At 39.9% G+C, this 127740-nt stretch overlaps 2 protein-coding genes, 1 long non-coding RNA gene and 1 pseudogene across 5 annotated transcripts; 3 read left to right on the top strand and 1 right to left on the bottom strand.

Annotated features, from left to right (window-relative positions):
* Positions 1-33121: 33121 nt before the first annotated feature.
* Positions 33122-34070, top strand: LOC140074473 (hydroxycarboxylic acid receptor 2-like; annotated as a pseudogene).
* A 14021-nt stretch (positions 34071-48091) lies between these two features.
* KNTC1 (kinetochore associated 1) lies at positions 48092-115831 on the bottom strand. The gene is made up of 64 exons (XM_072143999.1): positions 115694-115831; positions 114007-114155; positions 111381-111501; positions 107918-108033; positions 107275-107353; positions 106149-106226; positions 105500-105534; positions 105304-105414; positions 104887-104980; positions 104240-104292; positions 103964-104079; positions 103510-103564; positions 103287-103385; positions 102568-102611; positions 102423-102488; positions 101534-101609; positions 97115-97240; positions 96916-97005; positions 96744-96809; positions 96600-96661; positions 95581-95692; positions 95357-95500; positions 94932-94988; positions 94087-94188; positions 93799-93918; positions 93567-93710; positions 93388-93486; positions 92602-92705; positions 90908-91010; positions 90694-90828; positions 89582-89701; positions 89408-89480; positions 88902-88969; positions 87019-87308; positions 85870-86042; positions 85425-85522; positions 84724-84868; positions 84557-84613; positions 81108-81271; positions 76536-76640; positions 75936-76064; positions 75737-75853; positions 73952-74061; positions 73665-73869; positions 71774-71863; positions 69424-69595; positions 69257-69315; positions 67319-67535; positions 67133-67206; positions 66080-66290; positions 65820-65932; positions 63066-63115; positions 61483-61561; positions 60908-61026; positions 59886-60021; positions 55762-55857; positions 55388-55444; positions 55250-55304; positions 55092-55155; positions 52520-52649; positions 51791-51880; positions 49956-50101; positions 48587-48677; positions 48092-48446 (listed from the first exon to the last, which is right to left on the bottom strand). The coding sequence occupies exons 2-64, from the start codon at positions 114136-114138 to the stop codon at positions 48423-48425; spliced, it is 6666 nt and encodes a 2221-aa protein (XP_072000100.1). The 5' UTR covers positions 114139-114155; positions 115694-115831; the 3' UTR covers positions 48092-48422.
* Positions 73191-75379, top strand: LOC140122814 (uncharacterized). The gene is made up of 3 exons (XR_011854378.1): positions 73191-73475; positions 73674-73866; positions 74941-75379. It is a non-coding gene; the product is annotated as an uncharacterized lncRNA (long non-coding RNA).
* Positions 115832-115844: 13 nt separating the features above from the next.
* RSRC2 (arginine and serine rich coiled-coil 2) lies at positions 115845-127259 on the top strand. Of its 3 annotated transcripts, none has more exons than XM_072144023.1 (10): positions 115845-115983; positions 118487-118640; positions 119042-119082; positions 122950-123134; positions 123547-123678; positions 123772-123897; positions 123992-124071; positions 124582-124802; positions 125610-125699; positions 126378-127259. In XM_072144023.1, the coding sequence occupies exons 1-10, from the start codon at positions 115978-115980 to the stop codon at positions 126561-126563; spliced, it is 1221 nt and encodes a 406-aa protein (XP_072000124.1). In that variant the 5' UTR covers positions 115845-115977; the 3' UTR covers positions 126564-127259. The 3 variants fall into 3 exon arrangements, with proteins under 3 accessions (XP_072000124.1, XP_072000114.1, XP_072000133.1); XM_072144013.1 differs by having other exon boundaries at positions 124570-124802; XM_072144032.1 differs by lacking the exons at positions 115845-115983; positions 118487-118640 and adding an exon at positions 119611-119688 and having other exon boundaries at positions 122928-123134; positions 124570-124802.
* Positions 127260-127740: the final 481 nt, after the last annotated feature.

Here is a 127740-nt window from a genome sequence, read left to right as displayed (position 1 = left end):
TGACATCACTATGGTGCATTTCTCATATATCTGTGACATCACTATGGTGCATCTCTCAGGTACATTACTGTGACATCACTATGGTGCATCTCTCAGGTACATTACTGTGACATCACTATGGTGCATCTCCCAGGTACATTACTGTGACATCACTATGGTGCATCTCTCAGGTACATTACTGTGACATCACTATGGTGCATTACTGTGACATCACTATGGTGCATCTCTCAGGAACATTACTGTGACATCACTATGGTGCATCTCTCAGGAACATTACTGTGACATCACTATGGTGGATCTCTCAGGAACATTACTGTGACATCACTATGGTGCATCTCTCAGGTACATTACTGTGGCATCGCTATGGTGGATCTCTCAGGTACATTACTGTGACATCACTATGGTGCATTACTGTGACATCACTATGGTGCATCTCTCAGGAACATTACTGTGACATCACTATGGTGCATCTCTCAGGAACACTACTGTGACATCACTATGGTGGATCTCTCAGGAACATTACTGTGACATCACTATGGTGGATCTCTCAGGAACATTACTGTGACATCACTATGGTGGATCTCTCAGGTACATTACTGTGACATCACTATGGTGCATTACTGTGACATCACTATGGTGCATCTCTCAGGAACATTACTGTGACATCACTATGGTGCATCTCTCAGGAACACTACTGTGACATCACTATGGTGCATCTCTCAGGTACATTACTGTGACATCACTATGGTGCATCTCTCAGGTACATTACTGTGACATCACTATGGTGCATCTCTCAGGTACATTACTGTGACATCACTATGGTGCATCTCTCAGGTACATATCTGTGACATCACTATGGTGTATCTCCCAGATACATTACTGTGACATCACTAAAGTGCATCTCTCAGGTACATTACTGTGACATCACTATGGTGCATCTCTCAGGTACATTACTGTGACATCACTATGGTACATCTTCCAGATACATTACTGTGACATCACTATGGTACATCTCCCAGATACATTACTGTGACATCACTATGGTGCATCTCTCAGGAACATTACTGTGGCATCACTATGGTGGATCTCTCAGGTACATTACTGTGGCATCACTATGGTGCTTCTCTCAGGTACATTACTGTGACATCTCCATGGTGCATTACTGTGACATCACTATGGTGCATCTCTCATGTACATTACTGTAACATCACTATGGTGGATCTCCCAGAAACATTACTGTGACATCACTATGGTGGATCTCCCAGGAACATTACTGTGACATTACTATGGTGCATCTCCTAGGTACTTATCTGTGACATCACTATGGTGTATCTCTCAGGTACATATCTGTGACATCACTATGGTGTATCTCACAGGTACATTACTGTGACATCACTATGGTGCATCTCTCAGGTACATTACTGTGACATCACTATGGTGTATCTCCCAGGTACATTACTGTGACATCACTATGGTGCATCTCTCAGGTACATTACTTTGACATCACTATGGTGTATCTCCCAGGTACATTACTGTGACATCACTATGGTACATCTCCCAGATACATTACCGTGACATCACTATGGTACATCTCTCAGGTACATTACTGTGGCATCACTATGGTGGATCTCTCAGGTACATTACTGTGGCATCACTATGGTGATTCTCTCAGGTACATTACTGTGGCATCACTATGGTGCATTACTGTGACATCACTATGGTGCATCTCTCAGGTACATTCCTGTAACATCACTATGGTGCATCTCTCAGGTACATTACTGTGACATCACTATGGTGCATTTCTCATATATCTGTGACATCACTATGGTGCATCTTTTAGGTACATTACTGTGACATCACTATGGTGCATCTCCCAGGTACATTACTGTGACATCACTATGGTGCATCTCCCAGGTACATTACTGTGACATCACTATGGTGCATCTCTCAGGTACATTACTGTGACATCACTATGGTGCATTACTGTGACATCACTATGGTGCATCTCTCAGGAACATTACTGTGACATCACTATGGTGCATCTCTCAGGAACATTACTGTGACATCACTATGGTGGATCTCTCAGGAACATTACTGTGACATCACTATGGTGCATCTCTCAGGTACATTACTGTGACATCACTATGGTGGATCTCTCAGGTACATTACTGTGACATCACTATGGTGCATTACTGTGACATCACTATGGTGCATCTCTCAGGAACATTACTGTGACATCACTATGGTGCATCTCTCAGGAACACTACTGTGACATCACTATGGTGGATCTCTCAGGAACATTACTGTGACATCACTATGGTGCATCTCTCAGGTACATTACTGTGGCATCACTATGGTGGATCTCTCAGGTACATTACTGTGGCATCACTATGGTGCATCTCTCAGGTACATTACTGTGGCATCACTATGGTGATTCTCTCAGGTACATTACTGTGGCATCACTATGGTGCATTACTGTGACATCACTATGGTGCATCTCTCAGGTACATTCCTGTAACATCACTATGGTGCATCTCTCAGGTACATTACTGTGACATCACTATGGTGCATTTCTCATATATCTGTGACATCACTATGGTGCATCTCTCAGGTACATTACTGTGACATCACTATGGTGCATCTTTTAGGTACATTACTGTGACATCACTATGGTGCATCTCCCAGGTACATTACTGTGACATCACTATGGTGCATCTCCCAGGTACATTACTGTGACATCACTATGGTGCATCTCTCAGGTACATTACTGTGACATCACTATGGTGCATTACTGTGACATCACTATGGTGCATCTCTCAGGAACATTACTGTGACATCACTATGGTGCATCTCTCAGGAACATTACTGTGACATCACTATGGTGGATCTCTCAGGAACATTACTGTGACATCACTATGGTGCATCTCTCAGGTACATTACTGTGACATCACTATGGTGGATCTCTCAGGTACATTACTGTGACATCACTATGGTGCATTACTGTGACATCACTATGGTGCATCTCTCAGGAACATTACTGTGACATCACTATGGTCCATCTCTCAGGAACACTACTGTGACATCACTATGGTGGATCTCTCAGGAACATTACTGTGACATCACTATGGTGCATCTCTCAGGTACATTACTGTGGCATCACTATGGTGGATCTCTCAGGTACATTACTGTGGCATCACTATGGTGCATCTCTCAGGAACATTACTGTGACATCACTATGGTGCATCTCTCAGGAACATTACTGTGACATCACTATGGTGCATCTCTCAGGTACATTACTGTGGCATCGCTATGGTGGATCTCTCAGGTACATTACTGTGGCATCACTATGGTGTATCTCTCAGGAACATTACTGTGACATCACTATGGTGCATCCCCTAGGTACATTACTGTGACATCACTATGGTGGATCTCCAAGGAACATTACTGTGACATCACTATGGTGCATGTCTCAGGTACATATATGTGAGATCACTATGGTACATCTCTCAGGTACATATCTGTGACATCACTAAGGTGTATCTCTCAAATACATTACTGTGACATCACTATGGTGCATCTCTCAGGTACATTACTGTGACATCACTATGGTGCATCTCTCAGGTACATTACTGTGACATCACTATGTTGTATCTCCCAGGTACATTACTGTGACATCACTATGCTACATCTCCCAGATACATTACTGTGACATCACTATGGTGCATTTCTCAGGTACATTACTGTGGCATCACTATGGTGCTTCTCTCAGGTAAATATCTGTGACATCACTATGGTGCATCTTTAAGGTACATTACTGTGACATCACTATGGTGCATCTCCCAGATACATTACTGTGACATCACTATGGTGCATCTCTAAGGTACATTACTGTGACATCACTATGGTGCATCTCTCAGGTACATTACTGTGACATCACTATGGTGCATTACGGTGACATCAGTATGGTGCACCTCCCAGGTACATTACTGTGACATCACTATGGTGCATCTCTCAGGTACATATCTGTGACATCACTATGGTGCATCTCTCAGGTACATTACTGTGACATCACTATGGTGCATCTCCCAGGTACATTACTGTGACATCACTATGGTGCATCTCTAAGGTACATTACTGTGACATCACTATGGTGCATCTCTCAGGTACATTACTGTGACACCACTATGGTGCATCTCTCAGGTACATATCTGTGACATCACTATGGTGCATCTTTTAGGTACATTACTGTGACATCACTATGGTGCATCTCCCAGGTACATTACTGTGACATCACTATGGTGCATCTCTCAGAAACATTACTGTGACATCACTATGGTTTATCTCTCAGGAACAATACTGTGACATCACTATGGTGTATCTCTCAGGAACATTACTGTGACATCACTATGGTGGATCTCCCAGGAACATTAATGTGACATCACTATGGTGCATTACTGTGACATCACTATGGTGCATCTCTCAGGTACATATCTGTGACATCACTATGTTACCTCTCTAAGGTACATATCTGTGACATCACTATGGTGTATCTCTCAGGTACATTACTGTGACATCAGTATGGTGCATCTCTCAGGTACATTACTGTGACATCACTATGGTGCATCTCTCAGGTACATTACTGTGACATCACTATTGTGCATCTCTCAGGTACATATCTGTGACATCACTATGGTGCATCTCTCAGGTACATTACTGTGACATCACTATGGTGCATCTCTCAGGTACATTACTGTGACATCACTATGGTGCATCTCTCAGGTACATTACTGTGACATCACTATTGTGCATCTCTCAGGTACATATATGTGAGATCACTATGGTACATCTCTCAGGTACATATCTGTGCAGGGCCGGATTAAGGTTGGTGGGGGCCCCTGGGCGCAAAATATGGTGGAGGCATCAGTATGGTGCATGTCTCAGGTACATTACTGTGACATCACTATGGTGCATCTCTCAGGTACATTACTGTGACATCACTATGGTGCATCTCTCAGGTACATTACTGTGACATCACTATGGTGCATCTCCCAGGTACATTACTATGACATCACTATGGTGCATCTCCCAGGTACATTACTGTGACATCACTATGGTGCATCTCTCAGGTACATTACTGTGACATCACTATGGTGCATTACTGTGACATCACTATGGTGCATCTCTCAGGAACATTACTGTGACATCACTATGGTGCATCTCTCAGGAACATTACTGTGACATCACTATGGTGCATCTCTCAGGTACATTACTGTGGCATCGCTATGGTGGATCTCTCAGGTACATTACTGTGGCATCACTATGGTGTATCTCTCAGGAACATTACTGTGACATCACTATGGTGCATCCCCTAGGTACATTACTGTGACATCACTATGGTGGATCTCCAAGGAACATTACTGTGACATCACTATGGTGCATGTCTCAGGTACATATATGTGAGATCACTATGGTACATCTCTCAGGTACATATCTGTGACATCACTAAGGTGTATCTCTCAAGTACATTACTGTGACATCACTATGGTGCATCTCTCAGGTACATTACTGTGACATCACTATGGTGCATCTCCCAGGAACATTAATGTGACATCACTATGGTGCATTACTGTGACATCACTATGGTGCATCTCTCAGGTACATATCTGTGACATCACTATGTTACCTCTCTAAGGTACATATCTGTGACATCACTATGGTGTATCTCTCAAGTACATTACTGTGACATCACTATGGTGCATCTATCAGGTACATTACTGTGACATCACTATGATGCATCTCCCAGGTACAATACTGTGACATCACTATGGTACATCTCCCAGACACAATACTGTGACATCACTATGGTGCTTCTCTCAGGTACATATCTGTGACATCACTATGGTGCATCTCTAAGGTACATTACTGTGACATCACTATGGTGCATCTCTCAGGTACATTACTGTAACATCACTATGGTGCATCTCTCCGGTACATTACTGTGACATCACTATGGTGCATCTCTCATATATCTGTGACATCACTATGGTGCATCTCTCAGGAACATTACTGTGACATCACTATGGTGCATCTCTCAGGTACATTACTGTGACATCACTATGGTGCATCTCTCAGGTACATTACTGTGGCATCACTATGGTGCTTCTCTCAGGTACATATCTGTGACATCACTATGGTGCATCTCTAAGGTACATTACTGTGACATCACTATGGTGCATTACTGTGACATCACTATGGTGCATCTCTCAGGAACATTACTGTGACATCACTATGGTGCATTACTGTGACATCACTATGGTGCATCTCTCAGGAACATTATTGTAACATCACTATGGTGCATCTCTCAGGAACATTACTGTGACATCACTATGGTGCATCTCTCAGGAACATTACTGTGACATCATTATGGTGCATCTCTCAGGTACATTACTGTGGCATCACTATGGTGTATCTCTCAGGAACATTACTGTGACATCACTATGGTGCATCCCCTAGGTACATTACTGTGACATCACTATGGTGCATGTCTCAGGTACATATATGTGAGATCACTATGGTACATCTCTCAGGTACATATCTGTGATATCACTAAGGTGCATCTCTCAGGTACATTACTGTGGCATCACTATGGTGTATCTCTCAGGAACATTACTGTGACATCACTATGGTGCATCCCCTAGGTACATTACTGTGACATCACTATGGTGCATGTCTCAGGTACATATATGTGAGATCACTATGGTGCATCTCTCAAGTACATTACTGTGACATCACTAAGGTGCATCTCTCAGGTACATTACTGTGACATCACTATGGTGCATCTCTCAGGTACATTACTGTGACATCACTATGTTGTATCTCCCAGGTACATTACTGTGACATCACTATGGTACATCTCCCAGATACATTACTGTGACATCACTATGGTGCATCTCTCAGGTACATTACTGTGGCATCACTATGGTGCTTCTCTCAGGTACATATCTGTGACATCACTATGGTGCATCTCTAAGGTACAATCACTATGGTGCATCTCTAAGGTACATTACTGTGACATCACTATGGTGCATCTTTTAGGTACATTACTGTGACATCACTATGGTGCATTACGGTGACATCACTATGGTGCATCTCTCAGGTACATTACTGTGACATCACTATGGTGCATCTCTCAGGAACATTACTGTGACATCACTATGGTGCATCTCCCAGGTACATTACTGTGACATCACTATGGTGCAACTCTCAGGTACATATCTGTGACATCACTATGGTGCATCTCTCAGGTACATTACTGTGACATCAATATGGTGCATCTCCCAGGTACATTACTGTGACATCACTATGGTGCATCTCTAAGGTACATTACTGTGACATCACTATGGTGCATCTCCCAGGTACATTACTGTGACATCACTATAGTGCATCTCTCAGGTACATATCTGTGACATCACTATGGTGCATCTCTCAGAAACATTACTGTGACATCACTATGGTGTATCTCTCAGGAACATTACTGTGACATCACTATGGTGTATCTCTCAGGAACATTACTGTGACATCACTATGGTGGATCTCCCAGGAACATTAATGCGACATCACTATGGTGCATTACTGTGACATCACTATGGTGCATCTCTCAGGTACATATCTGTGACATCACTATGTTACCTCTCTAAGATACATATCTGTGACATCACTATGGTGTATCTCTAAGGTACATTACTGTGACATCAATATGGTGCATCTCTCAGGTACATTACTGTGACATCAATATGGTGCATCTCTCAGGTACATAACTGTGACATCACTATTGTGCATCTCTCAGGTACATATCTGTGACATCACTATTTTGCATCTCTCAGGTACATTACTGTGACATCACTATGGTACATCTCCCAGATAAATTACTGTGACATCACTATGGCGCATCTCTCAGGTACATTACTGTGACATCACTATGGTGGATCTCTCAGGTACATTACTGTGGCATCACTATGGTGGATCTCTCAGGTACATTACTGTGGCATCACTATGGTGCTTCTCTCAGGTACATTACTGTGACATCACTATGGTTCATTACTGTGACATCACTATGGTGCATCTCTAAGGTACATTACTGTAACATCACTATGGTGGATCTCCCAGGAATATTACTGTGACATCACTATGGTGGATCTCCCAGGAACATTACTGTGACATCACTATGGTGCATCTCTCAGGTACATATCTGTGACATTACTATGGTGCATCTCTCAGGTACATTACTGTGACATCACTATGATGCATCTCCCAGGTACATTACTGTGACATCACTATGGTGCATCTCTAAGGTACATTACTGTGACATCACTATGGTGCATCTCTCAGGTACATTACTGTGACATCACTATGGTGCATCTCTCAGGTACATATCTGTGACATCACTATGGTGCATCTCTCAGGTACATTACTGTGACATCACTATGGTGCATCTCCCAGGTACATTACTGTGACATCACTATGGTACATCTCTCAGAAACATTACTGTGACATCACTATGGTGTATCTCTCAGGAACATTACTGTGACATCACTATGGTGCATCTCTCAGGAACATTACTGTGACATCACTATGGTGGATCTCCCAGTAACAATAATGTGACATCACTATGGTGCATTACTGTGACATCACTATGGTGCATCTCTCAGGTACATTACTGTGACATCAGTATGGTGCATCTCTCAGGTACATTACTGTGACATCACTATGGTGCATCTCTCAGGTACATTACTGTGACATCACTATTGTGCATCTCTCAGGTACATATCTGTGACATCACTATGGTGGATCTCCCAGTAACATTAATGTGACATCACTATGGTGCATTACTGTGACATCACTATGGTGCATCTCTCAGGTACATTACTGTGACATCAGTATGGTGCATCTCTCAGGTACATTACTGTGACATCACTATGGTGCATCTCTCAGGTACATTACTGTGACATCACTATTGTGCATCTCTCAGGTACATATCTGTGACATCACTATGGTGCATCTCTCAGGTACATTACTGTGGCATCACTACGGTGGATCTCTCAGGTACATTACTGTGGCATCACTATGGTGGATCTCTCAGGTACATTACTGTGGCATCACTATGGTGGATCTCTCAGGAACATTACTGTGACATCACTATGGTGCATCCCCTAGGTACATTACTGTGGCATCACTATGGTGGATCTCCCAGGAACATTACTGTGACATCAATATGGTGCATGTCTCAGGTACATATATGTGAGATCACTATGGTACATCTCTCAGGTACATATCTGTGACATCACTAAGGTGTATCTCTCAAGTACATTACTGTGACATCACTATGGTGCATCTCTCAGGTACATTACTGTGACATCACTATGTTGTATCTCCCAGGTACATTACTATGACATCACTATGGTGCATCTCTCAGTTACATATCTGTGACATCACTATGGTGCATCTCTAAGGTACATTACTGTGACATCACTATGGTGGATCTCCCAGATACATTACTGTGACATCACTATGTTACATCTCTCAGTTACATATCTGTGACATCACTATGGTGCATCTCTCACGTACATTACTGTAACATCACTATGGTGCATCTCTCAAGTACAATGCTGTAACATCACTATGGTGTATCTCCCAGGTACATTACTGTGACATCACTATTGTGCATCTCTCAGGTACATATCTGTGACATCACTATGGTGCATCTCTCAGGAACATTACTGTGGCATCACTATGGTGGATCTCTCAGGTACATTACTGTGGCAGCACTATGGTGGATCTCTCAGGTACATTACTGTGGCATCACTATGGTGCTTCTCTCAGGTACATTACTGTGATATCTCTATGGTGCATTACTGTGACATCACTATGGTTCATCTCTCAGGTACATTACTGTAACATCACTATGGTGGATCTCCCAGGAACATTACTGTGACATCACTATGGTGGATCTCCCAGGAACATTACTGTGACATTACTATGGTGCATCTCCTAGGTACATATCTGTGACATCACTATGGTGTATCTCTCAGGTACATATCTGTGATATCACTATGGTGTATCTTTCAGGTACATTACTGTGACATCACTATGGTGCATCTCTCAGGTACATTACTGTGACATCACTATGGTGTATCTCCCAGGTACATTACTGTGACATCACTATGGTGCATCTCTCCGGTACATTACTGTGACATTTCTATGTTGTATCTCCCAGGTACATTACTGTGACATCACTATGGTACATCTCCCGAATACATTACCGTGACATCACTATGGTGCATCTCTCAGGTACATTACTGTGGCATCACTATGGTGGATCTCTCAGGTACATTCCTGTGGCATCATTATGGTGCTTCTCTCAGGTACATTACTGTGACATCACTATGGTGCATTACTGTGACATCACTATGGTGCATCTCTCAGGTACATTACTGTAACATCACTATGGTGCATCTCTCAGGTACATTACTGTGACATCACTATGGTGCATCTCTCAGGTACATTACTGTTACATCACTATGGTGCATCTCTCAGGTACATTACTGTGACATCACTATGGTGCATCTCCCAGGTACATTACTGTGACATCACTATGGTGCATCTCCCAGGGACATTTCTGTGACATCACTATGGTGCATCTCTCAGGTACATTACTGTGACATCACTATGGTGCATCTCTCAGGAACATTACTGTGACATCACTATGGTGCATCTCTCAGGAACATTACTGTGACATCACTATGGTGCATCTCTCAGGAACATTACTGTGGCATCACTATGGTGCATCTCTCAGGTACATTACTGTGGCATCGCTATGGTGGATCTCTCAGGTACATTACTGTGGCATCACTATGGTGTATCTCTCAGGAACATTACTGTGACATCACTATGGTGCATCCCTTAGGTACATTACTGTGACATCACTATGGTGGATCTCCCAGAAACATTACTGTGACATCACTATGGTGCATGTCTCATGTACATTACTGTGACATCACTATGGTGCATCTCTCAGGTACATTACTGTGACATCACTATTGTGCATCTCTCAGGTACATATCTGTGACATCACTATTGTGCATCTCTCAGGTACATTACTGTGACATCACTATGGTGCATCTCTCACGTACATTACTGAGACATCACTATGGTGCATCTCCCAGGTACATTACTGTGACATCACTATGTTGTATCTCCCAGGTACAATACTGTGACATCACTATGGTACATCTCCCAAACACATTACTGTGACATCACTATGGTGCATCTCTCAGGTACATTACTGTGGCATCACTATGGTGCATCTCTCAGGTACATTACTGTGACATTACTATGGTGCATCTCTCAGGTACATTATTGTAACATCACTATGGTGCATCTCTCCGGTACATTACTGTGACATCACTATGGTGCATCTCTCATATATCTGTGACATCACTATGGTGCATCTCTCAGGTACATTACTGTGACATCACTATGGTGCATCTCTCAGGTACATTACTGTGACATCACTATTGTGCATCTCCCAGGTACATTACTGTGACATCACTATGGTGCATTACTGTGACATCACTATGGTGGATCTCTCAGGTACATTACAGTGACATCACTATTGTGCTTCTCTCAGGAACATTTCTGTGACATCACTATGGTGCATCTCTCAGGAACATTACTGTGACATCATTATGGTGCATCTCTCAGGTACATTACTGTGGCATCGCTATGGTGGATCTCTCAGGTACATTACTGTGGCATCACTATGGTGTATCTCTCAGGAACATTACTGTGACATCACTATGGTGCATCCCCTAGGTACATTACTGTGACATCACTATGGTGGATCTCCCAGGAACATTACTGTGACATCACTATGGTGCATGTCTCAGGTACATATATGTGAGATCACTATGGTACATCTCTCAGGTACATATCTGTGACATCACTAAGGTGTATCTCTCAAGTACATTACTGTGACATCACTAAGGTGCATCTCTCAGGTACATTACTGTGACATCACTATGGTGCATCTCTCAGGTACATTACTGTGACATCACTATGTTGTATCTCCCAGGTACATTACTGTGACATCACTATGGTACATCTCCCAGATACATTACTGTGACATCACTATGGTGCATCTCTCAGGTACATATCTGTGACATCACTATGGTGCATTTCTCAGGTACATTACTGTGACATCACTATGGTGCATCTCTCAGGTACATTACTGTGACATCACTATGGTGCATGTCTCAGGTGCATTACTGTGACATCACTATGGTGCATCTCTCAGGTACATTACTGTGACATCACTATGGTGCACCTCCCAGGTACATTACTGTGACATCACTATGGTACATCTCCCAGATACATTACTGTGACATCACTATGGTGCATCTCTCAGGTACATTACTGTGACATCACTAAGGTGCATCTCTCAGGTACATTGCTGTGGCATCACTATGGTGGATATCTCAGGTACATTACTGTGGCATCACTATGGTGCTTCTCTCAGGTACATTACTGTGACATCACTATGGTGCATCTCCCAGGTACATTACTGTGACATCACTATGGTGCATCTCTCAGGTACATTACTGTGACATCAATATGGTGCATCTCTCAGGTACATTACTGTGACATCACTATGGTGCATCTCTCAGTTACATATCTGTGACATCACAATGGTGCATCTCTCAGGTACATTTCTGTGACATCACTATGGTGCATCTCTCAGGTACATATCTGTGACATCACTATGGTACATGTCTCAGGTACATATCTGTGACATCACTATGGTGTATCTCTCAGGTACATTACTGTGACATCACTATGGTGCATCTCTCAGGTACATTACTGTGACATCACTATGGTGCATCTCTCAGGTACTTTACTATGACATCACTATGGTGCATCTCCCAGGTACATCTCTGTGACATCACTATGGTACATGTCTCAGGTACATATCTGTGACATCACTATGGTGTATCTCTCAGGTACATTACTGTGACATCAATATGGTGCATCTCTCAGGTACATTACTGTGACATCACTATGGTGCATCTCTCAGTTACATATCTGTGACATCACAATGGTGCATCTCTCAGGTACATTTCTGTGACATCATTATGGAGCATCTCCCAGGTACATTACTGTGACATCACTATGGTGCATCTCTCAGGTACATATCTGTGACATCACTATGGTGCATTTCTCAGGTACATTACTGTGACATCACTATGGTGCATCTCTCAGGTACATTACTGTGACATCACTATGGTGCATGTCTCAGGTGCATTACTGTGACATCACTATGGTGCATCTCTCAGGTACATTACTGTGACATCACTATGGTGCACCTCCCAGGTACATTACTGTGACATCACTATGGTACATCTCCCAGATACATTACTGTGACATCACTATGGTGCATCTCTCAGGTACATTACTGTGACATCACTAAGGTGCATCTCTCAGGTACATTGCTGTGGCATCACTATGGTGGATATCTCAGGTACATTACTGTGGCATCACTATGGTGCTTCTCTCAGGTACATTACTGTGACATCACTATGGTGCATTACTGTGACATCACAATGGTGCATCTCTCAGGTACATTACTGTAACATCACTATGGTGCATCTCTCAGGTACATATCTTTGACATCACTATGGTGCATCCCCTAGGTACATTACTGTGACATCACCATGGTGCATTTCCCAGGTACATTACTGTGACATCACTATGGTGTATCTCTCAGGTACATTACTGTGACATCACTATGGTACATGTCTCAGGTACATTACTGTGACATCACTATGGTTCATCTCTCAGGTACATTACTGTGACATCACTATGGTGCATTTCTAAGGTACATTACTGTGACATCACTATGGTGTATCTCCCAGGTACATTACTGTGACATCACTATGGTATATCTCCCAGATACATTACTGTGACATCACTATGGTGCATCTCTCAGGTACATTACTGTGGCATCACTATGGTGGATCTCTAAGGTACATTACTGTGGCATAACTATGGTGCTTCTCTCAGGTACATTACTGTGACATCACTATGGTGCCTTACTGTGACATCACTATGGTGCATCTCCCAGGTACATTACTGTGACATCACTATGGTACATGTCTCAGGTACATATCTGTGACATCACTATGGTGTATCTCTCAAGTACATTACTGTGACATCACTATGGTGCATCTCTCAGGTACATTACTGTGACATCACTATGGTGCATCTCTCAGTTACATATCTGTGACATCACTATGGTGCATCTCTCAGGTACATTACTGTGACATCAGTATGGTGCATGTCTCAGGTACATTCCTGTGACATCACTATGGTGCATCTCTCAGGTACATTACTGTGACATCACTATGGTGCATCTCTCAGGTACATTACTGTGACATCACTATGGTGTATCTCCCAGGTACATTACTGTGACATCACTATGGTACGTCTCCCAGATACATTACTGTGACATCACTATGGTGCATGTCTCAGGTACATATATGTGAGATCACTATGGTACATCTCTCAGGTACATATCTGTGACATCACTAAGGTGTATCTCTCAAGTACATTACTGTGACATCACTAAGGTGCATCTCTCAGGTACATTACTGTGACATCACTATGGTGCATCTCTCAGGTACATTACTGTGACATCACTATGTTGTATCTCCCAGGTACATTACTGTGACATCACTATGGTACATCTCCCAGATACATTACTGTGACATCACTATGGTGCATCTCTCAGGTACATTACTGTGGCATCACTATGGTGCTTCTCTCAGGTACATATCTGTGACATCACTATGGTGCATCTCTAAGGTACATTACTGTGACATCACTATGGTGCATCTCCCAGATACATTACTGTGACATCACTATGGTGCATCTCTAAGGTACATTACTGTAACATCACTATGGTGCATCTCTCAGGTACATTACTGTGACATCACTATGGTGTATCTCCCAGGTACATTACTGTGACATAGCTATGGTGCATCTCTCAGGTACATATCTGTGACATCACTATGGTGCATCTCTCAGGTACATTACTGTGACATCACTATGGTGCATCTCCCCGGTACATTACTGTGACATCACTATGGTGCATCTCTCAGGTACATTACTGTGACATCACTATGGTGCATCTCTAAGGTACATTACTGTGACATCACTATGGTGCATCTCTCAGAAACATTACTGTGACATCACTATGGTGTATCTCTCAGGAACATTACTGTGACATCACTATGGTGTATCTCTCAGGAACATTACTGTGACATCACTATGGTGGATCTCCCAGGAACATTAATGAGAAATCACTATGGTGCATTACTGTGACATCACTATGGTGCATCTCTCAGGTACATATCTGTGACATAACTATGTTACCTCTCTAAGGTACATATCTGTGACATCACTATGGTGTATCTCTCAGGTACATTACTGTGACATCACTATGGTGCATCTCTCAGGTACATTACTGTGACATCACTATAATGCATCTCTCAGGTACATTACTGTGACATCACTATTGTGCATCTCTCAGGTACATATCTGTGACATGACTATGTTGTATCTCTCAGGTACATTACTGTGACATCACTATGGTGCATCTCTCAGGTACATTACTGTGACATCACTATGGTGCATCTCCCAGGTACATTACTGTGACATCACTATGGTGCATCTCTCAGGTACATTACAGTGACATCACTATTGTGCATCTCTCAGGTACATATCTGTGACATGACTATGTTGTATCTCTCAGGTACATTACTGTGACATCACTATGGTGCATCTCTCAGGTACATTACTGTGACATCACTATGGTGCATCTCCCAGGTACATTACTGTGACATCACTATGGTGCATCTCTCAGTTACTTTACTATGACATCACTATGGTGCTTCTCTCAGGTACAATACTGTGACATCACTATGGTACATGTCTCAGGTACATATCTGTGACATCACTATGGTGTATCTCTCAGGTACATTACTGTGACATCACTATGGTGCATCTCTCAGGTACATTACTGTGACATCACTATGGTGCATCTCTCAGGTACTTTACTATGACATCACTATGGTGCATCTCCCAGGTACATTACTGTGACATCACTATGGTACATGTCTCAGGTACATATCTGTGACATCACTATGGTGTATCTCTCAGGTACATTACTGTGACATCAATATGGTGCATCTCTCAGGTACATTACTGTGACATCACTATGGTGCATCTCTCAGTTACATATCTGTGACATCACAATGGTGCATCTCTCAGATACATTTCTGTGACATCACTATGGAGCATCTCCCAGGTACATTACTGTGACATCACTATGGTGCCTCTCTCAGGTACATATCTGTGACATCACTATGGTACATGTCTCAGGTACATATCTGTGACATCACTATGGTGTATCTCTCAGGTACATTACTGTGACATCACTATGGTGCATCTCTCAGGTACACTACTGTGACATCACTATGGTTCATCTCTCAGGTACATTACTATAACATCACTATGGTGCATCTCTCAGGTACATTACTGTGACATTACTATGGTGTATCTCCCAGGTACATTACTGTGACATCACTATGGTGCATCTCTCAGGTACATTACTGTGGCATCACTATGGTGGATCTCTCACGTACATTACTGTGGCATCACTATGGTGCATCTCTCAGGTACATTACTGTGGCATCACTATGGTGCATTACTGTGACATCACTATGGTGCATCTCTCAGGTACATTACTGTGACATCACTATGGTGCATCTCTCAGGTACATTACTGTGACATCACTATGGTGCATCTCTCAGGTACATTACTGTGACATCACTATGGTGCATCTCTCAGGTACATTACTGTGACATCACTATGGTGCATCTCTCAGGTACATTACTGTGACATCACTATGGTGCATCTCTCAGGTACATATCTGTGACATCACTATGGTGCATCTCTCAGGTACTTTACTGTGGCATCACTATGGTGCATCTCTCAGGAACATTACTGTGACATCACTATGGTGCATCCCCTAGGTACATTACTGTGACATCACTATGGTGCATCTCCCAGGAACATTACTGTGACATCACTATGGTGCATCTCCCAGGTACATTACTGTGACATCACTTTGTTGCATCTCTCAGGAACATTACTGTGAAATCACTATGGTGTATCTTTCAGGAACATTACTGTGACATCACTATGGTGGATCTCCCAAGAACATTACTGTGACATCACTATGGTGCATTACTGTGACATCACTATGGTGCATCTCTCAGGTACATATCTGTGACATCACTATGTTACATCTCTTAGGTACATATCTGTGACATCACTATGGTGTATCTCTCAGGTACATTACTGTGACATCACTATGGTGCATCTCTCAGGTACATTACTGTGACATCACTATGGTGCATCTCTCAGGTACATTACTGTGACATCACTATGGTACATCTCTCAGGTACATTACTGTGACATCACTATGGTGTATCTCTCAGGAACATTACTGTGACATCACTATGGTGCATCTCTCAAGTATATTACTGTGGCATCACTATGGTGTATCTCTCAGGAACATTACTGTGACATCACTATGGTGCATCACCTAGGTACATTACTGTGACATCACTATGTTGCATCTCCCAGGAACATTACTGTGACATCACTATAGTGGATCTCCCAGGAACATTACTGTGACATCACTATGGTGCATTACTGTGACATCACTATGGTGCATCTCTCAGGTACATATCTGTGACATCACTATGGTACATCTCTCAGGTACCTATCTGTGGCATCACTATGATGCATCTCTCAGGTACATTACTGTGACATTACTATGGTGCATCTCTCAGGTACATTATTGTGACATCACTATGGTGCATCTCTCAGGTACATTACTGTGACATCACTATGGTGTATCTCCCAGGCACATTACTGTTACATCACTATGGTACATCTCCCAGGTACATTACTGTGACATCACTATGGTGCATCTCTCAGGTACATTACTTTGGCATCACAATGGCGGATCTCTCAGGTACATTACTGTGGCATCACTATGGTGCTTCTCTCAGGTACATCACTGTGACATCACTATGGTGCATTACTGTGACATCACTATGGTGCATCTCCCAGGAACATTACTGTGACAACACTATGGTACATCTCCCTAGTACATTCCTGTGACATCACTATGGTGCATCTCCTAGGTACATCACTGTGACATCACTATGGTGTATCTCTTAGCTATTTTTCTGTGACAACACTATGGTTTATTCCTTAGGTACATTACTGAGACATCACTATGGTGCATCTCCCAAGTACATTACTGTGACATCACTATGGTGCATCTCTCAGGTACATTACTGTGACATCACTATGGTGCATTACTGTGACATCACTATGGTGCATCTCCCAGGAACATTACTGTGACAACACTATGGTACATCTCCCTAGTACATTCCTGTGACATCTCTATGGTGCATCTCCTAGGTACATCACTGTGACATCACTATGGTGTATCTCTTAGCTATTTTTCTGTGACAACACTATGGTTTATTCCTTAGGTACATTACTGAGACATCACTATGGTGCATCTCCCAAGTACATTACTGTGACATCACTATGGAGTATCTCTAAGTTACATGGTTGTGCCATTACTATGGGACATCTCTCAGGTACATGACTGTGACATCACTTTGGTGCATCTCTCAGGTACACTACCGTGACATCACTATGGAGCATCTCTACGTTACATGGTTGTGCTATCACTATGGTGCTTCTCTCAGGTACCTTGAGGTAACATCACTATGGTGGATCTCTCAGGTTCCTTACTGTGACATCACTATGGTGCACCTCTCAGGTACATGACTGTGACATCACTATGGTGCATCTCTCAGGTACATTACTGTGACATCACTATGGTGCATCTCTCAGGTACATTACAGTGACATCACTATGGTGCAACTCACAGGTACATTACTGTGACATCACTCTGGTACATCTCTCGGGTACCTTACTGTGACATCACTATGGTGGATCTCCCAGGCACATATCTGTGACATCACTATGGTGGATCTCCCAGGCACATATCTGTGACATCACTATGGTGCATCTCCCAGGTACATTACTGTGACATCACTATGGTGGATCTCTCAGGTACATTACTGTGACATCACTATTGTGCTTCTCTCAGGTATATTACTGTGACATCACTATGGTGTTTCTCTCAGGTACATTACTGTGACATCACTATGGTGCTTCTCTCAGGTACATTACTATGACATCACTATGGTGCTTCTCTCAGGTACTTTACTATGACATCACTATGGTGCTTCTCTCAGGTACATATCTGTGACATCACTATGGTGCATCTCTCAGGTACATTACTGTGACATCACTATGGTGCATCTCTCAGGTACATTACTGTGACATCACTATGGTGCATCTCTCAGGTACATTACTGTGACATCACTATGGTACATGTCTCAGGTACATATCTGTGACATCACTATGGTGTATCTCTCAGGTACATTACTGTGACATCACTATGGTGCATCTCTCAGGTACATTACTGTGACATCACTATGGTGCATCTCTCAGGTACTTTACTATGACATCACTATGGTGCATCTCCCAGGTACATTACTGTGACATCACTATGGTACATGTCTCAGGTACATATCTGTGACATCACTATGGTGTATCTCTCAGGTACATTACTGTGACATCACTATGGTGCATCTCTCAGGTACATTACTGTGACATCACTATGGTGCATCTCTCAGTTACATATCTGTGACATCACAATGGTGCATCTCTCAGGTACATTACTGTGACATCACTATGGTGCATTTCTCAGGTACATTACTGTGACATCACTATGGTGCATCTCTCAGGTACATTACTGTGACATCACTATGGTGCATCTCTCATGTACATTACTGTGACATCACTATGGTCTATCTCCCAGGTACATTACTGTGACATCACTATGGTACATCTCCAAGATACATTACTGTGACATCACTATGGTGCATCTCTCAGGTACATTACTGTGACATCACTAAGGTGCATCTCTCAGGTACATTACTGTGGCATCACTATGGTGGATATCTCAGGTACATTACTGTGGCATCACTATGGTGCTTCTCTCAGGTACATTACTGTGACATCACTATGGTGCATTACTGTGACATCACAATGGTGCATCTCCTAGGTACATCACTGTGACATCACTATGGTGTATCTCTTAGCTATTTTTCTGTGACAACACTATGGTTTATTCCTTAGGTACATTACTGAGACATCACTATGGTGCATCTCCCAAGTACATTACTGTGACATCACTATGGTGCATCTCTTAGGTACATTACTGTGACAGCACTATGGAGTATCTCTAAGTTACATGGTTGTGCCATTACTATGGGACATCTCTCAGGTACATGACTGTGACATCACTTTGGTGCATCTCTCAGGTACACTACCGTGACATCACTATGGAGCATCTCTACGTTACATGGTTGTGCTATCACTATGGTGCTTCTCTCAGGTACCTTGAGGTAACATCACTATGGTGGATCTCTCAGGTTCCTTACTGTGACATCACTATGGTGCATCTCTCAGGTACATGACTGTGACATCACTATGGTGCATCTCTCAGGTACATTACTGTGACATCACTATGGTGCATCTCTCAGGTACATTACAGTGACATCACTATGGTGCATCTCTCGGGTACCTTACTGTGTCATCACTATGGTACATCTCTCGGGTACCTTACTGTGACATCACTATGGTGGATCTCCCAGGCACATATCTGTGACATCACTATGGTGGATCTCCCAGGCACATATCTGTGACATCACTATGGTGCATCTCCCAGGTACATTACTGTGACATCACTATGGTGGATCTCTCAGGTACATTACTGTGACATCACTATTGTGCTTCTCTCAGGTACATTACTGTGACATCACTATGGTGTTTCTCTCAGGTACATTACTGTGACATCACTATGGTGCTTCTCTCAGGTACATTACTATGACATCACTATGGTGCTTCTCTCAGGTACTTTACTATGACATCACTATGGTGCTTCTCTCAGGTACATATCTGTGACATCACTATGGTGCATCTCTCAGGTACATTACTGTGACATCACTATGGTGCATCTCTCAGGTACATTACTGTGACATCACTATGGTGCATCTCTCAGGTACATTACTGTGACATCACTATGGTGCATCTCTCAGGTACTTTACTATGACATCACTATGGTGCTTCTCTCAGGTACATTACTGTGACATCACTATGGTACATGTCTCAGGTACATATCTGTGACATCACTATGGTGTATCTCTCAGGTACATTACTGTGACATCACTATGGTGCATCTCTCAGGTACATTACTGTGACATCACTATGGTGCATCTCTCAGGTACTTTACTATGACATCACTATGGTGCATCTCCCAGGTACATTACTGTGACATCACGATGGTGCATCTCTCAGGTACTTTACTATGACATCACTATGGTGCATCTCCCAGATACATTACTCTGACATCACTGTGGTGCATCTCTCAGGTACATTACTGTGACATCACTATGGTATATCTCCCAGATACATTACTATGACATCACTATGGTGCATCTCCCAGGTACATTACTATGACATCACTATGGTATATCTCCCAGATACATTACTCTGACATCACTATGGTGCATCTCTCAGGTACATTACTGTGGCATAACTATGGTGCTTCTCTCAGGTACATTACTGTGACATCACTATGGTGCCTTACTGTGACATCACTATGGTGCATCTCCCAGGTACATTACTGTGACATCACTATGGTACATGTCTCAGGTACATATCTGTGACATCACTATGGTGTATCTCTCAGTTACATATCTGTGACATCACTATGGTGCATCTCTCAGGTACATTACTGTGACATCAGTATGGTGCATGTCTCAGGTACATTACTGTGACATCACTATGGTGCATCTCTCAGGTACATTACTGTGACATCACTATGGTGCTTCTCTCAGGTACATTACTGTGACATCACTATGGTGCATTACTGTGACATCACTATGGTGCATCTCTCAGGTACATTACTGTGACATCACTATGGTGCATCTCTCAGGTACATATCTGTGACATCACTATGGTGCATCTATCAGGTACATTACCGTGACATCAGTATGGTTCATCTCTCAGGTACATTACTGTGACATCACTATGGTGCATCTCTCAGGTACATTACTGTGACATCACTATGGTGCATCTCTCAGGTACATTACTGTGACATCACTATGGTGTATCTCCCAGGTACATTACTGTGACATCACTATGGTGCATCTCTCAGGTACATTACTGTGACATCACTAATGTTATATCTCCCAGATACATTACTGTGACATCACTATGGTGCATCTCTCAGGTACATTACTGTGACATCACTATGGTGGATCTCTCAGGTTCCTTACTGTGGCATTACTATGGTGCTTCTCTCAGGTACATTACTGTGACATCACTTTGGTGCATCTCTCAGGTACATTACTGTAACATCACTATGGTGCATCTCTCAGGTACATTACTGTGACATTACTATGGTGCATCTCTCAGGTACATATCTGTGACATCAATATGGTGCATCTCTCAGGTACATTACTGTGACATCACTATGGTGCATCTCTCAGGTACATTACTGTGACATCACTATGGTGCATCTCTCAGGTACATTACTGTGACATCACTATGGTGCATCTCTCAGGTACATTACTGTGACATCACTATGGTGTATCTCCCAGGTACATTACTGTGACATCACTATGGTACATCTCCCATATACATTACTGTGACATCACTAAGGTGCATCTCTCAGGTACATTACTGTGGCATCACTATGGTGGATCTCTCAGGTACATTACTGTGGCATCACTATGGTGCTTCTCTCAGGTACATTACTGTGACATCACTATGGTGCATTACTGGGACATCACTATGGTGCACCTCTCAGGTACATTACTGTGACATCACTATGGTGCATCTCAGGTACATTACTGTGACATCACTATGGTGCACCTCCCAGTTACATTACTATGACATCACTATGGTGCATCTCTCAGGTACATTACTGTGACATCACTATGGTGCATCTCTCAGATACATTACTGTGACATCACTATGGTGCATCTCTCAGGAACATTACAGTGACTTCACTATGGTGCATCTCTCAAGTACATTACTGTGACATCACTATGGTGCATCTCTCAGGTACATTACTGTGGCATCACTATGGTGGATCTCTCAGGTACATTACTGTGGCATCACTATGGTGTTTCTTTGTGTATCTTTCAGGAACGTTATTGTGACATCACTATGGTGCATCCCCTAGGTACATTACTATGACATCACTATGGTTCATCCCTTAGGTACATTACTGTGACATCACCATGGTGCATCTCCCAGGAACATTACTGTGGCATCACTATGGTGGTTCTCCCAGGAACATTACTGTGACATCACTATGGTACATGTCTCAGGTACATATCTGTGACATCACTATGGTGTATCTCTCAGGTACATTACTGTGACATCACTATGGTGCATCTCCCAGGTACATTACTGTGACATCACTATGGTACATGTCTCAGGTACATATCTGTGACATCACTATGGTGTATCTCTCAGGTACATTACTGTGACATCACTATGGTGCATCTCTCAGGTACACTACTGTGACATCACTATGGTTCATCTCTCAGGTACATTACTGTAACATCACTATGGTGCATCTCTCAGGTACATTACTGTGACATTACTATGGTGTATCTCCCAGGTACATTACTGTGACATCACTATGGTGCATCTCTCAGGTACATTACTGTGGCATCACTATGGTGGATCTCTCACGTACATTACTGTGGCATCACTATGGTGCATCTCTCAGGTACATTACTGTGGCATCACTATGGTGCATTACTGTGACATCACTATGGTGCATCTCTCAGGTACATTACTGTGACATCACTATGGTGCATCTCTCAGGTACACTACTGTGACATCACTATGGTTCATCTCTCAGGTACATTACTGTAACATCACTATGGTGCATCTCTCAGGTACATTACTGTGACATTACTATGGTGTATCTCCCAGGTACATTACTGTGACATCACTATGGTGCATCTCTCAGGTACATTACTGTGGCATCACTATGGTGAATCTCTCACGTACATTACTGTGGCATCACTATGGTGCATCTCTCAGGTACATTACTGTGGCATCACTATGGTGCATTACTGTGACATCACTATGGTGCATCTCTCAGGTACATTACTGTGACATCACTATGGTGCATCTCTCAGGTACATTACTGTGACATCACTATGGTGCATCTCTCAGGTACATTACTGTGACATCACTATGGTGCATCTCTCAGGTACATTACTGTGACATCATTATGGTGCATCTCTCAGGTACATTACGGTGACATCACTATGGTGCATCTCCCAGGTACATATCTGTGACATCACTATGGTGCATCTCTCAGGTACTTTACTGTGGCATCACTATGGTGCATCTCTCAGGAACATTACTGTGACATCACTATGGTGCATCCCCTAGGTACATTACTGTGACATCACTATGGTGCATGTCCCAGGAACATTACTGTGACATCACTATGGTGCATCTCCCAGGTACATTACTGTGACATCACTTTGGTGCATCTCTCAGGAACATTACTGTGAAATCACTATGGTGTATCTTTCAGGAACATTACTGTGACTTCACTATGGTGGATCTCCCAAGAACATTACTGTGACATCACTATGGCGCATTACTGTGACATCACTATGGTGCATCTCTCAGGTACATATCTGTGACATCACTATGTTACATCTCTTAGGTACATATCTGTGACATCACTATGGTGTATCTCTCAGGTACATTACTTTGACATCACTATGGTGCATCTCTCAGGTACATTACTGTGACATCACTATGGTGCATCTCTCAGGTACATTACTGTGACATCACTATGTTGCATCTCTCAGGAACATTACTGTGACATCACTATGGTGTATCTCTCAGGAACATTACTGTGACATCACTATGGTGCATCTCTCAGGTATATTACTGTGACATCACTATGGTGTATCTCTCAGGAACGTTACTGTGACATCACTATGGTGCATCACCTAGGTACATTACTGTGACATCACTATGTTGCATCTCCCAGGAACATTACTGTGACATCACTATAGTGGATCTCCCAGGAACATTACTGTGACATCACTATGGTGCATTACTGTGACATCACTATGTTGCATCTCTCAGGTACATATCTGTGACATCACTATGGTACATCTCTCAGGTACCTATCTGTGGCATCACTATGATGCATCTCTCAGGTACATTACTGTGACATTACTATGGTGCATCTCTCAGGTACATTATTGTGACATCACTATGGTGCATCTCTCAGGTACATTACTGTGACATCACTATGGTGTATCTCCCAGGTACATTACTGTTACATCACTATGGTACATCTCCCAGGTACATTACTGTGACATCACTATGGTGCATCTCTCAGGTACATTACTTTGGCATCACAATGGTGGATCTCTCAGGTACATTACTGTGGCATCACTATGGTGCTTCTCTCAGGTACATCACTGTGACATCACTATGGTGCATTACTGTGACATCACTATGGTGCATTACTGTGACATCACTATGGTGCATCTCCCAGGAACATTACTGTGACAACACTATGGTACATCTCCCTAGTACATTCCTGTGACATCACTATGGTGCATCTCCTAGGTACATCACTGTGACATTACTATGGTGTATCTCTTAGCTATTTTTCTGTGACAACACTATGGTTTATTCCTTAGGTACATTACTGAGACATCACTATGGTGCATCTCCCAAGTACATTACTGTGACATCACTATGGTGCATCTCTCAGGTACATTACTGTGACATCACTATGGTGCATTACTGTGACATCACTATGGTGCATCTCCCAGGAACATTACTGTGACAACACTATGGTACATCTCCCTAGTACATTCCTGTGACATCACTATGGTGCATCTCCTAGGTACATCACTGTGACATCACTATGGTGTATCTCTTAGCTATTTTTCTGTGACAACACTATGGTGTATTCCTTAGGTACATTACTGAGACATCACTATGGTGCATCTCCCAAGTACATTACTGTGACATCACTATGGTGCATCTCTTAGGTACATTACTGTGACAGCACTATGGAGTATCTCTAAGTTACATGGTTGTGCCATTACTATGGGACATCTCTCAGGTACATGACTGTGACATCACTTTGGTGCATCTCTCAGGTACACTACCGTGACATCACTATGGAGCATCTCTACGTTACATGGTTGTGCTATCACTATGGTGCTTCTCTCAGGTACCTTGAGGTAACATCACTATGGTGGATCTCTCAGGTTACTGTGACATCACTATGGTGCATCTCTCAGGTACATGACTGTGACATCACTATGGTGCATCTCTCAGGTACATTACAGTGACATCACTATGGTGCAACTCACAGGTACATTACTGTGACATCACTATGGTACATCTCTCGGGTACCTTACTGTGACATCACTATGGTGGATCTCCCAGGCACATATCTGTGACATCACTATGGTGGATCTCCCAGGCACATATCTGTGACATCACTATGGTGCATCTCCCAGGTACATTACTGTGACATCACTATGGTGGAACTCTCAGGTACATTACTGTGACATCACTATGGTGCTTCTCTCAGGTACATTACTGTGACATCACTATGGTGCTTCTCTCAGGTACATTACTGTGACATCACTATGGTGCTTCTCTCAGGTACTTTACTATGACATCACTATGGTGCTTCTCTCAGGTACATATCTGTGACATCACTATGGTGCATCTCTCAGGTACATTACTGTGACATCACTATGGTGCATCTCTCAGGTACATTACTGTGACATCACTATGGTGCATCTCTCAGGTACTTTACTATGACATCACTATGGTGCTTCTCTCAGGTACATATCTGTGACATCACTATGGTGCATCTCTCAGGTACATTACTGTGACATCACTATGGTGCATCTCTCAGGTACCTTACTGTGACATCACTAAGGTGCATTTCCCAAGAACATCACTGTGACATCATACTTTAGGTGGATACATGGTAAGCACCTCTTGATGTGAAGTGTGCAACAGACTAGGGATCCTACCCAGTAGATTTAGTAGACAATAAAGGCTGTGCACAACATAGTATCAAATGCAGTTAGGATTTATTGTGAGTACAGTAGTGTACTGTGACGTTTCGGCCCCCTGGTCCTTTGTCAAACACTATAAAGAGATATATACAAACAAGACATATCTACATATATACATTTGGAATGACCCGTATAGATGTGTAACCAATTATATAGCAATGTAACGATGCATTACATGGATACATCAATAGAAGAAACAGCAAGGGTCGTTATCCATGAAAAGTATGGTTGTATATGTGTACAATAGTGTATAGTGAATACATTGCCAACATCATATGTATACACAAGTACAGATATATCATAGGTGGTACACAGTGGTAAGCTAGACGCAGTGCGGCCAGAGGACAGATGCATCCAGGATAAGAGGAACATGCCTGCAAAGAAGAGAAGTACATAGGAAAACAACATATTACATATTACATTACACGCCACTTATAGTGTAAGGAAAGATGCGGTCTGAATGGTGCGCCGGCACGCTGTGAATGTATAGGGAGCGTGTGTGCTGGCGGGAGTATAATAACCAACTCCTGGGAGGAGCTGAGTGACGTGGAACCAATCAGGGAGCTGCCGGGTGATGATACAGTTCACACATGCGCTGTGGGGAGTAAGCGCTTGATTGTAGCGCATTATGTGGCGCAAGGAGTAGTATCTAATGTGTCGCACAGGAGTATAGTGCGCAAAGCCAGATATTAGAAGAGGACATCGGAAGTCCTGGGCTAGACTAGTAATGATTATTGAGGTGCTGTATGAAATGTACGCCTGATGGAAAGGGCTATATTTATGTGTGTGTTTTAGTCTTACCAACTGGATCACTAGTATGATGGCTATCGATCTGCAAGGTAATGGTGCAACTCTCAGGTACATTACTGTGGCATCACTATGGTGCATCTCTCAGGTACATTACTGTGACATCACTATGGTTCATCTCCCATTTATATTACTGTGACATCACTATGGTGCATCTCTCAGGTACATTACTGTGACATCACTATGGTGCATCTCCCATGTACATTACTGTGACATCACTATGGTGCATCTCCCATTTATATTACTGTGACATCACTATGGTGCATCTCTCAGGTACATTACTGTGACATCACTATGGTGCATCTCCCATGTACATTACTGTGACATCACTATGGTGCATCTCCCAGGTACATTACTGTGACATCACTATGGTGCATCTCTCAGGTACATTACTGTGACATCACTATGGTGCATCTCCCATGTACATTACTGTGACATCACTATGGTGCATCTCTCAGGTACATTACTGTGACATCACTATGGTGCATCTCCCAGTTACATTACTGTGACATCACTATGGTGCATCTCTCAGGTACATTACTGTGACATCACTATGGTGCATCTCTCAGGTACATTACTGTGACATCACTATGGTGCATCTCTCAGGTACATTACTGTGACATCACTATGGTGCATCTCTCAGGTACATTACTGTGACATCATTATGGTGCATCTTTCAGGTACATCTCTGTGACATCACTATGGTGCATCTCTCAGGTACATTACTGTGACATCACTATGGTGCATCTCTCAGGTACATTACTGTGACATCATTATAGTGCATCTCTCAGGTACATTACTGTGACATCACTATGGTGCATCTTTCAGGTACATCTCTGTGACATCACTATGGTGCATCTTTCAGGTACATCTCTGTGACATCACTATGGTGCATCTTTCAGGTACATCTCTGTGACATCACTATGGTGCATCTTTCAGGTACATCTCTGTGACATCACTGTGGTGCATCTTTCAGGTACATTAACATCACATTTCTACTTCGAGGTATCTGGAGCAAAAACAGGCGTGAACCCAGTTAGGTTTCTTTGAGCTGGATGGTCAGGAGGACTTGATATAGACCATTAAATCAAGTTTGATGGGTTCTTCTGTATTTTAACATCTGGAATAACTACTCCCTGAACGCAGATGTGTTTAAAACTTACCTGTTTGGTAAGTAGCAACTTTTTTTGCCACGTAAAAAAAATCCTTATTGCTGCCTACTGGAAACACGTGTTTATCTCAAAACAGTCGATTGTTGTGAACATGGCCTTATGCAGCACTCACTATGTGTTTGCATATTGTGTTGGGTATTAACCACTTCCCACACCATGATGGCATTATACGTTATAGGATGCGGGTCATACTCGCACCTTGACATACAATTACATCATGGGGATAGCCTTGGTTCAGTAGCTCAGATGTAAAAGTACATCTTGCCCCGCAAAAACAGGCCCTAAAACAGGTATCACCATGATTGTGGTGACCTATAGAATACAGATATAGAAATATAGAAATATTTTATGGTACAATGAAAAGCTAAAACCCCTAAAGCAGAATTTTAAGAGTAACTGTAAAGTATTTTTTTCACAAATCAATAACTCGTGGTATGTAAAACATCTTTGTCTATTATCTTTGTTACCTATATGCAGCCCTTTTCTTGCTATAGCCCTCAGATTACCTCATGGCTTCAGTAGCTGCATCGACTCCCTTTGCTGAAGAACCCTGGAGTCCGTAGTTTCTTTATCTGTCCGTTTCATGGGAGGGGAGGGGTTGCTGATCCATGCAACAGCCCTCGAACTTTCTGTCACGTGCAAGCCGGCGCCAATGCGCCAAAATCCCGGGGCAATTCGGCACTGAATGTTGATACAGTTCACGTTGTAAGAGTTGTAAGAGTTTTTGGAGGACTTATTCCTAGACTGGTTGCTCCTCAAGAAATGGAAAAGGGTTTTGTGAGCGTATAGCTCGTGTTTCAAGAAATCATGTTCTCTGCCCATTTATGGATGACGGGTACGTCATCAGTCCATTTGCAACCCCCCCCACCAGGGCCTAGCCTTTTCTTGGGGCATGGAGACACACAGGGCCCAAAATACCGGAGTGGTTGGCAGTTGCGGCATAGGCACGCTGTGGTCACAGTGCTTGGTATGAGGACCTACAGCCTGGCAGGTCTCCAGCAGGTGGTGTGTGCAAGAAATATAGAGAGAGAGGCTGAGGTACTGGTTCTTCCGGGGCAACCCCTTAATGTATGTAAGATATGTCCATAGGTAATGGATGGGGAGCCCGTGGTGGTGATACAGCCGTATCCAGGGAACAGACGGAGGCAACATTGTGCAAAATAACTCATGGTTCTTTATTGGAACAACTGCAGGCAATGGGCCAAAACGATCTTGAAACAGATGCCGGATTACTGGAGAGATTCCGGATTACTGCAGTGGTCATGGAGAGTGATGCTCAGGAGTTGGTTCACCAGCCTGGTAGTAGATGCAGGCTGAGATGTAGCTGTGTCCAGTACTGGATGCTGCAGCTTTGTCCTGCGTGGTATTTCTATGTGTGGCAATAAAGGTGTGCTACACACTAGTGTATGCTCTGATGGATGAAAATGATGTGCTCTCTAGGAAAGCTGGGTTCCAAGAGGCCTTGCCCTTTCCTGTCCATGGGTTTTGTTAACTCCTGGTCAGGTGGTGGCTCACTCTCCAATCACACTGCTGTTTACATAAAGGAATACAATTGGATGAGATATCACACATCACTTCAACCTTGTCAACCTCCCATGATGGAAATTTTTGGATCCTCAGGCCCCCAGGGGCTATGTTTAGCCTTAAATATTCTTCAAGGCTTTTAGCATTCCACCACGTGCGGGTTAGAGATTTATGCAATTCAATTAATTCATCTGATACTATCTTGATGTCATTCCCTCCCACAGGGACACTCGTGGCGCCATCAAACACCGAGCTGGACTGTGAAAGCCACAATTTTTCACATAGCTGCCAAGGGCCAAGTTGCCCTAAAGACCCCTACTACAATCTGCCAAAGGTAGAACTACAGTAACCATAAGGACCAAAGTATAAATAACCATATAGAGCTAAAGTGCAGAAAATGGTGCATGAAAAGTGCAATTGACCAATGTAACAATGTTCTGATGTATTAATCCCTACATGCCTAACATATACAATACCATGTTGTCGTAGAATGAGACAATAAAGCAAGGCAGGCAGGTGTAGGCAGAGAAAGAGGGGGGTAGGCAGACCCCACGCGTATCATCACCTATTCGGTGACTTCCTCAGGGGTAAGTATAGGGTTCCTGTGATGTCCCGAATATATATATATGGACCCCCTCCCCTCCCCAACCAATCATAGTCCCAGAGGCAGTAGTAAATGAATCAACATAATTGGTACCTGCAGCTGTATACCGGGCAGTGTATAATAACAACTGAGCCACCATGCTGCCCATCAATCTCCCTATGATCTATTTGCTATAAAATTCTCCAAAATTACAGTTTGTTTTACCATACTAAAGGGAGCCTCTTCCTTACTGTGACTGTGGTCATAAAATAGTTTTATTTTGGGGCCCCACTTTTAGTTTTGCCCAGGACCAACAGGTAACCTAATCTGAGGTTTCTAAAATACCTGGGCACCTAAGTGACCTCAATTATCACCAAAGTCCTGATGTTTCTTCACCAGAGGTCTGATAGGACAGGACTGGATGAAAGGACCAGAGTTCCCACAGTAGAAGCAGAGGGTATTCCTCTTACAAAGATCTTGCATTGCTGAGGCGACATAACTCCCACTTCAATCTGCATGGGTTCGTCCACTTCTACTTGCATAGGTACTACAGTATCTCCATGGTTTTTTTTTAGAAAGAGCAGGTGAGGTCATGTTTATGCTCTCTATAATGTCTGTCTATATTGACTGCCAAATACATGGCCTGTTCTAAGGTCTTAGCCTCAGGTTTGTAATAGCATAGAACAAGCCCAAACTAAATTGGTATCATAAAGATCTATTATTCCATTCGCTTGGAATGGACCACCTCCTGTATGTATATGTTTTTGAGCTATATTTTGTACCAATTCTCTAGAGCTGTCTTATGGGTCATAGATTTACATTTTACTACCCAAAATGGTTTCAAATGTATACTGCAAATCAGATATTCACTTGCTTAAATAGCCAACAGAGTTATCTACACAATAAAAGATACCAACTCAGCAGGGTAAATGGGATCTAACGTTTCATTCTTTAGACACTGTTTACATCATTTATTGAATGGATCAATTTTATTATATGTTTTGATACTGTTGTTTAAATACTGTTTTTGTGTATTCAAACATACCACAATGTAAAGTCCAGCAAAAGGCTAAAGTGCGATATACCTAGCTTTAAACGGATTTCCTTTCTTGTTTTTAATCTTGGTTTCTATGTATCTTTGCTTAAAAGAGAACAAAAATAACCTGTTTATTGCTGTAAATATGATCATTTGGATGTAGTACCTGATTAGTTACGCTTAAGATAAGTCATCTCTAAAAGGAGTCATTAACAGAAACACCAAGCTAATTATAATGAGTGGGGTGTTATTTTTCAGTAAATGACTTCCTCTTCTCTGGGTTCAAAGTTGGACCTTTGTATTCTTTTAGCATTTCTTTCTGGGCATTATTTTACACTTTCAGAATTCAACACTGTGTAAACAATGGGGCACATTTACTAAGGGTCCGCAGACGATTTTTGTTTTGTGCCGCATTTAACAGGGCTTTTTGTCGCAGGCGATCGGATTGTGTCGCAATCACGTTGGCTTTCACACGACACAAATCGTGGGGCGGAGATTCGGAGATGCGAATTGTGTCGCATATAGTGCACTTACATGCACCGGGAAGAAGATGATGAACTTCGGTGGACCTGAGCGGGGAAGCTACACATGCAGGATATCGGGCGCGCGCTGTAAGTGCAACTGCATTGCATTAAGGGAATTTTTCTTCCACATCAAGTCATGGAAAGCCAGCACTATTTTTTCTTTAACTTGTGTGTTGCAGATTTTCTTCTCGTAATCTGCCTACCCTTCAGAACAGACTATTATCTGAAGCAGGAGCATTGGGTCCATGGAGATGTTCCATGCAAAGTTATACTTTTCATGCTGGCAATGAACAGGGCAGGAAGTATTTTATTTTCTTTCTAACTTTGATCGGGTTGGATCGGTACTTTAAAATTGTTCATCCACATAATAAATTTACCTCACTATCTACAAGGACTGCCACCATTATATCATGCATTGTGTGGCTTTCAACAATTGCAATGACTGTCTTCATTTTGATTGAAGACCATTCTGGAGGAGGCAGTGCACATTGTGACAGCATTATGGTGTGTCCAGGTGACACATACTGGCATGACTACTTCTTCATTCTTCAGTTTTTCCTCCCTCTCTGCATTGTTCTTTTTTGTTCCTACAGTATTGTATGGAGACTTAGACAGAGGAACTTGGATAGGGATTTACAAATCCGAAAAACAGTCAAATGTATCACGTCTGTTGGAATTGTGTTCTTTATATGTTTTTTACCAAGTGTGTCCACCAGGATTGAAATCTTAAGACTCTTGGCATCTCCACAAAGGAATGACTACAGCATATACAGAACTATAGACACAGCATTTTATATTGCAGTTTTCCTTACCTATATGAATAGTGTATGCAATCCTTTGGTATACTTCTTCTCCAGTCCCTCATTCAGCAAATTTTACATGCAGATCTTGAGCTTTTCCAAAAGTCGGAATCAGATGCAATTCCTACAAATTAATCCAACAACCTTGCATGTACAACTCAACAGCAATCACAAATAGAGAAAGTCCATTCATCATTCGCTGAGGCTTCTTCTTACAAGTATTTGTTACATTTATCTAAACTGCAGATATGACTTTGCTTTTTTCAATTGGACCATAAAAGTGAAATAGTTAGAAAAATAACTGTATTATGTTTGGTTCTTTAGCATATGTATATCTTTTAAACAAAGGACTTTGCAATTTACCAATGTGTACATCAATATACTCCATCATCTACTTCTAGTTTAATTAGCACTTTTATTTTTTATTTTAATGTTTAAGTCAATTATCAGCAGATTTACATTAATAGCTTCATTTTCATATGTCATTTGGCTTTATTCGTTTTGGATTGGACTGATTGCATATTAAAACTGTACAAAAACCATTTTATCTCTGCTTAAGGTTCCATATGTGTAAAAATTTTAAAGCACAAATGTAAAATTGCTTTCTACTAAACTAAAGTATCATATTTTGTTCAAAAATAGCGCCTGCGAACTAAAGTCAACAACACACAATTCATAGAGGGTTGTTAAAAATTCACAGAACTGTTGGTGATTCTTTTAAGAATACATGTGAATATGTTTAGTAGATTCACATACAAAGCGTCACACTGACAAAAATCTAAAGCGCAAAGTGATTCTAACAAAATCAAAATATATGTTAATTGGGGGAAACTAAGAGGGGTTCCAGTAGCCTATTGAGATTGAGACTGAAGCCTGAATACGAGATAGGATATCTTAATGATGCCATATTGCAATTTTATAGCGATAATTAAGGCTACGTCTCCTTTCTACAAGCTTTACTGCTCTACTGTTTTATCACAGTCCGTGTGTTTAACCCCCTAGACACTGTGGTCAAATACCACTGATTTATTATCAAATACCCAGATATATTATCAGACAATTCTGTTGCAACAGCATTAAGCCAAGTGCACCAAAAAAATAGATGCAACTGTGAGCACATCATGAAAGCTGACCTGGTTAGTTAAGAGCATGCATAAGTAATGGGGCACATTTACCAAGAACAGTGCAAACTGAACTAAATGCAGTTTGCCTGTGTAGCGCTCCCTGCACTGCGGCTACAGAGTGCACCAACTTTTTTGTGGTGCACCCTTAACATGGGTGCACCCTTAACATTCTGTCAAATTAGCATGTCAAATCTGGTGCACGGTCCAAATGAGCTCCAGAACGCTCCCTAATTTGTGTCACATGATGCCTAGTGCAGCTGCGCCACAAAAGGTTGCTTGTTACACAATTTTGGTCCAGGCACTTTTAAAATACCTGTGCAAGCAGTATGCGCCTAAAAGAAAGTGCAAAGTCAAACTAAAACTAGGCACATTGTACTACTTTTTATATACTTGAGCCATTATGTTTAGTTGACAAACTGGGTAAAGTCTGGACCTGAAAGTGTGTAATGAAGTCAGTGAAAGGTGGTGGAGGAAGTGTCATGGTTTCGGGAATGTCTTCTGCTTCAGGAGTTGGACATGACATGACAGAGTCCGTATCAGAATCATCTTCAATAGCATGTGGTGCCTTCCTTGCATTGTTTACTCAATCAGACAGAAATTTTCATGTCGGACAATGCCCCATGTAGCACAGCAAAACTGGTAAAGCAGTTCTTTGAAACAGAAAACATTGAAACAATGAAATGGCCAGTACATATATAATATAGTAATGCATAGGTTTTATGTTGATAGACTTTGGTCATTTTGTAAAACAAGTTTTGTAAAAAAAAAAATGGATCTGTCCATACTTTTGCACTTTATTGCATTAAAATCCCCCATTGGGCACACATCCTTTCATTAATAAATGTCTTCAGTTGATTCAAAACCCCAAAAAGTGTAGGGGGTGAATGTAAAGAAATTCCAAAATATGTGTAATTATAGCCAGAGAACCATGCTGATGCCAAACTGCCTTCCCCCAGTAGCCATGCTGTCCTCACTCCCCATAAGCCACACTTCCCTCTCCAGTAGCCACACTGTCCCGCCAGTAGCCACACCGTCTCCTCATCCCCAGTAGCCACACTGTCCCCCCTAGTAGCCACACTATCCCCTCACCAGTAGCCACACTGTCCCCCCAGTATCCACCCTATCCCCTCCCCAGTAGTTACACTGTCCTCACCTCCCATAAGCCACACTGTACCCTCCACCCCCATAAGCCACAGTGTCTGCCCCTCCCCAGTAGCCACATTGTCCCCTTTACTCCCATAAGCCACACTGTCTCCCCTCTCCACCCCCAAAACCCACACTGTCTCCCCCCTCCCCAGTTTTCACACTGTCCTTATCCCCCCATAAGCCCCTCTGCCCCCCTCCCTAGTAGCCATACTGTGTGTCTTAAAGCGACGCTAGTCCTCGGCACTTGCTGGCGTTGGGCCTGATAAGAACGGACACTCCTCTGGAATATGAGAATTTATATTGTGTTGACTGACCACCATTTATTCATACAATGTCAGTTCCCATCTACCAGACATGTCTCAAGTAAACAGAAAATCATCAAAAGCTGTTTCTTTACTAAATCATCCACTTTGAAATGTTTTGTTCAAACACCCATGCCCCTCAATCCAAGCTAATTGACTTTATTTCCATACACAGAAAACTGTTAGTGGTAGGAGAGCCTGCAGCTCATGATTCCTGAGGACTTCTGGTCCAGAGAGCTCTATCTTCAGTGTACCTGCTAAAAAAGGCGCCAAGCACAGCATACAGCAATTTCCGTCGGCTCCACTGAGATGTATGGAGCAGAACAGTCATGCACGGCCATCTGCTCCATTACTCCATTACATGGTTTGAGTGTATTAAGATGGATGTGCTACCCCGCTTTTTGTATCTGTTTCAGGGTGTCCGTACCCAACCCCCTCCTTTCTTTTTTCGCTCTTTATGAACAGTTAGTATAGGGCCAAACCATGTATAGGTTGAAGGTATGTAAGCGGAAGGGGGGCTGGGTTACCTGACTTGATACTATCTCATCAAGCATCGACCCTACTGCGTTTTCTAGACTGGCAATATCATATGCATACTAAGTAGTGGGTCTAATTGGAAAAAAAGGGCCTTTCAACTTACACCGAAGTATGAAAAAGTTATTAGCATCAGAAGATGGCAAACATTTTTTTTCTTTTTGTACAAAATCTTTTAACTTTTGAAAATGTGTTAAAATTTATATAAATTTGGTATCAACGTGATCCTAAAAAAAACAAAGAATAAAGCAGAGGTGTTGTTTGGAGCGCACGGTTGTAAAAGTTGTAAAAACTCAGCCCACAAGTGATGTGAACATGTTTTTTTTTTCAAATTTTTCAGCTTCCCAGTACACGGCATGAAATAATGCTACGGAGAAGTGAAATTTGTTATGCACAAATTAAGCCCTCACACAGCTCTGTACATGGAAAAATGAAAAGTTATGGATTTTTGAAGGTGGAAAGCAAGAAATGAGTGAAAAAAAAACCCTGCGTCCTTAAGGGGTTAATTGTAGTCCATCTACCTCCTGACCAAATATGGTTTTGGTTCTAGTTATTTTCAGACCAAATATGATCTTGGTCTAGTTATTAACAGTCACCATCTGCTTCAGAAGAATCTTCTTTACTTCCTCTATTTACTTGGGTCAGGAAAGCGTGGTGGTTTACCACCATTTATTTTTACCATCACTGGAGACATTGGTGGTGAAGCATTAACTATGAAGTAATAAAAAGGTTTACAGAGAGATGATTTATTTTGTTAACACTCTCCTATCGATAAGTATGAGTTATTAATTTGGGCTCATATTAACACCCATGAGCCCTTAAGGAAGTAACAATATCTGCTAAGTGACCCTTAGTCCAATCAATATTCTATCAAACAAAAGAAAACAAAGGTGAAGCCATATCCACAGAACCTTTCAACCGGTGGCGACATGCCGCACACGCTCCATTTACAGTCACGCTCCTGTAATGCAAATATTATTCTCATGAAACAAAGATCACTTGGTTCAGGAGACATCTATACAGCAAGATAACCGCTGTTGTTGTATATGATTTATGGAGGGTTTCCATATCATATCTGTAGGATGAGGCTTGATATCTAAGCTCATATCATAAAAAGTGCATTTACACATTTTACTGTCAATGTTCTTCCAGTAGAGAAATCAGGGCTGTTTGCTTAGTTTTTATTAAAATGTTTAAGAGAAACAGCAGAAGTTACTGGCAGCATGTAAAATGTATGTTAGCGGATAATTTACTTACTGTCGATTGATAGTTACGTCAATAGTAAAAAAAACTATATATTTTAACTTATGTTTATGATGTACATTACAAGTTCTAAGTAAACTGCTACAAATCTGCTAAAGCTTATTTGCTTCATGAGCGCGCTACACTGTAGCAAAACGTACGGTAAGTTCTGCATTTATTTATTCAAATCTATTAGGCTTTATATAAAATAAATTTTCATATTCTGCACTACACCAAATTAAAGGGATAATTAGAATTCTTCTATTTATGGTCTATCCTTAGAATAGATCATCAATATTACATTGATTTAACATGTTATACGTGAAGATTAAGATCTTTGTGATATAACAATTGTCTATTGCTGCTGTTGTTGAACTCTTTAGCTATGCAATATGAGTGTATTGATGTGTGGACTCATTTGCTTTTATAATTAAATTAATGAGGTGAAGGTGATGTATATAAATTATTCTATGACATCATTATGTCATCAGTATCTCAGTACTGTGACACTGTGTCCATTACCTCTATAATATGACTGTCACCATGGTTAATGGTCACAACCCTGGTGGAATTCCAGCAATTCAGGTACACATGTAAACTATGGTGGATTCAATTAACTACCATATACAGGCGGTCCCCTACTTAAGAACACCCAACTTACATACGACCCCTAGTTACAAACGGACCTCTGTATGTTGGTAATTTACTGCACTTTAGCCCTAGGCTACAATGATCAGCTGTAACAGTTATCAAAGGTGTCCACAATTAAGATTTATTGTTTATCCCGGTTCTTATGACAACTGAAAAGTTTTAAAATCCAATTGTCACAGAGACCAAGAAAATTTTGTCTGGAATTACAATTATAAAATATACAGTTCCGACTTACATACAAATTCAACTTAAGAACAAACCTACAGAACCTATCCTGTACGTAACCCGGGGACTACCGGTATATTTGTGTATAAGCTAAGTTTTTCAGCACTGCTGATGCAGGGAATTTCTATACTGGGGGGCTGCATCAGGCATTTCATTGCTGGGGGGGCTGCATCAGGCATTTAATTACTAAGGGGGCTGCTACAAGGCATTTCAATACTAGGGGAGGCTGCCTGGAATATTTAATTACTAAGGGGGCAGCAGCAGTACATTTCATTAAGGGAGGAGGATGCTGGGCATTACATTACGCGTCACTAAGTTTTCCCAGTTATTTGTGGTAAAATTAGAGGCCTCTGCTTAAACTGCAGTATATACAGTATGTAAATCAGTTAAACTATTAATATTTAGACTACATGCCAACACAATGGTACCTTGTGTATGCTGTTCAGGCAGCCCTTTCTCCTGCCATCAGCGCCTCAGTGAACATCATACTCCAAAGTCTCACGGTGCAAACCGACTACAGGGTAGCTGTTTGCAGTCCGAGGATATATACGTTTGTGTGTAGGTAGGCCTGCTCAGAAATTTGGTGCAAAGTTTGCCAACAAAGTTTAAAGTTCCTGCACCCCATTTGACAAGTATTAGGCAATCTCATGATTTGTACACCTAAATAGGGGTGTGTCAGGCATTAGAAGCAAAGGCTTTAAAGAGGACCTGTCAGCCATATAAAAGGCACTAGGAGTTGCTTACTAAAGTAAGTACTTCCTAGTGCTACAACAGTTGTAGCAGTTTTACACTGCTAGCGTTATCAGAAACCCCCGATAACGCTAGCATACACTGCCGCGCTGTACAATAGAAAAAGTCGGACCGTGCTGTAAGGGGTCAGGTGTATTCATGAGGGGGCGGTCAGAGGCGCTGCTTCCCCCAGACCACCCCTCTCACTCCATAGGCCGGTGGGGACTGCCAAGCTTCATGTGGCATCACCGCCCATAATTCCGCCCCCTCACACCGCGGTCCGGCTTTTTCTACTATTGTACATCGTGGCAGTGTCTGCTGGCATTATCAGAGGTTTCCGATAACACTAGGAGTGTAACACTGCTACAACTGTTGTAGCACTAGGAGGTACTTACTTTAGTAAGCAGCTCCTAGTGCCTTTTATATGGTTGACAGGTCCTCTTTTAATGCTTTATCTGTACTAGTCATGTAACTAACTTAGTTTCACATTTTCAGATTTACATTTTACATTTTATTTAGAGAACACATTTCCCTATATTCATTCACTTATTAAAAATAAATAATTACATAATTAAAGGCAACCATTAGGTCACAAATACAGACACCTCCATAAAAGTTCATCATGACTTATTTGGTCCCCAACATATATTTACCCCAACATCGTAATTTATGGGCTGTCAGGAAGCAGTCACTTCCCTCCATCTCTGGTAGACGTGTCCACACATGGACTATTTTGGATGAGTAAACAGCATGCAATCGATTTAAACAATGCAGTATTCTGTTCTTTAGTAACTAAACCTTTTTCTGATATAGATTGTTGAAGTATAAAAGGAATGTATGAAGCTATATAATTCAAAATTGGCCTTTTAGGGCCACAATAAAAAGTATGGGGTGCAGTCCATGCTTATAGTGACCATGAGTACAAAGCAGGAACACCAGAAAAAACTACTATGCCAGCCATATTTCTGTGGCCAGAAGCATAAAGGACCTGTGGCGCCATGACTGTGTAAACTAAACGGCAGGTAAAGGGGGATTTGAAGAGGACAATTTTAGCCAGTTTTATTGATGTTTTTGGTCCTATCACTCCGTAGAGCGGTCAGTGTAAAATCAGTGTGGGCGGAGACTCTAAGCAGATACGTTGGGTCACATTGAAATCCCGCACCCAGTCCACATCAGTCGGATCGGTCGAGAACACGCCCCACAATTTGTGTTGCATGGAAGCCACCGCAGCTGCGCCAAAAATGCCAGTGCAGACACCTGTTAAATAACTCTCCAAGCCATGCCATCCCCAAAAAAGGTGCAAAGTGAGCGGAGTGACCCTTAGTAAAGAAGCCCCATTATGATGCAATGAGATGCTGTGTGCTGACAATGTGCTTAGATTGTCATTGTAAAGGGTTTATCTACACTTTTATTTAGCTTCTGAACATTCTACTAGCGCCTGACACAAAGAAAAAGAGAGAGGAGACAGATCAGAGATGAGATCCAAGAGATGGATATAAAACACAATGACACTCTTCTAACTCACCTATAACACATATAGCAGAGTCAGCTCTGCCAAATGCCTCCATCCCGGATAATGACCTTATCTGTATGTAGCTAGTAGAGTAAGCCTCTGCACGCTGCAGCTTGCTGGCAGGAAGTGCCTGTGTCTGAGCTGGTCTCGTAATGCGGGGGGGGGGGGGGAGGCAGGAGGCAGAGAGGACTGCAGTGTGCAGACAATGAAGCTATTCATGATAATAATAAAATAAAAATAATTTGTCTCCACTTCTTGCCATCTATCCCCTATCTGCATGTGAAAGGCTTTATAAGGTGGCATCTATCATTAATGAAGCATAAAACCGTCAAATCAGTTTGGCTATACAAATGTAAAGTTTAAAAAAGTTGTGAACCCTATTTTTTGAGATATGTAGTATTATAGTAGTTTTTAATATTAATAAGCTGAAACTAATTTGTTTCCAACGTTCTAAGCTTGATGGAAATGTTCTCCTTCTCTTCTAGCTCTTAGGTATGAATTCATCGGGTATTTGCTTCTTTAAGGAATCGGAGTTATCACCAGTGCTAGGAGTGGTGCTATTAGTGGAGTTCTGCCTTGGATTGTGTGGAAACTGTGTAGTCATCTGGATTTTTTTTTCCCGCATACATTCCTGGAACACCAGCACCTTGTATCTGTTTAATGTGTCGCTTGCAGACTTCTTGCTGATTGTTTGCCTTCCATTTCGGGCAGAATACTTCCTTGATGGTAAAAATTGGCACTTTGGTGACATCCCATGCAGGATTATGCATTTCATGATATCCCTCAATAGAACAGGAAGTATTCTCTTCTTAACAGTGGTTGTGGTAAATAGATACTTCATGATTGTGCACCCTCACAGCCGCATCAATAATATAAAGACTATGCCAGGAGGACTTCTCATCACAGTCTTGCTGTGGACTATTATTATAACTCTAACAGCCTACATTTTATCAACCTCACATTTAATCCAAGGAGAGATTGCCAATACAACTCTATGTGAGAGTTTTAATTTAAACTGGTATGAAAGCGCTATAATAATTTGGCATTATGTGTTCTTTGTGGTTCAGCTTGTAATCCCGCTCTTTATTATATTGCTCTGTACGGTCTGTATCATCAGACAGCTCAGAAGATGCAAGGACCAGCGTGGGAAAATGAAGAGAACCATAAAAGCTATGACATTTGTAGCATTCATTTTCATTATCTGTTTTGTTCCCAGTACAGTGTCAACTATAACAGTGGTAATCTCGAAGCATTTAACAACGTGCACGTTATTTGACATATCCAGCCTCGTGTTTGCAGCTTCTCTGGCACTGACTTATTTGAACAGTGTGCTGAATCCAGTAGCCATTTACATTTCAAGTCCAGTGTTTCAAGACATTTTAAGGAATTCTTGCAATTTTACAGGAAGAAAGGATAAAACAATTGTCAGTTGACAGAATATCACATAGATTATGTCATGATTAAGCTGCAATCTACTTGTTGACAAAGGAAACTGCACTCCAGAGTTATTGGTGCTCAAAATAGGATTCTCAATCCAGTTTCATCAATTCTGAAAAACATACACAATAATTATTCTTGTTTTTCTCTGTTCAATTTATATAAATGATAACTTCACATAATACAGCCTTCACCGTTCTACAAAATTGTATCAAATTCAGATTATAGCAGATCAGAAAATTACGACGTTTGGGTCATCTCGACCTTTGTCAAGTTAGATTTGGTCTGTAAACGCACCAGATCTAACCATATTAACCCCTAGGCGCACCAGGACGTTATAGTACGTCCCGGTGGCTAGATACTTAGCGCACCAGGACGCACTATAACGTCCTGCTTCTGGCACCGGCTCACGAACGGAGCCGGTACCAGAAGCAGCGGCTGTCAGCTGTCTAGTACAGCTGACAGCCTGCGCTAACACCCGCGATCGGAGCCGACTCCGATCGCGGGTGTTAACCCCTTACACGCCGCGGTCAAGCATGACCGCGGCGTGTAAGGGTCTTCCCCCTATGGATCGGATCCCCCGTGCCGCTTACCGGGGGATCCGATCCTCTCCTGGGCAGCTCCGAGGACTGGCATGTGCCCCGGAGCTGCCCGGTTTCCATGGCAGCCAGAACCCTTCCGGGTCTGGCTGTAAACTGTCTGAGCATGCGCAAGCATGCTTAGACAGTTTACACTGCTCTACAATAAAATAGTATTGTAGAGCAGTGTATTGAACTTAAACCAGTGATCAGAGTATCACTGGTTTAAGTTCAAGTATGTAGAAGTAAAATTATGCAAAAACATTTAACACTACACATTATAATAAATAAAAAATAAATACATAAAAATATAAGCCCCTAAAATGTCACTTTCCCATAAAAACACTTAATAAAGTATAAAAAACATAAAAACACAAAAAACCCCCGCATGTTTGGTATTGCCGCGTCCGTAACAATCTGCATAATAAAACAGAATCATTACTGGACCCGCACGGTAAACGCCGGAGGAAAAAAACGCAAAAAAGTTCCGAAAAAAAGATAATTTTTAATTAATACCCTATAAAAAATGCTCTAAAAAGTGATTTAAAAAATTTTATGCACTCTAAAATAAGCCCACTAAAAAGAACAACTGTTCTCGCAAAAAATAAGCCCCTAACCAGATTTGTCAGCCAAAATATAAAAAAGTTATGCATATGAATAGATGGTGATGCTAAAATGAATAAGATTTTCTCCAAATTAGTTTTTATTCAGTACAATTGAATAAAATACACAAAACCCCCACATATTTGGTATCCCTGCGTCCGTAACAATCTGCATAATAAAACAGAATCGTTATTAGATCCGCAAAGTGAACCCCGTAAAAAACAACCTCAAAAAACTCTCTCTGAAAAAAAGATGATTTTTTATTAATGCCCTTTAAAAATGCTCTAAAAAGTGATTTAAAAAAGTTACGCAATCTAAAATAAGACCACTAAAAAGAACAATCCTTCTCGCAAAAAATAAGCCCTTAAACAGATTTGTGAGGTGAAAAATAAAAAAGTTATGCATATGAAAGACGGTGATGCTAAAATTAACAACAATTTTGCCAAATTACTTTTTATTCAGTAAAAATGGGAAAAAATAAAAAATATATATAAATGAAGTATTTTTGTAATCGTGGCGACCCATAGAATAAAAATAATATACTATTTTTATGGTATGGTTAACGGCCAAAAAAAAAACACATAAAAATGTTCCTAAAAATTTACGATTTTCATTTCCTCCACCAACAAAGCTTTAATTAAATCTCACCAATTAGCTATAGATGCCCCAAAATTATGTACCAGAAAAGTGCATCTCATGTGGCAAAAGAAATAAGCCCCTATAGGTCCTCAATAAAAAAAGAAAAAAATTATAGCCTGTACAATGTGACATAGCAAATCGGATCTGGATGGCGCCTCCTTCCCTCCTATGCCCAGGCGTGCGCCCATACAGCAGGTTACCACCACATATAGGGTATCGGTGTACTCGGGAGAAATTGGGTAACAAACTTTGTGGAGCCTTTTTTCATTTAATCCATTGTAAATGTTTAATTTTCCACCCAAAATGAGTGTATTGTGAAAAAATATTACAATTTTCAGACTGCACCTCCGTTTTGTTTTAACCCCTATAAAACACCTAAAGGGTTAACAAACTTCTTAAAAGTGGTTTTTCATACGTTGAGGGGTGTAGTTTCCACAATGGGGTAATTTATGAGTCTAGCTATTATTTAGGCCTCTCAGTGTCAATTAGAAGTTGAGCAGGTCCATCTAAATACGGGTTTTGGTGATTTTACAAAAAATGTGAAAAATGATACCTAAATTCTGAGCTTCATAACATTCTAGTAAAATATGTGGAATCTGAAAAAACCATGCCAACATAAAGCAGACATTTGGGAAATGTAAGTTATGAATTTATTTGGGTGCTATGACTATCTGCATCAAAAGTAGAGAATTTAGAACGTTGAAAATATAGAATTTTTCCAATTTTTTGCCAAATTTTGTTTTTTTTCATAACTAAACGCAAAAGATTTCATCCAAATTTTTAAACTAATTTGAAGTACAATGTGTCACGAGAAAACAATCTCAAAATCCCCTGGATTTCTCATAGCGTTCCAAAGCTATAACCACTTATAGTGACACAGGTCAGATTTGAAAAATGGGTCCGCGTCCTTTAGGCCAAAAGATGCTGTGTCCCGTATTATATATTCTTCTTTCACCATAAGCCTTATTAATTATATATGTTGTCCTGTTCACAGACCAGATCTAACTCGACAAAGGTCGAGAAGACCGAAACGTCGCAATTTTCTGATCTGCTAAATCTGAATTTCATACAATTCTGTAGAATGGTGAAGGCTGTATTATGTGAAGTTATCATTTATATGAATTAAACAGAAAGAAAAACAAGAAGAATCATTGTGTATGCGCCATGTTTTTCAGACTTCATCAGCAATCTACATGATGTCTTCATTGAACTATGTGCAACTGAATCAACCTGCACTACCTCATAATAACTTTCATATAAGAAGATTTATTGTTATTATGCTTAAGATGAAAACCTTTTTCTCATTTATGTGTGGAAGATGCCAACTCACCATTGTCACTGGGTTTGCTTCCATCAGAGCATTGGAAGGCTTGCTATACTCTTTATGTCTATCTTATTTATATATATATATATATATACTTTGAAATCAGAGCACTGGCTCACAGCTGTTAATACCTTGGCAGCAGCTGCCTGGCACCGAGTGTTAAAGTTAAGTTAACTTTTACTATGTGTTACTATTGTGAACATAATTGTACAATTGCATGAAATTACCTTACAATTATCTCCATTAAACTTCAATTGGCATTTCTGCCACTTTCACATTATTCTGTGATCAGTCCAATATAATGGATGTGATGAGTGCTGTGCCATGGATTGCTCACTATACAGGTAGGGGTCTTCATGGATTATCCCCAAGCAGTAAGATGACAGGTATCAGGTTTTTCCTGAGGCATCCCATGGGCACAAACCACGTCAGTCAATAACATACAATCAACTCCCCCGCTAGGCGATAGTCCCAAGATTTTATACCCTATGTGTGCGTCAGCAAACTAAGTGGAAACACATAATGGTATAGTTTCCCACGAAAGTGGCCAATTTCCATTGGAATGCATACTAGGAGATAGACGCATCTCAGAATATGTTAAACTTAACAGTGTCAAATGAGGATAAGCTATGTAGATTTGGCTTCATCCATAGTTGAAAATAAGGTTACATGAACTGTCTTTTATTATTTCAAGAGCAGCCATGTTGTCTCTTCGACTCCATTTTGGATTTCCATTCCAACCCCTTTTCCCTAGAACAGATATAAGAACACTAGAAATCATAAACATGCTCAGTATCGCCATGTCCCAAAATGACCGATCTATCAAAATATAATAACTGTTATTCCCAGAGTCTAACCTGGTAACGGAGAATAGAGCCCAAATGTCCAAAACGCCACTTTTTTGCCATTTAGCAACATATAAAAAACTTAATAAAAAGTGATCAAAAGGTTGTACAGTCCTCAAAATGGTAGCAATGAAAAGGTCATCTCGTCTTGCAAAAATGACACCTTACACAACTCCGTACACCAAAGTATGAAAAAGGCAATTTTTTTTGTACACATTTAAATTTTTCTAAATGTGTTAAAACAAAATAAAACCTATATTAATTTAACGACCCAAAGAATAAAGTAGACATGTCATTTGGGGTGAAAAGTGAAAACCGTAAAAACCACGCCCACAAGAAAATGGCACAAATGCATGTAATATTATATACTGCCACAATGAAATGCAGTATTTTATGCAGAAAACACACCCTCTCACAGCACTATACATGGAAAAATAAAAAAGCTGCAGATTGAAAGTGATGGCGGAGTGAAAAATGGTAACGTAAAAATGAAAAAAGGGCCCGGTCGTTAAGGGGTTTAACAAATTTACATCCAAACTTTTACTCCTTCTTACGGCAGCTAGATGCCAAATATCAGCCAAATGGAAACAAATTACCACTCCTTCTCATGTTCACCTCTGCTCCAGGATAGAAGTAGTCCATAGAGTGGAAAACTTGGCATCTCTTTTTCAAACCACTGTAGGCAGATTTGACCTCATATGGGCCCCTGGGATTCATTTTAGAAAGGAAGTTGTGTGTGTTGAAAAGTGGCCCTGTTACTCGGCTGCCAATGGTACCACTTTTCCCCATTTTGCATCTTCCCCAACATGTCTTACAATATTGCCTGTTGTCTCACCACCAAATGTCTTTCCTTTTCACGGTTACAGGCCCCATGGAAGGTTCCTTTCTTCAGGTTCTGTTCCAATTCGTGCCTAGTGGCCTTAAGTTTATACTTATATCCATCTTTCAAATGTGATTGACAAATAACTGCAAGTATTTTCACACTTTTACTTGATGCAAAAATCTTCACTACTATTACAGTTACAAAAAATCCCCTAAAACCCTTGATATGTGTGGCACACGACAAAGACGACAGTTTTCTGGCGTAGTTCACCTCAGAATTCTGACATAAACAGACTGATAAATCTGGACTAGTGTGTAAAGCAAAATGTTATGTGACTGTGCCACATAGTTGTGCCATAGGGACAAAACACAGCCCAGTCAAGCAGCAGAACGTAATGTCCAGCAATCATCTTCTAATGATAAAAAACACCTGTGCCCACTAAACACATAATGATGGTGATCAATTAACACTTTTAAATATAATTTATTTCAGAATTAACATGCTGTATACAAGACAGTGAAAATGAAAAGAAAATATTAAACAAATATGTACAGAGGAGGAAATTCTATATTCTTAATATTTGTATATACAGTCTGTATATCAGAGGAAACAGACACATGTTTAATATACAGAATGATGAGACACATAAAAAGAACACCATATATCATGAAACCTAGGTTTCTGATCCCCCCAAGTCATTAAACTGTGTGTTATGGGATAAACAGTGCTAAAGTGTTAGGTACTAGTATAAAAAATTAGAAATGAATGTGTACTTTATTTCTTTGCTTCCTTCTTAGTCACAATTTTAAGAAGTATTAAGCTTGTTCTTGTAGAAAACCCTGCAAAAAAAAAAAAAAAATGATAGAAATCAAGCAAATGGTTTATGTTTGTAATAGCAGACAAAACAGTGGAGGCTATTAAGTACAGATATATCCAGAAATACAAAAGACTGAGTGTATAAAGTTTTTGTAGATTTTACCTTCACAATATCCAGGGATGTAGCATTTCTTGGAATGGCTTTCCCACGACACTTAAGATATTCTGTGACAAGCTCAGCTGCATCATCCCAGCTGTAACACAGTACATAATAATATCTTTATACAATATATTGCAATATAAAATGAATAATTAATATCATAAGGGTAAGTTCACACTAAACTTTTTTTGTACAGCTTTAAAGATTTCCCTGAATCTGCTAACGAAAGCCAAGTATGAGCCTTAGTTAATTCTTTGGTTTCTAGTTCTGCACTCCAAGGATGTCAAAGGGAGACTTCAGCCTATTGTTTTCAGTACAGATTTTGGAATGGAAACGGTCACTAGCCGTGTGTACATACCCGCATCAGTTGTGGCAAAATGTCAACTAATCTTACAACTTAACACCAAGCACTGTGATAATTTGCAGAATCAAAGTAGAAAGATAGATTTATGTATTTATTTCAATGCTGTTATAAATAGGTCTTAATACATGGAATAATTATTATTGATAGTTAGGCGTATAATGTAAAAACAGTAAGAACTGCTTGATATACTTTGACACAATGTATATTGTTTTATGTATATACAGTAGCACAAAAAATATGTATCCAGCTTCTTCCACGAGGAACGCCTTTGTTAAGAGAGCCTAGTTCGTCACACCACCTGAGGTTAACTTAGCATAATGTTTTTGTATGTAAACACATGATTAAATAATTTTAGGTGGAAAAAGGCTTGTGAGCATTTAACTTGCTGTTTTTTTAATAACAATTGGAAATCTTAGGTCAGGCAGTAGGGATATAGTGTCACAACTCGCTTGCTGAGTATGCCTGCCTTGATGTGTCTGGAAGAAAGCTGTAGAGGATGTCATATATAATGATCAGTGCCATTTTATCACTATGCACTCGTACACCTGTGTGAAAAGTGAAAATCTGAGTAAAAGGTAGCATACACATTCACTGGGAAGGGGGGAGGTTTGGGGGGGGGGGATAATGGGAAATGCGGTTTTACTAAATTAGTGGAATTTACAAGATCCTAATTTAAAAACTAGTAAGGATTTCTCCATTCGTAGGTAGCAAGTTATTCTCTGTCCAGGATAGGGCCTAACTTGTTGATTGGTGGGGGTCCCATCACTGAGACCCCAAATAGACCTGAGCATCTGGAGATGGCTGAACGCCGTTCTCAGCAATCTTTGTCAGTGCCATAGAGATGAATAGAGCAGCGGGCGCTTGCTGCTTAACTTAAACTATATTGAAAGTGTAAAGTTCTTGCTATAATTTAATGAGAAGTGCACTATAATATTTTCCTAGTGGATACTTGACTATTGAATGGATTCACAGCATTTCACAGTAATAGTTACTTGGTCAACAACTTACCAGTTTCTGTCTACAAGGTAATCTGACAGCTCTTTGATGCGATTAGAATGAACCGCATGCATCTTTAAGACATTATAGCATTTACTTTTCAAGAACTTCTCAAAGTGTTCCTTTTCAATCATACTGTCCAAAATAATGTTTTTTATCTGTGACAAAAGTAAAAAGAAATGCTACTGAAAGATCATTATTGGAATATGACAGCATAGAGAGACAGAATCTTGTATGAAAGGTAGATACTGCTTTCCATGTGATCGGTGTTGGGGATTTAGAACTCATTGGTGTCTCTTTTAAAGGAAACCTACCAGTTAGAATGGCAGGGGTAAGCTGTAAGTACCGAGCACCAGTTCAGGGTGAGCTGGTGCCGATACTTACTTTCGTTAGTGTTATAAACCGCGGTATCGCGGTTTTAACACTTTTTAAACTTTAGTGCAGAAGACGCTTCGGCGCTGCGTGCGCACGATCGTGCGCGCGCCTACATAGGAAATACCGGAGACGTTGCACGCGCATGGTCGCGCGCAGTGCCGAAGCCTCTTCTGCTCTAAAGTTTAAAAAGTGTTAAAACCGTGATACTGCGGTTTATAACACTAACGAAAATAAGTACCGGCACCAGCTCACCCTGAGCTTGTGCTCGGTACTTACAGCTTACCCCTGCCATTCTAAATGGTAGGTTTCCTTTAAATCCAGATCTCCATGTTGCATTACTGCTCTATAAATACTCTGCAAGGGCATGGATTGAATACAGAATTCAGTTTTGGACTTCAGGTAAGATGGTTGGAGAAGTAGTCCCTTCTTAGCGCTATACATATATTTTATGGAAAGGGAAGCTAAATGAATGGTTTTTGTACTTGTACTTCCTATGATCAGACGTATGATAAAGAGGACTTGGATCACAGAGATGGGTTGTATTTAAAAACACAATGAAGATGTTATTTTAGATATAAGATTCAGGAACACTCTGCGCCGGCCCACTCCGCCTGTGACCGTAGACCTCCATAACCCCATGGTGTGGAAGTGGCGCAATTGATTATTTCAGTGCTTCTACGCCAGAAAACGGTCATAGAAGCAATGATTAAAGTCCCACCCAGATCCGTCATTCCACTGCATTTCTTCTTTAATCAATTTTTATTCAGTTTTATAGCCCATGCAGAGATTTTGAATGCATGAGCATGATCCGGAGATCTATCCATATTTGAAAGTTTTTTTAATGGAGATTCTTTGTATTGACTAAAACAAAGATGACCAACAAATAAATAATGATCCTGGCACTGCAAATGGTTGCTTGCTCAAGTGATATTTCTATTGCACTATAAAAGCCTTTGTCAAGCACTGACAGCCTCTGGCAAGTGAAAGAGAGCGAGAGAGAGCAGGCACACCTGTGCTATACACCCACGCTCTACACGCCCTCTTGCTCTTTTTCCCTTACCAGCAGGAGACAGTGCTTGACAAAGGCCTCAAGGGGGCCAAAATGTTGCACACACATTTATACCACAATAAAAAAAAAATCAATCACTTGAGCAAGCAACCAGTTGAATTGCCAGGATCATTATTTGTCTGTATGGGGTCGGATCCCTATCCCTGACAACCATCAACATAAGGAGTGCAACCAAGATAATGATATACAAAGATGACCAAAATTACCAAATACAACTTTTTGTCACAGTTTCTAGAAGTCTCCCAAAACAGGGGTAATGCCTGTCTGAAAACAGCCAGATTTAATTAGATTAGATGTAATTAAAAGCTATGTGTGCCTAGCTTATAAAACCAGTTCTGTTGAGCTTCCATTATTTTTTTTTCCAATAATGTAACCATGATATGTTTACCTCTAAAAGACTTACCTGTGAAGCTACACCGGCCACTTCTCCTGTATTCATACAGTCCTCTACCTGAAGCATAACAGTTTCTGGGTTGCAGGCATTTAGAAAGCCCTGCATTAAATGTAAAAAGACAAAAAAAAACCAAACAACTAACATCAACATATGAATAAAATTGAAGCTTGACTGTGCCTCTGCAGTGCAAGTCCTTAAATGTGCTGTACTAAGACACCAAGTTATTCCATATCCACAGAATTGGTGATAACTTGCTAATATGTGGGGCTCCTGCTTGTGAAGAAGCACGGTCACTCTATTAAAATGACATGAATGGAGCAGCTAGGCCCCTATTAAATGTGAGAAAAACGTGTATGAAAGGTTATATCAGCCCAGTTATCAGATATTGCCCAGTAGACAAACTTTGCAGGGGGGACAGAATTAAGAAAAGTGGTAATTTTAATGAACTGCCTGCCATCTATGATGTTCTGACCTTAGTTCTTAGGAAGTGTTAGAAGCAGTGGATATGAGAGTGCAATGCATTCATGAGAAAGTCTTTGGACCACAAAGACAAACCACTACTGTGTTTGTTTCACAAATAAAATTGGTTCTTGTATTACTTTTTGGCTTAGTAAAATAAAAGGTGGGGAAAAAATGAGCCCTAATGAATTTTTCAATGTAAGCAACAGTGGTAACAAAGTAGTCATGGAAAGTACCTGTATATCAACCTCTACATTCAGTTTTTATCAATTAGATTACCTGAATTTGTTGTTCTCGTTTTTCCACAAATGGGATTAGCAAAAGGCAACCCAAAGTAAATGCTGGGAGATCAATCTGAGCATATTGTTTAGCGATTCCTACAAGATCCAGATCTGCAAGAACAGGACACCTAGAAAAGCCACAGAAATAATTGGTCAGTCGAAGATAAAACCCCCCTAATTTTGAAGGGATTCATTTTAGAATACCTTATATACTCGAGTATAAGCAGAGTTTTTCAGCACAAAAAATGTGCTGAAAAAGCCTTACTCACCTTACACTCGAGTCTATGAAAAAAAACCTCTGTACGCACCTTTCAGACACCCCTCGCAGGTCCTCTTTTGTCTTCAGCTCTGACTCCATCTTCGAGTCCTCGCGGCTGCGTTGCACACACCATTACATCAGCCGCTTGCCGCCATCATAGTGTGAGCCGCCATCGGCACACATGATGTCCTCGGCATGTGGTATATGCAATGGCACTGTGTTGGGACCCGAAGACTGACCCAAAGACTGAGCTTAACATAGAAGAGGACCCGCTGGGTTAAGGAGATGTTGGGGAATACAGAGAAAAGGTGAGTTTTTTGTTTTTTTCTTAGGCTGGGCAGGGGGCAGCTGGCTATACCTGGGGGAGGGCGGGGCAGGCACTTGCTGGCTATATACAAGGGGGCAGGCACTTGCTGGCTATATACAAGGGGGCAGGCACTTGCTGGCTATATAGTGGGGTACATAGGCTGCTGGCTATATAGTGGGGTACATAGGCTGCTGGCTATATAGTGGGGTACATAGGCTGCTGGCTATATAGTGGGGTACATAGGCTGCTGGCTATATAGTGGGGTACATAGGCTGCTGGCTATATAGTGGGGTACATAGGCTGCTGGCTATATAGTGGGGTACATAGGCTGCTGGCTATATAGTGGGGTACATAGGCTGCTGGCTATATAGTGGGGTACATAGGCTGCTGGCTATATAGTGGGGTACATAGGCTGCTGGCTATAAACAAGGGGGCACATAGGCTGCTGGCTATAAACAAGGGGGCAGGCACTTGCTGGCTATATAGTGGGGTACATAGGCTGCTGGCTATATAGTGGGGTACACAGGCTGCTGGCTATATAGTGGGGTACACAGGCTGCTGGCTATATAGTGGGGTACATAGGCTGCTGGCTATATACTGGGGGGCAGACAATTGCTGGCTATATACTGGGGGGCAGACAATTGCTGGCTATATACTGGGGGACATAGGCTGCTGGCTATATACTGGGGGCAGACAATTGCTGGCTATATACTGGGGGACATAGGTTGCTGGCTATATACAAGGGGGCAGACACTTGCTGGCTATATACTGGGGAAAATTGTAAAAATTGGATTCAGATTGACGAATTATAGGTTAGGTGTTCCTAATCCCAGACTGCAATGATCAGCTCTAAGGTAACTGTAATAAAGCTTTATTGATAATATTTGGTCCAATTATTGTCTTTTAATACATTTTAAAAAACGAAAGCCTTCTTACCAAATAAAAAAAAGTCTTAATTTCACCATTAACTGACACCAATACTTTTTTTTATACTCCGATGTACAGAGATGTGTGAGGTGTAATTTTTTCAGGGAGGTGAGCCGTTATGATCACTACCATTTTGAGGACTGCACAACATTTTGATCACTTTATGTATTGCAAAATGGCAATAAAGTGGCATTTCATACATTTGGGCGCTATTCTCTGTTATGGGGTTAAACAGCGTGAATGAGCGTTCTTTTTTTAAAAAATTTTGATAGAGTGGGACTTTTGGGAAACACCAATAACTAACAGATTTAAGATTTTATTTAATTTATATATTAGTTCTACAGAGTTATTTGAACTTTTAGGTTTTTGTTTAGACCCATAGGGTCCTATAACCACTGGCACATTGTTACAGATCTTCAGCAGCAAATGATCGTCGTTCCCAAATGACACGACAAGGGGTGATGACCAATGGCGATATGGCCCATGCCTGCAGCAGTCAAAAGGTTAACACGTGATCGGTGCTAGCACTGCTTGCATGTATTACCAGTGGGCAATTGCTGCAATATGCAGTGAACACCCGTCTTGTATGGATAGGGCTCAGCCCATGATGCCTCACCATACACCCTTGAAGAGGACCTGTCACCCTAAAAAAAGCACTAGGAGCCGAGTACTAAAGTAAGCAGCTGCTATCCTCTCATAAAGCTAGCAGACACTGCAGCCCCATAGCCTCAGAATGCCAGCCCGTTGCAGTATAAGTGCTTTTTTAGGACGACAGTTCCTCTTTAACAGACTTGTGATGTAAAATTATGCTAGTCATAATTTAGTTGGTAAAAATATGCTAGTCTACGATTAAGTGTCCCTGGCTTATCATGCTCGATTTTGATAGATTTTAAGCATATATTTTCCCAAAAATCTATATTTGTAAAAGGAAATAAATTCTAGTTAAATCAACCAACAATAATGATTATGTTTAATATGTACTATGTAAAAGACATGAATTTCTCCAATATGAAACCAGCATTTGTTTTGTAGCAAACTTGGTTTCCTTATGTATCTTACATAATTTGTTTCACTTACTTTAGTAATACAAGAAATGACTGATAGCATTCCTCAAGCTGCGAGGGACTTGGGGGGCAAGAAGCTGCAAAACAAAAGAACGAGTTCAGACAATGATCTATTTTCTATTCAGAAAATATTATTCAAAAGTTTTAAAAATGATATTAATGTGCTTATACCACAAGCAAATGGTGCCAGTACAACGCTACGCCATGCCCTGCTGAAGTTTGGCACCTGTAGACAAAAGCATATGTTAAGACTAAAGAAATATTAAAACTATTTTCATTTATAACCAACTTTGATGCCGAGATACATACCTCCCAGAGGCAGTGAATGCCGGTAATGGCTACCAATACTTTTCTGAGGTAAGACATCTGTAAAGATAAAATCAAGGAATAGCAGTTTATCCAGGTTTACGATATTCATGTTTTATATACATTTATATTTATATACATCTGTCCTTGAACTTTGTAACATTACAATTTAACATGAACATAAATTGAAGCCATGTTCATGAACAGAAATAACAATTCAATGAAATAAATTGCTTGACACTTCAACATGTCTTTTATAGCCTTCATTACAATTAGATTAGAAATATCAAAATGTAAAATACAGGATTTGTGTGTAAAAATAATAAGTTCCCCACTGTGGGACTAATAAAGGATTATATTATCTTTTACCATCTTACCATGTTAAAGCCCAGCAACTTTTGCAATAATCCACTCCACAACTGAGGGTCGTACACTTTGTATTCTAAACAAAGTTCTGTTACCAATCTCACAGCCTAAAAAGGAAAAGATAATTTAAATACAAAATATGTGTTTTACAATTTACAATCTATGTTGACGTGGAAAAGCAACTAAAATGGTTAAAGCCAATGGTGTCCAGAGAAAATGTCCTGAGCATTAGTCAGGATGTATCTAGGGTATCCAGTGATGTAATTTACTACAGGCGGTCCCCGACTTACAGATGATCCCTAGTTACAAACAGACCTCTCTGCCCCTTATGACCTCTGGTGAAGATCTCTGCATGCTTTACTTTAGTCCTAGGCTGCATTGATCAGCTGTAAGGTATCTGTAATAGAGCTTTATTGCTGGTCATTGTTCCCTTTCCAGCACAAAAGTTAGAAAATCAAATAGTCACAGGGACAAATTTTAAATAAAGTATAAAAGTTCTCACTTGCATACAAATTCCACTTAAGTACAAACCTAAAGAATCTATCTTGTACGTAACCCAAGGACTGCCTGTATTTGGTTTTCCCTACCCTGTTACTCAGCTTTTGTAATAATTCCTCAGGTTCAAGCGACAAGGAAGAATTGCTTTTTACACTGCCTTGAAAAGTCAATCTGACTCTAGGTCCATTACATCAGGTGATTGTGCGCTGGATTCAAGCTTCTGTACTTAAAAATAAAATCCAGTCCCCTCAATAGTAGCAGTGTGTATTGAACGGCCAAACAGCACATGTACTGCCTCTCTGGAAAGGGAGACCCGGAGAGTCATTACAAGGGAGTGACAAGAGGCTGTATTCCTGGTTTATTGCATCAGATGAATTATTGTAAATATGGAAAATAATTAGTAAACAACATAACACGGGAGATAATACACATCTGAGGTTGTATATTCTCTGGTTAACACTTTCTAAACAATGATTTATGCTGATTAAATTCTGAGCAGCTCAGAACCTGGGCGCACAGGTTTTCATCTAGAGAACTACAAATTGTCTATGTGGTCTAAGGGGTTGTCTCGCTTGAAAAAAAAAAGTTGATTCAATGTTGCTTTGGGTTAATATAAACTTACCTACCCCCTTATTATTAGTGCCAGAAGTCAAAGATAGCTTCCTTCAGCTTCCCTTGGGTTTTATCTGATGATGTGCTGTTTGGGGGCAGGTAACCTATAAGTGCCATTAAAAGCGCTTTGTGCTTGAGCTGGACAACTCCTTTTGGCTCAGTCAGAACATATTGATTGAGTATTGTATTGTGTTGTGTTATTGCTCCTAGAAACCAATAAATACCGTATATACTCGAGTATAAGCCGACACGAGTATAAGCCGAGACCCCTAATTTTACCATCAAAAACTGGGAAAACCTATTGACTCGAGTATAAGCCGAGGGTGGGAAATGCATTAATCACAGACCCCCCCGTATGTATACAGCACAGCCCCGAGTAGTATACAGCACAGCCCCGAGTAGTATACAGCACAGCCCCGAGTAGTATACAGCACAGCCCCGAGTAGTATACAGCACAGCCCCGAGTAGTATACAGCACAGCCCCGAGTAGTATACAGCACAGCCCAGCATTAAAAGAAAATAATAAACTTATATACTCACCCTCCGGTGGCCCCGACCTGCAGCGCGGGTCCTCTTCTGGCTTCCGCGCCCGTCTTCTTTCTTCACTAACTTCGTTCCGGGCGCCGCCATTGCTCTCCCCTGGACGGCGCCTAGTATGACGCGCCGCTGCTGACGTCATACTAGGCGCCACCTGGAGGAAAAACATGGCGGCGCCTGGCACGAAGTTAGTGAAGACAGAAGACGGCCGCGGGAGCCAGAAGAGGACCCACGCGGACATCGGGGGAGCAGCGCCGCAGGTCGGGGCCACCGGAGGGTGAGTATATAAGTTTATTATTTTTTAAAGATTTTTTATGACTGTATGACTCGTGTATAAGCCGAGGGGCCGTTTCTCAGCAAATTTTTTGTGCTGAAAAACTCGGCTTATACACGAGTATATACGGTAAATAAAAACATAAGCATTAGCATTTCAGTGTATCTATACGCTGTCACCTTGTCATACCCAGCTCTCCTACACCTACTTAGCAATTTCTTTGAAGACTTTTCAGAAAGAAACACAAATAGAGATTCTCTGGAAACCTACACAATACATATAAACAAGTGTTTCTCAATAAATTAGAAATTCAGCAAAAAGTTTTTTTTTCAGTAATTCAATTCAAAAAGTGAAACTCATATATTATATAGAGTCATTACAGAGCAAACTTTTTTTAAGTGTGTTAATGTTGAAGATTATGGCTTACATCCATGGAAAACCCAAAAGCCATCTCAATTAGAAAATTAGAATAGGCCAAAACTACCAATACCTGTTTTTATAACAGTACTGTTGTGCTTCATTGACCATAAAACTTGCCTAACCTTAACCCTATAGAGAACCTTTGGGGCATTGTCAAGTGGAAGATGAAAGACACCAGACTTAACAATGCAGATAAGCTGAAGGCTGCTATCAAAGCAACTTGGGCGTCCGTAACACCTCTGCAGTGCCGTCAGTGCCATGCGGCATCGGTGCAGTCATTCATGCAAAAGGGGGGCATTTACTGTAAAGTACATATTTTGCATTTAGCCAACATTTCTGTTAAAGTAATTTTATACAGTTAGTCTTTTATAATATTCTAATTTTCTGAGATAATGACTTTTGGTTTTTCCGTGGTATAAGCCATTATCATCAACATTAACATAAATAAATTGAAAAAGTTAGCTCTGTATGTAATGACCCTATATAATATACGAGTTTCACATTTTGAATTGAATTACTGAAAAAATAACTTTTTGCTGATATTCTAAATAATTGAAAGCCACTTTACTTAAAATAAGGCTTCCATGGTCAGTGTCAGACTGGGGTGCTTAGGTAGAATCCACAATGGGGGCCCGCCATTAAATGATTACATGATGCCAGACATCTATTAACACATTCCTAAAATGTAGCGATCTCTAATTTGAAATAGTAGTTTGCTTCCTAGCCTTGGAGGCTTGTCTGTATACTGCTGAAAGTCTCTTGTCCTGAACATATGCCCAAATAGTAACAGGTCATGAACTGCTCATCCAGGGACGGAGGGTCCACCTAGAAGCCCACCACTGGAGCCACCTGTTCACATGCAGGCCAGTGCGAGACTGTTCATGGTATGTGAAGGTCAAATCGTATACAGATCAGACAATCTTCCTCAAGCTCTTAGTTTTGCAGTGTGCAACACTGACTGAAGGAGATATTTAGCATAAAAAAATTCAGTAATGGAAGGGGGTTCAGAATGTATCCACAGTAAATGATGTATTATTTCAAGTGTAAATGAGAAAAATTACCGTATATACATGAGTATACAGCCAGCCAGCCCCATATAGCATAATATAGTATAGAGCCAGCCCCATACAGTATAGAGCCAGCCCCATACAGTATAGAGCCAGCCCCATACAGTATACAGCCGGCCAGCCAGCCCCCTGTATGCCAAGTACATAAAAAAAATATATAAACTTAATACTCACCCTCCATGCTCGGCGCGGCTCCTCTTCTCTAGCCGGCAGAGTCGCGTCCATGGGACCTGCTGGTGGGTGCACACTATGATGCACTCTGCCGGCTAGGGAAGAAAGAATAGGAGCCGCCAAGAACCGTGCCGAGGATCCGGGTGCCGGAGGGTAAGTATTAAGTTTATTTTTTTTTTATTGACTCCGTATAAGCAGTCAGCAGGTAGAAATGTGAAAAAATGTTAATATGTATAATACATCTTGCTTCACAAATTTTGTAATTAACTACTCTCTCAACTGTATCCCAAATTGAAGAGAAAGTACAAAAGATATAACAAAAACACCCAGACTGGCAACTCCTCCTTCTCTCATATATTCTTAGACTGAAAGTTTAACCCCCCACTCCTCCAGATATCATTCAGACGCCTATTTTTTGTTTGGCTTTTACCTTGAGTTTAACCTAACATAGCCACTGACCTCTGCACAGAGACTTCCCAAAATAAATCAGCGGCCATTTTATGAGAAACCCATTGAGCAATGGAAGCACCTGGAGTAGTCACAATGATCCACTTACCCTGGGTTCATGGCTGTGGTTTTTCCAAAGGCCTTTGATCATTCCCTCTTTTGGACTACTATGGAATGACTCCAAAGTGTACGGTATGTTTAATATTTCAAATTCAGATAGATAGATGCAATATTTAAGGTAATTCCTATACAAAATACAAATATGAAAGCAGTCATTGTATATTCCATAAATGTAAAAAAAATGTTTTTAAAACCACAGATATTTGCTAAAATCATCTACCCCTGCTGATTTGTTATTGATCGTAGTTATACTAATTTTAACCCACAGCCATAACTTTCCAGTTTACTGAACCATACAATTATTAATTTTAATAGAATGGTTTATTATTTTTGTATTTTGGGCCTCCTAGGATGTTTGAACCTTCGTTCCGAGCTGCCATAGCTGCCAACCGCCATAGTGATCTTCAGCTTAGCTTTTATGTACTATGGTCAAATTTTACTCCAAGCATATAGCAGGTAAACCCACCAAGCATGAAGAGGGTGTGTAGAGTATGGTACATGTTGGAAAGGGGGATATGTAGAACACATAAAAATTACCTAAAAACATATATTTAGTTTATCAGAGGAAGCAGCATTTTATTATTTCAGGTAGTTAACATTTAAAGGAAACCTACCATTTGATTTGATGCATTATGAAGCAAACATACCTTGAGAATGCTGTAGCTACCCTGATGCAGGATCATATCTTTGTTACTCCCCGAGTTGAGTGGTTTTGCTGAAAAAACAACAATTGACAGCAATTGATTATTCTGCCTTCATGCACAATCCAGGGATTTCATCATCCTCTGGTGCAGTGAATAACCAATGTACTAGGAGAAGCGCTGAGCCAGCTTCATTATCACAATTTTATAATTGTTTTATCAGCAAAACCCCTCAGCACAGGGATGTGATCTTGCATCAGTGTAGCTACAGCAGTATCAAGGTATGTTTGCTTCATAATGCATCAATTCCAATCCTAGGTTCCTTTAAGTAACTTGAAATTGAAGAAAATATATTTGAGTCAAAACCTACTTTACTTCGGTGATTGGTTTTTTCACAAGTGACACCACAGTCTCTGTGTCAGCCAAGTGGATCAAACACTGAAGAGCTCGACTTCTGTGAGCAAAAGTCAATTTGTTATTCCCAATAGGCTGTAAAAACAAAATACAATATTATAATAGCATAAACAATACACACTAAAATTAAAACAATCTGACAAGTTATGGAACAAAAACAGAATTAAAATTTTCTCAAAAAACGCTCCGGCATGTAAAAACAAACGTGCTTACACATAATTATAAAGGTGTGTTCGCACGTTCACATGCAATTTTTGAAGCCAAAAGCAGGTGTGGATTATAAAGGGTAAGAACATATCATTGAGAGAAGCTATTCCTCCTCTTTTTTTCCTCCACCCCTGGTTTGGACTTCAAAATGTTAGGGTACACATCCAAATGTGATATCTGTCCATTCTGTAGCTTCATAGGCTGTTACAGTGTGCGAGGAGCACTTCCCCCTACCACTGTGTGCTGAAGATCATAGAAGATTACCATAGTCTGCCTGGATCTATGAGTAAGTGACCTACATAAAAAAATAAATAAAATGCTTACAGATGTGGTTGAGGTGGCTATTGCATATAGCATTCTTGAACTGAAATCTACAGGGTACGGCTGTAGAAGGTAAATAACTCTACAAAAAAGAAAAAAAAAATTAATTAAGAAATAGTACAATATAATGAAATCTACAAACCAACATTGTGTTAAAGAAGACCTGTCGCTGGAATTTTACCCCTCACACCAGTAACAGCTGCTGCTAAAAGGTCCCCCCCATATCACCTATCACCAGTACCTGCCAGTGAGGCACTGTACGGTCTGTACCTTGTAGGGAACCCGTCACCAGGGACCTGGTGCAGAAGCCCATTACACCTGCAGTGCAAATAAGTCTTTCTGCCCTTTTGACACATTTGTGTTACAATATAATTGTGTGTTGTAACTTACCTGGCTTTCTGCCAAAATCCTCTAGCGAGTCCCAGGGTTTGCTTTGGTTGCATGCAAAATAAAAACATGTGACTTGTCTGTGCTGTTCACTAACTCCTCAGGTCTCAGCCCCCGCCTTTGTGTTCCTGTACAACTCCTTCCTCCTGCTCCTTCACTCACACAGGGACAGAGCTCAGCAGTTCGCAGCATAGACAAGTCACACATTTTTTTTTTGTTTTACTTTAAATGAATCCAAACCAAAGCAACCCTGGGACTCATCAGATGATTTTGTCAGGAAGGTTGATAAGTTATAACACACAATTATATTGTAATGCAAATGCGTAGAGAAGGCATTCATGAAAGTGGGGTGACAGCTTCCCTGTAATTACAGTTTGCCGATATGGAAAGGAGTAGACAAAAGTCAATTTCTGAATAGAAGATTCATGTTTTATCTAGGCCTCCAGTGACCCACGTCTCTTTCTTTTGACTGACAGATCCCTTTAAATCTCTGCCTGACCAGACAAAAAGTCCTCTGACTGCCTGGTGAATTTAGTAGCATGCACTGTGTGCCAAACTGCAGGTCTTCTCACCATTTCACACACCCTGCGATGGGTGGAGCCAGGAAAGCCAAAGGCAAAAAAAAATTTGGTGAACTATTTTACTGCAAGGAGGAGGCAGATTAACGCTCGGAGGTCTGCACCGCACTTTTCAACAACGGCGCAGTTGGGAGTGGGGTGGGGAAGGTGACCAAGGTTTATTGTGCCTGTTTTTGATGACAAAATTCCATTATGCTTATCATGTATTTTAATGCCAAATGATGGTTCAATTAACCGAGTGTGACGTATCACTATGTCATACATCAGCTGTGGGTGTATGGAGAGGGCTCACAGACCGAGCATTCTGCATATTGCAGCAGGCACCCACCAGTACAGTTCAGTGCTTTGGTAACAAAGCGTGGGAGCCATAATCTCGGCTTAGATTGTCCTTCCCTGTGATGTCATCGGGAGTGACGATCTGACATCATGATAGCCTCTGGTCTTTCCTGCCCAGAAAAGTGTGAGCAACCCTCGCCTGCCCATGAGAAATGGAATGTTTGCATTCTATGAAACTGCATGTCCAGTGTTCAGGAAACCCAATGTATGCAGCTTTGCAGAGTGACAAACACAGCCACATCATTTAACAGAGATGAACTATGATTACAGGTCCTTACTGCATACCTGCTGAGGTCTTCATCTCCCTGAATGTCACCCAATAAGTCTTTATCTTTCTGTCAAAAGAAAAGAAAATATTAGCTACTACTAATAATAATAATAATCATATAAAAAGATAATGGTTTAGCATATATTTTAGTCAAGCTTTTACCAAGGCGAAGAACAGATTACAAACGCTGTTATACTGCAATAATTGTGCGAGTTGACCAGCTTTGAAACAAATATTCAATGGTGCCAACCATTTCTTCGTCTGAACACAATTACATTGAAACAAAAAATTCAGCTTATCGCTTTTCAAAATATATATGGAAACATCATTAATTCTCCCCTGGTAGGGACAGTGAACTGTTAGCCATTTGCAGAACTACCAATATTGTTATCATGAAGGAAATATTACACCAGACAGAAGGAAGATAGAAATCCCTCCCCGAGTTGATGCAGGAATTCAGTCTCCAGAGAGAACAACATTTTTGATACAATCAGCTCCAGTTGTTCTGTTCATGAACGCCGTAACTGGTGAAATTTGTACAAAGTGAATAGATCCAAGCATGGCTAAATTCTCCATCTCTATTTTATACAGACTATTTGGAAATAAAACTGCTGAATCTGACAAAATTAGATATTCCTCTTGGGAGAGAAGGCCCAATAATGAGGACATCTCTGAGCGGCTCCTACAGGGCTGGCTTTTAACTAGAAGGCATGTAATAAATGAGGATTGCAGGTGATCTCATTATTAAATCATCATCAATGCAATCTATGCCTTTAATCTCACCCGCATCTACTGAAAAACAGAAGAGAATCACAACACAAGTCGTCTGAATTACTGCCGCAGATCTTTTTCATGGCCTATGGCAATGCAAACATACTGGGAAGCAGTACAAGATTTGGTTTGTACCACATGTCAGGACGTAATTCCATCATCTTCTCTAACTCATTTATTTCATGCTTTCACTCTGCTGATTTGGATAGGGAACAAAGGGTATCCTCATTGAAATAGGTCTAGTTAAACGCAGCAAAAAGATGTTTGCTCACTCACCGGCTACAGACTTCAGTTCCTTCTGTAAAAGAAGTCATAGACCAGGTCAAGAGAGCAGACAAAATTGAGGCAGAACAAAAGAGAGACACCAGAATGGCGTCACTCTGCCGAAAATGGGAAAAGATTATAATAGTGCATCTCACTTAAACTGAGATACAAATACTGTTGACCACGTTTCAATACATTACATGGAACCCGACAGAAAATCTTAAAAAGGCACTTTAGGAAGGTTGTGTGTCACGATTAGTCATGATATTTAACAGCGGGATGATGTTCAGGTACTAGTCATGGGTCCTGCTACAGTAACTGTAATCGGCACACAAGTAAATAATAATGTAATGATGTAAACCAAGAGAATGTCAGTTTGTGTTTGTTATATTTTCTTCACTGGTAAACAAGATATATTTTACTATACAAACGGTGTTGTATACAGCATGATTGGCTTGAGGGACTATGAAAGCAAAATATCTTTTACTCACCTCCTCCGGCGCACCCGTTCACCCACTGCACTCTATGTCATTGCCAGGTCCCGTTTGTTTACACAGGCCGGTGCTCCGTACCGACCCTGCTGCGCACCTTCTACAGCCGGAACCTTCTGTGCGACAGAGGGCAGGACGGTACCAATGACCTGTGTAAAGAGAGGCCTGGCAGTGACATTTGGTGCTGCAGGTTAGGGGGAGCACAGGAGGAGTGAAGTATAAGATGTTTATTGTTTTCATAGTGCCACCCCACTCATAGATAGCTTTTTTAAAATCTTAGACATAAATGGTCATATGATGTCTATGATACAGTGTCATAAGAGATGAAAAACTTGAACACTCTTAAAATATTTGGTTGAAGTCTACCCACTGTGTGTATGGGTTGAAATGTCTGTACATTTTTTTTACAACGGGATTTATTTCAGAAGATACAGGTAAAACCCTTTTTATAATAAAAATTATTTAAAACCTGCTATCTATATAAAATTTTCTATTACAATTATATTCGATAGACATTGGACATTTTTATTATACATCTTTACAGGCTTGTCAATGTCTTTATTATATGAATAGTGTTACCATCAAAATCCATCATGATAAACCAGGGACACTTAGGCTGCATTCACACAATTTCTCCAGTCCTGTATTTCCATGCTGTATAAATCCATATATACGCGATGATTATGTGCACGTATGTCACCGCACCTGTATTTAATACAGTGGGCTGGCAAATAATGGTTGGCTTACTATTGGCTGGCTGACAGATTGCACCTCCCGCTTGTTCTGGATGCAGCATGTACTCAGCACATATTTTACACGGTCCTATAGACTTCTATGGGGCATACAAAACCGAAATACATGAGGAAAAAAAGGACACGCTCTACATTTTCATATGGCTTGCTTACAGTACAATAGCAGATCAGAAGACAGTCCAACAGCTTGTGAATCTGCGGCATGGAAGGGCTATGGTAACACCCATAATTTTATAAGTGGAGTTTAGAAGGAAGGAGGCTGGATCCAGGAGTAAGTGTCCTTGGTTTATCATGATTGATTTTGAGGATAGATTTTCTTTAAATTAGTTAACGTCTGTGGATGTCGTTTTGTGAAATAGTTACCGTTCAATATTCAAGCTTGAAACTTTCCCAAATCATTTAGCAGATGAAAATGGTCAAACAGTATTTAGGCAATTAAATATGTACAAGGTTTTATATTTGCACAAGTGGTGTCCAGGATGACCATACTCACAGATGCCTGTGGTAGTGTATTTGGGCACAACCATTTATCGAGAAGAAGGTCACGGATTTTGTTCATGCTTAAGTTGTTGACTTCAGAAATCTGCTTAGCTACTGTATGGATCTCTGTAAAAAAAAAATACAATACAGGGCTTAGTAGGGGTTCAGTCTGCATATGCATATTCTATAGCAATAAAGCTTTTTGAACAATATGGCATTTAAATTTAATATAACAAACAAAAAATAAAGAGGAATTAATTCATTTATACAAACCTGGATAATCTCTGCCAGTTGGGTTTCTTATTCTTTCCTCCACACTACCATGTTCATAAAGTGAAACGATCAGGGTAGCTGGTTTACCAATCTGTTTAAGAAACTCTGGGGTGTTTAGCTTGTGTGCTATTAGCACATTTTCGGTGGCTGATCGTTGGTACTGCACAGTTAGTTTCTTTATTAGTACTTCAGCTCTTTCAAAAGATTCTTCCTTTAAGGTTAAGTAAAAATACTTAGGAGTGTATACCAACATTTATATACATACATACATACATACAGGTTGTTGATAACTTTTATTGGCTAAGCATCTAGCATCTCTCTTCCCACATTCTACAATATTTACTAATATTACTATTATTCTACTCAGAGGAGGCTTGGGTTCTGGTCATCCATCTAAGAGCAATCACTCTGATTTGTGAATTTAGAATTTACCAATGCGCTTCACAATGACACCAGCTTTAATACTGTAGCTTTACGACAGCAGAAACCCAGAGCTTGCAGTAACACGTATAACAGCATCTTAGACATCTGTACAGGCAATTTAAAAAATTGAAAAGGGTATTAATATGCTTGACTTTCTTTCCAGCAGCTTCAGACGGCACAGCAACAATGCGGATGCTTGATACTATACACCCAATAACGAAACTCCTTACTCACAGCTGATCGTAGATGGGCAATAGTAGGTGAGCTTTTTAAGAGGCTACAGTGAGCAGCCGACCAGTGTCAGAAACTGTAGAGACAACCACTATCAGCTTTTAAGGACAGTAAGATTGAGGAAGATTAACAGGCACAATGTGAACAGGCTGCGAGAGAGATTGTCCTGGTCAAAAGATGAAGATAAAGGCGAAACAAAGGGGGGTTGGATAGCTGGTAAATTTATGGCTTGGCTTTCTATAGTGGAGAAAAGAAGAGAAAAGAAGTGACCCAAATCCTAGAAAGGGAGACTGCTTATATAATTTTTAATGTATTGCAGAATTTGTATTTCATTCTTTTATTAATTCGTAATAATTCATTACAAAGTACAACAATATTGAGAGTTTCTGCCTTACATACTTTGGGGGATATGTTCTTCTTCCACTTTTCAGCCAAATGGAGACAGAATTTAAGTGCATGAATTTTATCAGGTCCTAGTGTAAATGCAAAGTCACAAATTCAAAAGAAGTAATTAACTCAAAATAAATATAATATTTAGAAGAATAATAAATACTATATAAAAGCATAAGCCTTAAGTGCACTAACCAGTTGGGAGCTCCTGTGCAATCCTATGGGCAATAGCTGCTGCCCATTCAGGGTTACTGATAGACTGGAGGTATGACTGGATAGTGAGCACAGTCTTTGCAGTTTCTTTGTTGATAAGAGAAGAGCATTCATTATTCTTTAGTTTTAAAGCTTTAGGCCGTAAACTTTTCTCAAAAACATGCTTCACAGCTGTCATGTAAAGAGTGTCCAATGAAACCTGGAATACAAGTCAAGAGTCAGACAGACAATACAAAGCTGGTCAAAATGAAGCAGTTCCATGGTATATAATCAATATTTGCAAAACATGTTCCAACTTTCAGATTCTATTATTGGATGAGGGAAAATAATACTTGTGTGTACATTTGCATTACATGCTATTAAAAGAAAAATGTCATCAGTCGATTATTTTCTCCTTTTTCCATGGTTTGTAAATTTTTTAAAAAGTACACATATGGGAAAACTGTGTGATCACACTGGACCTTAAGTGGCTACCTTTATAAGTGCAAGCAACATTCAACTGCCTATTATTTAAAGGAGGAATCATGTAGGAAGAACAAAGTACAGAGTAACAAGAAAAAACAGAAGTGACATATTCTCTTAAAATCACTTTGTCTACAGAGGATTGCTGCAAAAAGACTATAATAATTAAACAAAACTACTGTTTATGGTTTTTTCACATTTTTAGTTACCGTATATACTTGTGTATAAGCAGAGTTTTTCCACACAAAAAATGTGCTGAAAAGCCTCACGTCGGCTTATACAAGAGTCAATTTAAAAAATTAACTTTCACACTCAACTTCCGGCTTCCAGATGCTTGTCGCGGCTCCTCTTCGCCGTGGCCATGTGCTCTACCGGCAGAGCGCATGGAACCGCCTCTGCCAGCTGTTACAGCGGAGAGAAGACAGAAGAGGAGCCGCAGGAGCATCGGGGACCACCGGAAGGTCAGTATGTAAGTTTATTTTTTAAAATCTGCTTGGCATACAGGGGGACGGCTGGCTGGCCACACACTACAGGGGGACGGCTGGCTGGCCACACACTACAGGGGGACGGCTGGCTGGCCACACACTACAGGGGGACGGCTGGCTGGCCACACACTACAATGCATTTCCCATCCTTGGCTTATACTCGAGTCAATAGGTTTTCCCAGTTTTTGGTGGTAAAATTAGGGCCCTTGGCTTATACTCGGGTCGGCTTACACTCGATTATAAACGGTATGTGTCTGCTATTTCTATTAAAAAAAAATGTTATTAAAAGGTATTCTTGTCCAGGCCTTCAAATTCTGTGTCATTAATCTTAATATAAATCTTATAAATCTAACATTTCTTCAATTAGATGTTATTAAAAAAAATGTTCCTGTCTGAAGATCATTTCTCATAAATGTTGTCCCTTAGAAACAAGATAGCTTCCTCGGATATGGCCACCTCTGCTGGAGAGATTGCACAAAGAAACAAAAAGTTTTTGTATATGAAAGGTCCAGGAGTTACTACATATCCTACAGCCGTCCTGTGGTAATGATCACTGAATCCAGGTGGTCCGGCAGGACTCAATAGCGCATGTCTGGCCACCGCTGCCAGAGTGTGAGGTGGTTGCATCCAAGGAAGCTATCTCATTTCTAAGGGACATAATGATTACATTTATGAGAAATTATCTTCACACAGGAACATTTTTTTTAATAACATTTAATTGAAGAAATGTTAACATATTGCAAATGAATTTAATTAAATGTAAATGCCCAGATGGGAAAACTCCTTTAAAATAAAAAAGAAGTCTATCAAGACTAACAAAGCAAAAATAGTTATAATATGTAAAGTGTTTCCAGACATATCTGCATTTAATGAAGTGCAGAACAGAAGTACAAAAACTGACCTGGACATTCAGGCACCAATGACCGTCGGTCATGAAGAGGTTAAACACCATACAGATAATACAAGAACTCACCTTCATAAGTTTGGAAATCAGCAGCAGTGTAGGAAATGATTCCTCACTTAACTCAGAAGCTGAAGCAAAAGGGAATACAAGACAAAAAATATGAACAAAAATATCACTAGAAGTTATAGTAAATGAACAATGCAAATGAAGTAGAAAGTGGATAAAGCAGCACTTACAGATGATGCCCCAAAAACTTGTAGATGTTGTGAAGAAAAGTAAATGAAAAGGCAGTCTTGTATGTGCAAAACTGGACATTGCTATACCATGCTCTAAGATATATTGATGCTCCAAGTCAGCCGGAGGTGCAATTCTCTTGTATGATTTAAGAAGGTTAACTAAACTTAGTGCCTGGAAGCAGAATAACAATGTAAATTACTTTGGAAGACGGACAAGACTAGAACTAATAGTACTTCAGTTTCATGAATTTGTTAGGATAGGACCCTACAATAATCCATTTTAGCAAGTTATCTCACATAGAAACATGCATGCCATCTAAAAGGGCTCCTGTCATCTAAAATCCCTACATGAGCCAACAAGTGGTGTAACTGGGGGATGCCTTTCCATTGTATACAGGGCCTGACTGAGAACTGCAGTCATTAACTCTCTGGAAGGTCCTAGAGGCAGGGATTAATAGTCAGGCTGTCACTGTTTATGCTGAAAACCAGAAAAAACAAAGACAGATTTCTCAAAAGTGATAAGACAGTTAGACTAGAGACACTTACACTGCGCCAGATCAAAGAATCTGATTCTGGATGATAAATCTGGCTTAGTAGGAGTCGGTCTAGTCAAACATTGCACCATTAGTTGTCTTAGTTTATGCCAGAAAAATGTGCCAAAATACATGGACTTTTTCAGTGAAGCCATGTTAAAAAGAGTCTAAAAAAGTTAAGCTCTATTCACAGGATAGGGCCGATCTTGCTGATCAGTGGAGGTGTCAGTGCTGAGACCCTCACAGATCGCGAAAACGAGGGGTCAGACTAATTGAGCAGAGGCCGAGCAAGACTGTGCTGCTCTATAAATCTCTATGGAGCCAACAGCACTGTGCTCGGCGTTCTCCACCAGCTCCATAGAGATTAATGGAGCAGAATGGTCATGCCTGGCTGTCTGACAGAGCGACGAGGGGTCTGACAGAGGTACGTGGGATCCCATCGGACTCCTCGTTTTTGTGATCTGAGGGGGTCTCAGAACTGAGACCCCCACTGATCAGTAAGTTAGGCCCTATGCACGGGATAGGGCCTAACTTGTCTTTGTGGGAAAACGCCTTCAATAAATTTGGGGGGTGTTGTGCATTCCCACATTAGCGCTTAACCAGTCAACTTAGCATGTAGTAGGGTGGGAAAAATAGAAAATCCAGGTTGCCCCCTAAACCATCATGCAAGACTTTTAAGAAGCCTAATGACATGATGTGGATTTAAAGCCAAACCAGTTTATATATTCCAGAAGAAACAGATTCCAAACTGTAGAAAGAAATGTTTCGACCTGGTTGTGTCTCTTCAGTACTGTGTAAGGAATGGGTCTGTCTGAGTAAGAGGCGAATAACTGGGGTCAGGAAGTAAGAGATCTCTTGTACATGGAATGCTACATGCCCCCTATAAGTTTAAAGACGAAAGTCTTCAAAAAAATAGAAGAAACCTATATAAAAGAAGGTGTTGCTGTAATATACTCTCCTAATATAATATAATATACTCTCCTCCAGTTCTCACCTGAATTGACATTACCATCTTCTTTCATTAAAACGGTAACAACATAATAGAGTTTGTGTCCGTCTGCATCACTTCCATTATGCAAGCACTGATGGAAGTGGTGGAAACAGACCCTAATGGGAGCCTTTAAAAGTACACCTAAGTCAATGGACATTTTAAAGGAAATCAACCACTTGGCTAAGCATGTTTTAGACTAAACAAACTTATAGTTCCAAATGCAGGTGTGAAACGGACCTAACATTTATTTACGTAACAAGGTTAATTGGTTACAACATGTAAAATTAAGCAAATGATACCAGAATAAGCTTTATTTTCCCTTCCACATAGTGTTATAATAAAAATAAGTCAATAAGATATATTTATCCTAATATATTTCCATTGAAAAATACAAATTAAGTTGAAGCTGGCAATAAAAAAGGGTATCTGGTTTACAGCACCTATATGAGTTTTTCATATAACTTGGCTCCAGACTATAGCTAGAATTTTTTTCCCCAATGCGACAGCCTCCTCTAGTGTTGAAAATCTTTTTTGCTGCTATGGTTTTAAACAACCAATAAGAGGTCTAGCGTCTAAAACGAAAATTTCTGGATCCCAAGGACAAGCATTTTGGAATCTGTAGAATGATCCCAAATGAAGTTAAATTGCTGGAATAATCACAGCTACTGACAATTACTGGAAAGTTTGACGTCTCAATGAAAATTACACAGGAATTCTTACAGTAGTGTGTATGTACAGTAATGAATGTACATCTAGAATATAAATCACACTGTACATGTAACAGTGTATAATATTTAATGTGGTAATAATATTTATTGAATATTACCTGACTTAGTTGGATATTGGTATTCTTCTCATCTGCAGCAAGTATCACTTGCAAAGTTCCTTCAATGGTTTCATAATCATAAGGATCCAGCTAAAATAAGGAACATGGTTACCCAAGAGGACAATCTTTGTTTAAGTCAATAATAGAATTACTGCAAAATTAAATGGATTTTCAAGAACTGAAAATAGTGGGGAACAAGGAGTTGTTGGAACTAATAATGTAATACTCTTTTTGCAGGAACTGTGTTGCAGGAACCAGGAGTTGAAGTGGGCTAAGATTTGTTCTTAAAGGACATCTACCATCAGGTTACCTGATAGTAGATGACTATTGCGTAACTCCCCATCCCATCCCCGTGTGTTCCAAAGCTTTATTTCTTATATCTTTACAGTGATGCCATTGTCAGTCTTTTCGAATAGCTTTCACCAGCTCTCAAAACGCACTGGCGCGAGCATAAATTATATTATGGTGGAGCCTAATGGTGCTCTGCAGAGCACCACAAGGTAATGTGCATATCTTATATCTTTTTTTTTTTACAGAAATGCGGGCATCTGAGATAATCTGATGGTAGATGTCCTTTAAGTATTTTCACAGTTTTTGGTGTGTGAACGAGTTGCCTGCTCAAACATTTATTGCTGTAAAAAAATAAAAATAGGGGATAGCTATTAAAAATAATCACTGGGACTCTCAACAAGAGCAATCATGATGCAGTCGGAGACAGGCGTCTTGGTTGTCAAAAAAAGCTCAATGACGGTTGAATATGTTATTTTATGCATGTAATGCACTTACTGGCCACCTTTATTGTATGTATAAAAAAATCCCCTTGGGATGTATTCACACTTTGCGTTGGCATTGCATTTAGAAACACAATGCAAATGCAAGTGTGCAAGGCTTGGGCCGGACGTGTTCGGTCTAGATGCCGTTTTACACCTAAATAACATTGATGGTTATGTTATATAGAATTGTTTCCCCTAAATCCCTTCCTCATGCAAACCCTTCCCTTCCTTGGTTGAACTTGATGGACATGTGTCTTTTTCAACCGTATAAACTATGATACTAAACTATGATGTGAAAACACACAAAATGTGGAAAGCTGCAAAATTTAATCAGTGTCAATTCTCCATGCATGTGTTTTCGTCTGTGAATTTGCAGCAGATGAAATTCCTGTACACAGAATGACACACATTTGAAGTGGGATTCCGGGAATATGAACGTCTGATACAGAAACCCATGGTGATATAAATAAATGAATATAACAAAATTCAATGTCATCAGTCACAAAATGGAGCTTAAATAGTTGAATTCACAAAATGTTATGGCTCCTCTAAAGTAGGTGGAGTTATCACCAATTCCCATGATCCTTTAGTTCTCAGTAACAGCTCCTCCCTCTTACACTCTGCTCCCATTGATTATGTAACTGTCCTGCTCCGTTACCATAGTAATGCTGTGTACGGCCATCACCGCACATTATCTCACTGAGAGGGGTCTCACCACAACACTGGCCTTACAGGATGCACTGCAACCAACCCACTACAGCCAAACATTGTGATGATCACATGACCTGCCCAGGGATGTGGAAATGTGAACCAGCAGCATCTTCTGTCCTGTGACTTCTCCGGGGGGAGGAAATCAACAGACTGATTAAAGGGCCTTTTAGCATTTTAATTTTTCATTTCAGTCTATGTCCACAGCATTTTCTGATAAGGTAAGCAAAATTTTAAATAACAACTAATTACATATTAGCTTATATTTTAATGACCCGTTTGTATATGAATTATGCTGATTCCTGGAATACCCATTTAATGTTTTGTCTATTTTAGCTTATTGTAAAGATTCTTGCTTGACAAAATATGTGTGTATTGATGTCATGCTTTCACAACAGAACTGTTTTTACCTTTTGTAGAATTCCACTAAGACTAACAACAAGGTCTTGGGTGCTGTTAAGCAGAGGAATCATTTGTTTGGCCTTTGCCACCAGCAGAGAATGTTGATCAGGATCTAAGATGCAGTCACCATGGCTATTCTTCCAACTTGAGCCAGAGAGTAGTACAGTTTCTATGTAAAGCTGGAGGGCAGCATCTGAGTCCAACATAAAGGTACTGCCAAACACAAACAAAAAACTCAATGATTATAATTTTTACATAAAATCAAAGAAGTTTATGAATAATAAGCAATATTTACCGGCAATACTTTAAAATAAGGGCTGTATCCACATGCGAGTTCTGAACTAATGTGGAAATTAGCAATTTCTTCTGCTGAGAATCTTGTCTAAAGGCAGACTGGAAAGAAATCTGCAAAATAAGCAAATGATAACAGATAGTAAGTCTTATGCAACAAAACACATGAAACACCTGTATAAAACACAAACATATGACTAAACATAAAACAGAATTTTTATAATGCTTACAATATAAGGCCTCATTCACACAAATAGACGCCTATGGCACCAGACCGCGGTACATGTTTGTCAATGTACTTTGCAGGCTTAGCACCATGCGCCCCTATGGAGAGGGGAGTGGTGAGCAGCGTGTAGCATACATCTTGTGCTAGGGGCCAAGGCCTCTTTAACACCCATGTGGCTGTATACTGTACAGTTTTCATATGGGTAGCATACAGCCACATACATTTGAATGGGCCATGCGGCCATCAATTTAAATGGCTGCATCGCTCACCCTACCGTGAGAGAGAAGCAAACAAAATGTAGAGCATGTTGTATTTTCTCTGGTATTTTTGTTCCATACACCTCATTGAAGTCTATTTGAATGTTTAAAATACATATTGCATACGTGCTGTATACGGTTGTGCACCGTAAGCCTCCATATATATCCGTATATACGTGTAGTATCCAGGAACACGAGAACCAGTGGGAGGTCCAGTCTGTCAGCCAACTAATAATCAGCCATCCGTCAGCCAGCCCAACAAATGTTATACGGATACGGTACAGATACAGTGGCATACATTTACATACAGATGAAAAATGTCACATATACACAGGTTCATACAGCACAGAATTATTGGAAAAATCATACATCCGTGTTAAAGGGCCTAAGCTAAACAAAAATATTAGGCCTTGAATGTCTAAATACATAGTTTAATACCTCTACCAGTTTCCACAATGTTGACACAGTCACAATTCCACAGTTTTTAACTCATAATATCAATATTAACAGGTTTGCATGATATCCCCGATTCACAGAATACAAGTTAATAAGCTGATCGGAGAAGACTGCTGCGATGCCCACATAATGAAAATGGACCCCAAGCAATTGGGTGAAGGGAATCCCCAACTCACTAACTGATGGAGTCGAAGGGCAAGTAGCCACCCTGCCGCGCTATTCTATAATATGGGTGCATTGGAAACTGTAGAGTATGCAAAATGCTCAACTCGACACTCCCCTCATTAGTGCCAGCAGTGGGATCACCAGCTTATTAGTCACCTATCCTTTGGTGACATCCCTTTAAGGGAAATCTACTAGAAGTGTTTAAAAGGGTCATCACATGCAAAGAAATGGATTACTCCTTTGCAAAGTTGTTGGTGCCTGAATTTGCAGGGATAGAGTAAGCAGCTGTTTTGATGTCCCTATGACAAGACTTCCCCTTCTACATTTATAGTGCAATATTAGATATTCATTAAATCTAATATCTGTTGTTTTTTTGTTTTTTTTGTAAAACACTACTCAAAAACTCAAAGACTCAAAGAGAATATGTCAACCGCCCAGTAATCCAATAAGAAAGACTCCAGTGCTTCGGGAGATGGTAGATAAGTGAAATTGTATCCCTTATTTCAAATCCAGCTAAAAGCGTAGAAAATGGCAAGGTGCATAGTCTTACAGCATGGTATCCCAGGAAAAGACCTAAGCGTTTTGCTCGTTAGAGCCTAATCATTATCTACTTTCATCTAAAAATGGACATCTTTTTAAAAGGCCGCGCTCACTCCCCAGTATATCGTAATAAAGTTTTACTTACCCCAATATTGCCCAGTCGGTTGCCCCACTCAGCATCAGTAATGAGCTCCTGAAATTTTATCCTTTCTTCATTTTCATGATACACAAGGGCAAGTTGAGCTCCAACAACAGCAACAGCCTAAAAATAGATAATTGTGGCTTATTCTAAAAAGTCATTAAATCAAGTTTAACATTTTCTGTCACTACACTTCTTAACATACCAAAATTTTGTTGTAATTTTGCCATGCGTTGTTTATCACGTCCCAGAGCTTTTCGAACACTTCCTTCTTGGGTAGTAAAGAGCAGTATGCTAGAGCAAGGTTACAATCCACCACTCGAGAATTGAAAACCTGTGTCGGCAAGGAAACATATTTCAGTTTTCACACTTTCCGCTAGTACAGATATGATAGACTGAACAATCAGGTTTACTTTAATATTTGGCCAGCTTTGCTGTGTAGACTAGGCTAGAGTCATGACAGCTTTACTGAAAGCTACAGCTAGATGGCAACTCGAAACAAATTAAAATCTGTCATTTATTTTCCCTGTGACAAACGGACTGCACCTCCAGGAGACTATAATAATTTATGGTATTTATCTGTCATTTAATAACCCTCCACGGAAGGTACACATCAGAAGAATGCAGAAATTTCCAATATAATTAAAGGACCAATTTGGCTATCTTTGTGCAGCGCTGCGAAATCTGTAGGCGCTATATAAATAATACATTTCCTTATTTGTCATTGATGTAGAAGATTTTTATTGAGGACTGTGCAATTTTGTAATTTTCACAACTAAAATATCTCACCATTTTTCTTTCTCACCTTATGCAATAATGCCATTGCAGTATCCTTAATTATGCCAACAGTTTTTTCTCCCATTATTGCTATAAATGTCCTGGTCTCTGCCATCACTTTCTCATCATGCAACTTAAAGAAAGAAAGAAAAGAAAGTTAAATGCCCTCAGACAGAAGAATAATTTATCCTTAAACCAGTAATCAGAAAGTGCAGAATTAAACGGAGTCTATTCCAATTGAAATGGTTTCAGGATATACTGTAGTCTCCCGGCTTTATTTCAAAAATGTCTCTAAAATACTTTCTTCACTATGATAGAAAAATTAGGCAACACAATCTAGAAATAAAGCCCCGTTTAAAGAGAACCCGTCATGCAAAATAACCCCCCTAAACTAAATATATTTTCATAAACTGCCATTAGAGAGCATTGCCTCTATCCCTTCATTGTCCCTCTGCATGCCTGTAAACCTAAGCAATGAGGTCCTAAAGCTGTATGCAAATGACCTGTGAAATGTTCAATGAAGCATTAGCATATTCAAGCTGTCCAGCTTATTCATGAGTGGGAGGTACAGCCACACCCCCAGTGCATGACTGACAGTCTGTATAATGATGTGAGGCTGTATAATGATGTGCTTCCTGGTGCTGGTGGCCACGCCCCCTGCAGCCTGTGTGTGCATGTGTGTGTGTGTGTGTACAGGAGAGATACAGCAGCTCCAGGCAGCCATGTTACAGCAGAACATGTCAGATTCATGTGTAGCTGATGTCTGTGTCTCTCACCTGTATATTAGGAGGATGCAGCATGTCAGCAGGTACAGCACTCACACTAGCCATGCTTTACTATACATTACACACAGACATGAGCAGAGGGAGGAGAGCGGAGGGGGAACAGGGGTGACATCACTGCCTCTGACCATGTGACCAGCCTCATTTACATAATAAAGAATAGAGGATTTTACAATGATTAATGTATGAAATAACTAGATAAAGGCTGGGATGGGATCCTTGTGATCTGCTCCAACAGGTAGTAGTGACAGGACTAGTGACAAAGACCTGATGACAGGTGTCCTTTAATTAAGGAAAAAATGAAAATTTATTGAAAAATTTTTGGAAAAGTTCTCAATGTTATAAATTGTTTGCTTTTCAGGCAAATAGTCACAGCACCCAAAACTTCTTAACTAACATTTCCCTAATGTCTGCTTTCTGTTGGCATGGTTTTTAAGTGACTATGAGAGGGTTCTCCCCCCCCCCCCCCAGTAGCCTCTTTGATCCTCCAACCCACACATCTTCCACGAAGCAGGAGTTCTGCGCATACGCAGTAGCTCCGGCTTTGTAGCCAAGATCGCGTAGCCACTGGCCTGTGTTTTGCGCATACGTAGCTGCGTGCTGAAGATGTCTGGGTAGGAGGATCAAAGAGGCTACTGGTGTGTGGATTAGCCTCTTTAGAAAATTAATAGCTTAATAGGTAGATCTGTGGTGGTAGGTTTCCTTTAAGAAGTTTGTCAACCCTTTAGGTGTTTTACAGGGGTTAAAACATAATGGAGGTGCAATTTTTAATTTGTAATACATTCATTTAAGCCCAGAAATTTAAAATTCACAATGGATTAAGTGACAAAAAGCTCCAAAAAGTTTGATACCCAATTTCTCCTGAGTATGCCAAATCTCCATAAGTGTTGGTTAACTGCTGTATTGTCACACGGCCCGGAATAGAAGGGAAGGAGGCACCATTCAGAGCAGATTTGCCTGGTCATATTTTACAGACTATAAAATGTTTATATTTTTTGTAATGTGGACATATGGGGGCTTATTTCTTTCCAGTATGAGAGCCACTTCAGGTACATCATTTACAGGTTTTAAATAGCTAATTGATTAATTGATTTTATTAAATTTTCTTGGGGAGGAAAAGCTTTTAGGCTTTTTTTGTTGGCTTTACACCATACCATAAAAATAATTTATTATATTTATTCTATGGGTCACCACAATTTAGGCGATATCCCATTAATATAGCTTTTTAATGGTTGACTTGTTTTGAAGAACATGGAACAAAATTGTTTGCTTTTGCATCACCATGGCACAACATTTTTATTTTTTTGTAAATGGAGTTTTAGGGCTTGTGTTTTGGTTGACAAGCTGTACTTTATATTGATATCATGTTGGGGGTGAATGTTACTTTTTTGATCATTTTTTGTTTTCTTAACCCCTTAAGGACCAGGCCTTTTTGCATTTTCATTTTTCACTCCCCCCTTCAAAAATCTGTAACTTTTTTATTTTTCCATGTAAAGAGCTCTGTTTGAGGTTGTTTTCTGCATAACAAATTGAACTTCATAGTGATGGTATTTATTATTCCATGCCGTGTACTGGGAAACGGGATGCATTCAGAATGCAGTGAAAATTATGAAAAACCGCATTTGCGCCGTTTTCTTGTGAGCTTGGATTTTACGGCTTTCACTGAGCGCCCCAAATCACATGTCTATTTTATTCTTTGGTTCGGTACGATCACGAGGATACCAAATTTGTACAGGTTTTATAATGTTTACATACATTTAAAAAAAATTAAAACCTTCTGTACAAAAAAAAATTCTTCATTTTTCCATGTTCTGGCACTAATAACTTATTCATTCTTCAGTGTACGGAGTTGTGGGTGGTGTCATTTTTTGCGACTTTTGATGAAGTTTTTAATGCTTTCATTTTTAGGACTGTATGGGCTTTTGATCACTTTTTATAGAATTTTTTATATTTTTCAAAATGGCAAAAAAGTGGCATTTTCGACTTTGGGCGCCAATTTCCGTTACGGGGTTAAACACTGGGAAAAATCGCTAATATATTTTGATAGATTGGACATTTTGGGACGCGATGATACCTTATGTGTTTATGATTTTTACTGTTTATTTATATTTATATCAGTTCTAGGGAAAGGGGGGTGATTTAAACTTTTACTTTTTTTTACAATTTTTTCATATTTTTTGTAAAAAATTTTTTTACCATTATTTTAGATCCTCCAGGGTAATTTAACCCTGCAGGGTCCGATTGCTAATACTATATACTGCAAAACTACTGTATTGCAGTATATAGATATTTCACAATGATTTTTAATAGCCTGCCCTTCGGTGGCTATTAGAAATCAATGCACCTAGCAAGCCTTCGAGTCTCAATGAGACTCTAGGCTGCCATAGCAACCGATCGCCGTCCTCCGATGACATTCCAGGGGGCGGCGATCGGACATCCAAGATGGCGGCCGGGATTTAACTGCACGTTAGATGCCGCGGTCAGGTTCGACCGTGGCACTTAACAGGTTAACTGCTGCGATCGGTGCCAGCACCGACCATGGAAGTGACAGGTGGGTGAGCTCTCTCCATACACCCCTTGCCGCACGAGGACGATATAGTTCGTCCTTGGTCGGCAAGGTGTTAAAGAGGTTGATCTGAAAATATTGTCATTTTTGGGTGGTTTTTTTTTTACGGAGTTCACCATACAGTTTCGGTGGGAATTTTATTTTACAAGTTGTTACGGATGTGGCAATACCAAATATGTAGTGTTTTGTGGTGATTTTTACTATTTTCATTGTGAAATTAGATTTTTTTTATATCGGATAGGGCATTGTTTTTTTTTTTATTGCCTTTTTTTTTTTTACTGTTTTACTTTGTCCCAGGGTGGGACATGAACAAGTGAACATTTGCTCATTGTAATATACAGCATATTACATATTCAGCCTATGCATTCTGCATAGGCTGACATGAGCACTGACACAGGAATTTACTGGTGTCAGCCCTGGGACCTCATTGGACCTCAAGACTGCCATGGAAGCGGTCGAACCTTCGTGCTCTGGGCGGGGGATGGTGACCTGCCAAGTGAGTACATGATACTGCTGCATAGACGCCGAGGCCACCCTGACCAATGCGTCTATCGGGTTAAACAGATGGGATTACAAGCATAGTGCAGGAGCCTGGCTGTTACATACATGTACGGTGGGATGCGTAAAGGGGTTAAATAAAAAACAACTTGATTTTAAATTCTTTAGACGCTCCGTGATCCAAAAAAAATAGGTTTAGCATTTTAGCATCTCCTAAATTATGCATGTCCCCATTATCATGACTAGTGCCGCCCGCAAACGCTGCAGACAGATGGTGATGAATGCACAGTAACACTTGCATTGTGCAGCCGGCTGGAGAGCATTGTGGCTGCTCAAAGACTGTTTTAATACGCATGTGCAAGACTTGCAGACAGCCGGGTGACATCATCAGCTGTCTGCAGAGATAGCGGGGGGCACTAGGTCCTCACTCTATAATTTGTGGCCCAAACTGTTGGCTTGTCCCCTGGGCAGTAGATGTAAATGGAAAAAGTGTACATGCCACTGAAACTACAGCCAGCAAACGTCCACATTATGCATTTGTGTGCACTTTCAGAATAATGTTGTAGCACAAACATTTTTCTAAAGTGGCTAACATCTCTTTGTTTAGTCTGCAGTTCCTGATCTGAGAACAATTTGGAAGCATAAAATAGGCACAAATCTATAACGATATTCCCAAGTTGAAAACATCATTGAAGGTACCTTTTACAATCGTTTAGAGGTAGACAGAAAGAAATTGGGATAAAATTTACTATACCTTTACACTTAAATGATTATCCATATTATTTGATACACCATGTTGTAGACAGGTCCCAAATGCCAAAATCATAAGTTGTAAGGTAAGTTCACATTGGCTGCATTCCTGCAAGTTCTCCAACAATGCAATGATAGGCGTCTTAGCAGGTAGTAATGCATTTTCTCCTGTAGGATCACAAAACAACTGTAATAATTATATAATGAATGAATTGCTTACATAAACATTGAAACTAACAACAGAACAAAGTTATTATGGTAAAGATTAAGGCTTCAATCATACAAGAGGATAGGGAAGCAGTTTCATCAGATTTAGAGGCAGAACTAATGCATTCAAACAATTTCATACCAGCACTGTTATACACATAGAGGAACATGCTCAGCACTATACACACACGCTTATTCTTATCCTGTCCTAGCTTATAACTTCTTCTATGCCCCATCCTCGGCAGGATGAGGAGCTTGCAGTGATGGAGGAAGAATATAATAATAATCTGACCACTCCAGGTCCTTGCAGGGTAAAATCGGGACAGCTGGGAGAGGGAGAGCAGCGCAGAGCTACTGCCCCTCAGGTGCAATGCTTAGATAGCACTTCACCTGATCTCCAGGACAAGCAGGTCAGGAGGGTCTGGCAGTGCAAAATCCTCCCGACCTTTGGACTACAAGACAGAGGACATTTTAAGCAAGATTTTTTGCTAAAAAGTATGCCTCGTAATCCTTAAAATATGGTAAAATCATAAAGCATGTGAATAGAATTTAAAAACTCATTCACACACAAAAACTATATTTACAACTTTTGTGCTTAAAGGGGTACTCCGGGAATATGAACGTCTGATACTAAAACTCATAATGCTATAAATAAATGAATGTAACAAAATTTAATGTCATTAGTCACAAAATGGAGCTTAAAGAGAACCCGTCATGCAAAATAACCCCCCTAAACTAAATATATTTTCATAAACTGCCATTAGAGAGCATTGCCTCTATCCCTTCATTGTCCCTCTACATGCCTGTAAACCTAAGCAATGAGGTCCTAAAGCTGTATGCAAATGACCTGTGAAATGTCCAATGAAGCATTAGCATATTCAAGCTGTCCACTCTATTCATGAGTGGGAGGCACAGCCACACCCCCAGTGTTTGACTGACAGCCTGTATAATGATGTGAGGCTGTATAATGATGTGCTCTCTGGTGCTGGTGGCCACGCCCCCTGCAGCCTGTGTGTGTGTATAGGAGAGATACAGAAGCTCCATGCAGCCATGTTATAGCAGAACATGTCAGATTCATGTGTAGCTGATGTCTGTGTCTCTCACCTGTATATCAGGAGGATGCAGCATGTCAGCAGATGCAGCACACACTAGCCATGCTTTACTATACATTACACACAGACATGAGCAGGGGGAGGAGAGGGGAGGGGGAACAGGGGTGACATCACTGCCTCTGACCATGTGACCAGCCTCATTTACATGATAAAGAATAGATGATTTTACAATGAATAATGTATGAAATAACTAGATAAAGGCTGGGATGGGATCCTTGTGAGCTGCTCCAACAGGTAGAGGTGACAGGACAAGTGACACAGACCTGATGACAGGTGTCCTTTAAATAGTTTGATTTTATGATTCACAAAATTTTATGGCCTCTCTAAAGTTATCACCAAGATGGCTGCCACTGGAAACTACAAGTTCCATGATCCTTTAGTTCTCAGTAACTCCTCCTCTCTCTTATGCTCTGCTCCCACTGATGATGTAACAGGTTTTCTTGCTCTCTTACCATAGTAATGATGTGTAACTGCCATCCCTGCACATTACCACAACACTGGCCATACTGGCTGCACTGCAACCAACCCACTACAGCCAAACATAGTGGTGATCACATGACCTGCCCAGGCAGGTGCAGGACATGTGATGTGGACATGTGACCAGCGGCCATCTTTTGTCCTGTGTATGCTCTGCAACGGACCGCGTGGAGGAAATTAACGGACTGATTAAAGGGCCAGTAGCAGTTTAATTCTTCATTACAGTCTATGTCACCAGCATTTTTCTGCTAACGGAGCAAAATTTTAAATAACAACTAATTAACTATAAGCTTATATTTTAAGGACCCATTTGTATATGGATTAAGCGGATTCCTGGAATATCCCTTTAATCAGAGACATGATCTGTTCCTTCCAGATTTCTTACAAATTTTACATAATAGATATGGCAAAGATTTAGCAGTTATTTAAAAACCATGTTCACAAATGTTGTTACTCCTATGTGATAGCGATTTTTAGATATCCAATGTTAAAGTTGCAGTAAAAAAAAAGCTACCGTATATACTCGAGTATAAGCCGACCCAAGTATAAGCCGAGGCCCCTAATTTTACCACAAAAACCTGGTAAAACCTATATATTTTTTTACTCGAGTATATATGGTATTTTAAATACAACTCAATTCTTTATCTGGTTCTGTGTCACCTACAAACACAAAAGGATATTTTTTTTAAGACACCAGAATTTTCTATGTGCCATGGTACAGGAGATATGACTGTTTGAAGTGGCCCACCCTCCAGCCTGTCAGCTAAAGGCAGCATGCAGAAAGAGCTGCAGGAGAAACTTTGCCAAAAGTACACGCGTCTCTCTGACCCTGGGAAAAGGTGAAGGATTATACGGATTGTAGACATGTATAATGCATGTTCTTAATTACCTTCAGCTTGCCCTGAAGTGGGCGGACACTTCCTGGTTGTTACATCAGCCAAGGGTACTGAGGCCAGAGCAGCTTCCCTCACTACACATAATGTTGAGCTCTCTTCTCTACTACAGCACATTCAGAGATTCAGGACACCGACGGGCACATTTACTTACCATGCCACTGAGTTTCACCGAAAGTGCATTGTCCAACGATAATGCACTGTGTCACGATTAACTAAGATACCCTACATGTTTTGCTTAACCGCTCTGGTCCGACAGAGTTCACCATCTTTTTTGTTGTGCATGTAAGTGCTTGGGGTCGTGACACAATTTGAATCTTTAATCCTGCACTCAGTCCAAATCAGCTGCCTCTTACAACGGCACGCCTCTCTGCATAAAAGATACATGGCGTACGGCGCAGTAATACAGGAAAAAGATAGGACATGTTGGTGCCGCAAGTATGCTGCACTGTATCGCTCCGTGCGCCCATTGACAGCCTATGGGGGACGTATTTATAGCCCCAAGCTTGCGCCCGTATATACATCCCCCAACGGTCGTATGAATGTAGCCTTAGGAATACTATAGACACTTCCTGCCAAGATGGATGTGTCAGCAGATGCTATAATTTTCCCCTCTTCCCAGGACAGTAAAGGATGGGTAGTACAGAGAACATGGACATGTTTGCAGAGCAGGATTAAAGAAGAAGCTGGAACAGTTTTGCCTCTCAGTGAGTTTTGATAAATGAGGCCCATAATAAGTAGAAGTAAATAATCAAGGCTGTTACCGTGAATGTATGGACTGTTGGCCAGATTCGCACAATCCAAAGGATACAGTTTTCTACCTGTAAAATTAATAGGCAAGTCTTTGTTAAATAAAATGGGAATAGGAGGATTATTCCTCATAAATTGCCTCAACCTATCAACATGATCATTTAATCACACATATAAATACCATCTGAACTGGGAACAAAAGCTGTAGTTAAGTCGTAGGCAACTGGTAAAACAATCAATGGATCAAGGACGATTCCATCTTCATTAAAGAAGTCTTCATAAGTCCATTCTTCATAATGATCTCTTTCACCTCCAAAACTGGCATTCTGCGAAAGGCAAACATAAGTTACAAAAGGTAAAATCTATAGAGGTGTTGTTTGTTCAATAACCTATGTTAACTTTATTACATACAAATAAGACATATACATATACTGAGCATATATATACATATATACATATATAGAGGCTCAAAGAAGGTATGTATGATGGGGGCTTTCTGGGCTACATGGTGAACATGTCAAAAAACAAGATGTAAACATGGCCTTATTATTGTATATTCGCAAGAAGCATTCACCACTTCTTTTCAAGGCTCTGATATGGTCTCTGAACAAAGGATATACGGTAACTCCAGTTTCAATTTTTTTTATTTTTATATAACAAGCGGGTGGTGGCGGCATTTCATTACTGGGGGAAGCTGTAACCAATGCATTTCCTACAACACGTTTATACTGGAGTCAATAGGTTTTCCCAGTGTTTTGTGCTATAATTTGATGCATCGGCTTATACTCCAGTATAGACAATGCTCCTTTATACAAAGCCTTTACACAGATCAAGAACTAGTAGAAGAAAGAGAAAAACATTGCAACTGAAAACAAAACTTACTTTAGTTATAAATCCATAGTCTTCAATTTCACATTGCCTATAAAGTTCCATGGCTACTTGAGTATATTTACATAATTCCAACGCATCGAGCAAGAGATCTGTTAATAATATAATATCACATATTGAAATAATTTACCAGTATCGTTAATAATCAAGGATATATTAAAACACTATAACATATATTTAAAGTCGCCTTCACTTCACTTTTGATATATGCACAAGATTAACTAATCAAATATTATGGCCATAATTATGCACGCCTCCTGCGTGATGTCATCGGGCTCCAGCACTGCGCCAGAGGCATTCATAATAATTACCCTGGAGCCTGCATGACCTACACAGAGCGCCCCAAGCAAATTACTATATTTTTTAAAAGTTCAACCATCAGCAATGTTTGCCACAAACACTTCAGGGAGTTTTATTCAGACTCGGTTCTAGATCTTACCTGGACTGCATATGGTGGATGCTTTGCAGGCGAATTCATAAATAACAGCAGGAAGATTCATTGCTGGAGGAATTACCATTGGAGTATTTGCCTCCAACATTTGGCAAAGTTTTTGGGAAACCAGAAAGAGTAATTGTGCAGTCTGAGCATTGCAGTGGTGTTCATATAAATCGCTGTAAAGAAACTAACTGTTAAAATACATAGAATCAATGTTTTATATTAGGTTTGCAAATTTGAGGCATTTAGAATACATGGGTACATTACGCTAAAAAAAAAAAAACCAAAAAAAAGCTAACCTAAGAAAGCTAAGTGATTTAAATGTGTGTATTTTTAAAAGGTTTCTATAAAGGAGACTGTCACTATCAATGCAAATGATATGCAAAATGACCTAAAAATTCACAGGGGTGAAAGTCACACTGGAATGTGCTAGAAGGCAAGTTCATCATCATAAACTACGGAGTGGCATCCACTCAGATATATCACATTGTTCATGTACAGGCAGTCTGTAGCTTTGTTCTTGAGTTAAATCACACATTTTTGGTCTCTGTGACAATTGGATTTTATAAAAATGTTGTGTTGTCATAAAAACAAAGAACAATAAAGCTTCATTACAGACACCTGTGATAACTGTTACAGCTGATCATTGTAGCCGAAGGCTAAAGTACAGTAAATTACCAACATCCAGAGGGCCATTTGTAACTAGGGGGTCGTCTGTACGCCGAGTGTTCTTAAGTAGGGGACTGTCTGCACATCCATTACATCAATTAAGCCAGGAAGTGACAATTCCAGCATGACTCTTATCTGCCTATATGACTCCTTACTTGTCATTTGTATAATGCCTTCAAAGATGTATTTCTACGTGAAGCAGGTTTGTAGTGGTGTATGGGCCTATATCCGCATGACACCACAAATTTGCGGCCATATATATTTACCCGATATTTTCGTGTGAATGCAGCCTAAGACTAACAACATAAGAAGCTTGTGCTGATGCAAACATTTTATGTAATGTAACCCAGCTATTCTCAGTTATTTTCATAATTTTAAAAGCAAAATATGGATTAAAATAAATAAAGCAAACAAAAAACAACTTACTTGACACCACTGTAATAGTAAAAATAAACGTTAAGTAGATACAATGCAGAATCATACCTGCATATCTGGAGCGCTTTTTCAACCTTTCCAGCGGTTAATGCCCTTAAAGCCAATTCTGCCCCAAGCTCCTGCTCTGTGACTTGCAAGAGTAAAGCGAGTCTATAAAGTCTAGACTCTGTTGAAGGCACTTTGTATTGCTTATCAAGAACCAAATTTTGTTCTTGTGTTTTATCAGATTTCGACTTGGATCTTGTAGTCTCATAAGCTATAATGTGCTCTTCTCGGAGCCGAGACACCAAGGAGCGGTTTTCATATTCTTCAAGTGAAAGGAATATATCAAAATCTTCCTACAAAATGCAAATTAAAAACATATATACTTAACAAGTGTCAATGTTTTTTTTATAGCAATAAAGTATTTTTCCCAACTGTTTATTCTGCATAGAGGGCATTACTGTCCTAGTAGGGTCCTAACTGTGTCTTGGATGATCAATTGGAAGTTGTAAAAGAATATGATTGCCATGATCTCTTCTGTTTTGGAAATGTCTTAAAGTACATCTGCCATCAGATTTACTGATTGTAGACTGCCTTAACTTACTTTCTCGTTATGTTTTCTAAGGGATGTTCTCATAGTTGTTGATTAGTTTTGCAACAGCCGGATTCTCGAAAAAAAATTACATTATAAAAATATGCAAGTGAGTCTGAGGCCCTTCAGTAACGTTCAACGTCATTTTTACAAAAATCTGGCTGTTCAAACTCTTGGCTCCTCCAACTCATATTCCATGCATGTCCCCACACTCCATATTCCCCCCTCATGTCGCCCTCTGTCTAAGTGTGATTGCAAGACTTGCAGACAGCCGGGTGAAGTCTCTGGCTGTCTACCAATGGGCGAGCAGGACCAGGGGAAATATTAAGAGTGAGGGCATGCATAGATTATAATATGGAGGAGGCAAGAGTTGCTACAGTAACATAATTTGCAAAATTTTAGAAAGTTCTTTTTCTGAGAATCTGGGTGTTCCAAAACGAACAAAAAACTGTGACATGCCCTAGAGCAGTGTTACCCAACCACCGGGCCGCGGAGCACCTGGTCCTGGGTCGAACTCTGAAAAAAAACGAAACAAAAACAATACTTCCCCTTCCCTACAGCTGCCTTCTTTCACTTCTCTTCCGCATTAATACACAGCTCTATTGCTGGTGCGCATGATGATTTAACATCATCGCAACAATAGAGCTGGGCAGGGAAAGGGGGAAGGTGAGTATTGGATTTTTTTTTCAGCTTGGCTGGCAAAGGGCGCATTCAGGGGGTGGCATGCTGCAGGAAAGGGGGCATGGGTGGGGCATGCTACAGAAAAGGGGACAGTATAAGTGGAGATGTACTTCTTCAGGATACAAGACAATACAAACTAGCCAACAGGGAGTTACGGTGGGGTGCGCAAACATACACTTTAGGCTAGACGTCACCAATGACATCTCAACTTGGTTTAAAAAATGTTTTAAAATTAGTGAAATAAATGTGGTTACAAGATAAAGAAATTTCCCAATATTAAAAACTCAATTACAGGCAGTCCCCGGGTTACATACAAGATAGGGTCTGTAGGTTTGTTCTTAAGTTGAATTTGTATGTAAGTCGGAACTGTATATTTTATCAATGTAATCCCAGCCAGAACTTTTTTGGTCTGTGTGACAATTGGATTTTAAAAATGTTGGGTTGTCATAAGAACCAGGATTAACAATAAAGCTTCATTACAGACACCTGTGATAACTGTTACAGCTGTTTATTGTAGCCTAGGACTAAAGTACAACAAATTACCAATATCCTGTGTCCGTTTTTAACTAGGGGTCCTTTCTAAGTCGAATGTTCTTAAGTAGGGGGCCGCCTGAATACTCTATTTGCTTTTCATTTTGAAAGTCATATTGAATTCTTCCCATACAAACAAGCATACCTGTAAACTGTGGATTGCTTCAAACATTTTTAAGTTTGTGTCACATTTCTCACTTTTCAGAAGGCTCTCTGCAAAAGGCAAGTGAAAGTATTTTATTATCGGCATTCATTTTTACAGAAATGGGTTAATAGAGAATAGAGAAAATCTGCTGCCAAAGAGGACAGTATTAAGATCGTTATAGGAGAGTCAAGAAAACTCCTATGTAAAACAAAAGTGGCTTTTTACACAAGGTGATGGATGGTATGTTTTTGCATGTGGTACCTTTGACCTACAGCACGTGGAACAAGAACCATCCAAGTTCATGATGTTGTCTGATGCCATGCCAAACACAATTCATATGAAGACAAAAGTAGATATTTATATCCCAAAGAGCAAACTTTATGGTGACAAACATCTACAATTTGCTATCAAATTCATGTATTCTTGGCCAGTAGTTGTATATTAAACAAAAACAAAACCTACATTGCATTGAATAATTCCCAAGTGTAGCAAAGAGAGCAACTAACCTTTCAGAACACACATATGGAATTTTAGAATATCAACAAGTGTTTTTGCTATCATTTTCTGATCTTCCTTGCACTACAAACAAAAATACATATACAAGTCAGTATTACAAACAAAATTTCTACCTTAACGGGCAGTATACCAAGTCAATATCAGCAGCAAGAAACCAGTTTTACCTGTTCAGAACTTCCAGGATTTTCTTGCAGTGCCATTCTTGCCCACAAAGACAAGCGTTCCACTGTTATATCGGTTTCAGTGGGAGAGATAGACTTCAAAAGATTTAGACATTCATCTCCCTGCAGATAAAATATTTTTATGAATGTGTTGCCACAACTTTCCATAGTCTGTAACCAATTTGCTTAAAACAGATGAGAACTGATTCTAGGAAGTATAACCCATGTTTTATAATCCTTACACAAAGATTTGCAGATATATTAAAGAATTTTTGATGGTAGGCTGTCCGTTGGCCGTTGAGTTTTCTTCTATGAAGAACAGTTTTTCTTAATTTCAGAAACATGAGCAGCCGTGTGAAAACTAACTTCTATAAATATGCTAATGAGGCGGAGACAACTCAGCTTACATCACTGGAGCGCCCAAACAGTAATTATTTATGCTGAAATTAAGAAAAACTGTTCTTCATAGAAGAGAACTCAACGGCCATGTAAGTTTGAACATTATTGTATAGGTCCTCCGTGGCACTTTTGGTTGGTAATAAAAATAACTCTGCCCTTTAAAATATATTCTGACCCAGCAATAAGTTGGCCCTTTTAACCAATAACATCATATTGAGGAATTCTCGTGTCAGTATACTCTAGGGAACTAAATACAACTTGCTTGTTATAGTAGCTAATATGTTGTGGCTACAAAGTATGAGAATGTCCTGCACTCTGTCCACAGCTGTATTACTGGAGTAAAAAGCCTTAGGCCGCATTCACATGTGTACATATGTCCCCCATAGACGGCAATGGCCGCACGGAGAGATACGGTGCCGTACATACCTGGGAAAAAGATAGGGCATGTCCTATATTTCTCCGTGTTACAGGCCTTGCGCTGTGGACCTCTATGGAGATGGGAAGGGTCACCACTTCTGCTCTCCATGGCACCGGACATATGCCTGCCTGACCGTAGCCGTATGGGCATATGTCAGGGTGAATACGCCCTTAGAGACACAGCAATGGTAGCTCTTGTATGGAAGCTCTGATCAATGGAATGGCTGATCTGTGTCCATCTATACTGTATATACATTACATTTTTAGGGCATAAGTCACCAAAAGATTGTCAAACTTACTCTTTTCATGTAAATTAGTTGCACAATTCTGAAAATGTACACCTCTACTGTAGGTAGTCGATAAGCCTGGGCAATTTTTAAAGCATCTTCAAGGGATGAAGGTGAATCCTGCTTTAAGATGTATTTAATCAAACCCTAAAAATGCAAGATAAATTATTATAAAACATTCAAATATTTACAAGCATTTACAACTAAAAAGTGCTTTGTGTCTCACCATAATTTGTTTATCATTTGAAAAATTAAAACCACGTATTCCATAGCCCCGTAGAAGTTTGTTCATCTCCATCAGTCTGTAGCTTTCTTGTAATAATTTTACTCTAAAAAGGACAAAAAACTTCAATAATTGGAGATGCTGTGATCTATTTAACATCCTCCACTAAATGACTTATGAGAAGACCTGTCATGTCAATAAAACACTATCTGCTTATACTAAAGCAAGAAGCTCCCTAGCCCTCCCCCAGTTCTAGAACTGTTTAATCTGTAGCTTTATCGGAACATACGAAAAAAATAGGAAACACTCCAGTAGGTGGTAGTCCGATTGATGGTCCTAGCTTACAGCAGTCAGGCGTATTAATGAGGGGGCTGTCCCCTTTCTTTAGCTTCTCTCCAGGGGGCACCCCTCTCATACCATATGCTGTTGGTGACTGCCAGACTCAATGCTGCAGTCACAGCCTCCTCAGACCCGCCCCCTCATGAATTCGCCGGACCGCTGTAAGCTGGGTCCACTGATCAGACCGCTATCTCCTGGTGTGTCTCATAGCTTATTGGTATGTTCCCATAAAGCTACAGATTTAACAGTTCTAGAACTGGGGGAGAGCTAGGGAGTAGCTTACTTAAGTATGAGCAGCTAAAGCGGTTTATTTACCCGACATTTCCTCTTTAAGGGCTCCATTTTCATAGGATCAAATAGGAATGATCTGTTAAAGATCAGCAGATCCTTCATAGGGCCCATTAAGAATGTTTTTAAAACTGTGTCTGTTTAACCTCTCTCAAAACAGACATAATTAAGCTGAAGTGAGCCATGCTGTGTCATAGAATTGCAGCTGTCACATAGACCTAGTTTCATGGATTGTCTTATGGGTCCTCTATTGATGTGTGTAACCTAGACTTCATTGATGACGTGTCAAACGAAGGTTTTAACTTTTGGCGCTTTACAGGTCTCCTTCACACTTAGCCCCGGCAACCCTGAGGACGTCACGCAGGTAAAAACATGTCAGGGGGATGTAGTGTTTCACCTTTTATTTGGCCATCATAGGACCTACTGAATACAGATTTAGTTAGGAATTACTAGTGGCAAAATCTACAAATGAATGTGTGAATGGTGTATGTGTGTCTTCAACAAAATAAACTGTGATTGAGGCTGGAGAATTCTCAGAAAAGATACAGTGGAGTTAGCAAGTGAGAGTGCTTATACTCCTACTACATATAAAAGGAGATTGATATTTACTAAATAACATCATTGAGAGAGTGTTAAAATGTATCACATCATTAGATACAATTGATGTACGTAGACTCAGGGGTGACACCTAGTGTCCCTAAGTAAAATAGCAACTATCTACAAACACCTCCTACTCATTTCCAGTGTGAAAGAAGTAATGAAGCAAATATATACATTGCCAAGAAGCTAAAATTCCCATCACACACCATTTAGTCCACCAAAAAAAAAAAAAAAGAGTATATATTCCTATAATTACTTTAACTTGAGGCCCTGATGATTGTAGATTTTTAGACCCCCTGTAGTGTCTCACAAATGAATTATGAAAATGTCTTTTAAATGAACAAATAAAGATTAACCTTTTATACACACGTAAGTGTACATGCCTTGACAAATGGGTTTCAGTGAGGTCCAAATTGGACCTTTTTTGTAAAAAAAACATACACTTGGTCCATTACATTTTTTTTCCTTACTTGGGATGATCCATCTCCAGATGCTGCTTCACAAGCTGTTCAACTGCATCACTCCAAGGCACTACAGCACCATACATAATTTGAAGTACTGCATCAAATATTAACTGTTTTGAAAATAGTGAAACTGCAAATTAGTTTGTGTATAACAAAATTAAAACTTCTGAATATTTTTCACACAATTAAAGAAAAATCTATGTAAACAAACTTGGAAAATGCAAGATTATTTGTATAAAATTTAAGGCAATGATTTACATAACCAAAGCATAAAACAGAATCTCAAAAATCCCATGGGTGCTAGGGCAGAGATAAAAAAAAATACAGTTTGCTGAGATTCTTGGGTTTATCAAACACCCATAAACCTTATACAAAAACCAGACCAGCCAGACCTAAGCAAGTATGTGTTATTTGTGTACAAATCCCCTCTGAGACCAATGACTGGCTGCAGGTGCAACCCTAACAACAAAATTAAATAATACCATTTACAAAATTCAAGATACTGCAACTCTAACAAACTTTCCAGCTTTCCAGCCAGTACACATGGACTAATTTCATCATATGTATCACTAAGATGCAAGGACTCCCATCCACTGCACTGTGCTGTGCTTGTTTCTATGGGATCTGACCAGCACCTGGGTCTGTTTCTACGGTCCAAGCACGTTCTTGTGCAGGAGGCCTTTGAGCCATTAATTCCAAGGATAGATACACCTTCATCCATAAGCATACATTATGAAAACATCAGGTTCTTAAAAGAGTTGGTTGTAAAAATGTACATTCCTCTTTACTTACATCTGTGTCAGACATACAGCCTATAACAGCTATTGCTTTGGCCTCCCATGCCGTTTCAAACAATGATGCAGAACGAGAACTGCAGCGCTCCAGCAAATCCTTTGGAAAATAAGGAAAGCAAGAAAAAATATGATAAACATCACAAAGTTTTACAACAATAATATAACTTTTTTATTTACCTTAATGTACTGAAGCAAAATGTCTTCCTCCTGAATGTTATGCTGGAGCATATAAGGTCTAATAACCTTTTCTAAAGTGGTTGGAATAAGTTCCGGAGCCAAGACTTTATCCAACATACGAAAGACAATTGTAGTTGTAGTTTCCTGTAAATGATATACAACAGTTTCAATGAGACAAAATATACAGGACATAAATAGATAAAAGGAAAATTGAGACAACAAATAGTACAACCTTTTCATATTCAGAAAGTGCAATTCTGCAGTTGTATTTCCGGTACAGATCCACCAGCTCTTGCAGACTTGTGACAAGCTTCATTAACTGCTGTACTTCTTCACAGTCGCCGTCTTCTTTCTTAAATATACAAAAAAAAATTAAATTACCCTCAAAAAGGCTAAAAGAATAAGATGTGCAGCCAACTATAAATAAAAAGGGAAGCATAATTGCAACAATGTCTCAATATTAACAACTTTAAGTTATTTTGTTAAGTAATACGTGTAAATTGTAAAATACAACACTCACCAGCGGTATCCAAACCCAAGACGAGGCAATCCCAAGGTCTGCCGGATTTTTAGAAATAAAATAAACCTCTGCCATTTTATACCCATTTTCGGGCCAGTTAGCCTAATGAAAATAAACATTTTAAATTAAAGCTAAATAAATTTACTGCATGCCACTGTGCCAACTCTATCATTATTATCAATTTTAGTTGATAAAGAGAATTACTATTTTCTCTTCGTGAAACCAACATGAACAAAAATTATACAAGAATGCTGATGTGATGTTACTGCTCAGTTTCTGCATACAAAAAAATGCAGACAAAGAACTTTGTTATCTAAAATAATGACTTCTACAATATAAGGCACAATATTTTCCCCACACAGTGTAAAATGACCCCATATATGTGCATGATGCACCATTTACATCACAGTCAAATCAACCAATTGCAGAGCAATTTGCGATTAAGGTGGTTTCAAATGGTTTTGTGTGCTGCGTTGTGTCTCAGCATTCAAAAAAAAAAAAAAAAAAAAAAAACACAACTGAAGGTTTATCATAGGTTTGAAAACATAACACCTGGATCCCCAGCCTAATCAGTGGGAAAAATAAAACAGACATCTATTGCTTTCCGTGATCCGCATCACTGAAAAACAATGGACAGGTTTCAAAAAAATTTCCATGGCGCAGTGAAAATAAAAAAAAAAAAAAAATAAAAAAAGACCAATGTGAAAATATCCATTGAAATAACTTGAAATAAGGCATCCTAAAGAAAAACACTGAACCATGGGGTACAATATATAGCACAGCTACCGTATATTAGCAACCTCTTTGTTTTAATAAATTCATTTAGAGAAATTAAAGTAAATTACCTTGTCGGTTAATTCTAAAGCCCGGGCTCTGTGCTCCAGCCATTTTGCCACAATTTTCTATAGGGGCAGAAAATAAGAATTTTATTACAAACATTTTCTTATTTATCAAGTGGTAGAAGCATAAGATTTTCTATAATACTTGAAGTACTGGTATCAATTTTTCATGAATTGGTTGAGACTTTACTTTTGAAATGTGATCACAAATAATGCATCTGGCTATAACAAGTTTAACAGTTATAAAATTGGAGAAAATAAGGGTGTCCATACACATGGGGTAGAGGGGTCATTAATAGAGGCTAACTAAGGTCCAGAGATACTGCCAGGCAATAAATATAAAATTACTTCTCTAACAATTCAGTCAAGAAGTGTATAAATTAATAAACAGTCAGCTGTAAGACATTCCTTAGTGCATGAAAATAAAATACCTGTCCTTTTGGCACAATTCTTCTTACAAATGGAATAAATATATTTTTAAACCAAAGACATAAGTCTTGTGAAGAGATATTAGCAGGGATTCTGCTCAGGAGATTCTCTAGAATATTCTCATCAAACTTGCTTTCAAACTCTGCCTATAAATGAAAAGTGAAATAGTAGTAATGAATAAAACCAAGCATAAAGAACATGCCAGTGTGTTTCCCCATCATTATACCTGATGCCGAAGCCAAAGATATTGTGCACAGGACAAATTCATCTCCTCCAGTTGAAAAAGTATATCCTTTAGAACATCATCGTTGTTCAAGAACTCTATCCAAGCAATACCACTAGATAAAAGAGGGAAAATCATTTTAGATGAAAGGGATTGTAAAACCCATTACTTTACCAAATGCAACCTCTTGATCCCCATATAAAAAATGATAAGCTCCATTCGGCAACCCCTACTGTTACCTCACCTGTGGTCTCTGCATGTCACTTTATTGAGGATATTTGTGCCATGTGCAGTAGAGCTCACTGTTCAGCCAGATCTACCTTGGCAAAAGGATACACATTGCTGGTCTCTGGGCTCTACCATTTCAGAGCAGACTAGGGCTACTGACTGTGGAGCTGGGGTTCACTGTATGTAGGACGATAGGTGGAGGTGAGTTGGCACACAGCAATCAGACTGGTGTGGCCTGACCAATTAGCAAGGAATTGTGTGGTTAGTAGGAAATTGCTGTGAAGTGTGAATCCTCTGGACCCTCCAAAAATATCCCAATATGTGTTGTAATCTGCACAATTATATTTGTGGTTAACCCTTCCTATCAACCTTTTTGGGGTAGAATTTAGGAGTATTGGCTGTTTATGGGACAACCACTTTAAAAAATAAAAAAACACTTTTAACGAGGATCTCAGGGATTGTGGTATTCAATCACATATCATTCGCTTAGGTCATCATCATCATAAGGCCAGCATGGACACACTCCACCAAACATGTAATAACAAGTGGCTATAGGTAAAACATTAAAAACTGAAAAGCAGTTTTAATGTTTATATATATATATATATATATATATATATATATATATATATATATATATATATATATATATATACTGTGCTTTCCTTGACACCACAACTACTGCTACTATCACATTGTTGTGGTGGTGCTGGGTGTCAGATCCTAACCAACACATAGAGGCAGACCTGTCCTATCCAGGAAAACCTCTTTGATGTATACATTTTCCCACTAACCTAAATTTATCAGGTCCAAAGGCACCATAAAAAGTAGTTAATCTTGCTTGAGCTCTCAACACCTAAAATAAAATCAAGACCAACAAAATTAGATGCAAATTCAGAATGTCATCTGAGATCTCTAAAACCCAATTTATAAATTACATCTGTAATAGAAACTGGATTCTCATCTGATATAGGTGGTAAAATTTTGTCCTCTTTTCTCTGAATCTGAAAGAAAGAATAACAAAAATATTGGAAAAAATGGTACTTTTCAAAAGTCCACTTCTCAGACATGAGACTATTTAAAAAAAACATCTTGCGTAAAATAACTTACTCTGGTCTTTGAATAATTTAGCATCTCAAATGTTGTCTCATAGGTAGGCCATGGGGCATTGACACAGTACTGGACCACAAAATTGTCATCCTAAGCAAAAAAAAAAAAAAGTATAAAGTTTTAAAATTAAAATTGTGATGACAGCAAAATCAGGGATCAGAATGGGATAAAGAATAAGAATATAGTACAGTATAGCTACCTTAATTTTATGCAAATTTCCTTTAGCCTCATCCACAAGTTCTTGCCAGAGGAGTTGGCCGTAGCTGCCGACAGATGCTGATGCCAGTTTCTCTAGTACAATATTCAGCTTCACTTTATACACAAGCTGTTCAAATAAATAAATAAATCCTTTCATGAAAAATTCAAATGCATCTGTATAGCCCCCTGCAAATTAGTTTAAGGATCCGAGCAATCCCTGGCCATTGTTACAAGGTAAAAGGAGATCATTCAAGAGAAATAACTGACGAGCAAACATTGACTACAATTGACTGTAGTGTAGGATATCAAGAGACAATTTGAAGAAGGGTGTGTATTATGCGGTCTAACTTGCAGAAAGTGACGGGTATTCTCATGGTATAGAACAGTGATGGCGAATCTTTTACAGACCAAGTGCCAAACTACAACAAATGCCCACTTATTTACCACAAAGTGCCAACACAGTAATTTAAGCAGTAACTTGTAGCTCCCTGCTTTGTTACAGCTTTCAATTGTATCAGTGTGCTGAGGCTGCAAATCCAGTAGAAAGCTACCCTCCAGGGTCCCCTGAACAGGAACAATTGCTGAGCCCGGTGAAGTAGCTCCAGTGATAATCCAGCCCTGGCCACAATTTATCAGTCCCACACTTTAAAAAAAAAGCACTAATCGTGGCAGGTCCTGGGTGTCTTAGGACTGCATGAGGAGGCCTTGATGCCTGACAGATGAACTTGCACTGGGGTTATGGCCTTGTGCAGACAGAGATGGCTACGAGTGCTTCCTCTGGCACCCGTGCCGTAGGCCCACTACCAGAAGAATTAAAATGAGGGAGGAAGTATAAAAGGAGAAAGCTAGGACTCCTGAATTATCAATGTTGTTTTGATGGGTTAACAAGGTACAATAGGGAGAGGGGGCATTGCAATAACTACAATTCCCAACATGTACAAATTTGGACAGTTAAGAGAAGGGCCATAAAAGGGGAACTACAACTCTCATCACTTATAGTACGTAACGGTCTCCCATTGTATGTGTCTATGTGCAACAACCCTGCCGATGCATAGGATAGGTAGTTGTTTCAAATAGTGTCCTCTCCATGTTAGGAGCTGTTAGGGAGACTGGCCATCTCTCTAGGAGATCTTCAAAAGTTAAGAACTTCGTAATTGCAGCTGTAAGTCGCTGCCTGGTAAGACAAGACTTAACATTTAAAATGTTATTAACCAATGATATCCTTTGTACCATTATGAAGCAAGCAGGTTGGAGGGTGCTGCCACCTGACATAGGTAGTATAAAAATCCCTGGGAGGCGGGAGCACATGGGAGAAGCCAGATCTCATAGTCAGAGACTCCATCTTGGAGTAAAAGTCAGCAAAGTAAATAGAGAAGTGTGCAGCACCTTCCTGTGTTGCACCTGCCAGTGTCATAATACCAGAATGCAAAAGGTGTCTCAGGAGACTAGGCTACAGCAGAGGTCCACTGCCCAGAATCAGCTCCATCTTACCCATCCAAGCTTGAAGTTATTACCAAGCTGTGAGCAATTCTTCCTGTGGACCAGCTATCTCTTACCATCTTTCTAGCCTGCTGAACCTGCTGCTGTTGATGTTAGGCCATTGCCTGCTGTTACAATTCGAATAAAGAACCGTGAGTGGATTTGCACAATGTGCCTCCGTGTGATCCCTGGATCAGGCTGCTTAACCATCACGAGCTCCCCATCCTTCATCACCCAGGGATTCCCATATAAACCTCAGTGGTTGCCCCATGGAGAATCCCCCTTCATCAGCCTCTCCCTCCATCTTTTCTTGCACACATCACCTGCTGGAGAACTGCCAGGCTGTAGGCCCGTTCTCCTGTCCATATACCAAGCACCGTGACCACAGTGTGCCAAAGGTCGCATAAGCCAGCCACTCCGGTATTCTGGGCCTCGGCAGACTACACCCACTGAAAAAAGGTTAGGCCCCGATTGGGGATGTTGCATATGTTATAATGGTGACATCTTTACGGGCCCAGTTGTTTCCACTTTCCACTCTGGGCGAATCCGAGACTCTGGCTTCTGTAGAATGGAGGAATACAGGCTCCCGCGCCCCAAAAAGATCCTAGGCCGTATACCTCCAGTGTGAAACAGCATATAGCTCGCTGAGTGAATAATTAATAAGTTGGAGGGATTTACTGCTAAATGTAGCTTTGTATAGAAAAATCAAAAATTCTGATATTGAAATATTTAATTAAAGGGGAAATGGGATAATATTTTTTAAGGCCCCGAACTACATGAAACTATTAAAGAAAACTTATTTTATGTGGGCCGTTGTATACAGAAATGGTGAAATTCTGTTTAAATGAAATAAAACAATTACAGTTAACCCCATACTGACATGTGACATAATACTACGTCACATGCCAGGTACATGGAGAGGGTTCACGGGTTGAGCCCTTTCCACAGCCTAGGTAAGTCTTTGCTGCATATTTGCAGCAAAGGCTTACTGGTAACACCCACGATCGGTGCCAGTGGGTGTACTCCACATCCAAAACAGATACTTTACATACCAAAAAGACAAGAGGATGTGTATTATTAAACTTTATTTGAAAAAAAATGTTTAAAAACAATTAAAAACCCAATCTGGGTGCAGGTACAAAGAATCTCCCCAGAAAAAGACCTAATAGGTAGCTAGTTTTATATCAGAGATAGTGACAGATGAAAACCCAATAAAGCAAATCACCCAGTAAATACAGATACATACAAGTGATGAACCAAGTATACAGTTGCTATATTGGTAAATACATGGTGATATTACCGTATATAGAGGTCTTGAAAGGGGAGAGCTGGTGCCCCACGCGTATCGCCCGTCTTGCGGGCTTCGTTAGGGGATGCCGGCACATAGGAAGTAACCAACTTATATACTGTAGCCCTGGTGTCCACAGCCCGCCCAGCCCCAAATCACGCCCAGTTCAATGAAGGATATGATGTCTCATCCGGGTATGCGCTGTGGATTCAAGCAATGTCGGTAAAAGAAAAAACCAAGGTGGCCGTGCGTTCCATAGAACCGGAAGTGGAGCACGCCGAAGATAGACCGTGCATTTCACATGCCCGGAAGTCAGAACATAGCGTTCCTTGGGCCGAAGAGTGAAAGTAATTTACTATCAAACGATCAAATATGCCTCAAAGACCGAGAGAAGATAGCTCTCGGTCAGCCAAAACCCAGAGTACATGCATTGCTAAAAGTAAAGAATAAATAAATGTAAATATGCATGAGACACCGCCTAATGTGATATCATCTGAATGAAAAGAGTACATAAAAATGCACAATTATGAACATTCAAATGACATAGTACACAACGGCACGAAGGTATTTGATGTGGCGGCGTCTTTGGGTACAGAGAAAACACGAAAATACAGTACAATTGGCGTCAGAACCATGGAAACCCAAACGGTGAAAGGGAACATTATGAGGCAAGTCACAGGAAAACCGCAACCACGGAAGACGTTCCAATGGCACAGTATATAACGGCACGAAAGTATAAAGTTGAGCGGCGCCTATGAGTGCAAGGGAAACACAAGAATATAATGCAAATGGCTTTGGAACTATAGAGAACCAGACGGCGAAAGATAGTAATATGGGGTAAATCGCAGAGTATAGTATATCAACACAGACAAAAATATATGTGTAAATAGTATATTTATAGAAATCGCCATTGATAAAAGTATGGTCGAATACTTCACATATGGACGATGCCGAATCGCCTGACATAGAAATGAAAAAGAATAATCGACATAGCAACAGCCAAAAATGGCTATAGAGCATAATAGAGTGAATATATATAAAAACTGTAAACATACCATTAATAAATTGTGAATACCCATAAAGAGCATGTTGTGTTACATAGAGCTATATAATAAAAACAGGTGTTCTACCAGCAATGAATATCCATGGCAGGGAAAGTGAAGTATAATTCATACATTGTTATAGGTAAGAATAGATAGAAATATAAAAAGTATATAAATAAATAGACAAGATAAAGAAAACGTAAAATATATAAACCCTAAGAAGCACCCTGATGACAGATATATATTATTCAATTATTGAACCACTAAAGTGCAATGTCTAAAGTGCTAAGGTGCTAAACTGCATTATAGAATGAGAAAGTCAGACAAGAAGGAAAATGGAGGGAGAAAAACAACCCTTTAGTATATATATCATAGAGTCAATACTATACGGTTCTTGCATCCGTGAATTTTTTTCCTGCTTCCCAGTACACGGCATAGAATAATAACTACTACCATTTTGAAGTGTAGAAAATAAGCCATAACACAGCTCTGTTCACGGAATAGATTTTTGAAGGTGGGGAGTGAAAAATAAAAATGGCAAAAATGAAAAAGGGCTGCAGCGTTAAGGGGTTAATGTGTTATTAAAAAATAAAAAATATTTTATCTGTACCTCAACATCAAGTCCGAACTGGATTGCAAAATTTTCAGCTTCTTCAAACTTATGTTTATGCAATAAGCGACTCAACCTGGAGAAAAGAAGAAATACAGATTTATAAGGACAGTTGCTTTGAATGCCAGCCTCTGCCATCGAGAAATGTCAGCAAGTTCATTAACCCCTTCAAGGCTAAGGGTTTTATTGTGTGTGTTTTTTAAGTTTTTCTTCAAAGCTATATGAGAGGATGATATCTTCTGAACAAGTTATACTTTTCTAGTGGCACCATTTAAATTCCAAATGTGATGAAATGGGCAAAAGAAATGAAAAAATTAAAACCACAGGTGCACCATATTCTAAAAGGTAGAATTGAGAGGACATCTCTCCTTTATTCTTTCAATCACTACGACTGCAAAGATATTTTGACACCTGTTATTTTATCTTACTCCTGTACGGAGCCGTGCAAGGTGTTATTGTTTGCAGAAAGGGATGGCTTTTTCATTTATACCAATTTTTTTATTTTTACTATTATTTCAGCTCCCTAGGGTTCAAGTACCCTTAGTCTGTGGCAACTCTCTACGCACGTAATGGGGATCAATATGCGGCCGCTCCATTGGTCCCCACAGCGCTGTGAGGACAGGTTGTCTAGCCATGCACGGGAGAATATAGGACACGTCCCATATTTTGCTGTGTTGCGGCGCTAGCCCTGCTCTGCTCTATGGAGATGGGAGGTGTGAGCAGTGCTCATCGCTACTCCTCTCTAGTGCGCTGACGCGTGCCTGCCGGGCCTAACACATTTGTATGAATGTACCCTTACCGATATTTTACAAATACATTTACACATTATACAAGGCGCCATGATAAATGTTTCAAACATTCTGTATATTTTTTATATGAACAAATATACCTGTTCTCGGGTAAAGCCTCTGTTAAACATCTCATTGCAAGAACTGAGACAGGAGAATCTGAAGACCTGAAAAGAGTCATTTAATCATAAATTACATGAATTTAAAGCAAAGAGCTGAGAAATAAATGAATGAATGAAAATTTACCTTTCATGACTGTCATAGATTCCCTCAAGAAGATATATTGTGTCCTAGTAGAAAGAAGCATCATACATGTACATAAGCCTTCATAGAAATCCCAAAACAGTCTTACAAAATTAGCAGTAGAATCAGAATGGTCTCTTTTCCTACACCTTTTTGGTGAAAACTCATCTTCATGTGATGCCATATTCTGAGAGCTAAAACATTTTAATTCTTCAAAAGTCAATACATTTTTGGGAGGCATGGAGCACAAAAAGGATAATTTTGGAATCATTTTTTGTTTTTATCTTTGGTCTTCACAGTACTGAAAACCTACCATCAGAAATCCAGCTATTAAGGAAGATCTGATTGCGGGTTCCTTGTAACCTTTGAAACCCTAACCTCTCTTAAACTGCACTTTATCTAGCTAAAATGCAAACTTGCATGGAGCAGCCTCTCCGGGGAGCAGAAGCAAAGGCTACCCCACGCCCCAGTAGCCTCTGAAATCCCTCCCTATCTGCTTGTCTTCTTGCTACTGCGCCCCTGGCTTCTTCAGAGATCTGTGCATACGCAATAGGTCTGGCTTCAGTGCCAATGGGAGCGCCGCTGTGCGTGTGTGTAGTTACATAAGGTAGCAATTATAAAACGAAAGTTTGATTTGCGTACCCACAATTTTATTTAGAGCGTCTCCGAAACTTCTAGATGAAGCATATCTAGAGAAAATTTTAAGTAAAGTAAAGACTTACCATAGTAATACCAATTTGAACAAGAGTGCAAACATCTGACACTTCGATTGAATACAAGTGATTCATGGTCGGCAAAGAATATACTGCAAGGCTTCTCATCTTATAAAAAGACAATAAAAAAGGATAAATCAAATTTTATAATTGTAGTTCCTATAAAGATCTGTACAGATATTGCGTATGAGTCAATTTTGTATGAAATGTGGTCTTAATCTGGAACATTTACCTGCTTTTCATTGGGAAACGTCAAAGCTATAAGTTTAAGATTAGTATCTCTTTGCCTGCAATAAAAAAGGCAAATAGTAAATGCAAGTAAAAGTGGCAATAAAAACTTAGTAAGGATACAATATAAATATAAAGGTTTATTCAGACGGCCGGAATTGTGGCCAGAATATGGGCACTATAGAAGTCTATGGCTCCTGGTCACAGTGTGGTGAACACACGATATGTCACGGCATCGTGAGCAAGTCGGGTGGTCATGCCACAAAATGTAGGACATGTACTATATTTTGGCAGATTTGCCACTCGTCTGCCTACAGAGGGAGAAGGGGTGAGCAGCACCTCGCCCCTCCAGGTCCTGTGCTTGCCAGGGATCTAGTCCGAGTGAGCATACGGCTGTCTGCATGTACCCCAATAGCATGCTATAAATAACAATACAAAGCATATTACTAAACAAATACCGGGTAACAGAAGATGAAGAATCTCCCTCCGTTGTTAACAAAAAATCCGACAGATGACAAGAAGGCCAGTCCCACACCAAAATCAATGTGTAAACATCCCATACACTTAAAATGCCCTGAAAAAGATTCAAAGACATCAAGTAGTACTTGATAAATATTGTAATTAAATAATACAGATTGCTGACAAAAAAAAATAACAAAATAACTGGTAAGCATGTAAATTTGTTAATACACACAAAAAATGTTTTGTAAAAACAAGATAACGTTAATTCTTACCTCTTCATCCAAAATAAACAGTAGGTTGTCAAGAACTTGAAGTTTTTTTGCACCTTATGAAAAATAAATTATTTGAAATTAAAGGGACAAAGTTGTGTTTAATGTACACTTGTCAATATGACTATGATGTGTAATCTGCAGGCAAAATGTAATGGAGCAAAAGGAAATAAAGCAGATCTAAGATTCAGAAGCCTTATGCACACAACACAAACAGCAGCGAACTCACTGCCCCCATAAACTTCTATTGTGCATGGTCACAGCACAGCAATAGATCTATATCTCAATCTTCTCAGCTCCTCTTGCTCTAACTAGCTATTTGCAGATAACATTACATTTGTATAGCGACTGCTACAAACAAGCTTTACCTCCGGTGGTGCACAGATGCGCGCACAGGAGGAGGGAGTGTGGAACTGGCTGCAGATCACAGGGAGCTGAACACGCATGCGCGGCCAGGGAGGGTACAGTCTACATGTCGTTTCCCAGGAGATCAGGTAGTATAAACAAAAGCTAACCTTATAAGTTCAGATTTCATTATGTCTAAAAGTACCTAAAATCGCTGATAACATTGTATTTATGTATTGAGCTACTTTTGTTTGTCTGCAACCTGCAGGGCAATGTCTGCCACCTTACAACCCCTTTAATAATACCTAGAATCATACTGGAATCAGCCAGATTTTGAACAGCAACATCTTTTTTGGTAGGATCCATCCTCCATTTTGAGAGAGCATTGTCGCCTCTTCCCTAGAAGGGTATGAACAAAGTATTTTTTTTCAATGGTTTTATAAAGCAACAGATATCATTATCATAATTCGGCTCATACTGTTATTCAGCTCAAGTCAAATAAACAATAAAACAAGAGGTTGATAAACACAAGTCACTGTTGTTAATTCAATTTAATTACTGTATACTATAAGTCAGAAATTGTAGCAAAAATGAAAGAGAAATTGATCACACTTTGAGAAGTTTAGTTACTGGTCAGCAGCTACTCAATAGTTTACTTTAGTCGTATGGACATGTAGCCCAATTCTGTAATCATAAATTGGTAAAGGCATGCTTAGACTTACCCCTATGACTAAATGGATATCACTTGTCAAATCACCAATTAACATGCTCAAACTACCCTCTGTGTGATATTCTTCTGTTGAAATAAAGCAGGTCTTTATTTTTCCTTCAAGCTGTCAATAAAAACAGAACAAGTCTGATTAACACTTTTCAAGAGATACATCTATTGTAATTACTTAAGACATTACAAGAATTCACCTCTTTAGCAGCACTGATGTCCATACTTTCAACAGCTGAAAAAATAATCACAAAAAAATCACAATATAGACAGACTACCAAAAATATCAACTGGCACAATATAATCGTAACAGGCCACTTCGCTTGTGAGAAGTTATATAAATAATCTCGGTGATGTCTTGTGTCGGAATGAGTGATGCATGTATGAGGTAATTGGAATAATTAAGCTGATATCCTGCAGCCCATGAAGACGGATATACAAGAACATGAATAGAATTACCTCCGTGGCAGAAGGCCAATTTGCGGACTCTTACAGAATTGTACCGGGGTTGGGGCTAAGGAGGGAGGGATGGGGGGAATGTTTTTTTGGGATTTGTCCTCATTGTTGTAAATGGAAAAGGTGATGGAGTTGTTTCAATAAAAAGGATCTGATTTACAGGCCACTTCATTCAAACTTTATTTATTCACCAACTTATTTTTACAGAAAAAAGAAAATATTATTAAAAAAAGAGAAAAAAAGAAAGCCCAAAACTGACTTCCCAATTCTAACTCTGCAAAAGACTTTCAGAATACAATATGAGATCACAATCATTATGTACACAACAAAATTGTAACAAATTCACTTAATATGCAAGAAAAAAAAAAAAGAGGATAATATAGATGTACACACCATCATTAATCCGTGCAATATGGAAGTACATGATACAATAAAGTCCTCCATTTGTCAAAAGAAACATATGATAAACACCTAAAAGAAAAACAAAAACCAGTAAATGGAATTATGTCAATATTTTTCAACTGCATAAATGAATGATGAGGGGCTTGCCATAACCAAACACCCCTCCAACCAGTATCATCATTACAGGTAGACAATAGCGTTCATGGAGGAGGCCTGCATATAGTAATTTGAGTAGTTTTATGCTTGGGCCCCAACTCACCAAAAGTGTCGCAGGACATGGGATGTCATCAGAAGTCCCAAAAGGGGTTGACCCGAGTATCATCATGGCAGAAGACGAAGGTTTATCAATGTTCGGGTACATTCACACACTACGGCCGGGCGGGCATACAGCTGCTGACCAGTATCTTCTTCATAGGAAACAGTGGCGCACACACAGCTGTCTGGCACTGTACTGCTGCCAGGCCGCCACTGCTGTCTATGGGGACGTATATGGGGCCGCATATACGTTCCCCAGACAGTCGTGTAAATGAGGCCCAAGTTAGGTATGGGCAAACCTATTAAGAGATTGTACTTGCACCAATGAACTTTGTCGCTTAGTAAAGATATTTCCAGTGATGAATGGTAAACTAAAGGGAAAGCCAATTGGATATTGCAAACTAATCATAATTTACAGTGAGCAGGAATCCATCAATAAGATCTGGTTCCTATTAATGGGCGTCACTAAAGAGAGAGATGTGAAGGGCAGGAAAAGGACAAACATTTTTTTTTAGTTTTTATAAAACTAAGGAAAACTTGCAAATAAAATGTATCAGAAAAATGTATTACAGATGGCAGGAAATGAGGTTAAGAATACCTAAAAACACCTAGAATTATTGTAAGCTGGGGAGGCTACATTATCTACCCTGTGTGACAGCATCTGCTCTTATATAAGTACATGTCACACAGGGTAGATGCATGCCAGTTTTCATGTCTAGTAGAGATTTAAGGGACTAGATGGGTACCATCTAGTAATAGCAAAGCTTAATTGACAGTAAATAAATCTGAAATGAATACAAAATAATGTCCCTCTCAGAAAATGCATTTATTAAAAAAAAAAAAGGATAAACTGTATGCAAACCTTCATCTAAAGCATCCTTTTCTAGAAGAAGTCTTCTAAATGTTTGCTCATTACTTTTCTGTGCATTCTGCACCAATGTCTAAAAGAAGAGACACTTAATAAATCTCAAAACTCAACTGGTACAGGTGTCTCCAAGTTATGCACCCTTGTCCAACAATAGAGAGTGGCTTTTCCAAAATGCAACATGGTCAAAAATGCGTCACTATGCACATGGGCACATTTGCAGTCAGATAAATGCTATGATTTGACATGATAAATACCCCAGTGGGTTTCTAAATAAAAAAAAATAAGTGACAGAATTAACACCACCCAAGTGCCATTGCTAAAGGGAGAATTCAGAATTAAAATGCACCCGAATTCTTCACTGCACTGATTTAACAAATTCTACTCAATCTATGCTTAATGATAAATCTGACACAAATTTGGATCTTATAAAATCATATAAAAGATGAAAAACAACATATATGCATGTTTTTGGTACACATTACATCAAAGTTTCAGTGCATTTTCCTTACTGCCCATAATATTAAGGTTGAAAATGGGGAGGATGCCACAATTATTATATGCTTGAGACCCATTTGTGCCTCAATTTCTTATATTCTAAAATATATAAAAGGAAACAAAGCCAAACTTGAATGCCTACTTTGGTCATTAGGATCTGTCTAGAATGAACGTGTATAAGATGAACGTTGCCATTTCTCTCGCCCACTAATAGAAATCGTCCTTCAAAGCAAATGCCAACAACATCTACTTCAGTATCTGCAACAGTAAGAAAAAGAATCTTTATTGATATGTCAAACATAAAAATATTCTATTCACTGTACAGAAGTTATTAAATAATACATTAAAACTCCAAGCACAAGAAAAATTCTTATTCGTTTGATGACACTTTATAAACATATCACCTTTCAATTAAATTTGCCAGAATCAGCATTCCAATGCGTGTACATGAGTAGTAAGGGTTCATTCACATGGACGTATGGGGACGCATGTATGGCCGCAAGCTTGCGGCCGTACATACGCCCCCGCCCCCCCCCATAGACAGCAAAAGGTGCATGGAGCGATACGTTCTGTACACAGGGAAAAGAAAGGACATATATTTCCTTGTGTGCACAGCCGTACGCATCTCCGTGCATCTCTATGGAGAGGGAAGGGTCATCTCTCCTCCTCTCCAGCACACCGGCTGGTCAGGCTCACGTTTGTGGGAATGTAGCCTTACACTGTTTCTGTCAAAGTGCAAGTTGTATTCTTTATTTCCTAGAAACTTTCCTCTCTGTATCATGTGTCATTTGGAGTCCTCAGGCCACATGGTGTAAAGTTAGCTGATGCAACCCTTTGCTATTGCATGGATCTTATATTATCTGAGACCATAGCAAGCTTCTGTCTGGCTTGCTAGTAAGATGAAATCTAGCAAAGATTTAAGAACCCCAGATAAACAACTTATCTGTGTAGAGTTCGTAGCTTCTCCTCTGGCTGCTACTGCTGCCTCAGGAACTCAGATTCTGTGTCTCAGTGTGCAGCTCAGTGTGAGTGAGGTCCTTACTGACTGCAGGGGGCAGAGCTACAGAGAAACTCAGCAAGCACGGCCATCACACAGGAATCTAAGATGCCGGCCCGACCCCAAGTCAGAAATTACAGGGCTGTGTCTAGGGGCAACTGAAATTGTGTACACCAGGACTGATAGATAAATGTGAAATGCTGTATTTTTGTTCATAACATTGAATTAGAGAATGTGGTATTTTGTTCTCCTGAATACGTTTAAGAAACTTGTCTTCTTGGGAATACCCCTTTAAGGCCATAATCTAGTGGATAGAGGTGCTGCATCTCTACGACAGGTAGAGAGTAGACGTTGTGAGTTCAGATCTGCGCAAAAATAATATTTAATTGAATAACATGAAATAATTTAGAGACTATGTCAGTGAAAGCTCTGGGAAATGTAGAAACACCATATATAAACAGTTCATGGTATTTCCCTAATGACGTGGTCCCTGCTCTCCTGCTGGCCCAACACATCTATTCAAAGGATTCCCTCCCCGATGTCTCCTCGGAGGATTCCTCTGCAGACAGCTACTAGGATTCTGTAGAGCAGCACAAGTCATTCAGTACCAAAAATGACAGAAACCCGATATTGAACCGTTCCAAGTATCAAAGTATCAAACAAGTACCAATGTTTCTATGCATCATGCAATCCAGAGCAGCACTGCAAAAATAGCTTGATATACATTAAGGGAACCTGTCAGCAGAAATTGACCTAATAAACCATTACCATGTTGCCAAGCAGCTAAATGCCTTCCAGATCATGCTAGTTTCAAGTTTTAGTGTGGTGGCATCATCCAGAAAATCAACTCCGAAGTGAGATGTAAATTGGTAGTATAAAGTCAAGGAGATTTTTTTTTACCAAAGTCAAGCTCTCTCTTCCTCAGAAAGCCCCCTTCACTGTAATTGATGGTTCTACATCCAGAAACATCGCTAACCAGATCTCCTAAGTCCGATGTACGATGTCCATCATAAAGGTGGAGGCGTTCAGAGCTCTTCACATTCATTTTAGTGTTAAATTCTCCACCACTTTGATTTTATACGACCAATTTACATTTCACTTCAAAGATGATTTTCTGGATGATGCCACCACACTCCTTACTTTGACAATGTTCTGGTAGTGATTTATTAGCTCAATTGCTGATGACAGGTTCCCTTTAATCCTGGGTACAAGCCAATCTACATGATGCTTTTGTCAAGCAACAATATGGTGTCTATATATCTTGCATAGATACCACATTGTTGCTTGACAAAGGCATCATGTAGAAACTGAAACGTTGATATAGAGATATATATATTATATGTATTATCCATCACCGGGGCCTAGCCTTTTCTCTGGGCCTGGAGGCAGCTGGGGCACAGAATACCGGAGTGGCTGGCTTGTGCGGCCTAGGGTACGCTGATGTCACAGTACTTGGGAGGTCCCCAGCTGGGGGTGTGTGCAAGAAATATGGAGAGAGAGGCTTATGTACTGGTTTTCCCTGGGGCAACCCCTAAGTGTCTGTAAGATAGAACCCGGGAAATGGATGGGGAAGCCTGTGGTGGTAAAAAAGCCGTATCCTGGGATCAGGCGGAGGCAGCATGGTGCAAATCAACTCACGGTTCTTTATTGAACAACAGGTAGCAGGCAACGGGCCTAAACGGTCAAACAGCAGATCTGGATTCTGGTACTGGAGTGGTCATGGAGGTTGGTCCACAGGAATAAAGCACCATCCTGGCAGTAGATGCTGGCTGGGAGAATTGAGATGGAGTGGTGTCCAAACTGTGGAAACTGCAGCTCTGGATTAGAGTCTCCTGACTCAGTTCCTGGGATTGGTTTCTGTGGTAGCATTGAAGGAGTGCTCCACACAGGTCACTCTGTGGTAAGACGAGACCGGACACTGAGGTCAGACTGCTGACAGGCAAAAGACTGTGGGGCACATTTACTTACCCGTCCGGAGGAGTTCAGCGAAAGTGCATTGTCTGACGATCATGCACTGTGCCACGATTCAGTAGGATTGTGTGTCCAACCAGGTTCGCCGGAGTTCACCTTCTTCTTCCTGGTGCATGTAAGTGCATTGTCTTGCGACACAAATTGAAAGTTAAATCCCGCGCTCAGTCCCAATCAGCCGGGTCGTCCAACGGCATGCCCCCTGATTTCTGACGCATGAAAGCCGGTGCCGCTGTGACACAATCCCCTGCTAAATACCTCTCACAGCCTGGCAATCACTGAAAATGTTGGAAAATTTGCAGCCGCTGACCCTTAGTAAATAAGCCCCCACTGCACAGGGGTTTTATACTCCCACTGGTCAGGTGGTAGAACCTTTCCAATCACACTCCAGTTTACAATACACCCACATAATTGAATAACATCTTACACCCATTAACTATTGCCTTTCCCTTGGGCTCACGAGAAGGATCCTGACAGGTAGAGTGCCTAATTCACAACTACCCTCTTACCTATACGTTGGCAGGGGTGTTGCATATATATGTTTATTTTAATCTTTGCATCTTGCAAACCTGCTTAATACATATTAACAACGCCAATGTTTTATAAATACAAAATGAAAGACTCATAATGAAAGACTTACCAAACTGTAACTGAAGTAGCAGAGACTGGCAAATACTATCAAGAAGACATACAGATTTGTCTGCCACAATAATAAATCCTTCACTTGTATTGCATGCATAAAGTTTTGGGTTGAGAGAAACCTGAAATAAAATGCAGCGCCAATAAATGCCAATTTTGTTATTTGCAGTAAATTTTACACAAGGCTCAACAATGGATGTAAATTCAGGAAAAAAATAAATTTCCTGAAAATCAATAACAATCAGCAAATTACTTTTGGATTTTGCTTTGGACATAACCCTATACATCACGAAGAGTAGAATTTATTATGCAACTTGACATGATAGATATGTAAAGGACACCTGTCATCAGGTCTGTGCCACTAGTCCTGTCACTACTACCTGTTGGAGCAGCTCACAAGGATCCCATCCCAGCCATTATCTAGTTATTTCATACATTATTCATTGTAAAATCATCATTTCTTTATTATGTAAATGAGGCTGGTCACATGGTCAGAGGCAGTGATGTCACCCCTGTTCCCCCTCCCCTCTCTTCCCCCTGCTCATGTCTGTGTGTAATGTATAGTAAAGCATAGTTATTGCATCTGCTGACATGTTGCATTCTCCTAATACATATGTGTGATACACAGACATCAGCTACACAAGTACCTGACATGTTCTGCTATAACATGGCTGCCTGGAGCGGTTGTATCTCTCCTATACACACACACAGGCTGCAGGGGGTGTGGCCACCAGCAAGCACATGTAGCAGCCATCACAGCGTTACACAGGCTGTCAGTCAAGCACTGGGGGGGGTGTCTGTACCTCCCACTCATGAATAAGCCGGACAGCTTGAATATGCTAATGACGCATTGGACATTTCACAGGTCATTTGCATACAGCTTCAGGACCTCATTGCTTCGGTTTACAGGCATGTAGAGGAACAATGAAGGGATAGAGACAATGCTTTCTAATGGCAGTTTATGAAAATCTATTTAGATTAGAGGGGTTGTTTTGCCTGACGGGTTCTCTTTAATGTGCATGACATTATTTTCCATCCAAAATTTAAGTTGCAATCCTCAACATTATTATCATGTGTGGACATTCCACAAATGTAAAGATAAAATGCTATATAAAAGAACAATTGTAAATATTTGGAATTCATTTGCGTTACCCTGTTAAGGAGATCGCACTGGTTTTGGACGCGATCTTGACTACTGTCCGCCATCTTAGATACAGCGGCCATGTTCCCTGATCATTGTCCAGTTAATGTCATGATTCAAACTTCATTTTAAGTAACCTGTTTGCTCGCCTATCAGCTAATACCCTTTGACATTTAATGAGAAGCCAGTCTGTCCTTGATTATATTATGATTCTGGAGTCCACTTATCTTCTTCTTAGTATAAACAATATCTGTGTACAAGGTCTCTGAGAACTGAGCACAATTAATTAACTTTTTTCCCAGAATGTGCTGATGTCCAATAGAATCTAAGTGCCTTATCTCCTTTCATACAACACCCAAAATGCTGATTTCTCCATATTAAAATACAGCTGGGTTTTTTTAAATAAACAGTGTGATTTGAGTGCATCTAAAGGCCGGACTGTGTCTTTATTTTACTCTGTCATCTCGCTGCCGGCAGCAATCTCATCCTCCCTCAAAGGGTTAATTAGGACTCACCTTACAAAAGTCAAGAGGGCTGTTGAGACCCTGCATAAAAATCCCTATCAACCCCTTCAGGACCGATGGTGCCGGAATGACCAGGTCAATTTTTGACGCTTTATGCACTTCTTGAAATGACAATATCTCTGGATACGCATTACATATAACAAATTTTACTTTGTTTTTTTCGAGACATTTGAGACTCTATCATTACACCATAGTTTTAATAATTACATATTTAAAATCTGCCAATAATTGACTACAAATGTGAAAAAATAAGCTTTTTTGGCATTTTTCCAATTACAGTGTTTTTTTAATAACTAGTAACTTTTACCAAACTATGTTATAAATATGTACATAATTATTCCATCACCCTTTCCCAGTTCAGCTACAGATAAATGCAGAGGGTGCATGTACTTCTGCAATAAAAAGTGAAAGTGTTTCCTTCAGCTGACTGGCACACTTCAAACTCTAGATGCCAGGGTTCAAGAGATATAGCCGTTTGATGTTGGCCATTGTCATGACGTAAATAAACGTCCTTTCTGCAATCTGTCACAGTAAAGCTGCCGTATATTTACACCCGATTTACAGACAGACCTCTCTGCCCATTGTGAACTCTGGTGAAGCTCTCTGAATACTGGTAATTTACTCAACTTTACCCCCCAGGCTGCAATGGTCAACATATGAGTTATCAAAGGAGTCTGCAATGAAGATTCATTGTTAATCTTTGTCCCTGAGAAAGCATAAAATTATGAATACCCTATTGTCACAGGGACGATGAGTTAAACTTACAAAATATACCAGTTCTGATTTACATACAAATTCAACTTAACTACAAACCTATCTTGTACGTAACCTATACTGCCTTTAATAACATTAAATATGTAAATGCTATTGGGTGACAATCTCTAAGGTTTCAGATCACAACGGTTTTGTCACCATGTATATATTAATGTCACAAAAAGGACTGTGCTTATATAAAGATTTACTTTTTCTGTAGAGGATATCTTGAGCAGCGTGTCCACTTGATACAAAGCAGTGCCACTTTCTAGGCGAGAGTCAATGTTCAAACGACAACTTCCCGTGTCATCATTTGCTAAAAGCTCAATGTCATTCCACATATTGATGCTGTGTGTTCCTGGAAAAACAAAATGATTCCAAATATTATTCATAATGAAAAAAAGTAATGCTAAAATAATGACCTAGTTTAAAAATTTAAATTTTTAAATGTAGGTTAAATAAAAACAAATAGGACTCTCTCTGTTCACAAGGTATACTTTTTCACCAATGAATCCATGGGACCATTAGGTAAGGAAAAAAGCCGAAGTTATTCTCATGTAAACAATGGCTCATTGGCTCAGGGGTGACGCTGCCTGTATTAGCAATGGGGCGTCTTCACTACTCACTTGGCAAATTTTGCTCAAGTCCTGAATTTTTGGGCAAATCGGCAGTTTAGAAAATTGTGAGACGTTCCCCCCTGCTGCATCGATAGGAGATGGCTGTGAACCCCCCCCCCCCCCCCCCACAGATCAGAGGGTTGATCACAACCCAGTCTGCCACACTACATTCTTAAATCAATGTGCCCCATGTCTATTCTTTCATGTGTTTATCCCCATAGGACCCAAAACACTTAAAGGGGTATTCCCATCTTGGCATTTACATTTAATTGAATTCATTTGCCATATGTAAACATTTCTTCAATTAGATGTTATTAAAAAAAATGTTCCTGTGTAAAGATAATTTCTCATAAATGTAATCATATGGTCCCTTAGAAACCAGATACGGATACGACCACCTCTGCTGGATGGATTGCACAAAGACACAAAAAGTTTTTGTATATGAAAAGTCCGGGAGTTACTGTATGTCCTGCAGCCGTCCTGTTGTAATTATTGCAGAAGCCAGGAGGTCAGGCAGGACTCAATAGCGCATGAGTGGTCACTGCTGCCAAAATGTGAGGTGGTCGTATCCAAGAAAGCTATCTCGTTTCTAAGGGACAGAATAACTAAATTTTTGAGAAATTATCTTCACACAGGAATATTTTTTAATAATATCCAATTGAAGAAATGTTTACATGTGGCAAATGAATTCAATTAAAGGTAAATACCCAGATGGGAATACCCCTTTAAGATAAGGGGGCGTAACTACAGCGGTAGCAGCCGCTATGGCGCCCGCAGTGTCACGGAGCGCCATCACAATAAAGAATAGAGGATGTGCACCATTATATCTATATTTTACTGTATATAAAATATACTGTGATGTATATATGCAGTATCTGTGATGTGTATAAGGTGTCTGTATACACTGTATGTATCTGTATATGCACATGAGTGTATTTATGTGAGATTGTAAATCGCATGTGTGATTATACTAATACTAATATTGTTTTTACGTGGAAGGGGCGGTCCATGCAGTAGCCTGCCAGGGGGCCCTGTCTCTTCTAGTTACGCCACTGCTTAAGATGGTCTAAAAAAATATATTTTTTTTGTATATGGAGGAGGGATCATTTCAGTGACAGAAAAGAAGACTCTTATGTCATTGTATTTTTTTCTCTATTCTGACCCAATTTAAGTTAAAAAAAAAAAACATAAACAGTCAGAATTCTATGCCCGGCGCCGTCAGCTGCCTCCTGTACAGCAGTGGTGAGTGTGTGACAATACACCCTCCAGCCCTTCTCACCCGTTTCTTCACACAGCAGCACCGCTCCTCAACGCTTCCTGAACTTGAATCTGGCGGGATGGGATCGGTGACGTAGGGTTGCTAGGTCACCTGACGTCACGCTCCCGCTCCCAGAGTGCTCCGCGCTGCGGCTGCTTCCTTTGTGATTGTACATACGGGTACCTGCGCCCCTCCCGCTTCGTTCTGTCGACGTTGTTGTGTGACCGCTGGCGGCGGCGGTAGGAGAGACCTGGGCTCCGGGACATAAGGAAGGAAGGAAGAAAGAATACGCGTCTACTCTAACGATGGCGGTGGGTATACGCACGTCCCGGTACACGGACGCTGAGAGGAGCTCTTCAGCCGGAGGAAAATGGCGCCGTGTCTCCGCCATGTTCCTTGCGGCCTTCTCTGTGTGCTCCTGCGTCCGTACACTGCACTAACACAGTTGTCTAATGAAATGACGGAGTGAACTTGCGCGTATTTTCGTCAATTATGAGGGACATTATACTGGTCCCTGTGTTACAGAACACACCCGTGTAAATCCGCGGCTGTATTACCGGGCGCGGGGCGTAAAGTCGCTGAGGTGAAGTCAGTGGAAAATGCTGACACTTTTATTATTAGGAAGTTGTTTTCTCTGTTCATTTTAACTGTAGACTCCTGCAGCATGAAGTTACCTGAAAGAGGCCTAAACAGTGTTAACACTTTAACAAACGTAGAAAGCTATGTAACAAAGTTCACACCTACGTTTTGTAAGGTTTGTTAAAGCTTCTGTTAGCTCCAAAAAAGCGCAACAAGCTCTGTCTTTTTTCTGATATAAAAAGTGGAAGTGTAACAGAAGTACCAATAATGTCTATGGGGAATGGGCAGTGAACTAAAGACCTTCTGGTTACCATCTCTTTTATAATTTTTGTTTCCTAAAGCGGAGATTATATCATAAGCTCCTGATCTGTGTGTACCGGGCTTTAGAGAACCTGTCATAAGGATATAGACCCACAAACCCTCACCAAGCCGTTATTCATCGTAGTGATAGGATTAGAATGGTGTCCTCTTATATTGCAGGAGATTAAAGGGGTTATCCAAGATTAAAAAAAAAAATTCAAGAGCTTTTGTCAGGGAAAATAAAAATTTTATTTCCCTAAATGTTGGGCACATCTGACTCATTTCTGCAGATCCTGCACGGCAAGTCACACTCCTTTCTTCATTATGCATGCGCCGTATTTGGGGCATTTATGTAGTCAAGCCAAGGTGCTTTATCTGCCACAAGGTGTAGAACGAGAAAGGAGTGTTATTGTGTGTGTTTTTTTTTTCTGTTATGCCTGCTTTAAAAAATATAATAATACAGGGCAATTTGGGACTCTCTCCCACTAGTCCCAAGGACCTGTGGGTGGTTTAGTGTTCTAAATGGCCCGAGATTCATTTTAAATACTTTTGTAATCAAGCAGTAACATGGCAAAACTGTAGTACAGTAGAAACTAGCCACTGTTTAATGATTTCCTATGCATTTCTATGGGCCCATGAATGGGGCTATGGATTTCACTTCCCCATCAGAGCAGGTTCTATTCCTGCTTGAGTTTGGCTGAAGCAGTCTGTGCATAAGTCCTCTCTTACGAGTTGGGAGTCTTGGTGCAAATACGGCCAATCTGTGGCTTAGTATTGATGTTCTGGCCTCACTGTCTTGAGGATCTGTGTCTGCCAGAAGTTACTGCTGGCTGTATCTGTACCAAGTTTCCCAACTCATAAGACCAGACGGCACAGCATTGGATAACCTCAGGAAATGAGGTAAGTATGTTTTCTTGTGTTACTGGGAAACCAAAGGAAGATTCCAATTATCTGTTTCAACAAATTAATGTTGTTGTGTTTTTTGGATATATTGAAAAGTTGTATCATTTTTGAATTTACGGTACTTTCTATTTCAATTCCATGCCATTTTCTAGATCTCTACTTGCTTTCATTCTATGGGAAGATTCGATGTTTACTTCCTTTGAATAGAAATCGATCTGTAGTCATGTAATATGACAGGTGAATGTCTCTTTATAACACACAGCTCTAATTACTCTGTGATATAACAATCTGTTCACTGGTGTGGCATGGAAGTAACAATGAAGCTTCCTTTTGAATGACAGCAAGTATAGATTCAGAGAACAGTGTCTAGCCATTTGTGCACGCGTTGTATTGATTGACTTCAATGGTCATGTGACCACAAATGTAATATTTTCCTTTGCATTAATAAAGCAGAAAGAACAGTAAACTTGACAGTATGCAAAGTAATTTTAATGCATTAAAATGTCTAATTATACAGCATTGGCGCACAACTCTCATTTCCAGACTAAGGGTGTGTTCACATGTGGCAGTAAATCATCTGTTTTAAAAACTCATCAGAACAGCTGAGAAGAGATTTGTCTGATTATATATGTTAACATTGTGTTTATAAAATGCGAGTTAACAAATGCATGTGTTAAAGGGGTTGTCTGAGTTTTGAAAAAAAAAACTATAGGTGGCCGGGAGCGGGCTGCTTAAAACAATAAAGATGTACTTGGCTTCCGGTGCCCTCCGGTATCCAGCGCTGCTGTCACTCCAGTCCGGGCACCATGTAAACAAACATGGCCGCCGGAGCAGCGCAGCATTTAGCCGGAAGCGGGATGCAGCTCCGGGGTGCTTACCGGAAGGTAAGTACATCTTTATTGTTTAAAGCAGCCCGCTCCTGGCCACCTATAGTTTTTTTTTTTCGGTACTCTCGGACAACCCCTTTAATATTGCATTAATGCATTTGCTTATTAAGAAAATGTGGTGTGTTTTTTTTTTTCCTCTTTACAGTCTAGTGACCCAGAGCGGGATGATGGATCTCCAGAAAGCTTGTCACCAACTTTGGAAAAACGTATGCAGCATTGTGACCCATCAAAGTCTCCAAGATCTTATAGGCATTATTCAAGATCTCGTTCACGTTCAAGAGAACATAAAAGAAAGACTGGTACGTTGGATGAGCTCCTGCATTTTCAGATATAATTTGCAAACAAAAAACGGTTGCCAAAACTGAACATGTTATGCAAAGATTTCATGTTTTGCACTTGTGGCAAGTCCCTAGGTGATCGCAAGGGTCCCTCTTGGGTTTCAGACTAGAAGCAAGCCCTATATAGTCTGATCTTGTTTTTCGATCCTCCCCCATCTGTCTTGTTGCTGGTGAGAGATGCAGATAAAGGGTTTTTTTTAACTGGTTCATAGCTGAAAAAATAGAATTAGAACAATGGAAAAAGAGTTGAAAAGATAGTTTTTAAAAAAAAAATAATAATAATATTTTGTCGTATTTAACATAAGGTTTATGGCTCTCGGTTTGGAGATCCTTATGCGACATTATCTTTTCTTGTATTTCAGATGATGGAAAGAAGCACAGGAGTAGGAGCAGAAGTAAAGAGGTAATTAATATTTTGTAGTGTCGCTTAACTGTTTGTGTATGTTATATTGGAATTATTTTTTCTAAATGGTAAGTACTTGGGAGGGGGGGATTTTTATGGTATTGGATGCCACATTACAGATTATTACAGCTGTTGCTCATCTATTGTAATAACAAGTCCGACATGTAATCATTACATCTTTGGCAGTATTTAAATGAACCATACAACTAGCAGCAGGGAATTTATTTTATCCTAATTATTCATCTGGTTGCAAATCTGAAGACCCTTTGTAACCTTATAGGCTAACTGGGTTTAGCACATGAGACTAGGTGGGATATTATCTCATTACATTGCTTCCATTTACCTCTTTGTAATGTGGATACTCAGTTACCTATAGAAAAAGTGCTGAACAGTGGTGCAAGATTGATACTGGAAGTTGGACTAATAATTTACAATATTTTGGTGATCGCCTTAATAGGAAGCATTTATATAAAATTGATTATTGTGCTTCGACCACATGATAACATTTCTATAATAAATCATACTCAGCGTGCTAAAGCACGAAGAGACTGAACTGAAGACGCTCCAGGCTCAGATAGCAAAATAATAAGCCTACTTCATGATAAGGTAACTATCAGTTATTCAACCTCCTACTTGCCTAATTAAATAAAGTGAACTGTGTAATGAGAATTCCACCTTCAGTCAGTGATCTACTGGGCAAAGCTATTTTCTTGTCCTTAGAGATGACAACAGCTCTGTCTACATGGCAAATAAAGATCTTTTGTATCCAGGGACTTGAAAATCCAGCTTGTCTATTTTTGTTGAGGTGGAATTCTCTTTTGGATATATTTACAGCAACTTTTATGCCTGTTTGTATTGTTTTAGTGTTTTTAATGAAGAGAAACATTTGCATATGAGAAACAAAGTAACTCATTATTTGGATGTTATTTCAGAAGACTTTGTCATAAAATATTGTAAAACCAACCTTTTTTCAATTTCCACTGTGTTTAAAGTTTAAAACAAAACACTTGCCTTCTAGATTTCCCATCAAATGTGTTGATACCTGGATGCCTTGAATCCCTAACATTTTTCATTACTGAACCCAGATGTGTAAAAAAACGTACTTATACCAACACTGTTGGTAGAAACTTGCTTGGACACAGTGTGCATAAGTAATCCCACCCCCCTGGGATCAATAAAGTATTATCGTATTGTATGAGCCTCTTTGTACACATGTGAGATTTATACACAGAAGTCACATATGAGCCTCTGTATACATAGGATAGCAGAGAGAGGAGGCTGAGTTGTAGAGTGCATGTAAGGACTGAGGGACTATAAGCTCGCTGTTATTATTACACCACTTCTGGCCAGTAATGGAACAAGTTAGCGGCCGGTGTTAAAAATTGCTAGTCTGGAATGTTTCTTTAAAGCAAATTTGACTTGGCCCTATCATGACATCAAAACTGGAAGTATTATTCTCAAAAACGGAGAGACTCAAAGGATAAGAGTTTACTATTCATTTAATATTTTTTGTAATCGTACTATGCAAAAGTTGCACTTCGGCACACGCTTTTTTGAAACCTTGAATGAATCCACTTCTAAATCATGACATATCTGTCTTTCAAAATCTCTAAAATATCATAAAATTGTTATTTCTATTTTAGTTGAGATTGCATGTGGGTTTTTTTTGTTGTTTTTGTTTAATAAAGGTTACAAGAGAAGTTATTTAGCTTCCTTGCAGTTTTTTTTCCTTTAGGTTTTAAGGATAGTGTTGATGGTCTATTCTTATAAAATTCCAGCTGTTGCCACCACCAATACTCTGCCGCTCTTGATAGTAGCTCCACTTAGTATTGCAGCTTTGTGCAAATATAGTTCACTTAGCATAGCCTTATTATAGGCCATCTATATAGTGAGTTTGGAAAACGTATTTAAAATATTTCTACATTTTTTGTTTTTTGGATTTGGTTGCGCTTTTTATTAGGTCAGATTTTTTTGAATACATCTGCATGAGTGAATGAAAATCAATTCTGCAGACACCTTATGTTTTAAAAATATGCATAGAAATCTATATTGGGAGCTGCCTCTGGTTGTAATTCTGATTAAAGGAGTTTTGGAGTCCAGTTTCGGGGAAAAAACGTTTGTATAATTAGAGGTCATGCAATTTTCCAATATGCTATGTGTATCAATTCCTTAAGGTTTCCTACATCACCTCTCATTCTATAAGAAGCTTCATTTTTTACTTGCTGTGGATAGAAATCTGTCCATGGTTATGTGATGGCATGCAGGTGTACGGCTCATTATAAAGTAATCGGAGCTGACCTGTCTGACATCACATGACCCAGGAAAATTGTGTAAATTTTAATTATACAAACAGTAACACTTATCTGCTGAAACTCCTTTTAATATGGGATACATTTATTTTCATCTGCTGGCAGGGAGAACTACAGTACATCAGAGTTTAAATGGGTGGTTGTTTAGATAAGGTAACTTATTTTCTTAATTCATTGTTCGTCGTTATGGCACCATATAATTTTCCTTGTGGTATACAGTCCAGATTTTTGTTTACTTCGCTGTATTTGAACACAGCATATTAATGCACGCTAATGTGTTTTATAAGTTGTTGGCCATAGACACTGTTGGGTGAAGCCGTTGATCCAGTCACTGAGTGGCCTCCATGTTTAATCCATTTTCATCTCCCTGTATGTTTGTGGACATATATTATTTACTCTTTTCCTCATTTTAGGAAACCTTCAAAATTTTAAATTGCGTTATCTGTAGTTATTTTCATTCATATCTTTTAATAAAATCTCATGTTAAATTTATTCTACCCATCTTCTATTATCCCACTGAACTGCCATATGTATCTCCGGTGACATTTATCAGGGCTTCTTTGGCAGTAAACTGTATTTTCCCATTCATGCTAAGAAGGGTCAAGGGCGGCTGCTGAGTGGGCCTTTGCAGGGTGTGGTCAGTGCCACACCTGCACACTCTCTGTGGTGAGTGAACTTCCACAAGTGAAAGTTTGCAGGCTGCAAAAATAATTTTGGTCGGCAAATAAAGAGGCCAGAGCCTATTGATATCTCCGGTGGGTGTAATATATCTTCTCCATTGACTGTGTTCATCTTTCAGTGCCGCTTCATAGACCATTGGTAAAGTCGGTGACCATTCAGGACCACCGATCTGTACAATGAAAGACCTTTCAGGGATCTATTATACTTTGTGTTATCTAATGATGACATGTAAATGTTACCAGTGACCTGCTTATTCCACACAGCAGCTGTTGAGTTCAAAGAATCATGTATGTTACAGTTATGTTTTACATTTCTGTAACACTCTTGAATCTGTTGTAAGTTGACCCAGCATTCTGCAAAGCCTTACACTGATTTATATTAATTCGATATGAACACTGATGCACCCAGAGTTAAATACAATTATTGTTACTTTTTTTTATTAGGTTTATCAAGGTTCAAAAAAAAAAAAAATCAACATAACTCTTTGCTTTACGTCCACGTTCTTAGTGTGGAGTTGGTGTCAATTCACAGTAAACTTCCACTTAGCTGGCGTGAGAGTAAAAAGCAGGAAAGGACATAGAGAGGAATAATTATGTAAAATCTCAAAATGCCTCATTTGAGGTGTATTTGTTTTCAAGTGAATGTTAGTCACCTAAAATATTTGCTGGAGAAAAGCTGCTTTATCTGAATTTCTTGGTTCATATGCCTTTTATATACACATATATCAATTAGTAGGTTCCAGGTTAATTTCCAGATTGGAAGCCTTAGTTTCGTTACATTTACTAAGGTTACAGAACATATGTCAATCATCTGACACTCATACTAACTCTTTTTGTTGCACTATTTTCCTGAAAGAACCAACTTCTTGTTAAAACAGGGAAGAAGATATGAATCCAAAGACAAATCTTCAAAGAAATACAGATCTGATGACTTTGATAAAGAGTATTCAGACAAAGTACGAGAGAGACTTAATTCATCTGAAAACGGAGAAGAACGGCATAGACGGAAGGAGAAGAGATCATCCAGAGGGAGAAGCCATTCTAGATCTCGATCTCGTGAAAGGTAAATGTTCGAAAAGCCTTTTAACGGAACCTGTGACTATGAAAATGCAGAAAGCATGGTATAGAGCAGAAGGAGCTGTTTCGAGTTATGCATCATTTTGTGGGGAAAGTCAAGGGGGTCATTCATATGTCTTAAAAGCCTTTCACGTATGACTGTGAATACTACGGTCAAGCCCTGACAAGACTGACTTGAGGACTGCATTTTAATAAGTTACACTATATATCCCCATTAGAACTGTATATGAATGCACAACTCCTGCCCTATCTTGCTGCATGCAGATTGGACCACGATTTCATGGTGATTACATACTTTTATTACACCCTCTTAATTGTATATAACTTTTTTTTTGAAGACTTGTTGGTTCATAAACCTTTACAAGAATTGCCTTTTTAAGGATAATTTGATGTTATAGGCGTCATCGTAGTAAAAGCCGTGAAAGGAGAAAGTCACGATCAAGGAGCAGGGATCGTAAAAGGCGCCCCCGGTCTCGTTCAAGATCTAGATCTAGGCACCGCCATAGGAGTAAGAGTAGAAGCAGAAGTCGGTGGGTCTCATATTATATTAACTTTGTCTGTGTAATGTTGTATAATTTTCATATTACCAAGTGATCTCCTACTTTCAACTGCTGTTAATCTAGTGAGAAAAAGAAGAGGCTTGAGAAACCTCGAAGGCACAGTAGAAGCCGAAGCCGTACACCACCTAGTTCACCTCCATTTCGTGGCAGAAATACTGCAATGGATGCACAAGAAGCACTAGCTAGAAGGTAAACAATGTTCCATTTCTTTCTTTCTTTCTATTTTTTTTTTTTTTTTTTCCCTTTTTCCTGTACACTTTAACAGCCAATCTCCTTTTTTCAGATTAGAACGGGCAAAGAAACTGCAAGAACAAAGGGAAAAAGAAATGGTTGAAAAGCAAAAACAGCAAGAAATTGCAGCAGGTAATAAGATAAACATTTAGATTTTGTATGAAAAGCTCACATTTTCCATAGTAGACATACTGGTATTGTAGCAGATATCCTTTCACTTGAATGGGTCTTATGTGTACAAATTAAGGATGCACCTGATGGACACAATTTTACTTGAAATTGACAGAGAAGTAAAGTTTTGAATGTCATGACCATTTCAGAATCTCCCTTCAGAACCTGACTATATACATGTGAATATATTGGCACTGGATCGTTTTATGTTGCCTTTTAATTAATGTGCTGGGACAGATGGCTTTGTATAATTTAATGATATAATGCATGCACATTAACGTGTTCAGGGTCTTTCCCGAAAAAAGTTAAATATTTGTGTTAAAGGAAATACCAGTGCCCCAAATTTCCTTATACATGTGTAAAAGAAAGATTTGAGGTTGAATAGCCCCTTAAATGATTCTCCAAAGAGAAGGGGAAAAGTGATTATTATAAAACGCTAACTTTATTGTTTTCCTGCAGTTGCGGTTGCAGGTGGAGGATCTGTGCTTAATGTAGCAGCATTGTTGGCATCTGGAACGCAAGTGACTCCTCAGATAGCTATGGCAGCCCAAATGGCTGCATTGCAGGCAAAGGCATTGGCAGAAACTGGAATCTCTGTTCCTAGTTATTATAATCCAGCAGCAGTAAATCCAATGAGATTTGCAGAACAGGAGAAAAAGCGGAAGATGCTTTGGCAAGGCAAGAAAGAAGGGGTAAGAAACAGTCTTAATTCTGTGGTGGTTAAATTACGATTTAATGGCTGCTTAAAGTGGCTGGCCACTCTCTCCTGGTTTTTTTTTTTTTTTTTTATGTAATGTGTGGAGGGCAAAATATAAGATAATTTACCAATACACATCTATAAAAAGTTCTACACTTCTTTTGTGATATGTATAGTGAAGCCTCCTGTCTTTTATCAGCCTGTCCATAAATTGATGCAGATGGAGGATAATGTAATCTTATCTGTCCAGGCACAATTGCCCTGCTAGGACCTGAGGATAGTATTCATGAGTATAAGATCAATGTTCTGGCAGGGCGATTGTTCATGGACAGAAAAAATCACATGACCCTCTGCAGCCATTTTATGGTCAGGAATGTCTGGCCAAAGAGATAAAAGACCGGATTCTTCACTTATCAATAAAGTGGTGCTGAACTTTTAATAGCTGCATATTGGAAAATTACCAATATCCTGACAACGCACTACAAAAAAACATGAGGTAAAGTGGCCAACCCCTTTAAATTTATTTGTCCATTCTCACTAAAGCAGGTCCCTGTTGATAAAGTTGTTACCTTTTGTTGTAGATGCATGTGTGCATGTAAGAAGGATAAAATTCACCACATAAAATAATGCACCATGTGGATATCCCCATTTATTGAAATAGGTGAAATCTAAGTGTAGCAAATTGCTGAATTTTGAAAGTAAGGGGGGTTGTGTGTTGTGTTTTTTTTTATTTTTTTTTTTTGCTATTGCTTTTGTATATTGCTATAAATACTTGAATATCTATTTTTCCTTATAATATCAGGACAAATCACAATCTGCAGAGATATGGGAGAAACTCAACTTTGGAAACAAGGACCAAAATGTTAAATTTAGGAAGTTAATGGGAATAAAGGTAAGTTTAGATTTACATTAATATAATTTGTTAGATATGTAAATAAGACCTTTTTAAGGGCACTTTCACACAACTGTAAAATGGTTAATTACTTGCATCATTGTATTGTTGTTATTCTCCTAAACCCTCCGCATGGTAACCACGATAATACTTTCACTTGATATAAACCTTAGTCGGGTTAGATAATCTGGCCAAAAAACTATTTTTTTTGTGGCCTAATTATGGTTGTAAAACGTCTCTAAGGCTGCATGTTGACCTGATCCCATGGACTGCACACCTTGCACAGGACGGGAATCCTTGCTATATACCGGAAATAGATGTGAGCACAATCTGTCTGCTAGGCGAATTCCAGCGTCGGAGCGATATAAACTATTAAAGTGACTGTGCTGAAAATCGGATTCTGTCTGAGGTAAAACTGTTTTAATTGCCCATAGAAAACAATCTGAGCTCAGCTTTAATTTTAATAATCGGCTGTGGAAAAATAAAAGCGGAATTCTGATTGGTTGCCATTGCCACCTGTTCTCAGATGCTTCTGATCTCCCTCAAAGTTTAACTTGGTGACTATCGATACTGTTTCATGTAATTAACTTCTGTATTTCCTGTACTTTTGTTGTATAGCGCTGTACATTATGATCTGATTGTTATACAATACGTATTTGTGACCTTTTCTTGTGCTAGAATGAAGAAGAAGCCGCAGCTGGGGCTAGTGTTGCAGATCCTGAAAGTTTCAAGACCATGAAGCAACAAGAAGAAGTTTTTAGAAACTTAGATGCACAGTATGAAATGGCAAGATCACAGACCCATACGCAAAGAGGCATGGGCTTGGGCTTTACATCATCGATGCGAGGGATGGATACAGTCTAAAAGCAAGTTAAAGGCGCGAGGGATAGTCCATTTCTTGGAACTTTTCAATAGTTCATGTTCTTGTAACCAAAAAGCTAGAGCTCTAGCTTGCATGGATGTTGCATTGACTTTAACTTATTAAAAAAAAAAAAAATTCTTTTTTTGTAAATATCAGTGATACTGGTGTTGGTGATATCAGATTCTGTTTCCCTTAAATGACACTAGGAGGTTAATTGTTTTATTTGGACATCTGGATGAACATAAAGCTTTGTTCATCAATATTTCTTTCTGTGAGGCTCCTAACGCTGTTCTGATATCATTGCTAAATGTACACAATTGTGAAGACTTTCCACAAACAAAATTTCTGCCCAAGGAATCCCAGATGTTGATAAAGATGTTTATTACTGTGTGTTTTAGGTATGTTTACATTTTGTTTAGATGTCTCCCGTCAGATAGCATATATTTCAATACACATTTTTTGTTCTAAACACCTGTAAATTTAGATGAAAAAAGGCCTTCAAAAGCTGTGGGTTTACTTTTTTTTTTTTTTATACACAAATGATACGTCCTTTATAACATATTTGTGTTTTTAGGTTAATCTTTTTCAGTTAACAAAGACCCTGTTTTGCTAAGGTGCTGATGCATTTTATTGCTTGTATATTCTACTCTATGAACAAGCAAAGAGTGTGGTGGAGAATAAACAAACATATCAAATAATAGCTTGTTTTCTTTGCATCATACGATTCAGCTAAGATAGGGGAGATGTATTAATATAAAAATGATTGTGTTTGTCTTTAGACCAGTGCAGAATAGAACCAGAAAGTTATCTACTACAACAGATAAATAATTGGGGCACATTTAGACCCTTTTTTTTTTTTCCCGCGTTTTTGTGGCACACCCACCACTTGTTCTCCTATCGGACCAATTTCCAGTGGTCAGCACCAAAAAAACAAAAATTTCCTCTGACTGTTCTCTAACAAGAGGCACGATTTCTTTGGTGTGGAACCTCTGACACAGTTAATGTGTCTTTTCTTTTCCACTTTCCAGTGATAAAAAAAAATGTATAGACCAAAAGAAAATTGATCTAGCAGAATGGAAATCTTCACTGCTGAATGTTCCGGTTCTGGTGAACAAAGTTGGCTCCATCCTCTGGCTAATATTTTAGGGGCCATTGCTGCGGCAGCCCACTCGGCAAATT

This window comes from Engystomops pustulosus, chromosome 1, assembly GCF_040894005.1.
Source record: "Engystomops pustulosus chromosome 1, aEngPut4.maternal, whole genome shotgun sequence".
Lineage (NCBI taxonomy): Eukaryota > Metazoa > Chordata > Amphibia > Anura > Leptodactylidae > Engystomops > Engystomops pustulosus.
Note: the sequence above shows the minus strand (reverse complement) of the source record. Positions and strands in the feature narration are given on the sequence as shown.

Coding starts and splice junctions, on each gene's coding strand:
- KNTC1 (XM_072143999.1), bottom strand. CDS start 114,138: ATGTGGAATGACATTGAGCTTTTAGCAAATGATGACACGGGAAGTTGT. Junction 104,080..104,239: donor TGTTTATTTTGGATGAAGAG/GTAAGAATTAAC, acceptor AATCTTTTTCAG/GGCATTTTAAGTGTATGGGA. Junction 48,678..49,955: donor TACCTTGTAGACAGAAACTG/GTAAGTTGTTGA, acceptor ACTGTGTTACAG/CTGGGATGATGCAGCTGAGC.
- RSRC2 (XM_072144013.1), top strand. Junction 124,803..125,609: donor GGCAAGGCAAGAAAGAAGGG/GTAAGAAACAGT, acceptor TTATAATATCAG/GACAAATCACAATCTGCAGA. Junction 125,700..126,377: donor GGAAGTTAATGGGAATAAAG/GTAAGTTTAGAT, acceptor TTCTTGTGCTAG/AATGAAGAAGAAGCCGCAGC.